Source organism: Odontesthes bonariensis, chromosome 17, assembly GCF_027942865.1.
Source record: "Odontesthes bonariensis isolate fOdoBon6 chromosome 17, fOdoBon6.hap1, whole genome shotgun sequence".
Taxonomy (NCBI): domain Eukaryota; kingdom Metazoa; phylum Chordata; class Actinopteri; order Atheriniformes; family Atherinopsidae; genus Odontesthes; species Odontesthes bonariensis.
The window spans coordinates 20,411,485-20,528,559 of NC_134522.1; the positions used below are offsets into that span (position 1 = coordinate 20,411,485).

The 117,075-nt window shown below is 40.8% G+C and overlaps 11 protein-coding genes across 15 annotated transcripts; 3 read left to right on the forward strand and 8 right to left on the reverse strand.

Moving 5' to 3' along the window:
- Positions 1-3,588: 3,588 nt before the first annotated feature.
- LOC142366032 (interleukin-31 receptor subunit alpha) lies at positions 3,589-21,644 on the reverse strand. Its single transcript, XM_075447802.1, has 15 exons — positions 21,595-21,644; positions 19,924-20,035; positions 19,233-19,392; positions 13,992-14,170; positions 13,755-13,918; positions 13,500-13,671; positions 11,493-11,575; positions 10,992-11,220; positions 10,537-10,725; positions 10,320-10,424; positions 9,296-9,442; positions 7,233-7,364; positions 7,051-7,147; positions 6,838-6,919; positions 3,589-5,577 (listed from the first exon to the last, which is right to left on the reverse strand). The coding sequence occupies exons 2-15, from the start codon at positions 19,979-19,981 to the stop codon at positions 4,912-4,914; spliced, it is 2,463 nt and encodes an 820-aa protein (XP_075303917.1). The 5' UTR covers positions 19,982-20,035; positions 21,595-21,644; the 3' UTR covers positions 3,589-4,911.
- A 265-nt stretch (positions 21,645-21,909) lies between these two features.
- On the reverse strand, positions 21,910-29,328 carry LOC142366708 (sperm microtubule associated protein 2-like). The gene is made up of 6 exons (XM_075448664.1): positions 29,197-29,328; positions 24,763-24,833; positions 24,618-24,679; positions 23,915-24,039; positions 22,841-23,006; positions 21,910-22,745 (listed from the first exon to the last, which is right to left on the reverse strand). The coding sequence occupies exons 2-6, from the start codon at positions 24,822-24,824 to the stop codon at positions 22,504-22,506; spliced, it is 657 nt and encodes a 218-aa protein (XP_075304779.1). The 5' UTR covers positions 24,825-24,833; positions 29,197-29,328; the 3' UTR covers positions 21,910-22,503.
- Positions 29,329-30,048: 720 nt separating this feature from the next.
- LOC142366364 (SH2 domain-containing adapter protein F-like) lies at positions 30,049-36,936 on the reverse strand. 2 transcript variants are annotated; one of them, XM_075448225.1, is made up of 8 exons: positions 36,743-36,936; positions 35,014-35,263; positions 34,691-34,792; positions 34,320-34,482; positions 33,537-33,794; positions 33,269-33,440; positions 31,935-32,054; positions 30,049-31,254 (listed from the first exon to the last, which is right to left on the reverse strand). In XM_075448225.1, the coding sequence occupies exons 2-8, from the start codon at positions 35,257-35,259 to the stop codon at positions 31,068-31,070; spliced, it is 1,248 nt and encodes a 415-aa protein (XP_075304340.1). In that variant the 5' UTR covers positions 35,260-35,263; positions 36,743-36,936; the 3' UTR covers positions 30,049-31,067. The 2 variants fall into 2 exon arrangements, with proteins under 2 accessions (XP_075304340.1, XP_075304341.1); XM_075448226.1 differs by lacking the exon at positions 34,691-34,792.
- A 296-nt stretch (positions 36,937-37,232) lies between these two features.
- yju2 (YJU2 splicing factor homolog) lies at positions 37,233-40,211 on the reverse strand. The gene is made up of 8 exons (XM_075447596.1): positions 40,080-40,211; positions 39,686-39,786; positions 39,022-39,166; positions 38,755-38,889; positions 38,487-38,668; positions 38,153-38,303; positions 37,820-37,991; positions 37,233-37,707 (listed from the first exon to the last, which is right to left on the reverse strand). Exons 1-8 carry the CDS (start codon positions 40,101-40,103, stop codon positions 37,595-37,597), a joined length of 1,023 nt encoding a protein of 340 aa, XP_075303711.1. The 5' UTR covers positions 40,104-40,211; the 3' UTR covers positions 37,233-37,594.
- A 1,690-nt stretch (positions 40,212-41,901) lies between these two features.
- On the forward strand, positions 41,902-43,002 carry LOC142366812 (cocaine- and amphetamine-regulated transcript protein-like). Its single transcript, XM_075448792.1, has 3 exons — positions 41,902-42,064; positions 42,282-42,362; positions 42,566-43,002. The coding sequence occupies exons 1-3, from the start codon at positions 41,930-41,932 to the stop codon at positions 42,671-42,673; spliced, it is 324 nt and encodes a 107-aa protein (XP_075304907.1). The 5' UTR covers positions 41,902-41,929; the 3' UTR covers positions 42,674-43,002.
- Positions 43,003-43,301: 299 nt separating this feature from the next.
- LOC142366813 (microtubule-associated protein 1S-like) lies at positions 43,302-56,447 on the forward strand. The gene is made up of 10 exons (XM_075448793.1): positions 43,302-43,508; positions 44,954-45,049; positions 46,114-46,205; positions 47,145-47,282; positions 48,530-49,037; positions 49,165-49,251; positions 49,496-52,041; positions 52,461-52,599; positions 52,720-52,937; positions 53,775-56,447. Exons 1-10 carry the CDS (start codon positions 43,346-43,348, stop codon positions 53,928-53,930), a joined length of 4,143 nt encoding a protein of 1,380 aa, XP_075304908.1. The 5' UTR covers positions 43,302-43,345; the 3' UTR covers positions 53,931-56,447.
- LOC142366814 (interferon-induced protein 44-like) lies at positions 56,274-61,571 on the reverse strand. The gene is made up of 8 exons (XM_075448794.1): positions 61,462-61,571; positions 59,699-60,199; positions 59,476-59,527; positions 58,678-58,873; positions 58,290-58,442; positions 58,012-58,183; positions 57,682-57,782; positions 56,274-57,583 (listed from the first exon to the last, which is right to left on the reverse strand). The coding sequence occupies exons 2-8, from the start codon at positions 60,177-60,179 to the stop codon at positions 57,329-57,331; spliced, it is 1,410 nt and encodes a 469-aa protein (XP_075304909.1). The 5' UTR covers positions 60,180-60,199; positions 61,462-61,571; the 3' UTR covers positions 56,274-57,328.
- Positions 61,572-64,999: 3,428 nt separating this feature from the next.
- LOC142366816 (growth arrest and DNA damage-inducible protein GADD45 beta-like) lies at positions 65,000-67,290 on the forward strand. Its single transcript, XM_075448795.1, has 4 exons — positions 65,000-65,151; positions 65,748-65,849; positions 66,030-66,246; positions 66,436-67,290. Exons 1-4 carry the CDS (start codon positions 65,114-65,116, stop codon positions 66,538-66,540), a joined length of 462 nt encoding a protein of 153 aa, XP_075304910.1. The 5' UTR covers positions 65,000-65,113; the 3' UTR covers positions 66,541-67,290.
- A 1,031-nt stretch (positions 67,291-68,321) lies between these two features.
- On the reverse strand, positions 68,322-77,428 carry gng7 (guanine nucleotide binding protein (G protein), gamma 7). 4 transcript variants are annotated; one of them, XM_075447547.1, is made up of 5 exons: positions 77,328-77,428; positions 77,138-77,231; positions 75,058-75,208; positions 73,431-73,546; positions 68,322-73,159 (listed from the first exon to the last, which is right to left on the reverse strand). In XM_075447547.1, exons 4-5 carry the CDS (start codon positions 73,509-73,511, stop codon positions 73,034-73,036), a joined length of 207 nt encoding a protein of 68 aa, XP_075303662.1. In that variant the 5' UTR covers positions 73,512-73,546; positions 75,058-75,208; positions 77,138-77,231; positions 77,328-77,428; the 3' UTR covers positions 68,322-73,033. The 4 variants fall into 4 exon arrangements, with proteins under 4 accessions (XP_075303662.1, XP_075303663.1, XP_075303665.1 ...); XM_075447548.1 differs by lacking the exon at positions 77,138-77,231; XM_075447550.1 differs by lacking the exon at positions 77,328-77,428 and having other exon boundaries at positions 77,060-77,147.
- Positions 77,429-86,102: 8,674 nt separating this feature from the next.
- On the reverse strand, positions 86,103-98,738 carry diras1b (DIRAS family, GTP-binding RAS-like 1b). The gene is made up of 3 exons (XM_075448306.1): positions 98,561-98,738; positions 88,321-88,661; positions 86,103-86,429 (listed from the first exon to the last, which is right to left on the reverse strand). The coding sequence occupies exons 2-3, from the start codon at positions 88,627-88,629 to the stop codon at positions 86,142-86,144; spliced, it is 597 nt and encodes a 198-aa protein (XP_075304421.1). The 5' UTR covers positions 88,630-88,661; positions 98,561-98,738; the 3' UTR covers positions 86,103-86,141.
- A 2,658-nt stretch (positions 98,739-101,396) lies between these two features.
- On the reverse strand, positions 101,397-109,597 carry LOC142366372 (receptor expression-enhancing protein 5). The gene is made up of 6 exons (XM_075448239.1): positions 109,496-109,597; positions 109,267-109,399; positions 104,729-104,822; positions 103,276-103,414; positions 102,291-102,459; positions 101,397-102,117 (listed from the first exon to the last, which is right to left on the reverse strand). Exons 2-6 carry the CDS (start codon positions 109,379-109,381, stop codon positions 102,080-102,082), a joined length of 555 nt encoding a protein of 184 aa, XP_075304354.1. The 5' UTR covers positions 109,382-109,399; positions 109,496-109,597; the 3' UTR covers positions 101,397-102,079.
- Between the last annotated feature and the right edge of the window lie 7,478 nt (positions 109,598-117,075).

Sequence of the window (117,075 nt, forward strand, 5' to 3'; positions counted from 1 at the left end):
TTCATCAAGCACACTTGTAGAAATTATACAAGAAACAAGTGACACAGCACCCTTCTGCACATACATGTATGCTCACACACACACACACACACACACACACACAATAATAAACAATACGTCTGGGAGAACAGGTACATTTTCTGTTTGCTTGTACACATGATTTTAAACTCAAATGAAGCGGTACTGATTAAATCAGCCAGCAGCTTGTTCCAGTGAGCCAGACTAACGTAGGTGACCCTCAGCATACTCGGACCTCAATCTGGGTGCAGCTTTAACGTCTCTGCCCCTGACCTAAAAAACCTGATCAGCTTATCATTATAATTAGCATCTTAACTTCTGCCACATAACTTGAATCATGTTGGGCTTACTTACTTGACCAAAGTTTAAGGGTGCACATGCAGTATAATCTGTACCCCGATGATAATCTTTCATAGTATGGGTGATATCATAGTGAGACTTTTGGCCCTCCACGGTACATTGCACTTTAAATACACCCTGTGCAAAGTGCAGATCTCTCTGTGTTGATCAAATAGGGAATTTAGAAAGAACACATTCCAGGACAATCAGTTAAGCTTCATTTATTTACAGTGACAAATCCAAGCTATGCCATTGCAAGGCATATTATATAGAGTATGAACAAGTTAAAAATAAATACAATTAATTATTATCCAGTTTAGTCCATAAATTTTCCATACCTGCTTCTTCCCGTTCAGGGTCATTGGAGTCATTGTTCAAATGAGGCAAACAGCTATGCATGCTCACACTTGGTCCTACGGTCAGTTTAGGATTGCCAATGATGTTTTAGGACTTTGGGAGGAAGTCAGAGTACCTGGAAAGAACCCACACATCATCAAATCAAATCAAATCAAATCAAACTTTATTTATATAGCACTTTTCATACAAAAAAAAGCAGCACAAAGTGCTTTACATAATAAAACCAATAATGAAATCAATTCACGCATTAACTCACACACAACATTACACCGACAACCACACTGCACACATAGCCAACATGGCCCCAACCCAACATGAGCAACATCAATATCAACAACAATAAACATCAACATCTGGCTTGATGCTGAAGTGAGGAAACGATATCTTGGGGATCTGTCCACAACGGGAGCCAAGGAGAACATGTCAACTCCACATAGAAACATAGAAAGGCCCCACGAAATTAGAACAAGGATCCTTCCTGCTGTGACGTTGCCAACCTCTGTTAACCACCGTGCCACTGCAAAGAACTACCAATTCATAGAAAGTGGCCTAGAAGGAAGCCAACAGATCGCAGCAAATCCTCAGTCCAATTCACCAGGCCAGGGGTACCTGCTATGGGAAGGATCTGCGCTCTCTTTAATTCCAATAACATGTTCAAACACCAGTAATAGGATGTTGTGATTAAATGCAGAGTCCAATCCCAGATGCCATGAGAAGATCATTGGTAACTTTCACCGGTGCTGTTTTGGTGTTCTCCAGTTCCAGCTACACACACACACACACACACACACACACACACACACACACACACACACACACACACACACAGACTGTTACAGTTCTGAAATAATACTAATACTATTGCATTTAAAGGTCATTATTTTTAAAAGTGCCGTATAATTTTGTTTGCACCTCTTGTGTCCACAGTACTCCTAACTGCCTTGTCCATAATCTACACCATCGTCCCTGTTCTTCTTATCACAGTCTGGATAGGACCTGTTTACAGGGTCCCACACGGCACCACTGTCCAAACTTAAGATTTAATTGTTTAGAGAGACATTTCTTAATATTTTACCTGGTGTTCCACAAGAACTGCCTTAAGGCTCTAGCATGGTTGCCGCGTCTGCTCGCGCGAGCGGTGTTGATGACGTCACGAGTTCGTGCCCGCCATAGGACCGCGCCAGTAGTTGCAATTTTCTCCGTCACAGAGGTGGCGCTGCTACGTGAAGGTTACCTCTACTCTACAACCACGAAAGTGGAGAAGAAAACAATGCCGCTGTCAAGAGCAAGAATACTGTAATTAATGATACTGCTGCAGTTTTCGGATCATTTTAATTTTTTAATTCAGTCAATAGAGGTGAAGGTTTGAAGCCCCCAGCATCAACAGAGTGTCTGCCCTCTTCTTTGCCTTCACGTATCTGCCCCGTAGCTTCTTCCACACATTCTTACAGAACTCTCCCTCTTTCCCCAAAGTTCTGCCCATCTCTGTGCACCAGTTTTGGGAGTTTACGCGCTCCCTGTGCTGTTTCACTGCAGTTTCGTACAGCTGCCTGTACAAATGCACCTCCTCACTGAGCCTGGTCTCACATCGGTCCATCCGGTTCGTTGTGCTTGGCGCCGCCAAGTTACAAAAATCGACTGGTGCACGACAACGCGCTGCGCCGTCTTTTCAAGGGAAGCGCCATGCCTGAAACGTCATTTTGACGTCACGGTCCACCACCGCCGTGACAGACGCGGCAACCATGCTACCACCTTTAATCACTGAAAGTTTCTGTCAGAGAGATATCATTGATTTACTGAGTTGGACTCATTGAAGGATTTGTTACCAGTAGTTTTTGGACAGTCTCTCATAGTGAGAATGGCAGGAAAGGCTGACTGAATTCAACCTGGGTCTATAAAACTGAATAGACTGTCTAAAATGTCTTATCCTCTTTGTGGTCCTGTCACTGTTCACCTGCTGTATGGCACAAATAGATTTTCTTTTTCTGAGATTAAGTGCACATCCTCAGAGTCCACAGGTTGGTTGAATTCAGTCATTGTTGATTGTTGGAGTAAATAACAAACACAGCTATTTGCTAATTCAATAAATACCACCAACCACGGCAAAGCCATTTGACCCAGACATGAGTGCAGCGGTGCACATTTCCACCAAAGACAAAAGCCAGATTTTGATGGGTGTTCTCTTTGTTGTGAAAGGGGCTTGAGAGCCAGTATGATAAGCTTTTAACATACTGGCAAATGAAAATTACGCTAAAACAAATGTGTGTTTATAAGGAAGTAAAAGATTATTCTAAGAAAATCAATTTAAAAAAAAAGAAAAAAACACACTGATTACAAACACTTTAGCCACCCTGAGCCATCAGTTATATCTTGATTAGCGAGACTACGCTTTTCCTAGTTTAAGAAGCTGAAATGTCTGATTTTACGAGCATTTTATACTCTACAAGTCTGGAGGAAAGTCAGTAACCTACCCGGCATACAAAAATTTTAGGCACATCGCATCCAGAAAAATCTGAGTCTCATAGCAAATACACTTTTTTTATGTCTACATGATGATTTATATGCTGTTCATATATTAATGCTTAAGTACACAAATGATGTAAACCAGAAAAAAATAAAATGCTGCAAAAGTAGTTTATTGCCCTTTGATGTTGAATTGCACTTAGCAGCGTTTTAGTTCCAAAACAGGTTAGACTCTCAGGTGTGAGTCTACAAACAAGACAACTAACTGAGACAACTAAGATTCACTGTTAAAACTTTAAGTTTGTAACAGAGACCTGTGCTAAATGTTGAGAAGGAGAGTCCAGCAATAACTGAATGAGGTCAAAAATGACACACAACCCATCTGATCTATGTTTGTATCACTGATACGCCAAAGAAATATCTTATTTATTCTTTTTTTTTTTTACAAACATCAAACGCCAACAACTCGATAGTAAAGCTCAGGTGGTTTAAGTGGACTGACTTTAGAAAGATAAAACAGCCATTTGTAAACATGAGAATAAAAGGTAATGCTACAAGGAAGGAGTTTGTGTTGTTTACATTCACCACGATCAAATATACAACTAAAAAAAAAAATGTTTACACAACTTTACAGTGGCTCAAACAGATAGGGAAACAGAAAACTCAAGAGTCCTTGTGTTTTGTCACGGCAGCATCATGGCGATGCGATTCATAAGAATCCTGGTTTGAATCCCAGCCCCTTCTGTGAAGGTGTGTGCATCTGCTCCGGCTTCATCACGCAGTCCAAAAACATGCACGTTATAATCGGTTATTCGAAAGTGTCCACGTGCGTCATTTGTGTTGGCCTTGTAAAATACTCTCCTGCATGCTGGATCCAATTCACATTTCCAAAGAATGAAGATGTTTTTCCGGGCCCTTACTGCTGCGGCCTGTAGTTTGTACAGTTATTCATAGGTTTATGGGTAACTTTTACCTCGTTTTGTCTCAAAGCACTTTCAACGGGTTGATCAGCATGTGACTGACTTGGCCAATCGAGAATATTCCAATTGTTCTCCTTTTAAAAACTTCTGTGTTGCCTTCTCTGTAGGTTTTGGGTCCTTGTTTATCTAAAGTGCCACAGTCCAGTCAACTTTGCTGTATATAAATAAACACTTCAGGATTCATACAGCAGTCACATCATCATAAAACACTAATAACTCGCAGCAGGAAGTCATAGAAACTATCCCATCACAGTAACATCAGCCTAAGGAATGCTGATTCAGAACAATCCTCTCTATTCTTTAGGGTTAGGAATGACTAACACCTTAAGTTGAACCCTCTGTTTTTTTACTATCATGAAGTTTTTTGCTTCATGGTATACACTTGAACATGAACTCTATTTCGCTGGCGGTTGTGAAGGGGGCTTTCTTTACCATGGTAAGGATCCCGATGATTCCTAAAGAAAGAGTCGGGTTCAAGTCCAGACATTGTACCTCTTTAAAAAAGAGAATAAAGCAACGACCCACATCTGTCCATTAAACTCATCTTGAGTCAACTGTTCAAGTGTGTTTCACCCCTTGATAAAGAGCAGTTCCTTCAATTGCTAACTCCTACTTGTTTCAACCGATTTCAATATTCTGCACCTCAAGCACATATTCATCACATAACTGTAAGATGAGTGGGTTTTGATGACAGTACGTTTATAAAAGAAAAACTCATGCTTATTCCTGACATCAATTAAACACCAGTGGAGGTCTAAGTATCACACTGTACAGAGCAATAGGTAAAATCCACAAAAATAGGGTGAGGAATATCTGAAAATGACGTCATAAAACTGTTAGAGGGAGTGTGTGGGTGGTTGGGGGTGTCGGGTTGGAGCGACTGCTCCGAGTTAAATCTGCCAACCTCAGTCAGGTGAGAAGGTAAAACAGAGGAAGGAAAGGCACTACTGAATTCAGAGAAAGACACAGGGCTGTGGTGCCCTTTCAGAAAATGAGGATGAATTTTCTTTTCGTCTGACAGATGTAAGTTATATGATTCTCTGGCGCCATCTAGCGGCGGCATAATGTCATTGAAGCAGAACGTTCCGGGCTGGCAATCATTGGATGGGTGATTGGAGGAAGGCGGGATGAATGTGGGAAGATTTTTGAGAAGTGGAGAAGAGTGGAGGATGCTGGAGTAGGTGCAGGAGGAGGGGGAGAGATCAGTGGCCGAGGTTGTCCTGGCTTCGGTCACGCTTCTGGTGGACGCCTTTGCGGATATTCTGTCTGGAAGTGGAGACAACTGATGGAGGGAGTATGTCTGGAAATTGCGGACACTCTGATATCCGTCATCCTTCTCCAGGTCCTGCAGCTTATCAAGCAAAATGACTTCGGAGTATTTGATGTCAGGCTTCTTTTGTACCACAAACGGCTCCTTTCTCTGAAGTGGTATAATCAACAAGGACAAAGAACAGCAATCAAGTCATTCAGTTTTGCTTGTAGAAAAAATGCTCCAGGGTTCAGTATATTTGCTTCATAGGGGCTGAGATGAGAGAAAAAAAGACTGAACAAGATTCAGCCAATATGCTTCCTCACTGCTTGTGTCTGTTTCTTCTTAATATACAATTAGAGAAAATTCAGGCCAAAATTACTTGAATCAACTCTCACGTTTGCATCACTGGATATTTCATATACAGTCGAACCAGGGTTAGAACCTCTTCTTTTAATTTTAATTAGAACCAAAGGGGATTTATTTATCCAGTTTTAGCCACTTTTGAGTAAGGTGGATAAAAATGACAATTTTCACCGAAACTAAACCTCCTTAAAGGAAAACTTTAAAAAGATTTTGTTTTAGAGGGGCTGATTGTTGTCAGAAAACAGGCATGAAAAAAACAAGACATCGCAAAGGTGTTTCTTTCTGAAAATCAATAACTCAGAATGTATAAAAGATATTAGATATCTTACAAATCTTTGTGGGGTTCCTAATTGATTCAAAAGCTATGAGAGATCAAATCTGACAGAAACTGGCCTTTAAATTTGGCTCCATGGTCATAAAAATAATGGAAAAATGAGGGCAAATACAATTCACATCAATTCCCATATGGTATAGAATGTGATGTTTAATTACTATGAAAAAGAAATAGGAGATGACTTATGAAATGTTCAGTTTCATAGGACAAATGAGCAATTATTTTGTACAAATAGCTGCTTATTAAAGGCTGGATTCCACATAAAACAAACAAATAACAAAAAAAGTAAAGAAATAATCTGTTAGTGAGCATTTTCAAATTTCCAGAAACGGGTTTTTCAGCATTCGCCAACAAGACCTTTATTGGTCCCCACAAAAGATTATTTAACTTTTATAAAACGGCAAAAAAATATTCAAAAGCAACTCTGCACTTCAGTTACATTCAGTCTTACAAAGAGAAGCACATCTATTCAGTGCTATTTTTTTGTTGTCAGCCTTGGACTGGTTCTTGCAATACCAGTAAGGTTTGTTAAAAAAAAACCCATCCTGGTGCTCTTTGGTAAACTGTGGAATGTGTTTGGCTTTCTTGGGGTTTGTTGAAAATAGAAAAACACTGACGACAGACTCAAAGAGTCTCCTAAAGATTTAAATCTTGAATTCAAGGACAGAAATGTTAACATGATGGTCAAAAAATGAATAGATCAATGAAAAGGAAAACAGGTTATTCTTTACCTTTAAATTAGTTTCAGGGATCCATCGAGACAAGCTACTGTTGGATGGATCGGGGATGCCTTGGAATGGCTTCTGTCTCATCCTAAACCACACAGGATGCGGAGAATAAAGATGAAACGGAATGGAAACTATATTCCAAACAAATGTTTTCCCAGTGTCATTTTGTACAGAGTACTAAAAGTAGGACACATTTTAGACAGAAAGTTATCTTACATCTTCATATGCGCTACGCAGGCCATCAGGATCAATGCCAGTGAAGTCAGCATGAGCGGAAAAATGACGCTAATTACGATCGAGAGCTCCTCAGATCCTTCGCACACACAAAATGGAGTTAAAAATACAGCAACTTCCGATTTATGAAATTTGACTTTACATCGTGTGTGTTCCATCTTCACCTATGTGCACATTAGCCAGGTTCCCAGCTGGTCCGGTGCCGGCGACAGTGTGGGCCTGCATGTAGATGTCATAATTACCTGGCAAGAGATTCTCCAGAGTGTAGCGGTGAACATGACCAGGCACAGACACGCCTGATTAAACATGAAAAGGTTTAAGGGGCCTTAATGGGATACATGAAAACATGACAAATGCAAAAAGAGAGAAAACCACTAAAGCAAGACAGTACATTAAGTATCCAAACAGTTTATATTTTTTCCTCTCTGCTAGTCTCTGCATCATTGAGATACATTTGTTTATATATATATTTTTTTATTTTTTATTTTTATTTAAATATGCACAATGATAAAACAATAAAATACATTTATTAATACAAAGGCCAAAATAATGTGCAGGAGAGGAAAGGAAGCCCAAGGGCTTATATAAATCCCCCCCCCAAATACAAAACACTAAATTAAATCAACCAATAAAAGAAAAGAAAAGGCAGAAAAGAAAAGAGGAGGAGACAAGGAAAAATACAGAGAGAGAACAAAATCACAATTTCATTTCAATTGAAATTTTGCCTGGACAGAAGATACCTCACCAAACTAGACTTAAAGCTGCAGTCGGCAGGTTTTCAAAATTGCGAGTCTAAAGTCGGAAAATTCGAACTGATACAACTTTCAGGTCCCTCCCCCAACCTCTAACAAGCTCCGAATCGCCCCCCAAACCCCTCCCCCTCTGTGGACGAGGTTGTGCACGTGAGTTCACACCAGTGTGAGCGCACACAAGCTGGGGCAGACTCACGCTCAGCAGCGTGTGCACAAGCTGTGATTGACAGGTAGGATTCCTCCGTCCTAACTTGATTGGTTAAAAACAGCCGGGAGCGCTCGATTTTTGTAAGCATGATTACAGGCTTCAGAGGGAGCTACAGATTTCGTTATTTTTCATAAACAGCCTATTAAATATTCTACTTCCACAATCCCATGACAGTTCAAGCTAATATGACTAAAAAAAAGTTGCCGACCGCAGCTTTAAACATTTTGTAGGAGGATAAAAGCTTGAGACTTCTGTCTAGGGAGTTCCAGAGCTGGGGACCATGGAATTTGATAAAACATTTATGTCTGGAAGTTCTACAAAGAGGTAAAAGAAAATTGTTCTGACCTCTTACTGAATATGAGTGAATATCTGATGATAACAAAAAGAACGTATGAAAAGTGCCTGGAATGTCTTGTTTACAAAGAATGAAATTAAACATAAACAGAGATGTTTGAAGCATATTAATAGAAAAAATTGACAAGAGTCTGAATTTACTGAATAAAGGTGCAGATGGCGCCTGATTTGTAGAGTTTGAAATCATTCTTAAGAATCTTTTCTGAATTAGGAGTATCTGGTTAAGGTAAGAAGAATATGAGGCACCCCAAGCAATATTACAATATGTTAAATATGGATAAATTAAACTGTAATATAATGTCATGAGACAAGATTGATTAACTAAGGGAGCGACTCTTCTGATAATACCATAAGACTTCATAATTTTTTTGCATACATACTCAATATGGTTTCTCCAGGACAATCTTTCATCGACTAATATCCCAAGAAATTTCATACATGAGACTTGTTTAATTTCCTGGTTATTAATTTGCAGCTTTAAGTCCTGCTTAGGAAAAGTTTTATTTTTGTTTCTGAAAAGTATATAATTGGATTTGTTCACATTCAAAGAAAGCTTGTTCATCTGAAACCATTTTGAGGCGTATTCCAGTGTGGTATTAGCATTTCTGATTAGACATCCAAAGTCAGAGTGAGATATGACAATGTTGGTATCATCCGCAAATAAATATATAGCTCTTCTTTTACAAATAAACCCAAATATATCAGCTTAGGATGAGAGAAAAAGTCAGTGGTTGTCAAGATATCTCAAAAAGGGGATGTTCAGTGTTGAATGCAGCATTTAAAAGCAATTGCAACTCCATTCTACAATATCAAACTCAACCCCGATCTTTTACTTTCCACTGACATGTCCCAACGAAATCTTTGCTATAAACGGATGTGTGACTCAATGTGCCTGTTTGTTAGCATTACTCACTCCTTGGCAACTGGTTTGCGGTTCTGTACCAGAGGGTATAGTTGCAGAGGGAACCATGAAGCAGCTCCACAGGTACAGAACTCCAGCTGACCTCCACAGTGCTGCCAGAGATGTTCTGCACTCTAACATTAGGACCAGCTGAGGGTCCTGTGAGGACAGCGAGATAATGTAGTGTGAGAATGATGAACCACAGGACACGTTCACAGAACATGGCACCGTCTCTTTTTGACATCTACGCTGATCTGACTTGTTCGCTTCTGCCTACTGAAGACAAACACAATTTTGGCTCGTGTGTTTATCTGTCACAAACATGCTGTGCTGGTCTGGAACTCTGTCATGTCTTCATTAGCACATCAGGATACACTCCTGAGCAAAAAACAGCAGCCAGAAATGATGTCAAATTACTCATTGTTTTTGATCCAGTGTGCAAAAATCTGTTAATAAAATGACCAGTTTTAGGATTTGGCTTAATCTTGATCACCAAAGAGAGGTGACGATCATTTGTGGATGATGTTCAATATGGGTATAAACCTATACAGCAGGATCATTTTCTGCAGTTGACCTTGCTCTATTTAGAATTGATGGATTTATCGAGCGCATATAAAAAGAGCCTCTAAGGGAACACAGATGAAAGTGTATGTTTTTTCTGTTCATGGTTGACTTCATCATTGCAAGGTGTTCAGGGTCTGTGGTTGCAAAACAAGCCCATATCATCACCCCTCCACCACCGTGCTTGACAATTGGTATGAGGTGTTTATGCTGATATGCTGTGCTTGGCTTCGTTCAAACATGGTGCTGTACATCATGACCAAGCATTGTTTTTTGTTGTTCATCGGAGTTTGCATTTACCTCATTATAAAACCTTACTGTGCTAATTCGTTAGAGTGAATGAGTGCACTATTGTTTATTTTGACACATCATGAAACAGTATGCATAAATAAGCCAAAAATGACTGTCGGTGTGTAATCTAGTTGTTCAAGCTCAGCATGTGCCAGCTTCAATATTTATTGTGCAGATAACTTACTTCCTTGTTGCGTATAAATGTAGAGCGTTCTGTTTTTCCCTGCTCCTCGTTCACCATATAGCGTTTTGACAGAAACCGCGTAACGCTCCATCGGCTTCACTCCCTCTAAAAGCAAAGCAGAGAAAAAATGCTCTTGTTTTTTCCTAAAAAAAGAAAAAAGAAAAGAGGATCATTCCCTTCTCTGCATTCTGAGCTACAGCAGATACTGTAGGATTACCTGTGATCACCAGCTTTGTGGAGGAACTATTCAGCTTTTCCCAGTGCAGGATGCTGCTGGTTTTCTCCCTGGCAGCAATCCACTCCACAACAAATCCACTCACTGATCTATTCCATGGAGACGTCCAGCAGACCTCAAAGCTGCTGTCATCCAGAGGAATGGCAGTGATTTGTTTCGGGGGTGGCGGCTCTGAGGATGCAGAGAGAAAAAGATGACAGCAAGCTTATTCACAATGTCTCTGCTTGATGCCATTCATGTTGTTGAAGGCTAACAAATATCAGAAGAAACCTTGGAGGCATGATTGTTGCATTGTCTGCTTCAGAATGGTACATAAACCAGTCATGTGCACATGCACAAAGAATCAATAGTTGTGAGAAAACACGACAGCTGCTTTGTGCCGTGTCCCACTCTGCCTTGATGTCCCGGCCAATGTAAAGACTTGGATGTGGCCCCACCTGTGTCAGAGGCGCTCAGCAGCGAGATTCGGGCCTTTGGCGACGTCCCCGCAGAAGTGGAGGCTGTCAGAGCACAGGAGCAGCGCCCAGAAGGGAGAAGCAAGCTGCAGGAAGCACTGGGATGGTGCAAATCCCTGCAGCTTCCATCACTCAGAACCCGAGCATTTTCTGTCTCACAAGTCACATTGTAGAAGAGAACTCTACCGTTCGCCAGAGAGCGAGGCAAGGGCTGTGTGCCAAGACCCAAACGAGAGAAAAAAAGACAAATATCACGTATGCGTCTTTATTTCTCAGTTCTGCACTAGAACCAAATCAAACCGTAGAGCAATAAAGGAGTCATTTCATGGGGACATAAAAACTAACTGGGGATGGTTTGTGAGGAGGAGGTGATTAAAAACTAATCGCATCCACAAATGATTAAACTTTTTACTGTGGGGCTCAAAGTGAGACTTCCAAAGGATTGCACCAGAAACTGTGACTCAAATTCAGTTACATACACACCTTCCAAAGCAGGGAAACAAGTCTCCCTCCATTCCTGTCAGTATGTTTCACTTGCCTCCAGAAGACTGGTGCAGCAGATGGGGCTGATGGAGGGAAACAAGGGACATCATTAGAACAATTAGAGGGGAAAACATTGGAATATGTTGAGAATACAATCAAGAAAAATAACAACGACATCACCAAAATATTTGTGAGGATCGTTTCTGAAGCAGAGAAAAGTACTGCAGAGTAACTTAAATTCCATTACGATTTTGGATATTGTTGAGCAGTCACTCCGGTGGCATTTTTCTACAATGTCTCATAGAGCTTGAGGGGGAGGCTTGGTCCTGTCAATAGCTGACGAAAATGTCAGTGTTGACTAGTTTAGCAGTTGGTCCACCAGTTTGGTCGACTTAAACATTTAAAAAACGATCTAGTAGTTTTTTCCTAAAACATTTGCTCACAGTTTTTGTTGTGCGTTTGTCTTCCGTCCCTCCCTGTTTCCGTCAGCTCATCACTGCTTGCTAGAAAAGGCTTTAGTTTTTTTTTTTAATAGTTTCTGAATGGGGAGGTCTGGGAACAGGGAATGTTTTAATAGTTTTGCCCTGAGCCACCCTTAATTGTTATAACTATTTACATAAAAGAAAATCCTGCCAGAACTTGTTGACAGTAGAGAGATCCGTTTCTACTCTCAACAGAACGCTCTTTTTGTTTTTGGCATGGGCTCTTTGTCTGAAGGCAAAAGAAATGGCGTGGAGTCACATCAGGACTTGGGATATCAAGCAGTTTAGGAGAAATGCAGAAACAGAAGACAAAGCGACTGTTGATTCCATTTGATGCAAAAGAAAGCTGAGGGCCATACATTGCAGGGCTGAGTTTACTACTCTCCTGGACCCAGATAACTGGCATAAAACAGTTGGATGGAGAAGAACTACTTAAAACAGTACCGGTAAATGCAGTCTTATTTATTTCTGCCATCTCTCCTCAACAAATGGAGGGAAGGATGAAAAACATAGTTAAATTTCTTTAAAGTGAGTTTAGGTTATCTATCCATAGTGACGACCATATCTTGAATTGAACTGGAACTGGAATTACATCTTTGTGTGTATATCTGTTAGCTTCTAATGAGCTTTAGCTGTCTGGCAAAGTTAGTATATAAGGGCCATGTTTACCACTGTGTAGCAACCTCTCTTATTTTAACAGTCTTTAAACATCTGGGAGCTGAGGATGCCGCTTGTTGGACCTTTGTGAGAGGAATGTTGTCCCATTCCTGTCTGATATAGGATTCTAGCAACTCATTGCTGTATTTAATCTCTCATAATGCACCAAATGTCTTCAGTTGGTGAAAGGTTTAGATTGCATGCTGATCAGTCCATCACCTGGTCTCTTCCATAACAAAGTCATGCTGTTGTAATAGATACAGTATATGGTTTAGCATTGTCTTGCTGTAATATGCAAGGACTTCCTGAAAAAGATGTAGTCTGGATGGGAGCATATGTTGCTCCAAAAGCAGTGCATTCCTTTCAGCATTGAAGGTAAATTTCCAGATGTGCAAGCAGCCAGTTTCAATGGCACTAATGCCTGCCCATACCATCAGAGATGCAGGTTTTTGAAAAGCCAGACATACCCTCTTCTCTTTAGTCTGGAAAAATGATCATTAGATCATTAGGTGTCTTTGGGAAGGTTTTAGGTGTGATGACAATCATCGGTGGCATCTTTATTCCCTGACAGGTACTGGTTCTGCTTGGTATATTTGAATGGTTCAGATTAGTCTGTCAACTTGATAGACAGATGCTTCATCTAATCACCTGGTAAAGTTTCTTTTTTTTTTTTGACCACACTTGCCCCTTTCATGGAGAAAATATCTGTCGGTTACCAGTTTACGACAGTATGTTTTTTGGCTCCTGTTCCTGCTTTTTCAGAACAAAGGAGTCATTATATTTTGATATACACCGACTAAAAACTTGTGGTTGTCATTGTCATTATTACATCACACTAGTAATGAATGTCAGCTCTGTTTCTTCTCACCATCCTCTGCTGTCCTTCCCTGAAGAGAGTTGCTCCATGGGCTCCACGGGCTTGCCGGGCCCTGGTAGCGATTGCGAAGTCTGATGATGTATGAGGTGTCGGGTTTGAAGAGGCAAACCTGGATCATTTTATCTGCCACTGTTACATTACTGACCTGAACATCTGGCTGTGCCTGCAACAGGAAAATAATGAAGTGAAACAAACGTGTTCCTCCATTGACATGCATGCGTTTGTGCGCATCCGGGAGCAGCTCACCTGCTCCTGTGCAGTGAATTCTATTTGGGAATTCAGTTGTCCGTCCTTTATTTCTGAGTCAGACACAAGAAAATCTGGCAAGACGCGGTGCCAGACTACACCCAGACACTTGGGTAAACCAGGAACCAGGTTCACACTGTCCAAAATCACTGGAGGCAAAATCACTGAGAAAAACACGGAGAGCAAAAGTGAGCGAGAAGAGTGATGGTGTCAGAGGGAAAAGAATAACAACCTCACCTTCTTTCCTACCAGGCTGACATCGCAGTTCTGATGTAATGTTGAGGCTTCCACCATGTGCTGTGACACGGATGCAATAGTCGATCCTCACTGTTGAGTCACCGATTCCTGCGGTGCAGCTTGTGCCAGACGTGGTGCAGGTGAAAGTCTTTAGAGAACTTGCTGCTGAGGGCTTGAAACTAAACATCCGCAGAAACACACATCATTGTAAAAGACTAATGGAAGGACAAGGTTCTAAACCAACAGATAACGGTATGCATGTTCTATCATCAGCAGGAAAATATGTTTCACGTGCTTCAGATGCTTTTGCAACACTGATATGTGTCATGCATACAACCTTGTTCAAAAACATACATCACAAGATTGCTGATACATGCAATCCAGTAGATTCTGCTAAATTCTTCTGAATTTGAAATGATACAATACATTGCAACTTATTTTCAGTAATAAGAATAATAATTAAAAAAAAAAAAAACTGATAACATTTCTTTGAGAAAAAACAGGAAATAGAAACTGTGGGGACTCACATTGCCAAACCTGCCATCAAAACCTCAAACGAAAGTGACATCAGTCAGTACACCAATGCACTCCTTCACTAAAACGGATCATACTAGATTACTACTAAGCTTTTAATCTTACCATACAACTGATAAAACTTGCAAAGACTTGACAAACTGACTAATAAAACAAATGTTGCTCATCATTGTCACAGCCCCTGGGGCTTGGGCCGGGCATGTCTCTTTCCTCCCTCTTTCTTTTTGTCTCCTCCCTCAGACCAGGAAGCTGATTGGAGTGTGCAGCATTGATTGCGGCAGCTCGTACACCTGGCCGTCTGTGGGAGTGGATTTAAGCCGCCTTATTTTGTTAATTCTCCCCTTCTGGTTCCTGGCTGGGTTTGGGAGAACAGTAGTGTGTTTTGGGTTTGTTTGGTTTATCCTTTTGTTATGTTTCACACCATACAACACTTTCGCAGCACATTCATGCTCCATAACACCACTACACTACCGATGACTGATTGCCACATCCCATTGTTTTACTTTTGTTGAATTCTTAGCTTAAGTTCAAATTGCTTAAATAAATGGGATTTCTTTATAGAATAGAATAGAATAGAAATAGAATAGAAAAATACTTTATTTATCCCCCAATGGGGGAAATTCAAATTTGTAAAGTAGCTCAACATTTTTTTAAATATTTACAATGATTGAATTAATAACAATAATAATACTACTACAAACTAAATAATAATACTAAATGGCTAAATGGCAAAATAAACAAATAAATAAAAATCAATCAATCAATTTGAGAAGAACTCAGCAGTCACTGTTATAAAGCCTTATGGCTGTGGGAACAAAGGACCTTCTGAACCTCTCAGTCCTGCAGCGCAGAGAGATGAGCCTCTCACTGCAGCTGCTCCTCTGTCCTGTCAGGATGCTGTGGAGAGGATGTTTATTATTCTCCAAAGCAGAATATAATTTCCTCCTCATCCGTTTCTCCACCACAGCACTGAGAGGGTCCAGCCTTCTGCCTACAACTGAAGCGTCTCTTTTTCACCAGTTTGTCCAGGCGCCTACAGTTTCTGTCTGTAGTGCAACTCCCCCAGCAGACAGCAGCATAGAACAGTGCACTCTCAATGATAGTGTGATAAAACATGCACATCATATCACTGCAGACATTGAAGGACCTGAGCCGTCTCAGGAAGAAGAGACGGCTCTGGCCCCTCCTGTACACTGCGTCTATGTTGGCAGACCACTCCAGTTTATTATCCAGCACCACCCCCAGGTATTACAGTCTCTATAACTCTCAAACCGCGTGCTTCCTCCTTTTTGATACGTCTTTTGAGCCAGGTCGTGTCAATCATAAATGTGGCAAAGGCAAAAAAAAAAAAAAAAAAAAAAAAGGTTAAACGTGACAAACTTTAGTCACTCTACATTTGAAATAGGGAATTCTGAGTTGATGGTAGGAAGTTAAGGTTTTAGTGAAGAGTAGACACAAAAGCAACCCATATCAAAACAGGAGGAAATGCATGACAAAGCTTTGCTTATCAATAATAGACTCAGGATGTCATTTCAGACATCAAAGTTGCATCTAAGACTGTGTCAGTCAGTCTGTTGCCCCATTTTCTTCTCTACAGAAGAGTGCTTTTTAACAGGATTTTCACTGTCATAAAAAAGGGCCAAATTTAATGTCTGTTATCTTTTCTCATATGAATATTGACATTTATAATAAAAATGATACGACGCTTTCGCAGAATGATTGTGAACACAAATTTTAAACAAATCAAACTTGCAACAAATGACCTCCATTTTGTGAGTCACTTGGGAACGACAGACCAAGCTGTGAACACAACATAAGCAGTAATCAGCAGTTATGGAGTAACACTGAGAAGTCTTTACAGCCCCATTTTACTCTCCACCTACCCTGGAGAGAAGGATCTGACTTGGGGGGGGGTTTGCTGTTTTTTCACTGCAAACAGCTGCGTGTTAAAGTGACAGAGTGGTGGACCGAATGACAACAGTTTAGCTTAATAATGATCTGAAACTTTCAATAAGCACCGTAAAAACTGGCAAGAAATGTAAGTGGTCGTATTAACCAAGACAAACCAAACAGAGTTCCGCAGATGTCATATCTTACATTGATGCACGCAAAAAAGGAGGAAAATGTTTTTCTAAAGAAAACATTACAGCAAATATGACTGCTTCATAAAGCGTTTTGGCACGAGTGCTGAGGCAGATTATTTTCTTGGCTTCTTTTGTAATTTTTCTGTGTTCAGCAATGTGACTGGCATCAAGGTAAGACAATCTGAATCAATGTCTCACTATGACTCATGGCCTGATGAAGACAAGCAAAAGAAAGTTCTTCTGAAGAAACCAGATAGGTAGTTTGCTATAGAACGAAGGCAAGCTTTCACTGCAAACAAAGTCCTCTTTTAAATTGCTGCTGGCAACAAAAAGGTAAATTTCTTTTTACCCGTTTATTTTCCCCTGTGGAATAAACACCCTGAGGATTGAAACAATACAGAGGCTCTAGTAAGTGTAGGTGCAGTTCAAAATATTTCTCCATAAAACACACAAAAAAATGACACAATAGATCCCCTGACGTGGACCAACAAGGGTTCCAAACAAAACTTCTCCTTCAAATCACTGACTGGGATTTGCAAGTATTCATAATATGCGTCCTTTGCACTATTTTTCATTTAACCTTTGGTACAACCTTGTTTTCAAAAAGTTTGAATTTACACGTTCATAACATCAGCATGAAACTTCACTTCTCATTTCTGGAAAGAGTGGGAAGTTTGTGAATGCATAAGTGCACAAAACACAAATCTGTAATTTGTTCGTTTCTTTGAACCTCTATTTAACAACCACAAGTACCGAGAAATTAATTTTCCCTGTTGCCACGAAGCAACTACTTTGTAAAAAAATATATTACATCACTCTTCCTTTTACTTACATTTTCAATTGTTTGGGAACTAAGAAAAGTAATTGTTGGATTAGCTAAATAAATCTGTTTCTGTTCTTGCTGAATACAAGATTTAAAGAGCTCAACAGTCCGTGGTCATCCACTGTCTCTCAGTACTTCAGTCATAAGCTCATGTCCGGAGAAATCTGCGCCATTTGTGTGAAAAGTTTCTATATTGCTTCCTCCTTGAGTAATACGGTTACATATCCGGATGCAGCAGTGTTCTGTGTTGACTGAAAATGTTTGTTTTTTTAACCCTGAGCCCATGTGTCCATATTGGACGTGGTGCCATGACGGGTTCTCATGAAGTGCCGTCTGAGGGCTCAAAGACGACATTCATGCAAGAATGGTTTCCATAGCCTTGGCCTTTACGCAGTGTGACTTCCCCAAACGTCCTGAATTTTTTCACAATATTAAGCTCTGTAGAATTTGAAAGACCAAAGTTCTTTGGAATCTGGCATTGAGAAATATTCTTTTAACTGACTGACGTATATCTGATGGAGTTAGTGACATACTGTTGAGCTACAAACCATCCTTGCTTGGAGAGACGCTACCAAAGGCCCGCCACCAATTAATCTGCTGGTTGTAAAATCGACCAGAATGGTGTCACATCGACATTCTAACCTTTTCCGTCATTCTTCGACTCTCTCCCACCTTTTTTGAGTGTATCGCTAATGTCAACTTTTAAGTTTGTTATTACTATCCAATTAAAGTTGGTAAGTGAGGACACAAACATAAATTTGTTTATACTTCTATTTGTTAAACAAAAGGGTTAAATTAAATTGAATTAAAAATTGATAGAATTACACTTTCAGTGCATTTTTGTAACACTCTTCCGGTACTTGGATTTGGATTTGTGAATCATCTAAACCCTGTACTTTACTAAAGAAAAACAATAAATAAATAAATAAAAAGGAAGCTAATATAAAACACATATTTATATATCTATATATATATATACGTATATGTTGAACAAATTATACCAAACTAGTTCATATTTTGCGAAAAACCAATAAAATTGAATTTGACACTAGTTACACACAACATACCAAATCTTTTGGAAACATCTTTTTGATATAACATAATTTTTCCTAAGTAACATTCTCAATGGAGGACTTTTACTTGTAGCACAGTACTTTTAGAGTGTCATATCAGAATTGGAAAAAGGATGCGACTACTTTCTGCATCACATACGATGTTTGTTTTTTTTAAATCAAAATAAAGGGATTTTTTTTGTAAGATGTTTTTAAAGTGTCAGCTCTTCAGAATAAACACATAAGTTTGGAGCTTAATAGCACCGATTGGGAACAAACGCAGCGATTTGTCACACGATTTGTTGGGAATATAAGAATATGAATTCCCATTAGCATTATCCTGTAAAGGAAAGAAAAGCATTCCAAATAAGTGGAGAAATAAAATGCAAAAGCTTTCATACGGGGAAAAGGGCCAAATCAAGGCATGAGGAGTATGAAAAATGAAATAAATCATGGCCCCCACAGTCACCAGTTCCCACTGAACACTTACAGGAGGTTGGCAGGTGTTTGATAGCGTCTCCGAAATCACTTTAATGGAACATGTTCATAAGAATGGTGTGGATCTCACTTAACGACTTTTAGATGCGTAGCGAAAGTAAGATAAACATTTTATATTGTTTCTCCCTTTAACTTGTCAACCATCAGTAATTGTATTCAGAAAATGAATGACACTGAGGCTGAACTCAGCACTGTAACTGAATTAAATTACTACTCAAATACGCATTTCAACAGGAATACTTTGTCATACCCAGGTGTCCTCTGAACCTGCAGAGTGTAGTGTGTCGCAGGGATGTCTCCAGGCTCCCAATGGCAAGTGACGTTACTTCGAATAATGAACACACAGCCAATTAGCCGCGGGGGTCTGGCAGAGGTCTTCAAAGCTGTAACAGGGAGGGCCGAAGGCTGGACTGAAGATGGAGAGAAGCTGGAGTTAACTGCATGATGAAGTAGATGCTGTAAGTCCTCAAGGGCAAAGTGCTGTTTAAGAGGTGCAGCGTGTGCGCCATTCTCTGTCAAGTTGTCAGCTTCCTCTGCTTAGTAACTTTCAGAACCTTACTGTTAATGAACTTTGTTTTATTCCAGAAGTGAATCTTGTTTAACTGTTAAACGATTAGCATGTTCAGTAAAATTTGGTTTTGTGTTATTTAACTTTTTTTTTTTCCTCTGGGAAAAAAAATTGCAACAGGTGGTGATTACGGAGTATCCTAAAAAGCAAAAATTGTGGGCTATAAAGCAATAAGCTGAAAGACTGTGTTGTGCACGTTAGATCTTGTAACTTTGTTCTACTCTTAGATCTTACTTCAGTAGCAGGTCATCCTTCCTTTGTACTTATTTATGTCCTCAAACACCAAAAAAAAAGGCACCCGTATAAATGTCACCAAGAGACTGCATGTTCCCAGTCTCATTTCAATAAAAAGGAAGAGAAGCGCTGAAGTTACCCAGGGCGAGTCCGGCCCCCAGCAGGCAAGTCCACACCACAGCTGGACTGCGCTCCATGAACCACCAACAGTCTCTCACCAGGTTTCTCCCATTGTGCTGGCAGCGGCTTGACTAAAGGACCCAGAAAGTGTAGAAAGGTTTTGTTTAGTGTCCGTACAGGATGCACAAGTATTTTTGTGGCTTCTCTTCTGTGGTTTGTGTAGGATGTAAATGAGGTTTTATCAGGTTGAATTGCTTGCTGATTTTGGAGGAAGTTCTCACAGTCTTTATGAAGTCATTGAAACATTGGAAGCATATCAACCAATACAAAAGACGTTGCATTTTGCTGAACAGAGACAATCTGATTTACCAATCGGACTGCTTGACTGATTAAAGTGCGGAAAGGGGCTGGTTGGGAACCAGCTTTGACTGGACGTCATGCAAAGCACACAGCTTAAGCAGCAGTCAGTGTCTCTCTGTTAAAAAAAAAAAAAAAAAAACTGATACTACCTTAAAGGTGAGTTTTAGTGTAAAATTTGGGGATTATAAATTAATCTTCTTTAAAAAAACAAAAAAACAACTTAATGTACACACACACACACACACACACACACACACACACACACACACACACATCTAATTTAAGATCAGAGCCCAAACCTGTGAAATGATTCATGGACTGAATGATAGTGAGCAACTTATCTGTTTTAAGGTGGCCTTCGAGCAAAAGAATAATTACAAAACTAATGTCAAATCATCCCTCAACAAATTTGACTTGCCCATATATGAAACTGCTTCTGCTGTTGTGGGGAGGCACAACAGAAAACATTTGATTGTTGTTCTTTTTGCTTTGTGTACTGCATTTCCTTTTACGTTTGCTTATCTATAGTCAATCGCTGCACCTATTTCCTATCTGTGTGTATATATATATATAACACCTTTGCACAGTACTTTATCTGAAAGAAAGTTTCAAGAAAAAAACTAAAAAACTATGTAGCCTACCAATTATTCATGATTCAGTGCAGAAGGTGAAACAGAGAGGGGGGGTAACACAGTTGAAAGAGCTATAAACAGATCAGGCAACCGGTTCATCACGGATTTGTTTAGGTTCTTCATGTTGTAACTGCCAGAGGCAAAATTTTTAGGCAATCCCTACTTTCACAGTGTGCTGTTGTCAATGGAATTCTTCATTGGACAACATTCAGTTGTGCAATTGTAGCAAGAGAGCATGAAAAAAAAAGGTCCAATACAGACCTGATTTTAATCCGACAAAATTAGGACTAAGAGGAAAATGCCTTATTCAAATGGAACAGGCAACCATATCTAGTCTGCTCCTTATTCTTGGTAATTTAATACTTTGCTTTTAATGTGCCCCCTCTCCCCCCTTTTCTTTCTTTCTTTTCTTTTTTGAAAGAAACACAAACATAGTTTTGGTTAATTGTGTTTGAGAGCAAAAAACTCCTCGGGCATTTTTTAGTAGGAGCGAATGCTGAGATGAATGAATGGAGTTCTATTGCAGCCTATCGTCTTCATCAGTGTTGAATCACTTTGTTGACGAAGTGACTTTCTATGTAATCTGTTGGGGTGTCAGTCCACACATGTGATGGTAGACTGCCGCACCACCCTGACTGTCACTGGATCAACACAAAGCTAAATACAACCAGTTTAAGTGTAAATAGATGTTCACTTACCTGCACAAGCTCGACTCGTTGACTGAACTCAACCCGGCAATGTGTGCGCCTCACTGAGCCTTTCTACAGCGATTACGCAACATGCGCTGCCTGCCAGCACACCTGCCCCGCCCCCCGCCTCCAGCCAACATCAGCTTGCGTCCTCTGGGAAGTCGTGCAAAGTTTCTGTCGAGGTTTTTTGAACGTGGATTTAATTCCCCTTTTATTAAGCCACGGTGATAAAGTAGGTTTCACGGCCAAAGCAAAACAAATGGCCCAAAGCTTAATCTGGATTTAGAGATACAATAATATGTTCACACGATTTAACTTCCGTTTCTCTTGGTGGTTCATTTTAATAATCTGTTGATGAGCTACAATTTCGCCGTGAGCTGACTCACTGGTGTCCCATGTTAACCATAACGAGGGGGAAAAAAACGAGACGGGAAGGATGCAATGTAACACAGGATGGAGAATGGCTCCAAACAATTAAGAATGTTTCCTTTATTTCACGGTCTAATAAGTTTTCAGTGACGAAGCAGTTTGTAAGCTGTCCATAATGGCACGCTTGATCCCACCTATTGCTTTTAAAATGAATATGCTGGAATGCCAATTATTTATGAAAACAATCATCAGGACACTAGCCACAGTGTAACAGACATCCCACTCCTCTTTATCCTGTCAAGATGTTTCTTTTACATCCATCTCCTGAATTCAAAAGTAGAAGTAAGCCAGTGGAGAAGATAAAGAAGGACACAAAATTAGGATCATGCTGGAATGTTTTGCTCAAGTGTCAAATCATGTAGCAGAGCAAATAATAAGCCTTTAACAAAACATTTCAATGGAAATGAACTTGATCTTATTGACACTGTGGGTAAGGAAACTGAAACAGTCCACATCTCTCCAGGCACAACATGGCTGGCATCATTCCTCCTACTTTGAGCTACATTTGCGAGGAAGAGGCAAACAGAGTTCTTTTATTCGAGGAGTTGGGGTGGCGGAGCGGGCTGCCCGGCTCACCATGTATGGGTCGTATCCTTCAAACAGAGCTTTCCTCTCTTTGGGACCGGAAAGGTCAAGAAGATTTTGGGTGGCTACATATTTTCTGGCAGCTCTGGAAACGGGCCAGCACACTGAACGCCCTCCTTCAAACTTGGGGTGGTCATGCTTTGGGGCTGGGAAGATAAAAGGAAACATGTTGGCTGTGAGTAAAACAATGAAACCTAAAAACAGGAAGTAATTATGTGAATGGGATAACCATATGACTTACTGGCAAGTAGCTCTGTGTGTGCGGAAGCTTTGGAGGTCCAGTGAGTTGTTGGTAGAAGTTTGTCTGCAGGTCTGCAGCTGGATCCCTCCTGAACCTGGCCTCTCTTCGGTTGGGCAAGCTGGCAAATCCGGGAAGAGGCGACTGCTGTCTGACTTCCTCTGCTCAACTACACTCATATGTCAGGTCACAAGATTGCATCAAACACAGAAAAGCACAATCTGAGTTACAGAGGCATACAAACATTTGTACACCTGCAATTAAAAGTTTTGTTCCCCTGATTGATTCAGGGGTTTGAAGATGATCTGCTTTACAACAGGCATAAAGTTGGAGGTCACACATGACTTTGTTCTCTTTAGTCCAGCCTTCTCAAAAGGTCTTTAGCAGTCATATGGGGTTTTTAAAATTTGCCTTCTGATCAATTTTTCTAAAACTTCTGAGGGATGTTTTTTTTGGTCATTCAGACCTCAACTTAACCTCCACTGCTCTTGGTAATTAAACCTAAATGTCTGGATGGATTGATCTGATGTTTGTGTTAGTTGCCATTTCTTAATTACATTACAAAGTGAAGAAATTACGATCGCACAACACTTTACACTCGATTGAAGGATCCCCCTGAGTGCCAGGCAGCTGCTCAGAGTCCATGGCTTCTGACCGAGGGGACTCTGTATCTTTTATTTTATTTTTCTATTTTGGTTTAGAATTTATATCACTTAGTCTTTCCTAATGATGAATGTAAAAAAAAGCCATAGCAAGTTATCTGAGGTCAGAGACCTTGGCATAAATGATCCGAGAACTCACACTTTGCATGGTGCTACTTCCCTTTCTTTCCACTCTAAAACACTACAGAGGAAAAACAACACACGGATCCTACTTAGAATATTAAAAATACACACGGCAGTTGTGTGCTTGTTGCACGCGTCACTAAACATTATGTCTTATGAGTATCAGCTCGCTCACTCTTCAGACTTTCTAAGTGTATGACCGCTGCACTTTTCTTACACAGTTAGCCACGGACTGCGGAAGCAATCTTTTACATTCACAGCAGTTTTTCAGGAAATTGTGTGCATTACTCACAGGGGCCAACAACAGATGGTCTGGCCGCCAGCCAGCTACAGGGGCCCGTGGTTGAGCCAGACTACACAGGCGTTTGGATGGCACAGCCCTGAGAGCCCGCTCACTCACCTCCCATGTGGGAGAAACTCTGAGGAAGATGAATAAAGTGAAACGGGGTAGATAGAGGTGTGGACAGAGATTACATAGGTGCTAGATAGAAATTAACGGGTAACTACAGAAGAAGATGAAAATCATAGGAGAGAAAAGAAGAGAGCAAGGCCTCACTACGAAGTAGTCAAAAGTCCAAAGGGTATCCAAAGAGATATTTTTTTTTCTTTAGCTTTTGCTTTATAATGATAATACTGTATAATACAGCATTAGAAACTTTGTTAGGCACAAAGGGATACAAGCGTAGAAATGTCTGACATGAAGAATTAAGAAACAGCTTGGTAACTGAATCATTTCGAACTAATCGATGTTGTGCAGAAGTGCAGAAAGGGCAAAACAATATCAGAAAACTCAGGAATGGTCACACAAGCGTTTCAAGGTGATATATTTACGTGGCTTGAGTGCAGAACTTTTTAGTTTTGCACAAGTCTAACCAACGAGGAGTTAACTCTGTGGGCAGCAGTAAAAACAAGGAAAATCAACGAGGCTGTTAAAAAACAGAGAAGAAGAAGAGAGCAGGTCTGCACTAAGAAGAAAAGTAAGAAATGTGCAGTACCTATTTTGGTGATGGATGCGGTCCTCTCTGGTGGCAGCTTATCCAGCCAGTAAACAGACCGCCTGGAAAACAGAAGAGGGGCTCGTTCAGAGACGGGAGGCAAAAAGACGAAAATGAGCAGACGGTGGTCTCAGTCAGGCCTTACCGGTCTGGATATCGGAGTTTGTCGGGTTTGGGCTGAGCGAGCTGTTGCATCCGAGTTGCCATGGAAACGATCTGAACCGACAGAAGAACACATTTTCACATTTCACAACCAAAGTTACAACAGCATGAAGTTTCACAAACACGGCAGCCTACCTAAACTACTGCAGTTGTTGATTGTGTGGTTTCTGATGTGAAAAAATGATACACGATAGTTGTCTGACGATAAAACATTGTTTACATGTTAAAGCTGGCTATCGGCTCTACACCTGAGATTGACAGAGATAAAATAGCAGTTTTGTATGAAGAAGAAGAAGAAGAAGAAGAAGAAGAAGAACTTTTATTTATATAGCACCCTTCACAGATAAAAATCACAAAGTGCTTTACACAGTAAAACAAAATCACCAAGATATGGATACAAAATAAAAGTGACATCGAGTCAATCAACTAAAAGCCTGTCTAAAAAAGAATGTCTTCAGCTGCTTTTTAAAAGAATCCACAGACTCCGCCTCACGAAGGGACACAGGCAGCTTGTTCCATACTTTTGGAGCAAAAGCCTGGAAAGACACAAGGAAGTCCTTGGGACCATGAGGAGGTTCTGGCCTGAGGACCGATGGGAGCAGCTGGAGCTGTAGGGACACAGCAGATCAGAGACATAGCTGGGGGTCTGCCCGTGCAGGGCTCTAAAAGTCAACACCAAAATTTTAAAATCTATACGAAATTTGATCGGCAGCCAATGCAAGGAAGATAAAATTGGCGTAATATGAGTCTGTCTGCTTGATCCTGTTAAAAGTCGAGCTGCTGCATTTTGGACTATTTGAAGACGATTTAAAACAGATTTGTTAAGACAAATAAAAAGAGAGTTGCAATAATCTAAACGTGAAGAGATAAAAGTGTAGCAGTCACAGTGCCGTGTGGATTAAGAGTTTTCAAACTTTGACAAAACCAACATTCCTGTGGGGGATGTTTACGTATGTGGATATAAACCAGATCTTCATTTTCTTTCCACAAAGGAAAAAGAGACAGAAACTGCCTAATTTACGTTAACCTTCTACCCTCTTAAGAGCTTTTGGGAGTGAAAAATAAGCAACAGACACTTGCCATAAAAACTGGAAAACTCGAATGAACAAAGGACCTTTCTGTTGGAGATGTTGGAGACCTCACTATCTTATCTTCACCATGAATCGAATTGACATATTAACACCCTCTTCCCCCAGAGAAAGAGACCAGATGGCTACATACGAACTGAGAAGACTTCACTTAGACTCACTTTTAGTCGAATCTTAAAACTATATCAAATGTGTTTGATAACCGTATACAATTTCTTTCAGGTTTCCAGCTTGATCACAAGACGCATATAGAGACAATTTGTACGATTCTGGCTTAAATATTGACAAAGAACTGATTTTGGTTGAAAATGCCCAACCTGCCTGATGGAACCACATTGCCCCCTAGTGGTCTGCAGTGTTGATTAGTTGAACATTTAAATCCCAGAGGACTCAGTAAAATGGACAAGATATATGCAACTATTAACTTCTAACGATGTCCCTTCGGTATCTATTTGGTATTTGTTTGGTATCCCCATTGTTAACACAGAAAATTAACATTGTGTGGTTCACTATTCATATGTCACGATTTCATAGATATTCATCTGAATTTTGAAAGTCATAATCATCAATTACGTTGTGTGTTATTTTGATGTCTTTATATTGCAAGTCTATGTTATATCTTTAATCTGCATATCTTAACAAGATGTAGTGTTTTCAGAATCACCGAGACAAATGTTCTATGAGACAGAGTTTCTCATCCAGAAATCCCCACGCAAAACAGATCATCTTACACAGTTCAGGCATATCATTGGCTGAAAGAGTAGTGTAAGCTTACGTCACGCCCCGCCTCCGAGAGTCAAAACCCGGAGCCCGCGAAAAACACTGCTCGCTCTCGCTCTCGTTTTCTGGCTCTCGCTTCAGGCGTCTTGTTTCTGGCTTCATGCCACTTGTTCCAGAAGAGTTCCAACCCAGAGTTTCAGAAGGAGATTTGAGCAGAGAACAGCTGCTCAGAGAGTTTTGGAGATGGTTTGAGCAGAAGAGAAGAGCTCACCAGAGTTTGGGAGTTTTCCCATAATCTCAGGAGAGAGCGGAAGGCCATGAGGATGACCGGAGGAAACCCTCCAGTGAGACGAGAAAGAAAGACCCGAACAAAGATAAGAACAGAATGAAGTTTTCCTACCCAGAAAGCCAACTCCAAGCAACCTTTTATTAATCTTCTGTGAACTTAAGTTCACTTCATCAGAGAAGCAACGGACCCACTGACACTCAGAAGATTCGATCATCTAACCACAGCCCTCGGCACCATCGTTCCCGTTTCCCGGTGAAAAGAAGCAACTGAGAAGTCCGCTAAAGTCAGCCACCGCAACCAGGAAGGCCCAGAGAGCGGAAGAGAAATCCCCTCGGACCCCGCGTGGCCGCTGCCGTGTTCCGAGCTGACTAAGCAGAACTTCAGCACAGTAAGACCGACCCGTTTTCACCTTAAAGTGGGTTTGATGGATGTCTCGAGGCTTTCACAGAATGATACATTAATCCGAAATGTCAGTATTTAGCGTCAAATAGTCAGCCAACCTCAACTATTTGAATACATCCAGTATCTCCCCATTCCCCATATTTTATTTTCCATTCACTAAGTGTTTTATATAATCACCCATATTCAATGCATCTCCTGTTTGTTTTAAAGGTTCATGTTTTGGTCATATCATTTTAATAAATAGTTCATATATCTATATATATGTTATAATCACAGATTGTGTCGTATGCTTTCTTTACGTAATGTCTGTCCAACCAAACGAGAACTTCACGAAAGTAGCGAGATATGAGACTGATTATTAATTGATTATTAATTGATTATTAACTGATTATTAATTTAACATACCAGGATCGTAAGATTTTAACAGTTTCCTACCTGACTGTAACGTAAAGTTAAAATATAGGTAGGTGGTGCCCTAAATTCGAGGTTTAAGATAAATCCTAATATTTGATAACCAATAACGCTACAAAAGCGTGAACAACAAGATTGGCCTTAACTTTGCAATATTTCTTAAATGATAAAAGCAGTTTTTTACTAAGTGTCTAGAATGGCAGTCAAGAGACAAAGACTGACCAAACCAGACACCAAGATTCCTGATGCTCGACTGAACGGACGAGCCCAGAGAACCGAGGTGATTCAGGACCAGGGGATTTTTTTGCTCTGGAGCAATGATCAGAGTCTCAGTCTTTTTACTATTTAACTGGAGGCAGTTTTCAGTGAGCCAGTTATTTATGCTTGAGAGACAATCCAATAGTTCAGACAGTTTGTGCAACTTTGACTCCTTAAAAGAAAAATACAATTGAATGTCATCTGCATAAAAATGATAGGAGACATTTTTTAAATGAATAATGACTTTGCCAGGAGGGCTGATGTACAGCAAAAACAAAATGGGACCAAGAATTGATCCTTGAGGGACACCATACTTTAAAGTAGAAACATCAGACATTATATTGTTTACACAAACTGTAAGAGCCATTCTTTTGCTTTATTGTTTTCATATTAGAGCTCCCTAAAATGTTTGTTAAGATTTAGATTAAGATTTTATATTTGAATTTGGACCAAACTTCGTTTCAAGCTGGACACTAATTGCACCTTGTTGTTAGTGTGGTGTCATAATTATTCCCTGTAGGTGGCAGCAAGAGTGGTACTTAAGATGGTGTGGTGACGCGGCCCAGGGGCTGCAGGGGTGCAAGGCGAAACAGTCATTGACCGTGAAGGTGGACGAGCCTGTGCGCGCGACTGTGCCAGCCTGAACGTGGCCTGTTGCATCAAGCCAAGCCAACCCTCATTGCATGGAACTGAACTCTACTTTTGTTTGTTATTTACAAGTTTACATTTACAAGTTTATGTTACCCTTTTTTGTTTATTAAACCAACCACTCATCATTAAGGAAAAACAATACTGTATCCTCGTCCTTTTACGCGTCAAGTCCATTGCATTCTCTGCAGTCAAGGAAGTGAACAAAATGGGAAAAGTTTAAAGAATAATGGAACAAAAGGAAACAAGGAAACTCAACCTGTTTTAATCACTAAAAAGTCCTTTTTGACAAATATGAGGACAACCACTTCAGGAGGGTATGCTCCGTTGCTCAAATCGAGTCAGACTTAATTAGTTCTGAGCAGAAAAAAACAAACAACTGATTCCAACACATTAACCTCAATTTGCAATACATGTATTTTTTTTTATTATTATTATTGTTATAATTTAACTTTCAGTTCAGTTGCACGTGGACTGTCTGAGACTGAGCTTCATACCTATTCCCCACAAGCAGATTTAAGGGCTGTTATACCTTTCAGCTCTTGTGTCAGCTCTGGAAGAAAAACCACACACATACAACTATATCCAAAAACAGTCCTACCACAGGTTCTTCTCCGTGTCAAAGTACCGCAATCATTCAATAAAGAGAAGAGAGAAAGTCCTGCCTTCTGCGGCCTGACCAACACCCAACAGAGACAGTGTTATTGTGCATCCCCATCCAGTTTAAGACCCAACATCGGCACCTGTAGTTGTTCTTCCCTTGTGGTGACACCGACACCTGTTGGTTGCTATGGTATCAAGTAACAGTACACCAAAGATTGTCTAAATCAATGGAGAGGGAGGATCCCACTCTCCAATCCCGCTGTTGGGGCACATTTACTACGAGGAGCAAATGACATAAAATGATAAAACAAACATCCACACTTTCTAAATCTCCTTTCCTGAACTGGGATGACGATCCTACAAAAATTTAGAATCCTGAAAACCACAAGATTTGTAGAAAAGGGGGCAGAATAAACTCTCCATCTTTACTGATTTATTCTTCTATTTTTGAGATAAAGGCATCATCATCGGCAATAATAAATACTCAACACAAGATAAAACTCATCACTGCAGGTATAATGATCGACAAACATTGATAAATAAACTCCTGCTGCTGCGTTTTAATGCTGAAATCCATCTGAAATTAATTCAAATGTCATAAGAGCCACATATTTGCAAAAGGAAAAATATTTTTGTTTCTGTGGAACATGGTAGGTAGTCATTAAATAGCTGTTTTTCAGTATTTAGCCTGGATGAGCCTGACTTGGTCTACCGATGATACCATAACTACCTCAGGTCTTGTGACTGAAGTAACCATTACTGCCTTCGTGTTGTTACAAAACTGAACGCAGAGCGTGTTAAAGAACAAGAAAAAATACAAACACACAAAGAATTTGAAAACAGACAACACCTTTATTTTGAGCCGACATTTGAAATCTTATAAAACAGCACAGTAAATAAACTACCAAAGCTTCTTTAATAATCAGGATCACAAAGCCACAAGCTTTAAGTATAATACTGTGATTATTATTATTCTATAAACAAGCACTGCAGGAGTCCGTTATAAAGTTAACAAGTCATGTTTGTCTGACAGTTTGTTCACGCCTTAACATGACAAACCGAGAACACTGAAGGGCACACATTCACAGGCCTCTGAGACACACACACACACAGATACCCCTTAGCCAAGATGGCCAGGGTTAATTATGTAGTGTTTGGTTCGTGTAGTAACAAATACTTAAAGGGAAATAACAGCGTTTGTAGCTACAGCTTTCAACTGCATATACAAACACCTACAGTACATCTAGTATAAATCCTCATACCCAACCTCCACCACTTTGTTTGACATTTAAGAAACTTTACATGAAAAACATGACCAGGGGGGCAATCGACATGAATTATTGGCACGAGCCAAAACTTCCTCAAAGATCCCCTAATGGTCTTTTCAGTGTCTTGGCCTTACAGTTCATCTCGTGTTCAACTCTGCATGACCGTGGAAGAAAAAAAGAAGAAAGAAAAGGAAAGGAAACAAATCTCCATACAGTAAAATATAAATCTGAAACTGTCTCAAAACGCATCAAGACTGTATTTGGTTGTTCTTTTACCTACATGTACTTAGCTAACAATATCATTAACAAGGGTCGCTGATTCTCGGGAGTCCGTGTCATAAAGCAACGCGGGGCTTTCAGTGACGATACCGTTTCACAGGTTCATGAGGCACCGAGCTCTCTTGTTAAGCTGCCAGTGTAGCTCCTGGGATTGTGGTAAAGAGGAAAAGTGGCACCAAACAGCCCAATCTCATTAAAGCAGTGCATGTAGCACAGCGGAATGGCAGTGAAAAAAGCATGTGGGATAAGGGCAGAAATACGTAAATGTTGAGTATATATTGTTGTCAGTAGCACCAGGAGAAACAGTAAGTGTGCATCAGTGTCAGAGGGTCTGCACTATGACAGGATACAGCAGGGACATGTGCTCTGCTCCTCTGATCGGCAGCTTGTGGGTGGTATAGTTATGGATGACCTCGGGGATGGTGGCGAAGGGAGGACTGTTCTCCCCAAGCACGAAACGCCCGTCTGCCAACTGGGTGAACTTCATGTGCATGAAGCCATTGCAGCTCCTGACAGAGAGAGATGGGACAGGTGAGTCAGTGGGACATTTACAAACAACACAGTGCGACATGAGAAACTCAACGACGTTTCAAGTAAATTCATCTATCCCCGTCCCGGAAGAAGCGTGTGAAATTTATGTTTCTGGAAAACACAAGGCAGCGCGAATACTTCTGGGAACAAAGAAGACCAAATTCTATGTTCCTCTGCCCCCGGTGGCTTTGGTTTACACATGAATTCATTTGCAAGGTTAATTTTGCCCAGAGTGGAATCACAACAGTACGTCCATTGAATGTAGCCAAAATATGAAAATTATTTTTTTGTACAGCTGTGAGATTCAGAGCAGTTACCAGCAGGAGCGCAACCCATTTAGAAACAGCTGCTTTCATGAAGGTTGTCATAAAGACTTGAAGAACACTCAGAGGAAAAAAAAAAAGGGGGTTAGGTGGGAAACGGCACCATGAACTTAAGTGAGTGGAGGGAACAGACAGGAAAGTGTGAAAGATTAAAAGCTGCTTCAACGCTCAAACCTGACTACATCGTCTCAACGCCCACAGACTGGAACAGCACTCAAATGAAGGAAAAAATGTATCATGTCATCTTTTAAACAATTCCCCTGAGGCAAATTCCAATGCTACTTCAAATTAGACAACGGCGGGGGTGTATCAAAGTTTAAGCAGGAGGTGTGTACCTGAGGGACAGCGAGTAGTCGTTCCGGCAGGTCTGGCTGTTCCTCACCAGGTAGGAATTCTCCTTGCACAGAGTCAGCAGAGACTCAGCCTCTGAGCGGCTCAGGGCTCCATGGTACCACCTGCAGGCACCCAGGAGGAAACACGACAACAAAAAGACAGATTTATTTTGATTTAACTAGGTTTCCTCTGCTGTTTGAGGCTATGGCTGCATCTTTCTGCACTCCCGCTGAGGTCTAAGGCACAGAGCAGATAGATACATTAAGCCTGCATCACTCTTCCCTGAGCTCGCTCCACCAACACCCGCCTCCTCACAGGAAACTGAAGCTGCATGAATGGTTAAGTTGGAATGTTGCTTATGAACAGTAACAATTACTCCTGTGGCATGACATAAAGTCAAATGTGAGATGACTGAGACAAAAAGGCAGAAATCGAGCACTGGGAATACTTGACCGATCAGAAATGTTTCGCACTGAAAGCCCCTCCCCAAAGATTCGAGGTAACCTCTAAAAAACAACCTCCCCAAACATTTTCTGTGGTAGAAACTTGAACGCAGTTTTTCTAGAGAAGATAATTGTTTTGTATATGTGATTATCGTCCATCGACTCTTCTGGGCTTTCACATGCACGAGCCTACAACTAACCGGTGGAGTGACATGCTGTTTATAAAGTTATTTTGTAACGTCCCCATGCCAGTAATGTGAGAACCATGCATATGGTTTTGATGGTAAGGCTTGTGACTTTATTGTCGGATGGTTTATAAAGTGGTGTGACGTTTCTGCAGTGTGCAAGTTGTTGTTTTACGTGGAAGGGTTAGCAGTTGCCCCTTAGCCACCACGTATTAGCCTCGCATGACAGGCTGCGCAAACTCCACACAGGGAGCGCAGATTTGCACCTCTCTGTGTCCTACTGTCAGTATTTGACAACCTCTAGCAATGGAAACGCGCTTCAAATGCCCCGGAGTTCCCCTTTAATATCAACTATACAAACAAGAGAGTTTTTATAATGAGACAAATACTCAAAACAATCTAAATAAAACAAGCACTGTACTAAGATAGAAATATAGAAGAAGATTACTTCTATGGTTACTCAAATCTGTCCTTGCTGAAACTTAAAAGGTAGCAAAAATGATCGGAACCTTAAAAAAAATAATAATAAAAATCAAAACTTCAGAACACTACAAACGTATTTGACTTTGGACTAAAAGAAAAAAGCTTAATTTTTTGCGAGATATATTACTTTCAGATGAGCCAGCAACACGAAAACAAAGATGGAAAAATGGAAAAACCATTTGAAACACTCTCGCTATCTCTTAACATTGCAGATGTCAGACTTACACTTGCTTCTCCAGAGGCAGAAACGGATCCACTCTCTCCCCCAGGAGAGGAGGAGTGTCGCCAACAAGACGGAGTGTAGTTCTGTCCGATGTGGATGTAGTGCCCGTCTTGGCAAGTCTGGTCTGTTCCGTTTGAGCTCGTGAGCGCTCCCTTTCTGCCCCTTCAAACTGAACTATAACCAGACAGAGAGAAAAGAACAGGTTTGCTTCAAATACCTGAGTTTAAGGAGGATTTATCATGGAACTGTCATAGCATCGAACCAGTTTACCTGCTAGAGCTTTAGAGATGTTGTCCTTCTTCCACTCCCAGGGTTGGTCGTATTCATCAGCCGGCCGCTCATCGTCCTGAGGCAGCTTGCTTTCCCTGCTGTCTATCTGGCCCAGTCCACCCTCAGCCTTTAGAGTTTGCTGCTGTGCTGGTGGAGCAGCTCGATGGTGGTGACGGCTCCTCTCCTCATAAGGGTTATCATATAACTGGCTGCCATCTCCACTCCCAGATCTGCTGGTCATTACGCTGTGTTGCAATTCTGCACAGTGAATGATGAATAAATAGCTGCCGAGTCGAAGTGACAGGCACTACAATAGTATGGTTCGGTTAAATTTGAATCAAAACATGCAACCGTAAATTCAGGCCAAATTAAATCTGTGCACTATTGGTAGCAGGAGGTATTCAAGATCTTTTGATCAAGTTTGTGTTAAAAAAGAAAAAAAGAAAAAAAAAAGCCCTCTTTACATCAGATCAGCATGTTCTCAGACAAATGTTTGTTTTTACAACATCTGACACAATCACCTCAACGTCAAATTTGAGCCTCATTTCAACAACTCACACTGTTCTTCTGCAACTTGTCATAAAATTTGAAAATATGTAATGAATGAAATGCCAAACTGATTTTTAGCCTGGTTACCATACTCAATATACAGCATGTGAAAATATGGTTGAGGTAACTTTTCACTTCAGTAGATATTATGCCGCTGTCTAGGCTTTTATAGAAAGCAATATGCTTTATTTTGATCCAGGCCGACTTCTAAAAGACAAATCTCTCTTAGTAAACCTGAAATAATCCGCTGTGCCTCGAATGGCTCCATGTAGCTGCAGCAGTCTGTTGGTGCGGATTTGGGCTCCCGGTTTGGTCTGGTTCTTGGGTCTGGACGTGCATCAAATGGATCAGAGTAGTCTGTGTCCGCATCTGTTGCTGCCGGGGCAGAGGGAATCACCTTGGTTGGGAAGCAAACAAAAGGCATCGTACAAAATAAATGCGATAACACATGGGACATATTTGAGTTGAGAAAATGAGCTCGAGCCACAACAGTGGTCATGAGGGCGAGCGAAAAACTGAAATACAGGTGAATGCATGAGAAGGGGAAAGAGTCAACAGAGAAAGTGAAGGAGAAAATGAAGCCGGAAAAGAGTAACAATGCTTACAGGCTCTTCTTGAACAGTCACAGGACTCAAGGGAATTTTACAGCGCCCAAACTCCTGAGAGTCCACTTTAATTAGTCTGTGTTTTGGAGACACGGCTTTCACCTGAACATAGCACATGCGAATAAAACAATTTCAATGCCAAAAAGAAATTGCATATTTCCTCTGGAACATAAACACATGAAAATGGCTCAGTGAAAACTCAAGTTTCCACTCTCCAAAAAAAAAATAAATAAATACATTATGTGGTGAGATATGGTATTTGGGATATATGGAACAAAAACAGACAAAGCACATGCATGAATGTAAACACCCGCATGTCATACCTCCACGCCATTAGGCAGCGCTGAACCAAATGCAGGGAAAGAGGGAAGGCTCACTGTCGCGCTACAGGAGCTGAAACCACCATTCTGGTGCTCCTTATCAGAGTGTTGGTAGGGATCCTCGAAGTCCAGCTCCTTCTGAGCTCTGTAGGCCCTCAAAATCGCACTTTCGGTGTAATCTGGCCTCGGGGGCTGTGGAGGATCGCGCCTGCTGCCAAAATTTAGGTAGTCCTTCAGCCACTTTGCCATGGATCTGGATGAAGTGTACACAGATTGTATGGAGGTTTAGGAGGGCATAATACTGAAATGTTCAGTGAAAAAAAAAAAAAGAGAGTTATCACAATTTTGGCAGTAAAATAAACTATTTATGAATGCCCTACCGCAGGCCTGGCTTCAGGGTTGGCCCTGCTATTCTACCTAGAGCTATGGCAAGATAGCCTTGTTTTTCAGTCTCTACCTCATAACAGAGGTTTTTCCAGAGTGCACTTAAGTCTTGTAAGCGGGGATTAATTTGCCTCAGGAGACAGGGACAAAGTAACTAGTTCCTGAGATCACACAGGCACTTAAGCCCCTCCACTACAGTTACCGCCGCAAATGGTAGAGTCTTGTTCAGTGGGGGTGGGGCGTAGGAGGAGATTGATGAGCAGCACACCATACCATATCTTTGGTAATGTTTACACAAGTGTTTTGTGTTACAGAGAGGAAGAGAGATTATCACTCAGCCTTCCAAACCTAGCTGAAGGACACATTAAACATAAATACATTTGTGACAGAAGTGACGTTCTTCCAAAGTGTGCCTGAAATGAGTCTTGGAGATAGACGGGGCGCTCAGTCATTTATGAGAGAGCACAGAGTGAGATGTTGCTGCCCTGCAGGGAAAGGAGCCAGCTGAGGTGGTCCAGGTATATGTTCGGGGTGGCTTCTGTGCACCTTCCAGGTGAGCCGCTTGTTCTTGTAGGAGATGCTGGGGTAAACCCAAGACTTGCTGAGAAGTTTATGACTTCTGGCTGGCTTAAGTGCTCCAAGTGTCCCTCAGCAGTGCTTTGGAAGGTGGCCAAAGTGAGACGGATGGAGAGAGGCCTGGGCATCTCTGTCTAAAAACCACTGCCCCTTTAACCACGACCAGGACAACCGACAGAAAATGGATGGAAAGAAAGTCAATAGTGTTTACTTAGCTCAATTTAGGCTGTTTGTGGTGGTTTAAAGACACAAATTCATAATTATAGGATTAAGAACATCTAATCTTGTGCTGCCGCTAGATACCAAACATTTATGGTACAAATATTAACACTTTTCACATAAAAAAAAAGAAAGAAAAAGGAACAGGTCAAGGTGTATCATCCAATCTTTGTCAACTGTGCTCAACAATCCAGTAAAATCAACAAGAAAATCCATCCTCATCACCACCATAATCTTTTCTCCACGATAAAGCAGAGAGGCGGTTGTTGTAACTTAAAATCAGTTAACGTTAGCCGGCTAACTGAGCAGTAGCTACTTAGCATCGGTGGTAATTTGAGAGGTTTGAATATGTTACTTCTTCGTAACGGTGGGATAAAGGCAACGATTCCTCCCCAGCTATCAGCTTCAAACTAAATAATTGACCCTGAACCTCTTATCCTGTTTAATTTTTTTTAATGCTATCAGTTTAGAAAGTTATTCGTGCAACTGACGACCCCCATTCAATAAATACGTTTAAGCTAAGCTACGGCTAACGTAAGTCTCTTTAGCTCACCCTCTTTCTTTGCATTTACGGTTCCCCGTTGCATTTATGTTTGTCTAGTTAGTTATCATCCGGTGTTTATCTTTAACGCTATCCGGAAAAAAAATAAAGAAAAACGTCTAGAAAAGTAGCCTTTGGGCCAAGCTAGTCGTAAGCTGAAGTGACCCGTGAAGCAGCTGTCTGCTCCCGACACAACACTCACCATCACAGGCGACTGGCTTAAAGGGGAGTGCTGAGGTATTTTTTTAGTGGGTCGACATTAAAGCTCAGTTTCTTCTCGTCTGACTACAGATGATTCTTCTCCGTCCACATGTTTCCTCACTATCATAATCATACCCACTTCTGAACTTGCTTATGGCTTCTACACATATTAAACTGTTAAATTGGCTTTTTTAGATAGTTAACTAAATTTAAAAAAAAAAAAAATGAAAATATCAATATAAATCAAATATCCAAACAAAAAATTGATTTCATAAAATGAAATATCACACTTTCAACGTCGTTATTTTCACATATTCCACCTTTTTAATTTCCGAGATATGTATAATCCTTTGGAGGGGCAGATAAATCACTGAATTTACATTTAAGGTGTGAATGTTGACATATATGTCGGGAAAAAAAAATTCAAACGAGCTGCACAACTGGATGGATAAAGAGTTCAACACACTTTAATAAACACTAAAATATGCAGCTGAATTTACAAGGTAAATTTGCTTTTTAAATGTGAAAATCAAACTTTACAATTATTTCACCATTAAATTCTCATGACCAGTTTTCAATTTCTGCGCAGCCATGCAAAAAGGTCCAGGCAACCGTGTTCCCATCTGTAACATTTCTACAGTTGTGTTTCACTTTGGGCCGCCATCATTCGCTGTCATCGCTGTCACTGTCTGAATATGCCCCCAGCAGGCTCAGAGATGATGACCCATTTTGTGTGGCGCTGGGTTTAGAGGCATCACTCGTTGAGGTCTTTAAATCTGAAAAAAATTCATGTTGACTGGGCCTTCCAAATCAAAGAAAACTTTTGATTGAGGAAATTGGCAATCAATTGCCATTGATTGACTTCCTGATTAAATGCTGATGTGTTACCAGTCTGTGAGGTGGGACCAGCAGTCGCCTCTTCTGGAGCGCTTTTGTTGACAGCCACTGCTGATCTCTTACGCACCACCAGGGAGCCAAGCGTCCCTCTGACCCCCAGTGTCCCGACACTCCTCTCCCAGCTCTCCACCTTGGTCCTCTTCACTCCTCCAGATGAGGCTCCCTGCGGAAAGACAGAATGAAACAACCGCGGTGTATAATAATAGTAAATGGTCTACACTTGCAGATGTGCATTTTAACTTTAAGGGTTTTTCTCATTTGCACAAGCATTTCTACAGAGCTTCTTATAATATATATGCACTTGTTTCAAAAATCTAAGCAAACCTGTGCCTCAGCTGGTTTGTCAGTGGTGAGGATATCTGTTGGTTTGTCTGTCTTGGACATCTTCGACTGGCTGCTGCTGCACTCTTCCTCCTTTTCTGAATCTGAGTCAGAGTCTCTGAGTCTTTTCACCAGAGCACGCTCCAACATCTCTCTGAAAAATAACATTTTAACTTGGTGTTAACATCTATATAGATATAACACTAAAGGCTAGATGCTGTTTTAAAATAAGTGCTGAACTGATCAAATGACAGATTTTTACTTATACATGCAGCAGACTTGAGTCAGTACAGTTTTACACTTTGCCATTATTTTTCCGGGACTCTTGCTCACTCACTTTGTCTCACGCTCATCCTCTTCTTTTATCCTTTCCTTCTCTCTCTTCTCCAGCTCTCGGTATTGTTCAATCATTCCCTCAAAGTCCACTTTAGCCTGCCTTTGGTTCAGCTCCTTCAGTTCCTGGAGATTCTCCAGAACCTCCATCTCCATCTTGGAATCCTTTGTGCGATTCTCCAACACCTGGTGGAGGATAATGGGGAACCATTATTTATATTCTTCTACTGCCAATCTAAGTAAGAAGAGTAATTAGCTTTTAAAACACAGACCTTCATCGGGTTGTTTAGTTCCTCTTCTTCTCTCTCCAACTGCACTCTCTTCTCCTCTTCCTCAAGGAGTTTCTCTGCCTGGAAGTTTCTTGTTGCACCGTGCTCCATGGCATAGTCCGTGTTCTCTGGGTCAGTCTATAATCTCAACAAGAAATACTAGAGCGTGAGGAATTGATCTTTTTCACATTGCAACATAGTTGGAGCTTATGACAAAAATTTGATAAGATAATAATAAAGAGAGCAAATAATCAGAGCATTAACTCTCACCTTAAATGTGATCTCAGCAAGACATCGAGTACATTTGATGTAGAAACGGAAGATTGGCAGTCCCATGTAGAGCTCGTTCTGAACAGTCTCTTTACGTGCATTGAACTTTTTGCCCTTGTAGATGTACTCACCACATGTTTTACACCTGTACATAAAGAAAGAGGTTATGTATTCTCACAACTCACCAAGAAGTTAAAAATCATTAATAAAACCATGAACCAATGAACACTTTAACAGATTATACATATGCAGGAAATAAATCTTCCCATTTTGAAAAGGTTTTGTGTAAGATTCAGTGATGTTTAACTGTAAGGTTTCTAACTGTAACCAACTGGATTTAACCAGACCTGCAGAATACATCAGCGTGGCAGTTGTACGTGTAAACAGCCTTCAAGTGTTTTGTGTCTCTGTGTATGTTTGTGTCATTAGTTTACCCTTCAAACAGACATCTGGTGCTATACTGCAGTCGGCTTTTAATATAATACTTGAATCATGATCTCAGTTAAATTACTTTCAGCTGTTTCCACATATGAATATCTAAGAATTTCATGAAAATGTGCTGAGAATTAGGTTGGGGACTGACAGCCCTGTTAAACCGGAGAAGCATAATTTACCCACATAATCAAACAACATTCACTTGCACAGATAGATGAGACAGACATACCTCATGTTGAATGGAGCCATCAATCTAACCACATACTGACGATCTTTGGGGAGTTTAAGCTTGGGGATTTTGGATGGATCGAAATCTGGAGGGTAGTATTTCTGTGGGAAGCAAAGTTAGCTGTTGAGTGCCCCAAGTAAACACACCAAGGAATAATGCATTGACTTGTGAATAAAGACATTTCCCTTGAAATACAGCTGGTAAATAAGTTAGGATGCAAATTAACTACTTAGTTAGTTTTTAGCTCATCTACTTAAAAGCTGCTAAACGTTACAACACACCAGTTAGCATCACAGCTAACAGCAACTTGCGTTTAGCTTCGTATCTTAACAATCTGTCAACCTCTTTTAAATTAGATTAAATTGGAGGCCATTGTTGGCGTTCATTTACTTACATTCAATACTTTTCTTTCAGACATTGTTCCTTTAGCTGGTAAGACAAATTAAAGAAAGCAACGCTAAAATATATAGCTCAAAAGCTACTTCACAACACTGCTGGTACGTTGCACTTTAAACTTCCGGTCGCGTAGTGTGTTCACTTCCGACCTTAGAAATGTGCTGCTGCCCCCGCGCGGAATTAGGGAGTAACTACACAGCAGTGACACCCTTGGATTTCATCTGCACCATTCAGAGCATCCTCATGAATAAATAAAAAGCAGTTTTATAACCCTAAAATCAAAATCTTTTAGTAATAGATACAAAATTATTTTCACAAGAACAGTAAAATTATAAATACAGACTTTTTTTGTTTGTTTGTGGAGGTGCTTTGTTGTCTCTGGTGCCTGAGGATAAAATATAGGATACCCTGTCTCCAAACTTTCATTTTAAGTTATTACGTGCCCAAATCAATAGAAGAGAACATCATCTTCAAATAGGTAAAATGAAGAGCAGCATGAGTGAAGAGCTTGATTGTAATAACTGCAGTTCACATTTTGTATGCAGGGGAAATATGATAAACTGCAGAATGTGATGCTGTAACAACCCAAATCAGAAAGAGAATCGCAGAATGATTCACACCTAATCAGTTATCATTCATAAAAACGAATTGGATCCCCTAGAAGCCACAAGGTTCCTAAGAAATTCATTTGGAAATGGAATTTTAAATGGAAAAGATATGAAGTTATACAGTACAGTGCCATAAAATGTGTTTGAGAGGAAAAACATTGCCTATCGATATATCTGCAAATGAATGAATAATGTAGCTTTTTTTGTGACAAAAAACAACAACAACACAGTTTCAAAAACATATAATTCAATTGCTTTGATTCAGCCTTATTGAGTCAAAGCTTGACCTCTGCCGTCAGTTGCTGTCTGCTGTAATTTTCTCTTCTCTTATATAGAGACAATAAAAGAGCTCATGACCTGTGCGTTGGCCTCTGATGTGCAGTGTGAAGTGTCTCTGACATGGTTTGGTGTGCACACACAAATCTGTCTGCTAAACGTACCTTTATTGCCTTTGGGTGGGGTTGCGGATTGGAGTGGTGTTAAGGTTATCTCAGTGGAAGGAAATTGGATCTTGATTACAGATTGGTGTCAGTGTGCATTGACCTGAGGTCTGATTTCAGGTTTATTTAAAGCAGGACCATTAGTCATTGGGCAGAGAATAGAGGAAAAGAAAGACGAAAGCTCTGTGTTCATAAAAAAGAGCTTACAAATCTTTGAGATAAGATTTGATAAATATACCCAAACCATGCAATGCCTTTATTATTTAGATTTGATGGTTCCAGATTCAGATACAATTTGTGCTTTGTGAAGCTCGTATGCATGTGTTGAGCTCTCACTCTGTTTCTGACACATCAAAATGACTCATCAATGAGTCAAAAATACAGTGTGTTTAACTGAGAGGACTAAATGTTCACACAACTTAGTCGGAAATGTTAAAAAGGGACAATTTGGAGGGAAGCCTAGAGGGTTTACCTTAAATAGATTGGAAAATTGTAAAGGGTCAAAACTTCTATCCTGAGTTTATATTGTTCTTACAAATAAGCCAAATGTTAATCCATTTTTAACCAGTGTGGTTTTCATCCAATCTGAGGCCATCCTGTCAAAGATGCAAAGGTGTCCAGCAGTGTCATGCATGTCAGAGTTTCTATGAATATTTCAGAGGTTGGCTGATGTCAACAGCCTCTGTAAAGCACCTATAAAGGGAGCGTCTATGGGCTGGAGACTGTCCACAGAAAGCTTACCTCCCACTATTTTCCGCTTCGCTGTAGAAAAGGACTCCGCCTGTTCGTGATTCAGCACCATGGTCAGCGCGCGGACTCTTCTCCTCACGGTCATCTGCTGCTGCGCCCACCTGTGGCTCGTTCCAGCTGAGGACTCCTCGCTGGAGACGCGCTCAATGGATTTCTCCTTGAAAGCCCAACAGGAGAAAGACCTGGTGAGAGATATGTGGGGTGGATGGTGTACTGTAGAACGTTGGTAGAAAACAAGATATTTTGAGAGAGCAAACAAGATTTAACACACATGTACTAAACTGCCTGAGATGTTGACCTAAACTTGAAGTTGACATATTTACCCTAAACAAATGTTAGTTTCTTTAGAGACAGACAAAAGGGGGGATGTCGAACGTTTATCGTGGAATGCTTTTCTTTAAGATCGACGCTTTACAAGAAGTTTTGCAAAAGCTGAGGAGCAAAGAAATGCCTCTAGAGAAGAAGCTTGGCTGGTTGCCTTCAGTAAGTAAAACATGCACCACATAAAGTGCTCCATTACTTCCAAGGACAACGCATGAATGCAAGAAATGTAGAGGATTTGGGGGTTGTCAAGCACACTCTGAACGCGTATAAGCTGCGTACTTCATTTTAGACCGATGACGATACAAAGTAGTTAAATTTCCGCTAAATTTGCTGTTTATTGTATATCACATCTATCATTTCAGTGTGACGCAGGGGAGCCGTGCGCCGTGCGTAAAGGTGCGCGTATCGGCACGCTGTGCAGCTGTCCCAGGGGGACATCCTGCAACTTCTACGTCCTCAAATGTTTGTAAACGAGCTTCAAGAAATAGAGTTTCACGTGTTAAAGAAGTGAAGAAACTGAAATTCTGAATGTGGACAGGAAAACTTAAAATGTGATTTTTCTTCTTTTTTTTTTTTCAACCATAAACTGTTCCATTAGACGTAATGTGCACCCACTTGTCTTTGTTTATCCGCTCACGAAGAAAGTAATGCGTGTGTGGGTTGGTGGCTGTTGAATATAAATGCTGTTTTTAATTGTTCATATCTTTATCTTTGTTTATTACGTGTATCTATTCTGGAAACTATTGTCTGGGACAGGTTTCTAAATATGTTTATATGAGGTGAAAAAAAAATCAATAAATTAACTTTTAAAAATCAAGAGTCTGGTGCTGGCTTCTTGTTTAATTATTCTAAAAGGGGATATTTTCCAGGGAAAACAATAGTATGAAATGTACATAATATACATCACGATGACCATATTTGTTGTTGATTTTTGTTCACATTTCTACACAAGAGCACGTCAGTGAGCTCCACTGATAAAAATGCGCGGATACTTTTGCCAATGGTTGGCTATGATTCAGCTTCTTCCTACACATTCACTGATCGGCTGCATTCCTGCACAGCAGCTGTCATCTCTCTGTAATAAAAGGCGCAGTCAGGCTTTTTGTATCCGATGACATCACCCCAGAGTGCGCCTTTCCAACATGGCGTCCAGCCGGGTCTTGGAGAGGGAGGTCCAGGAGGAGCAGAGGCGCGCTGCGACCGCAAACCTACACTTCTACCCCCACAAGTACTCCCTGCTCATAATCGTCGGACGGACTGCTCGCCTCAGACAGACGGAACACATCAGCAGGGACATCGAACGAGGTAGGTGCAGCTCAAACAGCTCCTTAGAGCCGTAGCTGGATGCATTTAGCTTTCTTCTGTTGTATGCTCAGTCACAATAAAAACAAAACAAAAAAATGACTGCGTCTTCAAAATTATCAGCGGGATGATACACTGGCCACATTGCAGTGTTAGTGATTTTATCCACCCTGTAGACCGAGAATGCGTCATCTGGCGATCCTCCACCATCAGCATCCCCTCATCACGCCTCCGGGTGCATTATAATTAAACCCAGTCTGTAACGAGTGGTTTTGTCTTTCGCCTCAGCTTGTCGTTATGTAAGAAAAAGCTTTTGGGAAAATGTAGGGAGGACATTTAGCCAATACGCCGTCACTTGTAAACGATTCCATTAACCTTTGCGAATTTATGCATCTCATACCTGCGCTTTTAGAGATACAGAAGGCATACATGTGCTGTAATGATCCATTACAGCCTGCTTTGCTTGTTTACAGCTATAAGGTCTGACTAAAGTGTATAGTTTATGTAAATCAGGAGAGATAATGGAATTAAAGCAGAAACACACGGAAAGACAGATACTAGAGGAAGAAATAAAGACTTTTAGAAAGACATTTAGCTCTACAAAGCCTATTAACATTTAATCTCTGTCTGATGAAACCCACTGTCCTCCAAAATGCCATCAACATTGCATAAGCTAAGGAAAAAGCAGCCTTTTCAGCTTTTTGACAGTGGATTATGTTTTTATGTAATCCATACAGGGCTGCAACCAAAGACTTCTTTGATTACATATTCCTTTTTTTTAAACTTATTGTTTTAAATTTAATCTTTTTAAATTTTTAAAGTACTTGAACAGTCTAAAATCCAGAGATATCCCATTTAATCCAATTTGCTTTTGTGTGTTAAAGAAAAAAAGATCAGTTTCTCACATTTGAGCTGTTAGAAAGAAGAAATTCCTGGACATGTTAGCTTTAAAAATGACAAAAACACCACTTGATAATCAAACTACTTGCTACTTTTATTTTTTTATGTTGTATTAGTTGTATCATATACTTGTTTGCAAACATGACAAAAGTGTACAGACCTCAAACATTTACTGAATCAGATTTTTTACAGAAAAGATGTTTGATTGCAATACAGGAACCTGTTAAGATATAGGTTGTTATAAAATGATCTTAGTTTAGGTGTTAAGCAGCAAATCATAGATAATCAGAGGTGTTTGCATTGTGTCATGCAGGCGTGCAGGCTAAGATTAGTCATGGTGTGTTTACAACATGTGAAATGTTGTAAAGATGTTTCATTAAAAGAAGCGTAAAAGGGAAAGTTGTTTGATGTATTTACTATTTAAGTGAAATCTAGTTTTTGTGATAGGAGTATTACCTATAATAATTATATATTATACCTTCCACACAATCTGTTTTGGGAAAATTTAAAACATTTATTAGTTGTTACAGTCTTTTTTTCTCCATCAGGTATTCGGTCATGGAGCGTTGACTTAAACTCCTGCAACTTGAACCTCTATCTCAGAGAATTCCTCTCCCATCACACAGCATCTTTTAAGGGTGCAGGTAAGCCACTTCTCTTCAACTGAAGTGTTCCTTCATGCCCAAACTCTCTGACCTCACACAAAGCCCTGGTCGCCATGGTGAGGCGCCAGCTCTGCCGGTTCAGGGTCACAGAGGAAGGAAGGAAGGAAAGTGGAGAAGCAGTTTAGCCATTGTTGAACATGGGTGGGCCCTTAGGACAGAAAACAATAAAAACCTGCAACCTGGGCTGCCCTCTGTATCTCTGTGCTTCAACGTTAAAGCCTCTTAGACATGCGCAGACAGCTGAGCATAGAGAAAATGACTGATGATCAACACAGTTACGAACATACATTTCTTATTCTAAAGAGCACAGAATGGCACCCAGAAAAGGTTGAGGTTGTCTGTTCTCTGTACAGTAACTCCTACAGTGAATGGAGAGTGTATCTGAACCTATGGATTTGTTAGCTCTCTCCTAAAAGTTAGATGAGCAGACCAATACGTAAATATGTGTTTTCAATCAAATATTTGAACGTTTCAACAAAAAATGTTTTATAGGTACTTCTGGAACACTTTGTCTCATGCTAGAATTAAACAAAGGAGATTCTAATTTGTGAGTGAATAGTTTGTAGTTAGTTGTTTTCTCACTTCGACTATGTTTACTGAGCCTACCTAACCCGGTTCAGTGCCTAGATTCTAGACATGTACCAAGAAGCTGTCAAGAAAACTCACAATCATGTTTAAACTTTTATCAAACTCTGTAAATTTTGATCCAAATCCGTCACATTGCATGCCATTGCTTCACAAGATCCAATTGGAACAAAAACATCTGCTCATATTTGGGTGATTATTTTCTAGTCTGTGTCTGTGGCTTTAGACATTTATCCACTTCCCCAACAGATTAAGTAAACCTGGCATGTCATCCTCAGACAGTGCATTTGACTCAGCTTTTTCACCCTTCTTCCTTCCTCTTCTTTAGAGTCTTTCTCGTTTACATTTTATGGCTCCCTGCCTGGATCTGTTGGCTTGTTTCCTTCAACTCTGACTGTCCTCTTTTTGCTCCTCTTCGGCCTTCTGTCTGTACGTCCTTCTCTTTATATTTCTCTCAGCCTCTTCAGGGCAGAGGTGTCTGCGCCACTGTACCAGAGTGTTGGACACTCAGGTGCTGATCAGTCCGTCTCAGGAACAGGCTCATTCAGAGGTGAGGGGAGTATGAGGTGTGAAACAGAGCAGAGGGAACATTATTTTACTTTTTGATCTGTAATATTATTGCAAATAGTGTCATACAAAAAAAAGAAGAAAAAAACTAATCATTTCTGTTTTTAACGCAATATACCTGGGAGCCTTAATTTCACAAGCATCAAAAATAGATTTTCAGCTATTTCCAATGTCCACAGAAATGTGTCCAGATTCTCAGAATCGTTCAATGATATTAGATACTATAGATTCAGTGATATTCAAAATATTCACAGTTTTAGATTAAGAAACAATATTCTCAAACTGTTCCACAATTTGTACAGTAGACGTAGTTTTTTCTTTTTGCAGATTACTGAACCCCGGCCTTATCTTTATTAACGAGAGACTCTGCCTCTTTATGGTGCTCTTTTAATACCCAGTTATGTTAATGATCTGCTAATTGCAACATATCCCTCCGGCTGTGCCACCTTGTTTTTCATTCTTTATTTTCCCCCTTTTTTTTTTTTTTGATTTTTTGCTGCGATCAAAATCAAAGCTAATACCTCTCAGGAAATAGTAAAATGTCTTCCTTTCAACATTTATATGTTGTCTACTTTTATTGTTGGTGAAATTGTAGTTTATGAGATTTGCAAATCATTGTATTCCGTTTTTAATTGACATTTTCCCCAGTTTGTGTTGTACTATTCTATCTAGTCATGTCATCTTTTCCTTATGAAATAGTGAAACATTTCCACAGTTGTTATATATCTTTTTTGTCATACTGACAGTCCAAAACACGAATAATCAGCCTGCAGTCACATAGATTCCGTTTTTCCGTAAAAAAAACCCATTCATGTTCACAAAGTACTCATATGCATTGATCTTGGCTGCTCCTCTGCAGACTTTTGGTAAGTGACCTTACAAAACAACAGTTTTTTTTCGTCCATCTCTGTTCTGCGGTCAGGTGTTTGCTCTGCTGTCCGGGGAATCGGCTCATAAGCTGTTGATCCTGGCTGGCCTGAGTGCCGAGGCGAGCGGAGACCTGCTGTTTCACAGAGGACTGTTTTCACCGCACCAACTCAAACAAATACTAACAGAGCAGGTATGTTTTTATAACCTTGCGTGTTCATGTTGCATCAGCGTGGAAATTCAAAGCATTTATAAAGGCATGCTGATGAAGTTAGGCTTGAACACACAGGTTTAAGCGCAATATTTGCTGACAGAAACTGAAATACACAGACACAGAAAACATAGCTGCAGATCTGGTTCTGTTCTGATATGCTGTACAGACATGAGCAAGAGCACTTGGTGTAGATCAAATGGTACGCACTGTAGTGGAGAAAAAGCACTTTGTAACTTTTTCATTCTTTGAATTCTTATGTGTGTTATATTCTGTGAGGTAAAGGGAGGAATGAAAGGTCACAGATTGCTTATCTCCCTGTAGTTTCCCTCTATATCTCTGCTGGTCCCGCTGTATCTTCTTGTTTTGGCTCCTGTGCTGCCTGTAACTGTGGTAATCGGCCATGAGCAGGGACTGTGTTCAAGACAGTATAAATAACTGTTTCTCTAGCTGTCTTGAGCTCCCCTCCATCCAATGTTGAGCCTTGATAGTGTCAGCTTGCCTCTGTACAAGGCCTTTGAATGAATAAACACACAAAATTCAAGTGTAAGAGTTCCCAGTTTGACTTTGTTCATCATATTCATACATTTATTGGTGATACAGAAATAGTCCTCTGTTTTCAAGCTTGCAGCACTGACATTTCAAATACAAAACTTTATTGTAACAAGACTTCCTGCAAAGTTTGGTGTTCATTTCATTTGGATTTTTTGGAGAATTTCTTCTTCAAATTGCCAGAGCTGCTTGAGTAAGAGTCCAAAACACAAAGACGACCAGTTTAGGATAATATCAAAGAGAGCAAGGCACTGGATGATCTCAACTGTGATGAGATGATAAAAGTTTCTCAGTTTGCATTGACAATTTACATTTTACAATTAAAACAACTTCACAAATTATTTAGGTTCAGCCCATTTTACTACTAAACTCATATATCTTTATGAGTGTGTGCTTAATATGAACATAAATGAGTCTCTAAAATGGTAAAAAAAAAAGAGCCCAGTTGTTTTGCAGTATTTACACTGATCCCATTGATATATGAGTTTACAAAAATTTGACACATGATATAATCCTTAATAGAATATGTATCCCTAAATTTGCTTATCAAGTAATTGTGAGCAATACGCAGCTAATAAATAAAGAAAAAAGAAAACTTGCAAGTATTTTCACTCTATTGTAAAATAGAAGTTTAAAAAAGACTTTGTATGTATGCTGAGGATTGTCTCTTTCTTCAGTTCCTAGATCAGGAGAGCTCTGCATCCTCACATCCCCCCAACAAAGCGAATCTAACCCTCAGCTGCCCCATTATCAGCCAGTGGGAGACTCTCTTGGCAAACCCACCCCTGCAGAGTCCCTTCACTCTCCACATCAATCCCCCAGAGGTGCTGCCTGCCATGGAGTCTCTGGGGGAATTCACATCCCTTATCTCCGGCACCATTTGCCCTGCATCCCCCTTTGACCTCCTACCACCTCCCACTACTGTGGGTTTCCTCAAGCTGTCCCGTCCCTGCTGCTACGTGTTCCCTGCCGGCCGCGGTGACTGTGCCTTCTTTGCTGTTAATGGGTTTACGGTGCTGGTGGACGGTGGCTCAGACTCTCAGGCTTGTTTCTGGAGGCTGGTTCGACACCTCGACCGAATTGATGCAGTTTTGTTGACGCACATCGGGTCAGAGAGCCTCCCTGGTGTCATCTCCTTCCTAGAGAGGAAAGTGGCAGAGAAGGAATTAAGCGCTGATGTCAAAGGTAATAATCAACCTATGTCAAGATAGGATTATGGAAAGTTGTTTCTTTCATATGTTATCTGAATATCCTCATTGTGGGTTTCTTTCTTGATATACATGTGTGAATATGATTTATTTTTTCTGCACAGATGACTCCTCTAAGAGGCTCATTTCTCCAGAACTTGGAGTTGTGTTCTTTAATGCCCCCAGCAGATTACAGGTGGAACAACAGCCTTGTGAGTATTACATTAAAACATGCTGATATACAGTGGAAAAGTAGAAAAGCCATTACTGAACAAATACATCTATGATGACGTGAATTTGGATTGATATTTTTTTTCTTCTCATCATATTTATTCATACTTTTGTAAGGAACAAGTTCAACCACTTTCAAAATTCATCTTTGTTTGTTAACACACAAAGTAAAGTAAGTAAAGTATATTGCCGATTTGTAGTAAGTTATTATTCTTCTCCTGTCAGGTGTGGATGGTGTACTTAAGAGCACACAGCAAGCAGCCATAACCCTGCAACTGTTGAACAAGTTGGACATTAGGCCACAGCCATTGTTTCGTCCGCAAGGAGTCCCGATCAAGCCTCTAACGCTGTTTCAAAAGATGGGAGTGGGGAAGCTTGATTTATACATCCTGAGCCCAGGCAAAAACAGCCAGGAGTACGAGACATTCATGCAAAACTGGCCTGATGGAGTATCATCAGCATCGAAATCCCAAACTCCCCCTCTCACCGCCCTGGCCTCAGTTACTGCCCTGCTTGTGTGGCATCCAGCGTGCCCTCAAGAGAAGGTGGTTAGGGTGCTGTTCCCGGGCTCAACTCCACAGGTGAAGCTGCTGCAGGGACTGGAGAAGCTCAGAGGTTTGGATTTCCTCCAGAAACCCACTGTGACCACTGGAGACCTTGAAAGGCTTGGGGAGGACAGAAAGACAAAGAGGACAGAGAGCTTGGACAGTTGCAGGTCACAGGGGAAAGAGGGAACGGCCAAACATGGGAAAGATCGAGGAGTTAAAGAAGAGGCAAAGGATGCATTGTTAAAGGAAAAAGGAAAGACATTAAATGGAGTGGGTACAAGAGATACTGACAAAACCAAAATCAAAGAGATGGGAATAAAACACAAAGCAGCATTATCAGAGAAGAATACTTCAAAGAAAGGAGTAGGGAAGGATGGCAGAAAAGAGAAGACGGGAAATAAAGAGGAGAATAGTGTTACAAAGAACGATCCGATGAAAAAGGATAGTATTCCCTCTAAACTGAAGAATGGAAGTAAAACAAAGCTCAAAAAGGATGCAAAAAATGACTCAAAAACAGGAGAGAAGAAAACTCGAAAGCCACAAGGGAAGGAAGTAAATGATGGCAAACAGTTACACAGAAACATTGAACTGCCAAATAACAATTCAGCTAAATCCAGCACTGCGGCTGTGTCAAAAATTCCAGATGCAGAGTGCCTCGTTGTTGAGCAGCAGAATCAAAAAGTGGAGACAGTGCCTGAGGAGAACCCATGTGGCACCAGGATGTCTACCCCTGAGGATATGACCGCTGACTTTCTCCGACTCCAGGAGGAGAGAGAAGTGGAGAAGGCACAGGTGGAAACTGCTGATAAAGAAAAACAGAGAAGCAGTGTGTCAGGAAATAAAAGGAGCCCAAAAGACTTGATTGAAGAAACATTCAATGAAACCACTGAAGGATCCGTGGGGGGAGCAGCAGATGGTTCAGGGGCAATAGAAGTAGAAAGTGGTGATGATAGAGTGCAGCATATGCCTGGAACTAGTGAGAAAGGAGGAGCAGACCCCCAGAAAAACCTTCATGAAGACACAGTAAATTCAATAAAACCTGCAAAAGTTTCGGGATTTCCATTTCCCTTGACCAAGGCACCAAAGAACGAGCATGAAGACCTGCAGGACATAACCCCAACTGAGTACACTCTTCTGGATGGGGCTTTGAGAAACACCCCTCCCTCGCAATCCTCTCCAGAGAACCAGGCTCCCAACAGCCCTGACGCAGAGACTGTAGAGCCAGCTGACTCCCCTGACTCACGGCCCAACAGCGCAGGCCACACTCCTTACTGCCTGTCTCCCGATGATGTGTGGTGCAACAGGGCCACTCTCAGCAGGCTGCAGGCCCAGATGAGTAACGTGGATTCAGCTGATGCCGACGAGCCAAATGGGTCATCCAGGCAAAGTGAAGAGCAGTTATGTCAGCCCAAAAGTGCTCCAGAAAACCCCAGAAACCCCAGAGAGAAGCATCTAACTTTCCTCCCACTGGGTACGTTTAAAGATGCACCCTCAGACCCCTCTCCCTCTGTGGCCACCACCACCACCACCACCACTACACACTCAATGCCAGCAGAAGTGAGCTCGCCTCAGTCCACAGAAGTAGATGAATCCCTGTCCATGTCCTTTGAGCAGGGACCAACATCTGTGAGCCAGAGAGATGGAGATGACAGTGTTTATCACTCCCACTCCAACGGAGGCCATTTTGTGGGGATGCCTTTACCAATTAAAAAGCCTCCTAGATCCTCAGGTCAGGGTTCAGAGATGGGGCGGCCCCATGCGCCTAACACGCTTCCTTTTGAGACATCAGCTCATGATGTGGACCTGTGCTTGGTTTCTCCTTGCGAGTTCAAGCATTTCAAACCGCCTGACTCTAGCTCAGGTGCCAGCGAGGATTCCAGAGAAGCTTTCGCTCCACATCATCATGGCAACAACAATAACAACCCCAAAGACATGTCGCCCACTGAATCAAATCCCCCCGCCTGCACAGAGGACTGTCCATCCACCACAGCAGATGGAGTTCTGGACTCAGATGAGGATGAGTCATACAGTGAGCCATCCAACTCCCCGCATGACCTCAACACCAGTTGTGTTCTGCCCCCGGACCCTCTCCCAGCCCCTCTCAGAGACAGTCCGCCCCTGCCTCCACATCCTGATGCCTCTATGCCAGTTCCTCAGTCTGACTCTGATGCTCAAGGGAAGAGAGCAAAACCTACAGGCAAGCGAGGCAAACAGATGCCAGGGGTGAGTTTGTAGTATTAGCATAAAAGAACATTTCTGCAATGACGCTGCGTAGGAGCTCATGCAACCAGTATTTGTTGCTTCATAAATGGTTTTCTATCATGGCTGAAGGTAGATGCACAGGGGAGTCTTTAAGCCAAGGATTGGTTTTGTGAAGATGCTTGTGTTTTTTAATGATAAACCATTAAAAGATAGGTTAAGCATTCTTTCATGATATTGACAAGAAAATACATGTCAGTATGAAATTTACTTTAGCATTATCTTTCATTTGTAAAAGTAATCTTTGTGATTAAACCGGATCCTTTTACTTATTTTATTTTTCCTTATTTTGAGGATGAAAGGTCCCCAATAAATGTCACAAACTCATTTGAATGCACACTAATGGTGGACAATGTTAACAGTGTGACTTTGTCTGCAAACAGGGTCTTGAAGGCCCCCAAAAACCCAGCTCAGGGAAAAGCAGGACGGGGAGCCAAATAGGAGCCACGAAGGGGAACATCTCTACTCGAACACCCTCCTCCAGCACTCGCTCAGCACCAGCAAAATCTTCACCTTCTCCAGGTATGAGATGTGGAATTGGATTTTTCTCAGTCTTTCCACAATTCAAGTGCTGACAAAATGTGTGTCTTGGTATCTGCGGCGTTGGGAAGTAGTTTCTCCTCTCTCCTTTGTCTGCCACAGGCTGTAAGTCTACCTCCGCTGAAGAAGTCAGTGTGTATGTGGACCTGGCCTATATTCCCTCTGGAGCCTCCTCTTCCACTGTCAGTGTGGACTTCTTCAGGTGTGTTCGCTCTTCCTGCTACATCATCAGCGGCAACAGTCCAGAGCGGGAGGAGCTGATGAGGCAAACTCTGGATGCTCTACTGGATGGCAAGATATCCTGGCCCGACACTATGCAGGTAGAAAGACAAAGGTTCATTCAGCGTTTGTGTGTCACAGATCAGCTCTAAAGCGATCTCTGTAGCCTCCTTTTTTCTTTTTTAGAACGCAGCTATGGCCATTAGTCATGAGAGTTTAATATTCACTGATTACTCTTTGACTCATCGTGATCCTCAAATGACAAGATGCTCACAATTTGCTGTCCAGAACAAAACCAATTAACAATTTGACAAAACATTATTTAAAAAAAAAAAAAGGGCTGAAAATTGCAGTGTAATTTTTCAGCTTTACAGGTGGAGAAAAACACATAGTGAAAATGTCAGTTATAAAAAAGTTTTGTCTGCTTTCTTTCACCTGCCATTTCTTCCCCTGGTCGCATGCACCCTGGTTACATGCACAGTTGAGTTGAGCTACGGTTAGTGTTTAATGTGGCCATTTAATTGGACCACCTTCCTTGTCCCAGTAACGTACATGAGTGAAATAAAAAGAGTTATTGACTGAGGTACGTCAGATGGTCGGATGCTGTTGACGGTGTGAGAAAAAGTTCAAGACATTCTGCTGCTTCTCACTGTGGAAGCTCATTGCAGATGTAAGTGTCGCAGAATTCACTGTAAAGGCGTTCTTTAAAGTTACTTGAATGGGGATTTTGTCAAATGACTCTATGGTTATTATATCAGGTTTTTATTACAGTCTTGAAATGCTTTGAGCAACCCAAGTTGACTGATTTAACAATCTATTTTCCATCAATTTCTCATGCTTTGGCTGTCTGACGAAAGAAACAGAGAAATATGTGAATGGGAGCAGCTTTATTATTTTATCAACTATTGACCGAAAAGGGTATTTTCCTGTGTGTCCAGGTGACAGTGATCCCCACCTTTGAGTCGGCGTTGATGCAGGAGTGGTACCAGCAGACTCTGGACAGACAGCGGGAGCTGAGCATCACCGTGCTGGGATCCAACAGCACTGTCGCCATGCAGGATGAGACCTTTCCCGCCTGTAAGATAGAGTTTTGAGGCAGACTGAGAGATGTGCCATGGAGAATGGAGGGTGAAGGAAGAAAATGTATTTGCAAGTGAGAAAGACTGAGAAAAGTGATGGGATGGGGAATTGTCCAGCCCCTTTCTGCATTTACATGACTGAGTGGATGATGATATGGGGTGTTAACCAAACCCCACTCCTGGTAAACCACCTTGTTTGGCTTTCTTTTTTTTTTTATTTTAAAGCTAAAGGCCCTACTTTTTCCTTTCCTAACAAGGAGTTTACAAATCTATTTGGGTGGTATTGCATGTTTTTCTTTTGTTTTTTTTTACCCATGACCCTTTGCAAAACAGGAGCGGGCAACATACTAGCAAGTCAAGCATGTCAGCCAGCAAATATGTAGAGTCACATGAAAGCTGTTGGTCAGATTACTCGAAATAACATAAATGGGGTTTAAAGACTACTACATGTAGACTTGCACTTACAAGTGGTTGTAGTCCGTGCTGTGTAGTGTGGCCAATTTTGCTACATCTAATGCAATTATCCAACCATTCCAGAAGGATTCAGAAAATCAAAATGCTCACGTTTGCATTGTTTTCTTTTTTTTTTTCTAAATTAGTATCATCTGATGAAGACTGAACCTACATTGTATCTTTAATAGAATTCCCTTTCACATTTTGGTGGTCAGGTGTTTGTTGTGAGCACTGTAAGCAGACGTCAGTCGGGCTGTGCTTTGTGCTGTTGCTTTTTTAACAGGTTTTCTGTCACAGTGGCTTCTATGTCAAGGTCTATGCGGCGCAAACAGACTCTGAGAAACACTTTGTGACTGCCCGTCGGCCACCAGCGAATGATGTTTGTTTAATCTGACGGATTGGATTATCGGATTAGATCTAACAGCATTACAGCAATCGTGTTATTAAGACCGGTCCTACAATTGTAATCCTTTAAAAGTGCTCATAGTCATGCAAACTAAGAACCAGCCTGTGAATGCTTTTGTAGAAATAGATAATCACTTGATGTGTTTCTAAAAACAAGCAAATAAACAAAGAAAAAAAAAAGATAAGCTGCGTTTTCAATGGTGGATATGCAGTGATCGTACAGTAAGTTTTAAAATGATTTTTTTGCAGTGTGAAATCAGTTTAGTCGCAGTGGGTGGAAATAGGAGCTTTACAAGCTGTACATAAAGTTACATGAAAAATAAGATTGTATTAATGTGTTGAAGTAATCCTGTCCCTGGAACTGAAAGAACAAAATGGACAACCGTTTGCATAAGACTACATTGCGCAAGGTCATGATTAACCAATCAATTCAGTCATTTATATTTATATCACAGATGTTTATTATTATTCTCCTTGAACAAACTAAGTGATATGGAATCTCTGATCGGGAAAAAAGACAGTGCTCAATTGACACATTTCCAGATAATTTTTGACGTAACTTGGATAGGCAATTTTATTCTCTGGAATAACAGACATTTCCTTGACTTTCTGAATTTAGGTATCTTACAGAACTTACCCAAAATACTTTAATGCAATTTTGAGTTTGTGATTGGGAATATCTAATGCTTTGGATTACATTGTACCCCTTCATTTCAACCCAGTCTGGATATCCATGGGTGGATGTCATATGTTGAGATGTGTAAGAATCTTATCTGTGTTGCTGTTTTTGCCTTCAGGTCACATGAACATGCATGTGGACTTTCCTTAATACCAAAGCACGGAAAATCAACAAAACATCAGCAGTCACATATATCAAGTATCACAAAAAAAATCTGAAAGGTGTTTTGTAACAATATAGATGCATTAAAGGTCCCCCTACTTTTGTAATATTCTTTAGTGGGAAAAGAAAAGAAATTGGATTCATGCAATCATGTTTCTTTTTCTCAAATGATGTTTCAGAAGATATTGAATGCAAATTCATTACAAACCTAATATCTAATTTCTTCCCTTTGCCAGCAAAAGGGGCCAATTTGACTGATTTATTGCGAGTGGAGGGTAATCGTGGGTAACAACTACTTGAAGCCCACAGAAGCCAGTGAATTGTAACTACAGTATATGTGTATGTGTTCTGCATGTATAAAATATGTCCTGTATATTGTTTCATTCATGATATTCATGAAGAGAAAGAGCAAAGCAGGGTGGGAGAATGGAGACAGAAGGAGTGGTCAGTTGACGATTAAGAAGCTTTCACTTTGTAACTGTCTGTAACTACATAGAGAAACAATGTCAAAATGTGTGGGTTGTTGGGCTGGGAGTAATGTATGAATAAAGAATGTTTATCACCATGTAAATTTGTCCACTGAGAGTCGTACAAATGCAAACTTTTCAGGAACAGAGCCCTGTGGATGTTGAACAAAATGATTCATGTTGAGTCCTAAACAAGTTGGCCTGGAGTCATTTATTAGCACTGCATTTTAAATGTTTTCGTTAGAGTTAGAAAGGGTTTGCCTATGCCACTGTCAATTCAGACTTTCAGTGAAAAAGAAAAACTCCAATTTAAAAAGGAACAGATCTGCTGGGGTTTGATGATGGGACACGAGGAAAAGAATAGATAAAATAAAATGAATTATCAATTTAAAAGCAGCAACCTTTGGATTTGTCTTGTTTCAAAAACATATAGAAAAATTGTCCACTGCTGGATCCTGAGTAACCACAATGGCCACTGAGGTTTGGGGTAATACCACATTTTATACACACAGTTTTGAGGTAATATATTATAATATAATAATATAATATATATACTTTCTGGTTTTTGTTTTCTTTTTTCACTAATAATTCCCAGAATGTGCAGGTGGAGTTCATAAAGTTGCTGAACAGGTCGACAACAAAGCTGGAAACTTCACAGGTATCCCAACATGACTCCAGGTACACCATGTGGAAATGAACGGAAGTTTATTAGTAAATTTATTAATAGTTTTGGAAGCATCAGGAAACACAATCACAATATAAACTTGAGTGGGGTTTTAACTACTGTATCATTATCCAATCTACCACATGTTGTCAACTATTTGATTATTGCATTCATTTTTGTTTCCATTTATACTGGGAAAAAAAAAAAAAAAATGATATACCTGAACAGATACCTGTACAGAGCTCGTACAGTTCTAATGAACCTGAAAGTCAATATTTGTTTTGCTCAGCTTCATTCTTCAACACAGCCTGAGCCGTCTCCCTGAAGACTCCTCAGCAAAATGACAAGAAAGTTTTCCCCAGAGAGTTCAAGCTGTAATGAAGAACGAGGATGGTAATACAAAAAAAAAAGACTTTCAAGCTCATTAGACATGCCTTATATACTGTATTTCTACTTCTATTTACACATGCTCCTTGTTAATATAGGCCTATAAAGAAATAAGGGATGGCTCACAACTTTTTAATGGTACTGTGTATCTGATCATTAGACTTGTACACTCTGGAAAGTCCAAATGTACACAATTTCAAACAACCTCAGTTTGACAACGTTCTGATAAAACTGGGCGGATATGATCACTGGATCTGTAGAGCTCCATCTGATCGCTCCCGCCGTCAGTAACTTGGTTCTCAAAAAAGCTGTCTGCATAGTTGAGCATTTGCGTCACGGCTGTAAGGAGCAGTATGTCAACATCCTGTTCCAGGTCCAGCTCCTCACTGTAGTTTTTCACTGGTACCACAAAGGATAAAGGAATGCCCAGAGTTTCACTCAGCTGACGGGCCTGAGAGGTAACAACGAGACAAATGTGCACTAGTTTATTTCCCACTGCCACAAAAGCAAGTTTACTCATAATGTGCTAAAAAGCTATGAAATCTTTACCTTCCCCTGGATGTAAACGCTGTGGTACACATTCTTCAAATCTCCTCCAACCAGTGGACAGGCTTCGTCCACTTTAGTCATCAACACAATCTGAGGGATTCCTATTTGGGACCAAAACAAAAGACTACATGAAGACAAGGATTTCTGATGAAAGTTTTGACACTATACAAACGCAGAACGAGAGATCTATGCTTTAGCCGAAAAAGGGCAAACAGAATTTGTATAGACTGAAGACATCCAATGTTTGCCAAAAAATGTAACACATCGCACATACATGAAATTAAGATTATCAAGAAAAATGTTCTAAAAAAATAACGTTGTACTGCTAACCCATCTGGTTGGCTTTTTTCCTGATGACAGCAAACTTGTCCAGCATCTTTTTGCTGAGAAGAGACACCTTGCAGGTGTCAACCACATAAGCCATGCAGTGAATCTTGTCATTCAGAGTCACATTCTTCTTAAAGCCAGGAGCATCGTCCAGGAGGGGCGCAGCTGTACTAAACTAAAAACACAAACAAAACATGTTATGTGAATCAATCAGTACCCTGCATTTTTAAATAAAACACTTGCATGAAGTTGTACAGAGGAAGGTGTTTTAAAGAGTAGACCTGGTAGCGATCCTTGATGTTACCCTTGAAGATGTTGACTAAGTCATCAGTGTCCAAACCAGCATCAGCGTTTTCCTCCAGCCCCATTGTGTCACAGAAGATCAGAGGCATAGCTTCACCACCTCTTCCTGCCTTGATGGTGTAGGTGCGAAACTACAGGACAGAGTGTTCGGTTAGAACAGAGCTTGGCATTCACATAACCAGCTGTCGAGGAATGTACAAACTGACTGTCTCAGCGAAACATCTTGTTAACTATTCTGGAGGAAGTACAGCTCTCATGTTTTTACAGCTAATCCTCCACCTGAGTCTCCGTATAACAAAAAAACAAAAAAACTTTCCCTTCACTTTCTGAGCGTATGATCACAGAGAATAAAATCTGTGTGGGCACCTGAGTGGTCACGCTTGTTCCTGCTGTGCCAGTGATGGCCTGGGATGTCATGTTGCCGCGAAATGCTGAGTTGACCGAGTTAAAGAAGCTGGACTTGCCCGCCCCAATGGGACCCACCAACAACACTCGGGCTTGATGCACTGTTTTGATTTCAGGTTGATAGTTCTGGATGACTTTCATCAGTTGCTGCTTTTTCCTATAAGGCACAGGAATCATAGAGGTCACATTTACAGGCCTTTCATGTTTTATCCACTCAGGGTAGGATTAATTTGCTCTATAACTACACTCAGTGATGTCACAGTCTGCTAATACAACTATTCTAAATACATACACTTCTAAATGACTAAAACTGGCCATTGGAAATAAACTATTCTGATCTAGTTTTCCTTCAAAATAAGCATAAATGTCAATCTAACATTGATAATACAAGCTTTATGCAAGGTGAAAGTTTTATTCTGCATTAAAGTAAAATTTGGAAACATAATGGTGAAAGCACAATGTATATTTTGTTAATATGATGTGTCGCTAAAGCAAGAACTCAAATACAGAACGCTTCAGGCAGATTTAAAACCAAATATCCAAAATCTATTATTTAGCAAGAAAAATCAGGAAGGTAGCAGGTAAAGGGTAAAAATCAAGTTCAAAACATAAAAGTAAAACCAGGGAACACACATTTGAAACAAAGAATAGGGAAATATTGTTTTCAGGAGACATTTACATACAAAATCTGCAAGATTAATGAAGCTATGAAGCTATAAATGTTTTTCTTTCTTTCTTTCTACATGGATTTCTACATACTCATCTGTCCACTGGATCTTCCTCCAGGGCTTTTCCAGGAAATCGCCCAAGCCTGGATGTGAAAAACAGATGAATCAAATTCCAATTCTGAGTCACTATTTTTAAACTTCAAACCACGACTCCCTCATTCTTAACACTTTAAAAATACAAATTATGAATTGGTTGGGTGTAACAGGTCTTCTGCGAAAGTGTAACAATGAGTTACTCACTTTCTGTCACATACCTTCAATTCGATACACCTCAAACTCAGTCAGCACCAAGTCATTTCCGTGCATGTTGGCATCCTGGAAGTGGAAACCTGTGCCTGGGTTGGACTGCAGCGCAGGCTGGTCATCTTGCAAAAACACCAAGGCACCAAAATTTGGACCGGTGCCTACATCAGTGAAAGCACTCTGTCCAGTAATACCTGCGACCCGGAGTGGTTTATTTCCTCCAGCACTGATGCTATAAAGGAAAGCCTCCTCATCACTTACAGCCTGTCCGCTCTGGGTGTAGTCCTTGGAGGTGTAAGCCCCAAAGACAAACCCAGCAGCGTTGTAGGCAGCAATGATGGTGGGGCCCTGTTTGTCACAGTAGCCATGGAAGGCAGCAGCAGTGAACCCGTGGACGCTGGCTTTGTAGAGCAGGTGGAGCCTAACATGACCAAAGAGAGACATCAGCTTGGTTCGCTGATCTTTAGATAGGCCGGATGTGACCACTGGCATGATGGAAGGTCAAAAGTCACCTAAAGATACAGATGTTATTAGACTTTTATGACACAAAAAAATGTATGCTGTCATATGACATGTGCTATATAAGACGAATAATCCTAATTCCAAAGAACTGGGTAGTCTATAATGGGAATGAAAATGGAATGCAATGACTAGCAGACTGTAAATTCAATTGAAAACAATTCAAAGATAACGCATCAAACTCTAAAACTGTAAGGCTTATCGCTTCTTATAAATACACACAGAATATGAGTGTGGGTTCCATGAGTTGTCCACATTTTCTCCAGCATTTATCTTAACTTGTTTGATTCCTTTTGGCTGATACTTGTGGGGTTCTAAAGTATCTCGTTTTCACTTTCCACTTAAACTCTCCAGATATTGGAGCTGGTTACTGAATGTAGTCCTGAATGAGGAATTTCTGGGCTCTATGTGTAAAGCATCTCAGTGGGCCCCCATGCTGACTTGATCAACAGCTGTAACACATATTTTTCCCATGGTAGAAGAGGAAGATAATAAATATGATCTTAGTTCAATCTCTATATTGACAAAAGCACAATAAATAAGCATAATAAAAGTCAAATGGCCAGACTTCACTCGTATAATAATCAGACTCTGCCTTATTCATCAATAATTATGACCTTAAAGTTGGAATATTCTCCTCCTCTGTTTCCTTTGATTCATTTCAAAAAGAGGGTAGATCATTTGTTATTAACATTACACTTTTGGGGTTCTGGTGCATTCAGTTTTTAGATAGCGTGACGACAGTGGCATCTTCACAATCCCGAATAGAATGACATAGAATCCGTTGATTCTAAACCAGTCATGATTTATCACTGGGAAAGGACTAAAATATCGATATAAAGATGAACAGTTTTTACCGCGAGGTCACATTTTTTATAATTGTGGGCAATAATATTTGTTTAGGTTTTGGATATTTAGACGAAGGTCATGAAAGTCTTTACTTTCATTTTTACCTTAAAGAAAAAAAGAAAAGTGTCCAAGAGCATTTCTTTGTCTTTTTTTAAATCTTTCTCAAACGTTTTGTATTGAACTGCTCAAGAGGATATATACATTACGGCAAAAACTAGGCTACAAATATACTTGGCCGTTTCAAGATCTTCTTCAAAGATTTCTTTGAAGAAGAGATTTTACGCCTGCAGAAAGTGAAAGTAATGCTTCATTGTACGTCTGAATGCGCCATCAACAAAGTCTTGATTGATCAATAGATTCAAGTTGAACACAAACAGTGGGTGCAGGTGACTGTCTCCCAACTTACCTGCAGGAAAGAAAGTTTTGCTCTGAAATTCAGCGGGCCGCTGTGGATCACTTGGTTTCGTGATCACGAGTTCCAACGATGTGAACTTGCTTTCACTTTTTGCAAGACTCGCCTACAAGAGACGCGTCACGCATGAGTGTTGCTCTGTGGCACTTCTCGCTTCTTTGGGATTATTAAATAGCACTAAATTTCTTCTTATAAAGTGACACACTTTTGCATCATGAACGCTATCACACACTATTTGTTTTATTCTAGCACCCATTTCTATAAATCTTTGGTGCTTCGATGTGTTGCTGTGGAAGTAATAGGTCAAGGTCATAATGTGTGTTCCTTTGAAAAAAAAGATTTGAAACTGAGTCCGTTTTTGGTCTTGAACTTATGTTTACCTTAAACATATTTCATATTTGAAATGTTCTTCTTTCGGTTCACATTTGACATTTTCAGATTCTGATCTTTCTTTTCAAGTTCAAAACTTTTTTTTTTCAGTTTCAGATTTATTCATTCTTTTACTTTCTTATCTTTTTTGGGGCCGGGCATCAGATGACAGGGGTGTGGAATCATGAGTGACCATAACAGTGGCAGCTGAGGGGACTCTCTCCATCAGGTTGGAACTGCACAGTTATTAGACATGTCCTAAACAATACAATTATGTGAAAATAACATACAACACTGAAAAAGTTACGTCATTTAAACAATTTCGACCCGTACTACACAACTCACAGTGTAGAGAGATAAAATATCTATAAAATATCTATTATATTTTATATAATATAATATTTGAGCAGTAGGCTCAGCCACGCTTCAGGTGTGTAGCCTACATTTCCCACACCCACGAAGCAACGCCTGCAGCATTTCAAGATAACATCTTCCCTGGGCGCGTCTGCTGGCGCCAGCTCTGTTTTCAATTATAATACAGTCATGAAAACTGCACCTTCCTTCCAGAACACCATCATTTTATAGATGTAAGGAAGACCTAATAGCTCTCTGGAATTTCAATCTACCATCACCAAACCACTTGTAATCTCTTCCTAGGCTCAGTGTAGACATTTGACAGTCTTCAGCTTTCCAGAATTTCTTTCTGTAATGTCCAAAGCAAGTAGGAGCATCATTTATGATTGTCATTTGCATGTATTTTTAAGTAACTCTCATATTTCATCCTATCAACACAAAACCACTTCTAATCTCTTTCAGGGATCAGCGCAGAACTTTCATTGTCTTCATTTTTCCTGAAATTCAATTATTCAATTGTTATTACACAACATACGCAAATAATAATCAGAAATGATGCTTCTGTTTGCTTGGGACCCTTCGAAAAGAAAGACCTGGATACATTTTCGGAATTTTCTGCTCCTAAATGCAGACAAAACTGAATCTTCTTGGGGTGCCCACACCCCCCTAGGATGCCCACTGCAGTGATCGCTGGTTTGAATCCCTAACATGGGGATCTTTCTTGCATGTCATTCCCTAGTCTTTCTGCCCCCTTTTCCTGCCCCCCCCAAAAAACAGCTTTCTAGGACTGCCTTTTTTCACCTTCGTAATTTTGCCAAAATTAGAAACATCCTGAATCAGAGTGATGCAGAAAAACTGGTCCATGCATTCGTTACTTCAAGATTGCAATACTGTAATTGTTTATTATTGGGATACCTCTGAAAAGCCTCCAGGTGATCCACAATGCTGCAGCCAGAGTTCTAATGAGAACATATTCCTCCAGTTTTAGCTTCTCTTTGTTGGCTCCCTGTCGAATTCAGAATAGAATCTAAAATTCTTCTCAACACATATGAAGCTCTCAATGACCAAGCTCCATCATACCTTAAAGATCTCATAGTCCAATCATTTTCCAGAGCACTTTGCTCCTGCAGGTTTACTTGAGGTTGCGAGAGTTTCTAAAAAGTAAAATGGGGGGGGGGGGGCAGAGCCATCAGTCATAGGGCCCCTCTCTTGTAGAACCAGACAAGTTATATGTCTGGGAAGCAGACACCCTCTCTACCATAAAGATTAGGTTTAAAACTTTCCTTTTCGACAAAGCTTTAGGCCTTTAGGATATTGCTGTTGGCCCTGCTACACCTCACCTGTTCTCAGGCTCCACCCTAGCCTTCCGCAGTGGACAAGGTTTCCCTGGACTGAGCAGTTTCTCCCTAAGTTTGTTCTTTAAAATAAAGACTGTTATACCTTCTCCTTGGGTTGTGTCATTCTGGGTCCATTCTGTGTTGGTACGGGTCATTACAAATTGGATTTGATTGTATTACAATGAATTGGATTCTAGATTGTATCTTTGAAGTGCCTTGAGATGACATTTGCTGTGATTTGGCGCTATATGAATAAAATTGAATTAAATTGAATATTCTTTGAGTCAATAAAGATAAAAATGACCAATAAAACTCTGTAAAGAAGCAGGTTACTTGTATCATTCGGAGTGTTAAAGTTCAACATCAACATCAGCCACGAGCCTTGTGTGATGTGAGATTGTGAACAATATAGGCTTACATTCTGTCAATAAGATAGGTCAACAGGACAATACAGTGCAGAACTTATTCGATTGTTGGGTCCTTTCCATCAGGTACCCCAGTATGACTTCAAACACACAGCCATATTTATACAGTACTGTCTCTCATAAGAGGAGTAACTACAAGTTCTGGAGAAAGCATGTTGACCAAACACTTACAGTAGCGTATTTCATGAAATGATAAAATAAGTTACACATTGTGCTGGTTTCACTTGATGCACACCCAGGCCAACCACACACACACACACACACACACACACACCAGTTTTAAAATTCTACTCACTAATCCTTAACATCTGTGGGACACGTTTTACTTCAGCAGAATCTTATATTCAGATTCTTTGGGGCAAATGTCCATCTACATGTGAGATGTCTAAAAGTTCAAGAAGTGCTGGTGAGTGGACTTTATGACATCACCCATATGTCAACTTTAAATTGTAGATTGCATGAGAAGATTAAATATATTTACACTCTTTGCTGTATTTCATGTGGGCATTGTTTTTTTATTCTTAATCACCCTGACTCTCTGAGAAACACATGTAGCCACACCTAAAGCAGAATTATGATTTTTGTTTCCATAAATGCATGGACACATGACTGCTGACTCTCGTGACTCGGTTTCGCAATAGTTCGGTTATATACACTTTTATTTCCGTCATTTAGCCACCAGATGTCAGTCATAATTACATAAGCACTTGTGCTCTGGAAACTTGTTATGAAAAGACGAGGAGCTGAGTTGCACAGCTTTATCTGAAGCTTTACTTTGATCATTTATTGTTGGATGTTTTCTTTTTTTTCTAATCCTGTCTTTCTTTTTATGCAAAATGTCAAATCCTTTTTTTTTTTGTCATAATGACACAGCAAATGTACCTCCTTATTGTGTCAAGTCATCGCTCAGTTTAACAACAAAACTAAACCTACGAGTCCGCATGACAAAGGGAGAGGTTAAGATCTGTTGAGCCAATTACAAAACCCGGGTGGTTTCGGTGCCGCCCTCCGCTCAGTCCCCGTATAATAAGTGTTTTGCAACCTTGCCAACAACAAACGCTGCGATCACGCCTGGAGAGCCTGTGCACTCTGTGGGAATATACAAACCACCGGACTATTGTCACGCTTTTACACACTGGGAATAACCTCCGATTTGAAAACATGATTCCAGAGGAAAGCTTTGGCTCCGTCAAGAACAGGTGAGATTTCTTGCTTTGGTGTCTGAGGTCTGTGCGATCCATGTGCGCAGTCATGTGCAGGACAGGAATGCCCCCAGTCCTTTGACCCCGCATTGCCTGATCTGCTGAGGCTGATGTAATTAAACCACTCGTTGTGAGCAACGTTGTGGAATTGCAGGCTTTATCCGGAGGGAGAGCACAGAATGAATGCACATTGTGGGACAACGTGGGCAACTTGCAGCATGAAAAGTTCAAGTCCTATACTGATTGTCTTCACCATTCCACATTTAGAGCCCACTTACATAATAGCGTGCATGGATGTTGCATAGCTGGTACTCTGCAAGGCATGGATCGTACAGTCTGTACGGATTCCATTTTGATTACTTATTAATAGTAACTCAGCCATCCACATGCAACAAATAACCTCTGGAACAGGGTTATAACAAAAACTCAGCATTCATGTGATCTCTCTTTTGCGATTTTGCATAAGAATATTTGATTTAATTAACAAAGTTATGGGTCCAATTTTGAGAAAGATCTGCTGTATGAATTTGAGATGGGCAGAAATTTGTCTTATTTTCAGTACAGAGGGGTAATTGTTCTGTTTTAATCCTCAGGATGCAGTCTGCAAGCCTGGCTCTGGAGGAATTGCTGGTAACAGCTCAGAAACAAGACTGCCTGACTGTTGGTATCTATGAATCAGCCAAACTTCTCAATACGTGAGTTTAAATCATTAACATTATGTATATATGCACCATATGGTTTAAAAACATTTATAAGCATATATATATGTATGTATATAAACTCCTACCACATTTTAGTGAATTACAGTGCCCAATTTTACTGCTCTGGACATGTGAGTGCAGTTTTTTTCTGATTTTCTTTTTTTTCCATCCTAGAGATCCCGACTGTGTGGTCCTGTGCGTCCTAGCAGCCGACGATGAGGATGATGTGGCGCTGCAGATCCACTTCACGCTGCTTCAGTCCTTCTGCTGCGACAGCGGCATCACCATCCTGCGTGTCTTGGGGGTTCAGCGGCTTCGCCAGCTTCTGGGGGCTTTTGATACCAACAGAAACCAAGAAGAATGCAGGGATCTTCACTGCATGCTGGTTACGGTATGTTGACTAAGCACCATAGCCTGTTTTTCATATGTAACTGTGAGGCTGCAGAGGAAGTGTTTTATTATTATTCCTTCTAAAAGGTTGGGCTTCTTGGAACCTGTCAGCTTATCGTTTCCTTGTAATTTTACTTTCACGTTCACCTGAAACAGGGAGTTTGATTTTGTTGATTCTTTTTCCATGCAGAACCCTCAAGTGGACCACTACAGGCTACAAGAAGTGGGGATATACTGCCAGGAGAGTCGACGTATTGACCAGTGGGTTCCTGAACTGGCCCTGCAGGAACGCTGAGGACTCTGCTTCCTGGGTCCAGAAACTAATTAAATGAAGGATCTTGATGCTCATGCAGCAATGGCCTAGAGTGGACTCGGCCTTGTATGCTGTGCAGACTGAAGGGCCAAAGATTCCCCCCTCAGTGACTGTATGACACTTGGACTGGAGACTGGTTTCTAATATCAGTGTTTGTGTACAACATAAAGGCAGAAAACCAGTCTGACATGCAGGACACATCATTTCCGCAAACACAATCTTAGCTTCTGTTTTGGGCCTCTGTTTGGGCACTCTCAATGTCTAAGGGCTGTGGCATTAATGATTAAAAGGAGCAGTTGCATTGATAGTGACTCATCCACGCCCCAGCTTTTACCTGAAATATTTGAGTGCTTACTGTCAGGACAGAAATGTTGTAAAGGTGAAACTCCTGCATACCCAACATTCCTGTGTGTGTGTGACTTGGGAGAGTCTCTGGACAGAAAAGGCGTGTGTCTGTGTGTGTGACTGCGTGTTATGCACATACATGTGTTTTCAGCAAAAACTGGGTGTGTAGTGTGTGCCTTGTTGAAATGAGTAGCTGAACCTGTGCAGGAGTGGTCACCATAGAAACAGAGACAGCATTTCATTGCAGGACTGAAAAACCACAAAAGAGGCTCGGAAAATAATGTATTTTGGTTTGGATTTGAAACTCATGGGGATACAGATTGGACTGTGTTGTATGATTGCAAAAGGCTGGCTTTAAATAACTATGATTAAAAGAAAGTTAACATCTTTGTGCCTTTTTTAATACAAATATGAGATGGCTACACTATTAATTTATTAATTGTATCAGTGGTTTTTGCAGCTATTTGTGGTTCATTCCTTGTTCTCTGTCAAGTCAATAAATTTTTGTATTCACAAAGAAGGTTTCTGCTCTGATTTTAAAATCTAAGCCACTCGTGCATCATGGAACCATCTGTTATGTAACTGCACTTCGTATTTGCGTTGAAGTAGTGAAAGATGCATGCGCACTTGGGTCAAAGTCTTTGTCAGTGACAACCTTTTTAGTTGTAGAAAACATATGTCAGTCAGAGTGACACCAGGGTGGAGACGGAAACTTATTGCATTGCAACAAACAGGCAAAGCAAGCTAATGCAGACGTTCAGGAAGCAAGTTCCAAACTAGTTCCAGGAAAGACTCAAACTAATTGTAAAACTTTTGAATATCTCCTAAGATTTCAAGTGCATAGATGTTACACGCTACATAGTGCAGACTCTACTAATGCAAGCAAACGTGTGTGTGGCTAACCCCACCCATGCCCCTTTATCTCCATTTAATCTGAGTATCCACCCTCTGTTTTGCTCTCACATGTCTGTACAGAGCCATGACTGCAGAACAGCAGAGAGAGGAACACTCAGGCACACGGACCACCCATTAGTTTACTATCTGCTGCTTGGAGGTGTAACTGGCGTGAGGACTGCCTTCTTATTGGCTGTGGCTCATACACCCTAAATCTGATTGCCTGTGACTTACTGAGGGGTCAGTGGTAGTTGGTTTGAAAGTTGTCTTGCTGCTTTGACAGTCTTGTGACTGTCAAAGCAGAGCTGAGTTCCCAGGCGCATGAGCTCTTTGTATCTTTAAAGTCTAAGTAAGATAAAAAAACAATGTTCTACTGAGAGAGCACAAAAAGAAAATAAAACCTGATGGGGCGCCCAATGTTAGCACTGGCTTAGCAATTCAGCGAACACTCAAAAAGGAAAATGTTCCCGTGTAAAACTTGACATAAACTTGGTGTTATGATGTTTCACAAAAACATGCAAGACTTTGTGTTATCATATCATCTTTTTATTAATGTTATCTACTTCTCAATATCATCTTCTTTTTTTTTAACAGCAATATCCACAAAATATTAACAGTGTGCAAGAAAACATGAGTTATGGCACATCAGAGAACAGTTACAAAAAATAGATAAATTTTCTTCATAATCAATCAAGGCAAAAAGATACATATACTGTATGCATACACAGGAGATCAGAACACAAAAATGAGTCTCAGAAAGGGCTCAGAGCCAAGTGAGTGATGTTTGATATGAAAGTCCACTAGTGGGGAGCCTCAATCCTCCTCACCAGGTGAGTTATGAGTTTTGTCAGGCTCACTTTTTGTCATAACACCAGTGGATTTCCATCTTGAGCCGCATGTTCCAAAGTTAAGACCGTTCAATCTGTTGATCTGATGACTCCAAGACCAGCATTAACACAATATACGCCACTATAAGGCAAACTAACAACCAATCAATCAGACAAACTGTTGGCCAATGAGCAATTCAGGCTGTCTGTCTTTGATTGTAGCCCAAGCAGGGATGGAATGATTGAAAGAATAAAAACAAGTATGATAAAAAGAAAAAAGAAAAAGTATGTCAGATAGGACAAAATCAGCGCTCGTAGGTGTGTGTGCTGATATGCATGCTTGTCTAATTTTTTTGTCAAACCAGCGCAGCTGTAATCCTCTTTAACTTGCTAAGAAATTTGAAGCAACAACACATCATTTTCCAAAAAACAGCATCAAATCACTAATTTCCTCAATGTTGAAAATAGTTTTGATTGGGTTTTTAAAAAATATCACCATTCATCAAACAAAATCAGATGTAATCATCACTAGAGCTACTTAAACAGATGAAGAAAAAATAATTTAGAGGAATAGTTTGACACTGTTTGACAACAGTAAGGACACTGACATTACTTGTCTAAATTAGCCTGAAGATGACAAGATTCATAAGTCATCACATCCTCTCATCACATTTGCTAAATCCAAAGCCACTGAAAGTAGCTAGTTAGATTAAGACCAGAAACAAAGATAAAACTGCTCACCCTGCAACAACAAAATCTATAAAGCTTCTCTAAAGTTCATTACTTCACAGAGTTGCAAAGACAACACAGAGATAAAACCGTTAAATAATGAGCTATTGAAATGCTGAAATGTGGATTTTGTTACTGCTGAACAGAGCTAGGCTAGCGGTGTCCCTTATTCCAGTCGTTAAGCTAAGCACCTGGATTTAGCTTCATATTATACAGACAGATAGGCTCCTTTAACATTTTTTTCTGAGCATCTCATTTCACTCTTGCAACGAGCAAATATGCAGATTTCTCCGGGTTTCAAACTATTAATTTAGGTCTCTTACAGCTCAATGACAGACAAAAATAACCAGCTGATAATAAAACGTGGCTAGTTAAAAAGAAGCCTAGGGCAGGTTCTTTAAATTAGTGAATTAGTCAACTTTGGGGCTATTTTTTAGGGTTATTATTCACATCAAAAATAGCTTCTCACATTTGGACGGAACAGTTTCAGCTTGTGACGCGATCCTTTTTTCCTCTTCCACAAAGTTTGAACAGAAGCCTCTGACTGACAAAACAAATGAGCAGAGGGCATACATGCTGTCCTGACTGATAGTATCGCATGACCTCTTCTGTGGTCAGGCCAACCCTGACCTAGAATTGCAGAACTGCAGTACTGTAACAGTATTATGTGCCACCCTGCAGCACTGGAGGCACTGTGTGCACTTATACAATGTGTCTCTCCAACAAACACACATATCCGTCCACCTCTGTTTACTCTTCATCTTCTGCTAAACCATCCTTTTCAGCTACCAAACACCAGCAGACACAAACTCACAACAAACCCCCCCCCCCAGATCTCTCTGTGGCTTTTTCCAGCTCATTGCTCTTGGATACTTTGGAAACAGCTTGCTCGCTGTGTTTGAAACAAAAGCAAGATTTTCTGTCAGGGGAGAAAAAGACTGATTACTGAATTTAAAAAGGATTTTATCTGACTAAACTAAACTGGAAAGATGTATTTTTTAAGCATTACACCCCATTTTCAAGATCTTTTACTTTGAGAGCTTAACACAAGACTGGAAACGAGAAAGAGGCAGTCTGCCCCTTTCCCCACTTCCTGCTTCTTTACATCTATCTCAGGAACGCCTCATAGTGTGGACCCGAAGAATCTCTCACAGCTTCAACAATCTCCAAACTCCCAAAGGTCAGCATAGCAGTTGGGTCATATCAGCATCAGAATAGAAAGGCAGAAAGATCAAGCCCCGTGACAGTCTACCATCAGATTTCTGAGTTTCCAAATGACCCCATACTGATCTGTCACTGTATGCTGCTATTGACAAAAACTCAGCAAGATAATAAAGTGAAATATGATTTCACAAAGCTCCCCTCTCTCAGCCATTATCCTTTAAAACCATGTCTCAGTGACAGGCCTAACAGTTGCTTTAACCTTAAACTGTCCTCTTGATATCACCCCTCAAGCCTGAAAAGCACCTGCAAGAAAGATTTTATGTAATGTGTTTGTTGTCCTAGTTGTCTGTTGCCAACAAAAATAAAAAATAGAAAGAAAAAAAAAGAAAGGTAGCGCTGGTGTTAAATGATGGATCTGGAGGTTAGATTTATGCCACTGGAATGTAGTCCAATTTTGATTAATTCCCTAACAAGACATGAACCAAAACCTAACAGGGTTTTTGATGCTGTTACATGATTCGATCCTCCCTGTGTTTGTATCTATGATAAAAAAAAAAAAAACAACCTCCACTATCACAAGTCTCTAAAACTTCAATGACAACCAAAATGAGTGGAAGACAGACAAGATGATGACTGACGGAACTGAATAAGTAATACTAAAAAGTCCAACATCCACAGAGGGGAATTCTCTGTTTAGATTTTGTATTTTACAAACACTGTACAGGGTAATAATACTCAACTGACCAGGTTCCATGGACTCCATAGAAAGAAGGAAACTCATCAAAAATAAACCCAAAACAGCTACTCTTCAACTTATCACTTCTGCACATGTCTGAAAGAAAGTTTATACACTTAGTTTGTTTCTCTTAATGCCATTATTTTCTTCTTCATTTTCAGTTTTTACAATCAAGTTTGGTTTTTCAGAGAGGGGGAGTGTGGAGGAGGAGAGAAGGACACAGAACGGGGACTGGCAGCTCCCAGCGAATAAGTCCCTGACTTGGTTGAAATCACATTAGAGCAAGCTCTTACACTGGGGAGACCTTTTAAGGCTGGTAAAGCCAGGTAATCTGATTTATAGCAAGAATTATTATGCATTAAAATGTCATGTGAAGCCTTCTCTAAACAATCCCATCTTTGTGGACTGACCTTCTAATTTTACCTTTTTTTTTCCTCCATACTTTTTAATTCACAGAAACTGACAGTTAAAAGAATAAAATATGAGCCGAGAGGATGGGAAAAGGGGTGCCTTCACTTCTACTTTTTAGGTTTGGGTCTTTGCAGACTGATTCTCTGATGTTGTTAGTCTGTGACCTCGCCCTCTACCAGGGTAAAGCACAGGGAGGTTTGATGTACAGTAGAAACCCTCTGTGTAAGATCTGATTAAGTGTCACCTCTGACTGACACCCAGATCTCTTGTTATTTCATTAACACACGCAGGAAAAGAAACCTGATCAGCCAGGGGTAACACCTATGTCAAAGGAAAATAATTAAAAAGAAGTACAGTATCGTTTCATCTGTTAAGTAATGCTTGAACAAAATATCTAAACATACATTGAGTTCACAAACAAGTATTTCTTAAGAAAAATGCAGTAAACGTCCACGGTTAATAGCTTTAGTTCTGTGTATGAGTGTTCCACTCATAGGTGTAGATCTGAGGTTGGCTAAAACACCGATTTGAGCCAAGGGCAGCCATCATTAACTGCAATGGAATCAGTGACTGCAGATCAGCAACTAGAAATAACTTTTTGTACAGGTTGGCACAGCTGGAGGCTTGGCCAAAGGCTGCAGACAGCCATAGTGAGGCCAGAGGCAGAGAAGGTCTGTTGATACAGGTTTGGGTGTGAGAACAATGTTTTACTCTGAGACAGGCAAAGGCTGTCGCCACTTGCTCCGAAAAAAACCCAAAACTCTCATAATGTTTTTTTTTTTTTTTCTTTTAAATTCCCACAGAAAAAAAGAAGCATCTATTGAGCTTTTATGCGACATCAGGTCATGTTTGGCACATTTGGCCTTGGCCTACCACTCATGCCTGTTGCCCACATGCACCCTCCCACTGCCCAATCTTTATCCAACACCTTGTTTCATAATGAAAGAAGAAAAAAAAAAGAGAAAATACAGGCTTCCTATTGATAATCAATGTCCCAATCCCTTTACAAATTAAGCTGTAGCTAATTCATCAGCATAAGTGAAAATGACCAAAGCACCTTGGACCATTCTCTGCGATTAACTGATCTCAGCCACTGTGAACACAAGATAACTGCCCCCTAGCTGAGGCTCTGGGGGTACAGCGCTGTTCCAGAGTGGCTGTTTTGGTGTTTGGTGAGTGTGTGTGTTTCTGTGTGAGCGTAAAGCCCAATAAGATCAGATAAGTCTGCTTGAAATTGTGAATGTATGGAAATCTGTGGATTGATTTGGATAGCAAATGTGAATGCTTATGTGTGAGTCTGCATCTATATGTGCATGAGTATGTGTGAATATGTGTCTGTGTGTGTGAGGGTAGGAATTGTGGAGCGCAGCTATAGGATGATGCAAGGTTTCTTGTCCTTGAAAGGGTTTTCTGAAGTGGGAACCCCAACCAGCAGAGGGTCGCTACGAGCGTGCTGCTCACAATAACTCATCAGGTCCGCTGCTGCTTTAGACACCTACCAGGAAGAAGAGGAGGGGAAGAGAAAGAGAGGGGAATGAGGGAAGGCAAGGAGGGGTCAGAAAAGACGAGTAGAAAATGATATGGGAGGACATGAGGAGAAATCAGTCAAATAGGAGGAAAAGAAAAATATGATGGTGGAGGAAAGAAAAACAAAGTTGCGAGGGAGGTGAATGAAAGAGCAAGGACAAAATGGAGAGAAAAACAAAGTCACATGAGGATAAATGCTTAGACTAAGTATCCAAACATAGCAGAAATGATTGCTTTACCTTAATACGTTCAATTCCTGCCTCGATCCTCAGCTGTTCCACCAGTTTCCTGGCCTGGGCGATATTATTAGAGGTAGACATACTGATCCATCAGAATACACCAACACTGGAGAAGACTGAGGGAGAAAGGAAGAGAAAACAGAAACGGCTTAAAATTGATGTATTATTGTAGCTTATGTGTTCCCAGATCCAAGTGAATCATTTTACTGACAGAAACAAATATCAATCAATCAATCAATCTTTATTTATATAGTGCATTTCATACCAGAGGCAACTCAAATATGCTCTTCAGTTGCTCAATTCAGGTCATTCATATAGCGCTAAGTCATAACAAAAGTTATCTTGGGACACTTGACAGAGAAAGAAAACAAGTATAATGCAAGCCCAATTCAAAAAGAGTCAAATTCAGTTCAATTCATTAGTAGAAGATGCCAATTTGTGAAAAGTTGTCAAGCTGGGTCAGAACTGCAGGCAGAACAGTTTATTACCTGGACTCTTTTACTACAGAGCCAAAATCTGTATATATTGTACAATGTTCATGGTGCCTTCGCATATGCGAAAGTGATCCATGCCAAGTGCAATAATGCACCCTTATCCCTTAACTTATGCTGGCTTTTAAAATGTGTCTGATAACAATCTGGATGGTCTCTCTCGTCTTTAAACTGAGGGCCCCAGAGTCTCAAAAAGAAAATTCAAATATGGATACATCAGGCCGAAGGACAGTTTTCTCTCTCACCTCAGTCCATCTATTATAAGATCAGGATCTTGTTTATAAGTGTCTTTTTTTGTTGGTGTTAATTGCATGGTTGAGTCCACGAAGTGATTTCATGTCATGTTATTTCCTGCTGAGCCGCCTCAGCCGCCTGAATATCACAAACACTCTGTTCTGGTTTTCAGTCTTGTCCCTTGCATACAGGAAATTCTACAGGTGCACTGTGGTGTGGTAGTTAATACCGTCGCGTCAGAGACAGATGGTTCCAGGCTTGAATCCCGACTGAGGCCTTTCTGTGTGGAATTTGCATGTTCTCCCTGTGTATATGTGGGTTCTCTGCGGGTACTCGGCTTCCTCCCACCGTCCAAAAACATGAATGTCAGGTTAATTGGTGACTCTAAATTGTCCCCAGGAGTGGGTGTGAGGGTGCATGGTTTGTTAGTTTCGTTTATCCCTGTGTAGCCCTGTGATGGACTGGCAACCAGTCTGGGATGTAGCCCGCCTCTCGCCCAATGACAGCTGGGATGCGCTCCAGCCCCCCCACCCCTGTGACCTTTAACTGGATTAAGAGGGTATAGAAAATGGATGAATGGATGGATGGATGGATCTCTTTCAAGGGACTGTATTCCCTCTGTAGTGGAGCCACAGCACCACTATGAGGTGACTTCATGATGGTGCAATACAAATAATGACGGTTCATGTTCGAAATGCAATTCATAGGTACAGATTCTTTGGATGCCATAAACAAATAAACTTTGTAAGACCCCAAAAGTTAATAAGAATATACAAATAAGTTAGTAGTGGTCAGAAGTTTCCAGGACATCTGAGTACACTGAAAGTTGGATGGAAGACAGTTTGCAGTCTTAATGTCCAATATGGAACATCAGTTACTGGCCAGTACAAAAAGAGGATTACCTGACTGGTGGTGTGCAGACAAGACTCTCACTCTGAACACTAATGTGAGCAGATGTAGGGGGCGATCTGAGGGAAGCAGGAATGGCAGGAAAACAGTTTCCAGGTCAAAATGACAGAGCTGGATGGCGGTTGAGCTTACATTGGCTTGTCTCTGAATGAAAGAAGAACAGGTGTTACAAAACAAGACCACTGTTGTGAAAACTGCACTAAAACAGCCATTATAACGCATGTAAAACTGGATTGATAAGTTTTAAAAGATCTCACTTTTTTTTTGAGAAATTAAAATGAATATCTTTAAGATCATGCTGATAAACTGCCATCATCACCCCTTTTACCATTCATAGTACAGCTCTGAAATTACTTTTTTTTTTTTCACAAAGTACCTCGAAGTGCACTTTTAGATTTTCATCTGCTCTTTCCATACCATTGCCACCAAAAGTCATTAAAAACCATTTGAATGCTTTTTTTTCTATTTACACACATTACTTTAAGCGGAGCACGGAGGCTCCCCTGTCATTACATGTGATCAAAGCACATCTCACACCTCACGTGCATCACAATCAGAATATTTCCACTGTGTGTCTCACTCTGCCTCTGTCTGTCACCTGCTCTCTCAGGAGGAGAGTCCTGCTTTAATTACTCCGACTGTGGAGTAGATCAGATTCATGTCTGTAATTAGGGCTTTTGTGTGTGTGTGTGTGTGTGTGTGTGTGTGTGAAAGAGAGAGAGGTTTCCCTTCTGTTTTTTTTTCTATTTATTATGTCCCACACTTACACAAACTTATATTTGACATACAAGGAAAGTGAACTGACTTTAGTCAACTGAGATCAAGGCAGGGATTATTTTTTCTTGCCTGTCTATCAACGAGATTACGCAAAAAAACATCAGATCATGACACTTTGTTGCAGAGGTGGGATTAACTCCCTTCAGTCCTGCTCCAGCACACTCTTTAAAAATTAAGTGTAAAACATAAAGTAACACACCTGGTCCACAACATACTCCACTTATCTGCCAAGGTTGGATGAATCGACACACATGCACCATCCCTCATAGCTAACAGAAAACAAACATATGCAGCAACAAAAACTGAACGCTTTTGGAGCTTTCTCTGTAGCATATTGTTGATTTGTAGCACAGCTTGACACCACTTCATTGTTTACAAGCTTCTGGAATATTTTTCCTCGAGCAGTGGAATCGTATTTAAGAATTCTAAAGCTAAAACAACTCATTTCACACTCAGCAGACACCATAAACCCGATTCTCCGATTTCGTCAGCCTGTTGATTTTTCAAACTTTCTGCTATGGCGCACACCGTGCCGAGGAGAGCTGGACAGACATTATCAGGCATAATCATATCTCTCCTCTCCTGCGCCCCTATCTCAGATGATCTATTGGGGTGGGGGGAAAAAGCACAGTAACCCAACAAACAGTGAGCTGGTTATTTGCCCTGGCCTGGAACTAAAACATAAGCAGAACTGGATAGGCCCTGGCTGGCCAGCCAGCCAGCCAGCCAGCCAACCCACTGAGGCTCTCAAGACGCGCAAAAATGCACCAATCCTTATTGATCCCAGCAGCTCCCGAGCGCTGATCGGGCCTACAGTACGAAGTCATGTCCTCTGCTACAGGCCCTGCTTGCTGCTCTGCCGTGTGAAAACACAATGCGGGCATTTTGATGGATAGAACAGCATGTCCTCTCTCCCATGGCTATCCACGCACCACACACACACGCCAGCATACACACGTATACGCACAGGCGCCCAGGCACAGGCAGACCTCGTGCACATATCAAAGCCAGATATATTTTTCTGTGAAGACCGGACAATACCGCTTTGGTTCTGCAAAGAGGCCCTGATCGTAAGCCGTGGGAGCAGGGTGGTGACATGTTTTGAGGGAGGCAAGCTCCAGCAGCCAATATAAACCCACCCAGCGACAACGGGCACAAGACCGGCGCGCATGCCATTATTTTTCCGCTTTTATGAAAACTGATGGGCACACGGCCTACTTCGGCATGTAAGATCCAGTTACTGTTGCTTATGAGCCCTCAAAGTCCAAGCCGAGCCGCAAGAAATCTTCCACTGACCCTGTCCCCGGTCCTCCCCACCCTCTCTGCCGGCAAAGGGCTGGGGAAATCCGGATTCGTGACACTGGTGGAACCTCTCTCCGCTGCAGCCGCCCTCGGTGACGATAATCCGGGGTTGCAAAGGCGCACAAAAACGTTACAATGATTATACACAGGGAGGGGGGAAAAAGCCAAATATCTCCAAACTCACCTCCGAATGCGCTGTATTGGTGATTTAAAGGGCCAGATCCGCTGGTTTCTCAGCCTCTCCGCTCTTTCGCTCCCCGTCTTCGCCGAGCCAAACGCCTCCCCCTCCGTTTACAGTGTCTGTCCACTCCTCTGCCCCCCTCCCCTCCCCTCCCCCCTTTCTCTCTCTACCACCGACAAACAGATTTAATCCAGGTGTTCCTAAAGCCTTATCAAACATACACACAGATCCAGTGACAGCTATAATCCCCCCATGACACAAGGATGTTATTTTGTATCCTCCCAGTTAGACTGTTGAAGAATAAAAAAAAACAGGCGTCTCATTTGATGGGGAGCCCTGGCGTCTTGAAGTCTCCTTAAACCCTTGAGTCAACGAATGCTCCATTCAAACAATGGAAATCACGTCGCCACCTTCCTAGTCAGTAGGTAAACCGTGGTTTAAAGCTGCAGTCTGCAGGATTTGTTGTTGTCATACGTAAAGTCCTACTTTTTGGCATTTTAAGAGTTTACATGATCTATCAGAACGCTTGAAGTTGAAAACGGTGACCTCCGTAGTCGCAAAATGCAAGAAATGCTTATTTTTTAACCGAAAAATAAAAAGTTATTCAACTTCCTGTCCCGCCCCATCAAAACACATGAGAACTCGTGTACGTAGATACGCGTACACCCTCATTCATCAACTCACCTGTCATTTGCGATCATGGAAGACACAGTAAGTAGACTAGCCCGTAATGAAGTTCAATAGTCTAGATAAATAAGCGTGGGGACGAGCCTACCTTGTATCGCGCGTGCACAAACGGTGATTGACAGGCAGCAGAGCCCAGCTCGTAACCTGATTGGTTACCTTTTACCGGTCCGGTCTGCAATTTTGTAAACAAACCTGCTGGACCTATAGGGACATATAGGGGACCTAGAGAACTCATTTTTTTTTGTATTGGGGTATTTAATGTACTACTTTCAGAATCCCCGGACAGTTCCAGGCATTATGCTTGAAAAAGAGTTGCAGACTGCAGCTTTAACGAAGAGTTGTTTTCCCTCTTGTTTTGTTTTCGTTTATTTTATTTTTATTTTTTGGGAACTTGGATATGAAGTTCAGATGCATTAGATCTAATATCTATTCTCATATCTACATATTGCTTGACATAATACGTATTTACTACCCTAAAAGTAGGCTACAATTGAACTTGCTTCTGGGTTAAAGTTTAAACATTTATTTCTCTTTACTTTGTCTATAGAACATCAATTTCACTCTTCTTTTTTTTTGTTCAAGTTTTTTACAGAAGCCTGCAATGCACGATCCACCGACATGAGAGCCTAAAACACCTTCACAGACATGCACATGTGGATTTTTAGTAGGCTGGTACAGTGAAAGCAAAGAATTCGTCATGAGTCAAGTATAATAATCTGCCACGAGATGGCACCATTAATCCGTGAGTGATCCCGATGTCACAAAGGAGATGTGGGCCTCTGAGCCTCCGTTCCCAATGAGCTGAAGTCCACTCCTCCACACAGAGCAAAAAGCGCTGCATCTGCTGCATGATTATTGGCGAGCGGCATTCTGCCAAAGGGGAGCATAAAGGTCTGATATGTATAGGATCTTATTTTGAAAAAAGATGCTTGTTTTCTGCCAGTAACCGAGATGTAGTTGCATTCAGCACCAAAATAAAGCTGTTGCCATGCACACACATATGATGTGCATGTCTTCTTCGCGGCCGTATGGAGGCCTTTTATGACTCCTTACCATAACCGCAAGAGAGCTATTTATAACTCACACCCTCTTCCGCATTGCACTCATTTCCACTGATGTATGAAATTATGCCTATACGTTTCCTCGTTCTTTTCATCACCTGGTAGCTCCCCTTTCTCCTTCCTGCTCTATCCTCCATTTGTTTTTCAGTAAATTTGTTTTCAGTCACTCCCTCTTTTGTGGGATGTGGAGAATGGATGTTAACCGGAGGAGAATCCTTCATTTAAAAAGGCGGTGCAAGCCCATGAGTCATCCCTCAAAGATACTCTGAGGCGGACAGAGGTGGCCCCCATCAACCCATCCCTATTTGTTTGGTCTCGAACCATATGTGTGCTTGCAGGCTTATTATTGACCTAATAGGCTAAAAGTTTGAGTCACACATGCGTAGCTTATTTTACTGCAGCATGTGCGTGGTCAAGATGGTTATCTAGTTAAGGTCCGGGGTTGCCACTCTGGCCTGAGGAGCGAGAGTTTTCGTCCTCCTCCGTTGTTGTACATCACAGCAGCAGGCTGGGAGACCTCCGCCTGTCGTAACTCATCTCCGTCTCCAGCAGTCACACCACGCTGATGCGACATCCGTCGTCAACGTCACACAGTCCCCATAGCAACCGTGCTGCTGGGCACAGCATCCCCGAGCAGCTGTTAGAAGGTTTAAGAAAGAAGTGAGGGTGAAAGGAGGCGTGAGAGACTGAAGCTACCATCTCTGTGTGATTTCCTTACAATTAGACCAGTCAGGCTGTATAAAACTGCATGTTGTGGTGCTATGGTTTATTAGAAATGTGTGGTAAATAGCTTTCCCATTTCATGTTACTCCAATACTCCAAAAGAGCTGCATAATTTTAGCCTCTTTCTATACTCAGCAGTTTCTAATGATGATCTTATAAGATTTGGGTGCATTGTTATAGAGGAAATTACCCATTAATATATAAACAGACTGGTCTAAATGAGCTTTACTTGATCAAGAACAACAGTAAAATGCTGCTTATACATTAAAGCATGCCCTTAAGACATACACTTTAGGGTTTCAGCACATGTTATGTAATTAGAAATTAGAAATTAGAATTAGAAACCCCTCTTGAAATGTCAAGTCATGGTGATTGAAAGCCTGTATCAAATTTCACAGTAATATTGCTGATAGCTGTTCAGACATTTTGCCAAACCCCACAAATATCAATCTCACAGTGAGGCTGGAGGAGAAGCCAATGGAACACCAAGCCCTCCTGGAGCCAAGAAAAAAATTCAAGCTGTGAATTAGCACAAATGATAGTGAGTCAGGACAATGTGATAATGAAAAAATACAATAAACACTCCTCAGTTCACATTTTTATTAGGAAAATCATTTTGCAGATTTGATTATTATTATCATCATATATATATACATATATTTACGTATATATATATACACATGTATATACGTATATATATATATATATATATATATATATATATATATATACTAGTTTCCATTATTCAGAGGATGCATTAGCACAGTATATCTTAATAGGAAGACTATTGCTAGAATAAATATCTATACATTTTAATCAGTTAAATAAAAAAGTCCCAACAGAGAAGAAAATAACAAACCAACAGAATCTTTTACAAAAACAATAAGTGCTAAAAAGAAATGAACCATTTGCAAAACCAAAGCAGTAAATGCGGCCAAATAATTTCTTTAAAAAATACAAAGATGTTTCACAGTTTGTGTCCTTGTTCTCATGCTGGCTGGAACACCAATAGGGACCATGCAGGAATGAAGGGCCAGAGCAGCAGGATAGTACCAAACTACATTACCCACAAAGTCTATATGCCACCACTTTGCTCCTCTGGTGTGCCAAAAAATAAATAAATAAAAAACAGCCTGTGAGGATCTAAGGAGATCAGACAAGATCACTGTGAGGGGATAGCCAGAGGTCAGCAGGGTCAGGGGGAGTGTTTCTCCTCGAGCAATGATTTTCTTCAGATACTCTCAAGATGCTTGAAAAGACAAGACCGGAAAACCTGCCCTAGCTGGTAGAAATGAGCCCAATGAACTGTAAGAAGAGTTTTTTTTTATGTTTCACTGTACTGCTGACTGCTCTTTGTTTCACTTGAACATGTTTTGAAGTTTTCCATCCGGCTTGAAGAACACGTGTAACCCGCTTCCCCTTCAGTAGTGTGAGAGCCTTCAGCGACATAACCAGTGCGTTAAGCAACTGATGTAAATCTTCAACTGGCCCTAAATGGAAAATCTGTGTGCTGCCAATGAGAATGTCTATGGAGGCCCAAACGGTTAGTAGATTCAACATCATGGAATCATCATACAAATCATAATAAATAAACATGCAGGTATAATATGATAAAAGAAGTGTGTAAAACTCAACTCAATTTATTTAAAATGCTTCTTTATTCATGAAAAAAGATTTTCGTGGGGAAACCTGGTGTTCTAATAAATATCACAAATGGTTAAATATGTTGGTACAAAGAAGCAGAATGTAGTTTCAAAATGATTTTCTCAATGTTAAACAGTCATTTATTTTTTTTCTGAATCTGATGGGCATTTTACAGATTTTGTCTGCCTGTAGTCAAATCACTATTAATGTTACAACATGTTCTATAGTCGTCAAATATCGAACATTTTAGGTCTCCATAGGTGTCCTCTTTTTTAAAAGTACGATTTTTCGCTTAGTTGTCTCTACTTTTACCATCTTCTGATTGGCTGTTTTTACCATAAGAGGAAACTGCAGGTGACCGTATTCCCATCACAGACTCCTTCATTCTACTCACTCTCCTGTCACATCTCTGAAATATTAAATCCTTTGAACAATATTTACAGCTATCTACAATCAGATGTGAGCAGGGCAACTTTTCAGTCTGTGTTGCCAACACAAACGCTCGAATCTCAGTGGGATGACAACAAAAGGAGTTAAAGATTTCAGGGGTTATATAGACAGCAGAGATTTTATGGAGAGGTAATGGTGACAAATTTAGTTTCATAAGGAGGCCATTGTATTAAAAAAAATGTTGCTTATCTTGAAAAATTTTGCCGACAGAATGACGTTTTTGTGCCTTTTCTTCAATAGCAGGAAACAATTGAAAATCCTCCCGCCAGCACAAATAACTGTGCCATCAAGTACATTTTAAATGTGTGTTTTATACTTTGCAACACATACTTCGCCTTCTTTCTGTTGTGGTTTGAAAACTTTTTTATTATGTTTACACAAAGTTGGTTTATTTGACTTTATTTTGAATATATTCTAAAACACGTGCTTACTATTTCAAAGCACCTACAATTTTAGACCAGGACTACGCAAACTGTACGTGTGTGCGTGTGTGCGTGTGTGCGTGTGTGCGTGTGTTTGAAAGGGGGTGTGTTGTGTCGGATGACTCATGCAGAACATGTAGGCGGTCTCCATGACACTGTGTGTCTGACACACACTTCATTAGATGCTGCAGCAACAGCACACAAGCATGTTAACACACATAACTCATGCAGGTCAGGGTGAAAGAATGCAAAAAGGTGGCTGAATGGGCACACACACGGATGCTCCAACACGCACACTTATACGGGAGCGTATATGCTTCATTGATAAATGAGATGAGACTAGCCATGGGAGGACGGGGGCAGAGGTGTCCACAAACTCAACGGATTCTCAGACTCGCCCCATGTGCGGCGTCTTCTTACAAAGGCTCCCTCATGCAAGCTCAACTGAATCTCATAGGCCACGGCTAGTGCAGGTACGCTTCATATTTTCACACTATGTCTATTGATAGCTCAGCTCCCTCCCTCGCTCCAGCTCATCGTCAATACCTCTCGCATGCGCTGCCTCATTGTTTTTCCTCTCTTCTGTATCATATTCCATCCAGGGACATGAACAATGAAACTCCCCTGTCAACGTCAGCAGAGCAACAGATAGCACAAACATGCGCACGCAATCAGGGATTTGCGTGAAGCAACCAGACGTGTCAAGCTGATATTTATGCAGTGGCACCATCGCCAGCAGAACATCAAATTAGGTTATTAAACTATTTTTTGTTGTTGTTGTTTTCTTTTTTTTTTTAAGATTTAATGCTTCACATGGCCACATCACATGCTGTAAGTTGCACCCTTGTATCTGGTAGCATAATAGGTCAAAGAAAACAAAAACAAAACAAGCTGTAGGAAATATAACTTAAATCATGTCTTTTTCACAAAGAAAGGAGCATAAAAGAGTTTGAGAGAGCGTCCCTGGCATCTAACAGGTAAAGGGTGTGTTTATGATGTAAATTGTGGAGCTTAACAGGACCTCACATCAGTGCAAAATACAACACAGCAATAACAACAGATTCATTCAGAAGCATAAAAAGTAACAGCCATGGAGTGGAACCTTTAGTTACATATTCACATTTTGCTAGTATCATCTTGTTGATAGATGTGGAAAGTGGATGAGTCAGATACAAGATATCAAGAGCATCATGAATTAGCTGTATATTACAGTACATAGCGGCACTGGACCTTAAGCTGTAACAACATCTCCTTGTTACAAAGGACTTCTTCCCAGTAAGACAGTGGGTGCAGTATTTGTTTACATTGGTAACATCTTACTTGAAGCTCTCAAAAGACATTTCATCAAACTACCATGTGCTTATTTACAATAACTACACATCTGGAATAGTTTAATGAGGGTCTGTGGGCATGAATGATGCAGGAGGGACAATTTACATAGTGCTAATAAATGAGGCATTGCTGATTAATAAGCAAGTCTTCAAGTAAAATGTCACCCTAAAGAGCCCAGTTGTTGATACTGCTGCACACATAAAGACAGAGAGAGGGACAGACGACAACAGTTGCTGTGCTTTTCCCTTTTTTTCTTCAGAGAGATGGACACAGTTAAAAGGGGCTGCCATTTGTGTCTTTGGGTTTAACAGTACAGAAGCAGATTATCTCCCACACAAATTGTTGTTTAAACTGCCTGAGAAATGGAGCAAAGTGGACAAATAATCCAACCTCCCCCACCCCCCAGCATCCTATGACCTACGATCCCGGCAGGATTACGTCACATTTCACAAACACAGCCAACCGGTCACGTCACAATACCCTGTTGTTCAGCAGAACCACAACCTCATTGTGCCACGTACCGGACAAATAAAACATCAAGACAGAACAGCGAGCTATGATTATGACACTATTATTCTTCCATGCGCAGGACTGCTGAATAGATGGAGACTGCTCAAACAGACAAAACATGTACAAAAACAGAGGAAAAAAAACACCAACACATAAAAATGCTGACAGATATGTTGGTAAAAAGTATTGTGCTTTTGGCTGTCCTGTGTATAATATTCAAAGCCCCTGTGTGAAAATAAAAGGTGTATATATGCACTTTGGATATGCAGCTGAGCTTTTCAGTGGCTCCAGAAGGATATCTAATACATAATGTAAGCAGGAACATGGCAAATTAAAGTTGTTTGTGTGTGTGATTATGATATAAAGTGCAATGTGAGGGCATTTAGGCTCAGTGAGCCCTGTTTGTCTTCATGTAGTCAGTCACCAATGACTGGCAGAGCATTCTGTAACTGTGTTTCCTCTTTTTCTGACACTCACATGGATCCATTTGTGTGCATGCTTTGTGTGTATACATGTGTGTGTATCATTCTGTGTCCTGTTCACTGATGCTTGGATGAGTGCACAAGAGGTAAAGCAACCAAACCAACGGAGGAAGAAACAATTAGCAATTTACTGGATAATCCACATAAAGCAAGTTTACTTTAAGCAGCTCCTTTTTTTCCTTCCTTCTGTGTGCTTTTTGTTTAAGGAGCTTTTTTTTGTTGTTTCTTTACATGAACTTAAAGAGCAATAAAAAAAGCAAACAAACAAGGGAAAACAAAGGCATAAAGAGAAACCTTCACATGAAAAGTGCCAAAGCAAGCGTACCTTCTTAACCTCAGAACCAAAAATGCTCCCAGTTCCCTTTCGTCTTACCAGCTTGGCAATGATTATCCAAGTGTAACATCCTCGTTGACAAAGCAGGCTTGTATTTCTGTTTTGATGAGAGTCTAGCTTCCTTTCGTTCAGAATTATTTTACACTTGATGAGAGTCTTAAAAGGATTGTTGCGTCTTATCAGTGTGCATACCCTGCAGCTGGGTGCCTCCACACGCCAGACGAGGACATTTAGAGGGTTTGAAAATGAGTTCTTCACATAACAGTGAGATAAATGTGAAGGAGGGTCTTTTTCTTCAGGAGGGATGATGGGGTCGAGGAGATGAGTGAGTTTGTCCTCCAGCCACAAATCTAAGCTTTCATCCTTCAGATGTCAGTCTACTTTCTGTAACTTATATACTAGTTGGGGTAGAGCATGTAGGCTAGATGGCATATATGTAGATACCCTATGTTTATATACATCAGAGTCCTCTGTTGTGGCTCTGGGACATGGCTGGGTCATATGTTTTGCTGAGTGGTGGTCATGGTAGCAGTCTCAAACCTTTGAGTCCCGCATTTATCACGAGCACGAAGGACACATCAGTCTGTAAAAATGACATTTTTACCAGATGAGTGGGCTTAACTAAGTGTGTTGACTTTGTTACATCTACATTACATTTCTCTATAGATATAATAGTGGGTATGCAGAGAGTGCTGGGATGTTAAAGGGGAGTTTTAAAGAGTGAGCACAGCAGGGAGGGAGGACAGGCGTGGAATTGAGAGGAGATGTTAAATGTTTTGGGCTGATCCGAGACCTTCAGTCTCAGTCTGTGGCCTGTACTGTTGCCAAAGCACAGGTTTTGTAGAACTTGGACGATGCACACATCCACACCCTCACTGTTTCTATATTCATTTGTCTTCTTGGTATTCGGCCACCCTCTCACCTCTATCCCACTCATCTTTCCTTTTAGCCAAACGCGTATGGACGTATGCGCCAACCTGTGAGTGCCCTGTGTTTGTGAATGTGACACCCAAACGGAGGAGGATGTGGATGATGAGATTTCCAAACATTTTTGCTCTAGGTGATTCGTTTAGTGAGTCTCTCTTCTGTCTTGCCTTTTTCTCTTACTTCTCCTGGTCTGTGTTTCCTCCCCCCTTTTCTTCTCTTCCCTCCCCTCTACTCCTCTTCTTGATTTACATCACGCTGCATTTGCCCTTCAGTCTCTCTGCACGGGACTGCTTCCCAGAGCGCTTGCCATCGATGTTGAGGCTCATGTTCCTCTTCTTGTCCAGGTTGAGGAGCTCCTGGAAGAGCTCAGTGACGTTGTGGTTGGTCTTGGCCGACGTCTCCATGAAAGCGCACTTCCACTGGTTGGCCTGTGCCTCCCCATCCTTGGTCTCCACCTCTCGCAGGGTCTCATCGCTTTTGTTTCCGACAAGCATGATGGGAATTGCCTCAACGTTACCCTTTATGGCCAGGACCTGCAGAGGGAAAGGAAAACAAGGGGAGATGTTGCTATGTTTGGCTAAAATGGTTAAAAGTGATCATTGTACATTTTTACCAAAAATGTTGAAATGGTGTTAATCTTTAATGCAATTTTAGCATCATGAGAAAATTCCTGCCTACAGTGCATGGCAAGATAAAAGACGAAAAGACATTTATTGACGTGAGATTTCAAGACGGATCGTTTATAGACTGCTTTTTTATCAAAACAATTTTAACAATATTTATTCTTTAAAGTGTATTTTTTCCTGTATTTATCATTGTATTGGAATATGATATATTTTTTTGCTGGACATTTCCTTCATGACAATCATTTTTTTCTATCATTTATCAAATCAATCAAATTTAAATCTAAATTTTACCTTTTAGCATCATATCATAATACTTTCAGCATGTGTTGCCAGTCTGTACTAAGTTATGATACAATATGAAAGTAAACACATTTCCCTATTCATAACTCTTGTTATTGTGACATAACTCTGATGTTATGTCACAATTTAATATTGTTGACTTAAAAGTCCTAGAGGAAACAGTTCGGCATCTGAAATAAACAACTTGCACTCTGGACATAATACCATCCGACTTTTTAAAAACTGTTTTTACCTCAGTAGAAAGCGATCTCCTACGAATAGTTAACAACTCACTGGCATCAGGCATTTTTCCCAAGTCACTAAAGTCTTGATAACTTTCAATCAGGCTTCAGACGTCATCACAGCACTGAAACAGCTCTGGTCAAAGTGTTAAACGACATCAGGTTGAATACTGATTCTGGTAATGTTTCAGTCCTGGTCCTGTTGGACCTCAGCGCTGCGTTTGATACTGTAGATCACAGAATCTTGTTGCACAGGCTGGAAAACTGGGTTGGATTTTCTGGAGCGCTCCTTAACTGGTTCAGGTCCTACTTAGAAGGCCGGAGTTATTTTGTTACAATTGGCAGCTATGAATCTGAGCGATTGGCCATGACTTATGGAGTCCCCCAGGGGTCAATTCTTGGACCTCTTCTGTTTAACTTGTATATGCTCCCTTTGGGTCAGATATTGCAGAATTTTAACATCAATTATCACAGTTATGCAGACGATACACAACTTTATGTGTCTCTGTCACTGGACGACTGCAGCCCAGCAGACGTACTGTGTCAGTGTCTGGAGGAAATAAACACCTGGATGAGAGAGAATTTTCTACAATTAAATGAAGACAAAACTGAGATCATTCTGTTTGGGAGCAAAGAGAAGAGGGTCAGCATTGGTAAATATCTTGAGACTCGGGACCTTACAATCACTGACCAGGTTCGTAACCTCGGAGTGTTGATAGACTCAGTTCTGACTTTCAGCAACCACATCAAAGCTGTCACCAAGGCAGCTTTTTACCACCTCAGAAACATCAACAGAATTAAAGGTTTCCTCTCCCAAAAAGACCAGGAGAAACTCATCCATGCATTCATCTCCAGTAGACTCGATTACTGTAGTGCTCTTTTAACTGGACTTCCCAAAAAGAGCATTAAACATCTGCAGCTCATCCAGAACGCTGCTGCTAGAGTTTTAACCCGGACTAAGAGATCTGAACACATCACACCAGTTGTATATGAAATATACAAATAAGGAATTAATTATGAAGAATAGGTACTTTGTTTGATGGAATTTTTTAGATTTGTTGTGGCAGTTAGGGTTATTGCTTTGTGCTCACAAATTCTAAATCATAAAAGTTTAAACTTTTAATAGTTTGATGCTAATGCTAATTCGTTCTAAAATGTTAACTGCAGGTACAAAATACTCTCCTTTGTTCGACCTAAATATAGATATAAAAATACACTCATTCACTCAGCTGTTTCTTCCAACAGCCATTCACAAACACATATTTAACACTCCGCACCTGTTGGTAAATGGGTTTGAGCTCCTCTAGGGACTGTTTGCTTGTGATGGAGTAGACCAGGATGAAGGCGTGGCCCTTAGAAATGGACAGACGCTGCATGGCTGGGAACTGGTGACTGCCCGTTGTGTCTGTGATCTGGAGGGTGCACACGCTCTTGTCGCAGCTGATCACCTGGCGGTAGGTGTCCTCCACTGTGGGGATGTAGGTGTCCCTGAAAGTGCCCTTCACGAAACGCAGAACCAGGGAGCTCTTCCCTACGCCTCCTGCCCCGAACACCACCACACGATAGTCGTTGCTCTGCTCCGGCATTCTGCCCTATCAGGCTTAAGACAGTGTTACACCTGGGATATTGGAGGTGAGAAGATAGGGAAGAATTAAGATGAAGAAAAGTGATGTAAAAGGATCTCTGGAATATACAAAAGTAAACAAAACAGAGGGAGGAAGAAGAACTCAGGCTTGGGCTGAGCTCGCCCTCAGGCCACTGGGCTTCAAAATCTTTTAGGTGTTTGCACACTTAGACTTTGAGCCAGCGTACACATTAAAGAGGATGAGTTTGGTGATCTTCCAAGTATTTCAGCTGACGCAGACATTTCACTAATCAATACCCTTTGCAGATTTACAGTTTCTCAGTGTCAACCCCAAAACATCCCTGCATTTCATCATTTATCAGCGATAGAGACTGCAGCAAACCCTGGAGGAGACCAACATGGAGTCTTTACTGCTCACAAGAATAATCTCCAGGCCTGCATACATGGCAGGATAGTAAAAACACATTGCAAAACATCCACATTGTGTGGACACATCCATGACAACACTGGAAATAACTGCAAAGTTGAAGTTAAAACACAAAAAAATTAAATATTAATAGCTTCTCAGATAAGCACATTGTAGTGTGTACTATTGGACAGTTTGCTTGATTTCATTAGGGTGTACATATGTTACTAAACTGATATACGCATATATATCAATGCCTCTCTGTTTTGCTTCTATTTGGACCTTTTATATTACTTGGTTGTAGAGGGCTTGTAGTCAGTCCTCTGCCGTGACAATCGGTAGTTTAATGCCACAGTCCAGCCACTCCTTCCACCTTCTAGGTGTTTTTGACTATGTTATGGTTGTAGAGTATCATAAACGAGACGGTTCCACTTTATATGAAAACACAAGCATGTTGCTATTTTTAAAGTAAATGTTGTACTATTTTGAAGCCATGAAAATATGTTCATTTTACAAATTTTCTGCATGCGTGACAGTTTCACATAATGTACGTCAGCATAGTGGGATGATAAGGCAGATGCAGGCATGTAACGATTTTGGACCCCTGAAATTGTGGTAATTTTACACATTTTATTGACTTTTTTGTTAAACTGCTTTCACTGTGGACCAACATGGCCATTGCACATTCTGATATGAGGCTTTGTTGTGGGTTGCCAGCTTGTTGCCCCAAGTGCTCAAATTTTTATGAAAAAATATCTAAATTATCTTACAAATTCCTGCCCTGAACTTTAAAGTTTGTCCTTTAAGAATACAGAAAAGCATATTTTGCGCTCATGCAGCTTATATTACCAAAAATGAAAAATGAAGCAAACTGTCCAGTCCACACTTGTGTTATAACATAACAACAACAATAGCATACAGATGAAAAAATTATTCTATTATAAATCCAATAAGGGATCAGCTGCAGCAACACACACTGATGGACTACACAGTGAATATTACCTGCTGCATCTCATGCATATGCATCAGAACAACTTCCTCACAGGAAGTCTGTAGCTATCTTTGTGTTCTTGTGTCCCTGCTTCGCGTCTTTGTCTGAATGTGTATAGCTTCGGTTAGACCCATCTGTGGTGGCTCTGCACTTTCTTTAAGGTCCTACAATGAGACACTCCTTCAGAACTGATCATGCTGCTCTCAAAGCTTCAGCTGTAATGAAACAGTAAATTGCCATCGACACTGTATGGCGTGAGTGGATTTCTGTCATCCTTACACTGCAGGAATCCACAATACTATTGATAGCGGGGCACCTGTAATTTCATTGCCAGACACTAGATAATAAGATAATATCAGTCAAGTAGTTCAAAATAAATGGGGAGCTGGGGAGAGCCGCATGAGTTTTATGGTGAGTCGGTGCAATATGGGTGACATTTCAGACTGTTTTATGAACGTGGTGAACTCACAACCACAGTTTAATTTTCAGCAGACGCTGCAGGCATCTGCTCATATCTCTGCAGAATACGAACTGTTTCACTCTGGTCTGGAAAATTACAGGAAATCTACTTTAATGGCTTTTTCATGCCTGAAGTTGACTCAAAGTCATCTCAAAACTTTTGAAAAAAACAGTGAGATCTGCTGGCAGAAATCTGTCTTCCCCATCGTGACTAACCTTTTCTGATCAAAGTCACTCTCTTTTGGAGTACGGCAGGCTGTTTTTAAAGGCAATAGAAAAGCTGTGCAGATGGATACATGTTAATGGGCTGCAACATTACAGTGGGGCAAAAGTGCATAGAATTGCCAGAAACAATGGTCATCTGCATTGCCTGTTGGTTTTAATGAGGCCTTCAGTCATGCTGTAAAACTGTGGTCTGAGCTGCCAGAGCTGCTCACTGAATCCCGTGTTAGTCTGCTTTGTGTCAGGCAGGAACACATAGATAGATGAAGATGGACTTGAGCACAAATGGTGCACTAAGTTGGTTTTAAAATCCAAATTTGATGTGAATGTTTGAAAGTTGACCATGTAAACTACAAATATTACTATAGTATAGTAATCGTATTAACGTGACTGCGTCCTTCACAGTTTGCACACTCGGTGTGCTTTTATACCGGTAATTTCAAATGAGTGTATGGTAATTCAGAGCAAGTTTAGCATCTTTCAACTTATTGATTTGTGTTTTAGGCACACTTTAGGGTTTTGGTTCAGTCTCCTTTTTCTCCAGTTACCTTTTAGATTAGTGTTGTTTATGATGGCAAAGTGCACAGCTCTATGCAACCCATAACACAGCAATCACACACACCGCCTTAATATAATACTTGTTTACAATACGCTGCTGCTTCATGTCCACATCCATGTTGGTTGTTATTTTCTTCTTTTTTTCATTTTTCTAAGACATTTTACTACAATGCAACAAGACCTCAACACAAAAAGTTCTTGGCTCTGTCAGGAAATAGGCTTAAGTGCTACTTCAGAACCAGTTCTCCTATGTGACCTGACGCAAAACAAAGAGTTGATCCATGTTGAGCAATTTGGGCGTTTGAGTATGTTTTCTCCTGTAGGTTGTTAGTATGTCAGTGTTTTGTTTACAGCTCATTGTGGTGCCTCCAAGTGGCCAAAAACAGATCATACTGTGTTTCCAGTTTAACTAGGTCGTTTACACACGGTTTTAGGAGGCTACACTGAAAATGAGAGCATAAAAATTATTGTTAAAGACACACTGCATCAGACAACTTGGGCTGTAATCCAACAGGTAAGTCTTATTTTTGTTGCTGAATCAAAACTGCTTAGTTTGAGCATTTATTGTCCTCTCTTGTCTGTCTTAAAAAGTATAGCTGTTCCAAGACTTTGCAACCTTCATGAGCATAGTGCTATCAATACAGATGAAAATTCTGGCCAGAATTCTGGCGATAAACTGGAGTTCTTATTTGAAAAAGACTACTTTTTGTTGATAGTCCCACAGCTGTAATGAAATGCTGCACACAAAAGAAAAGAAAAATTCCACAATCATCTGGATTTTAAAAGGCAAGGCCACACAGATGAAAAAAATGGAGCTTCACACCCGAGCGTGCTGTTGATGCTGATATGTGTTCACGCATTCTTTTTGACGTATCCATGTTACATCTGTTATTCTGTTTGTCTTTGACCTGCTCCCTGCGCTCCCTCTTGTTGCTTCCCCCTCTGCCTCCTGTCCTTTCACTCCCCAGGTCTCCATGCCGTTTGATCAATAAACTAAAGCCGCTGCGGTTTTAATCGATGGAGCTCGTTTCTCTGGGCCCTGACAGCCTGTCGTCCTGCCACCCTTGGTGCCTGTTTGTTTTTTTAGTTTTTTTTTTAGTTTTTCTGGACTTAGATTCCAGCTCCTGCTCATCAAAACCTTCTTCCACTCTCCTTCCCCTCCTTCTTTCACCTGAGCTAAAATTAGGCATCTTCCTGTGTGTGTCAGTAGCTATAACTGCGCACACAGGTGCAGCCTCACAGTGACACACACGCTGTACTTCCACCACTTTACCATTTGTCCTTGACACCGGGCCTTTGAGATTAATGACACTCCTCCCCAGTGCAAGCTGTCTCTACCCTTTCTCCCCTTCTCGTCTCTTGTTTCATTTGAAATGAGAGGACTGCAGTTCTTTAATGAATTAATGGTACACTATAAATGCATCTGTGGCTGTGGAGCCAAACTCCATTAGCAGATAACATTGGCACAGACCAAACAAGCCTCTTCTCCTCTCAGTCAGAAAATAGATGCAATGCAGCCTTCTCCGTCCGCTTACTTTAAACAGCGAGGAAAGAAATGTCACCTTTAGCAAAAATATGCACATAATTTTCCTCAAGAGAGCCACTTACGCAGCGGCATAAAGGAAGCGCATTAACTAACATCAAACACAATACCATTCAACAGATCAAGAGCCTGATTAAATAGACACCCACAAAGCGGTCCCATGGTATCTTGTAGAGAGAGGGTTTTAATCAGGCTGCTCATACCGGAATGCTGTGGATACGCGGCAGTGAGTGTTTGACAGGATCAACAGATTATCAGCTTGATTTTTTTTCTGAAATTGTCTGTCCTCTCCTGGCTGCGTGTGTGCAGGGGGGCACACATGTCGCAGTGTTTGAAATCTGCATAAAGTTTCTTCAGCTGTCAGACTGTCAGTAGGTGTAAGATCGTGTGTCTGTGTTCGCCCAGTCAAGCAGAAGATTCACTGTTCTCTGCACACAGACCAGCTCAGGTCTTTCAAAGTGTGTGTGTGTGTGTGTGTTTATATGTGTGCGTGTACTCAGGAATTAATCAGCGTTTTTAGCAAGGCAATTTTAAGACTCAAGCGTTTTCATTAGAATTTGAGCAGACTGTGAAGTTTCAGTTCATGAATTTTGATTCACTGTCACCGCTGCTTCACTGCACTCACACCTGCTACGACAGAGAGAAAGCTCGGAAAGCGCATATCGAAAGATCTTGGTTGGTTTTAATTTGCGGCTCATGATTGCAAAAAATGTTTCTCCATAGTTTTCCTGGAAAAAAGACAATGAAGCTGCAGATTTTTGTTCTTTCATTTCCAGTATTTTTTTTTGGGGGGGGGAGTGTGTTGGAACATGATGATGCAAAGAAAGGAAATGTTTCTTTTATGTTCAAAGAACTAAAAATGCCAAATACTTCACAACACATTATAAGAATCAGTCCTCTACAGAGTGTGGTGCTCACAGTTTTACGTTATCATTATTTTACGATTGATGAATTAAACAGATTCATGCCCGACACATCTAAACTCTCCCTTCAGCACTGAATGAAAACCTGCAAAAAGATTTTTAGTTGAATGATGATGCAGTTCTGAAGTTAAATGAATAGTCTTACATAATGAGTGCTTCTCTTAATATTTGTAATTGATACATTGATACCTTGTGTTTATGTTAGCCTGGCTCCATTCCAAAGGAAATAAAATTTGCAGACAAGCAGGACATTGCTGTGCTCAGCCAAGAGAGACTTCTGCATATGAGCCCTGCACAAGCACAAATGACTGCTTTTTAATGGGTTTATTCTGCAGTGGTCTATTTTAATACCTTTATACACAGTCAAGCCAGCTGTTTTCCACCTGCCTCTGACTTCCTATCTTTGAACAGGCTGTTTAATAGTCAAATATGAGTCAATCTGCTTACAACCAAATTGCCATATTTTCAAATGTATCAAACAATGATCCTAACAAACAGGATTAGATTTTTTTTCAACAGTTTTTTTCTACACTCCACTTTTTACAAACTAGAAAATAGCGATAAGTCATTACAGTGACCAATGCGTCTTAAGTAGGCCTGCTAAATGAAACATTTAATCAAATTTGTTAAAACTGTGAATATTCCATAATCTACAGCCCATCGTTTCTTGCAAAGATTTAGAAAATCTGGAAACATCTCTGTATGTAAGGGGCTCAGCTGCAAAATCAACATGGGATGCTTGTGATCTTCAAACAAATAGACATATGTTAACAAGATTTAGAAACTCTGCCATCTTCTCTGGGCCAAAATAAATCATTAAAATGGACTGAAGCAAAGTTTTTTTTGTCAGATTAAATTAAATTATAGATACCACATCATAAGGACTATAATGGAGAGGGATCATCTTGGCTTGTTGTCAGCACTCAGTCAAAAAATCTGCATCTCTAATGGTATGGGGAACTGGCAAAATGAACATCTGGAAAGGCATCATCAATGCTGAAATATATATACAGTTTTTAAAGCAACATATTCTTCCACCTAGACAACAACTTTTTCAGGGATGGCCTTGCATATTTCAGCAAGACAAAACCACATTAACCATGTACAGCCTGCAGTGCAGACCTTTCACCAACTAAAAAAACATTTGGAGCATCATGAAAATGAAAATATGACAAAGAAGATCCAGGTATGTCGAGCAGCTTGAATCCTTTACCAGACACGAATGAGGCAACATTCCTCTCAAAACGTTCCAGCTACTGGTCTCCTCAGTTCCCAGATGTTTACACTACAAATAGAAGCAGGGATGCTTTTTTAGATTTGTTGCTGCAATCAGATTCAAGATGAGCTACTACTTTTCATAAAATAGTAAAATGTCTCATTATTAACATTTGAAATGATTTATATCTGCTATTTTGGATAAAGCATTGTGTTTATAAGATTTGAAAATCCTTGCTTTCTGTTTTCATTTACATTTTACACAGCATCCAGATGCTTTGGGAATTGGGAGAGCAAGAAGGATGGCCGGTGAAATACAGAACTTAAACAACTAATCATACTGTCTGAATTGAATTACAGCACTTCTATGCATTGCTCAGATTACCAAGTTGAATTGTGGCCAGATGGGAGTTATGCATGAGACTTTGACTCTCATCAGCATCAGTCTATACTTTGATTGAGCGCACACAACCCCATGTGCATGGGATGCGTGTGCTACGCTGTCCAAGAGATTGAAGCACTGTGGTCTTGGCTTAGTAGCTAATCATTGAGCTTAACCTCCTCTGTGCTTGTGGCCTCCTCTGCATTGACCCAATTCCCAGGACTTAAGTTACCAACAGTCCAGCACGACAACAGCGTGAGACCACATGCTCCTCAAAGCTCTCTGATACACTTTCCACACCTTTTTGACTCAGCATGAGCTAATGCAGAGCCACACACAGTAAAGGTTATAGCTATCTGTCAGATTTATATATATATATATATATATATATATATACAAAACAATAATTCCTCCCTTTGGGAACATTGATTTCTGAGATGTGATCAAACACTGTAACCCTAATCATGCTAATTCTGTGCAGCAGTAGCTTGTCTCTGAGTGTATTAGTACTGAGTATTAGTGTGACTTTGGGATTCCTGGGTTGCTCCTTCTGCTCTCTCAATATGACTCTGCTAATCCCTCAGCCTGCCAGTCTGGGAGACACACAGGGACCTGGCTGATAGCAATGGTAAAGAGTAGCAATAATTCTAAGAGAATTGTTTTAATAAGACTCATTCATTATTATTTTTCATAGAAGCCTATTGTTAGATTCCCATGAGGCCCTGACTTGACCGAAGCACTGATTGAAGACTGGTGGCTTCAGAATCTCTTCTGCGGTGACAGATGGTGACAGGTTGATAGTTTTGGACTGACTCCATTAATCTGTTAAGGCAAGATCAACCAATGAATAATACCAGTTGACGGATTCAGGTCTGATAACCATATGGCTAAAAACAGAAACAGCAAAGGAACCCCACTCTAGAATCCTTCCAAAGCTACCGTGAAGCAATTGGGGTTATAAGACATCTAAAAAACATACAAACGATAAAAAAGCAGACAGGAAAAAGACATTCTAAGTTCTGATATATTTTATAAAGAGAATCAAAGATGCATGACATTTATTTTTAAGAGATGGCTGATGTCTGAGCAGAATGTCAAATGAAACATGATTACTCTGAGGTCACAGTGTCCAGAGCAGCCACTCTGGCCAGAGATTAGTAATGCATAACTCCAGGAAAATTCCTCATAATGCCACGAATAATGGAGATTATATGAACTTTTCAAATGGGCTGATGCCTGCAGAAGATTTATAGCACTTTAGCACTGATCTCCTTTGGTATCACAGCATAGTAAATACTATACTTCAGATCCCAAACGAGCGATGGAACACTTGGCTGCATTTGTTAAAGCAATTTGAGCTAGTATTACGAAGAAGAACAACATGATGTATAAGCCCGCTGATGCTAGTTGAATTGCACAGGCTAAATCAAGCATTAACTTACATGTAGTGACAACCATCTGAAATTAAAACATCACAGAGGGGCCTCTCATAAAGGGTTGAAAGTGATGCTGTCAGTCTTAACAAAACTTTAAATTTAACAGTTAAACCGAAAAAGATTCACTTATTCTAAAAGAAAAAAAAAATCACACTATTGTTCAGGAATACTTCCTTGAATCTTCTTAAAGAGAAATAGACTGATGAAAAATCCCACAATTTCATTCACTGATACATGGAAATCCTCCAAGAAAAAAATAAAACAAACAAAATTTAAAAAAAAACTACACAGGCAACAATCCATTGGTAAAATAATTGTTTTGGGGATCAACTTTTCTTGTTTGGATTTTCATCTTTCATAAACCTATCAGGAGCATGTTTCTGCATTTTCTGGCCCACTGTATGACATACATGCACATATTCATACATGATGCGTGAATATATTTTCTATTTTATTATGTTCTCTGATTAAATTCTGCAAGAACAATTTACACATTTCTTCCTCACTGGGATTGATATCTCACATCAATCTGATGCTAAAGGTTTTGAAGTAAAACAAAACAAAACAACAACAAAAAAAATCCCTCATCAAATTCATCATCCTCTAATATCAGCCTCCAACCTCATCTGCTGCATCACAAGAAGCATTGCCATCCTGGCCGGCGTCATTGCCTCACTGTGCTCACGCTTGTTACCATGTATTGAGTCATTTCTTCATCCTGCCTCAGTGGAGACAAGTGTTCTTATGCAACTGCGCTGTGAGCATCCCAGACAGACAGACAGACAGACAGACAGACAGACAGAGCAGCAGACAGGACCCTGACACTCCCCCCATCCACCCACTTATCCTCCAACACATGCACGTTTTAGTACAGTCTGCATCTCTGCGCTATTCTCAACCGCACTTTTTTAAAGCTTTACTCACGGGATTTACTGCCATAACTCTCCTCTCCTATCTCAAACCCCGCAATCCACACATACACACACACGCACACACTTGACGGGCTGTGCTGACAGGAAGTTGAGTCACATGCATATAACACACACGCTTTGAGGATCTAAATGATTCACAATTCCCTTTTTGCGTGTCTCATCTCCAGTTATGGCACCACAAACAAGCAGCACATCAGACGTGGAGGAGGCGACATCGAGAAGCACAGAACCGGATGGAGGATTAACCGCGGCATTTGCCACAGAAATCGGGCTGTATGCGTCACGCCGGCGTCATTATTAATGTAAAGACTAAGGTTGACGTGCATGTCCTCCTCGACTCTCGCCAGGAAGGGGGTGGCAGAGGAGGGCTTGCCGTCGGCCCGCAACGCCATTACAGACCACCCCACTCTGCTTGGTTCATTCATAAATACCAGAGGATCGCCATCTCGCAGCGGTGCATCATTTCGCAGTCGCAGCGAACCCCCCGCCCCCAACTACCCCCTCCTCCTCCACCTTGCTTTACTCCTCAAAGCAATATGATAATCCCGACACCTTCTCATCTCTGCCCTCTCCCACCCACCCCTCCCCACCACACTCTCCTGCTGACTGCCAATATGGCTGTGCGGGCATATAGGAAACAGTCCACAATTCATTCGCACGACCGAGATTGTTGAACAAAAATGTGAGTCGGCGCGTACGAATTTTAAACAGCAACACGGATCGAGGAAGTGAGATTTTGGCCGTCCCGTGTCGGCCGTGGAGAGCAGGAATCTTGTGCGCACAACAGCCAGCATTGGTAGAAGGACCGCGGCTACGCCGCTGAATACCAACATCTAACATCCGTAGAAAGCAGCAGTGTCCATACCTGTTCGTCAAGTACAGCTCCGCTTCAGGCTGCTCCTCGGTTCCGAGGGATGAAAGAGAAACGCCGAAAGCGTCTTAAAGTATTTTACGCGGTTCATGTAGAGCTCATGTCGTCCGATTTCCAACACCACCACAGCAGACACACGCACACACACACACGCGCGCACAGCCTCCGTCTCTCCGCCTCTCTCTCTATCTCTCTCTCTTTCCTTCTCGCAGATACGTGGGAGGTGCTATGCCCTCTCCCTTCTCTGTCCACACTTGGTTTTCTTTTAGTTCAAACACTTCCTGGTGGTTGGACTCCCAACATATAAAACTATTTTTTGACGAAGGATGCAACGTGAGACATTTGGCCGAATCCGATCACATAAAGACCAAAATGATACTGGTAGCAAAAAATGAAAACAAGTCTAAAAGACCATCTAATACATTTAGTTTAACTGGAGGGGAAATATCAATGCTCTTTGAGAATCAAATCGCAATCAAATTAAAGCCAGTTGACTGAATAAATTATTGTCAACAATGTAACTGAAGCCCCTTTAATCTCCAAACAATTGACTCAATGCCACAACTATTCATTCAAGCAGTGCCATACCAGACTTATATCCGTGTTCTTGTGACCTTTAGCAGCAGGATTTAAGACGAGCAAATCCCGAGAGAAACGCGTTAAGAGAGACAGAAAACACCGCTGTATTTACGGGATTTCTTTGCTGACGTGGATGCGTGGTAAGAAGGTGGATGAAGAATACAGTGGGATGAAAAATATCTCAATGTATGCCAAACTGGTGTGTGAAGATAGTGGAGGTAGAGTTGCATTTCTTTGAATTTGTTTTTACCTCCAAAATACTTGTGAATGGAATGCAAAAAAAAGAAAGGAAATAAAAAAGAAATCTCTAATTAAGTGATCCCCGATCAGCACCACGGACAGCGACTCTGTTATGTTCCAGCACCACGGAGAGCGCTGGAAATGCACAGATTCAGTAGCTTACAGTAGTGAGTATATCATGCATTTTAATATGACGAAACAACAAATAGTGGATAGAAAAATCAACGACGTGATGCCAGGTGAAAGGGCGATAAAGCAGGAACTAAGATATACCAATCCTGTATAAGGCCCCTAAATGCATCCTAAGCTCAAGTCATGTGCGTCAACATTACCGTCATTTCCTGTAATATCATAAATAAACCTGAATTTGCCTTTCTCCGGTGCTACTATAGGCTCGTAGCCAAGTCAGGCCTCGTTCTGAGTTCTGTTGCCTGTACGTGACGGTTTCACTGTATGACTCACCAACTCTCCATTCAGACCGCTTTGTCTTTGTCTCCCTCTGTTGGTCAGCGGTGTGAACTGCAGCCGGGGAAAAGCGGATACATGAGTAAAAGGCTCATTGTTTTGTTTTTTGTTTGTTCCTAAGCAAGTATTGGTAGCTTATGAGAAGAAAACCTGAAGAAATGCGGATGAAAAACAAGACTTGAGGCCTATTAGTGGTTTGTTTTTACTAACAATCTTGTTAGTACTTTTAAGGTCTGAAATTCTAATTCCAAAGATTTTCTTGTCTGTAGTGCAGAGAAATATTTTGATTAGGAAAAGATATTCAGATTGAGATAAGGTTTTTTTTTAAAGGGAGAAAGCTTTTTAAATGCCATAGACCTACATATACTGAACAGAATGCACGAGCAGGACTTTTATTAACTTTGCAAGTACTGGATCAGATAATGGTATAAGAAGAAAAGTCAGAGGATTACCGTTGTTTCACCAAAGGAACCAAATTGGTTGACCGGATTTTCTTGCGATTCTTTTCCGGCAACTGATTCATTCAAACCTACAAATACCAACCTTGTTGTTGTTGGGACATCTAAAAAACATTCTAGGATTTATACACTGGGAATCTAAAGCATGCTGAAAATGTTCCACAGAACTTAAAAAGGTGTTGAGATATTAAATAAGATGAGAAAAAGCAGCTTTGATATGACATGATGCACAAAGAAAATCACAGCAGTCATTAGGATTTATCATTAATGCACATTTTTCAAGGTCCGTCTTCACAAAACGACTGAAAAATGGCATGCTGTGTTCCCTTCTCGTCAGCCCTGCTTCCTCTGTCCAAAGCCATTTCAGGGCCAACACTCGATATGAGGCCTCGGATCAAACCGCACAGCAACACAATGAAATAATTGGTTTCTGGGTACCATTTCAAATAAATCAATAACCCATTGGCTGTTAGTGACTGAGAGCCTCTGTACAGCAAATGCACAGCAGACATCTATGCAGGAGCCATTTTCAGATGGGTACCCTCCTCTCCCTCTGGAGCAGTGCGTCCAGCACACTGGCCTCATCCACCATTTCCAGTGCATTACGTCCAGCGAACAAACACAAAGTGGCCTCCCATTCAAAGTCCCCCGAGCGTGAACACAGAGGCAAACACGAATCAACGCGTGGGTGGTTAGGCTGACTGAATATACTTGAAGCTGAGAAATCAAAAGATCAAGTGGATATGAAGAAATGGAGAGACATAGTATACAATATTGCCATTTTCTCTTCCACGGCCAATCTGAACAACTACATTAGGAAAAAAAAATAAAAAAATCGAATTAGCCCTTAATTTCATTCAAAAGTTCAAATTTGTTTGACTAAATGGGAAAAAAGGGAAAGAAAGAAAAAAAGTTCCAGAACTTTCATCTTCCAAAACAAAATGGAGACCACTTGCAGAGTGCAAGTGTCGCAGAAACCACTGGTGCACAAAGTGTCATTTGGACCAAAGAAAATCCCATTTCTGAGGTGCAGAGGTGGAAGAAGCAAAGGCAAGTCTGAGATTTCAAAGCCAGACACAGACGCACTGTTCTTCAGTTCATCAGGTTTCCAGTTTTATTGTTTTATCATAACGAGACAATAAATTAAGACGAAAGACAAGAAGATGCCCGGTTGCTGTTAAAGATTGACAACACTCCCTGACAGACACATGCAAGATTAAGGCTTTTAAGAGTAAGAAGACACTGTTGACATAGGAAGAGCTCCAGTTCTGATTGTCAATGTAAGAAAATGCTGTTTATCAGGATATTTTAGGGCAGCTTGCTTTTATAATGATGAAAGGCCCTGATCTTTGAGGTTTCTGGTATGACATATTTATTCAAAACTTAAGTGAATAACTGTAGTGAAACCAGCCTGTTCTCTCTGTCCCATGTGGCTCAAAGACATACAAAAAAAGCAAAAGCTGCAAGTAAACAATCAAGTTTTTTTTATATAAACACTTTTTTCCCCCAATTACCTAGAAAAAAAAAAAATCAGATCACAAAACACAGAAAGGTCACAGTGTCATTGATCATCTTCGCAGTACCGATAGCAGTGAGCCGATGTGGATGCACAAACCATCTTTTATTCATTTTCAGGAGAGCAACGCTTCAGTTCATCACATGACGTGGACATCGGTCAACATTATCCATCGTGAGGGGAGGATAGACACCAACCAACACACAGATACACTCAGTCACTCACTCGCAAACACACCAAGCTTTTCCAAGCTCCTCACTGGTCCTTGTCATGGTTGAGGGCCCGGTTAACAGCTGGTGGAATAAACCGAGAGAAAACACTGTTTTAATGAGAGGTAGAGAACTTTACATATACATATATATATATATATATATATATCTGTGTGTGCGTGCGTGTGTGTACATATATATATATATATTTGTATAAAAATGTGGATATACTTGCATTTGTACAATTGTTGACTCACCCTCCTTTGTGACGGCCTCAGTCATGTTCTTAGCCTTGGCTGTCAGATCGCTGACCACAGTGTCCATGGCAGCCTGATGTTTCAAGAAAAATGGACGGATCACACGCTTGTACAAAATGTCCGAACCGTTCCACGTCACGGGAGCCATACACCAAATCAGGAACAGACACTGAGGAGAGAGCAGAGGACAGATCTCAGAAAAAAACCTTGCACCATACATATTCCCGTCCAAACCATCATAACATGGAGGAGCTTTAAATCTTGGACTGTTTGTTGGAACAATTAGTCAATGAAAAAAAAGTTTGTGTTATTGCGTTATATGTGAATCTGGAGAACTATCTGTGAGTAAACACATGCATGAAAAGGACAAGGCTAATAACCAGATGATCCTCGAGCCCACAGGCATCACTGCATTAAAAACAAACAGACTTGATTCGGTATCTGAAGTGACTCGGAAACACTTCTACGCAACTGGAAAGCCACATTTAAGCCAGAGTGATCAAGGGCCTGAGCTCATCGACGCTGTCCTCTGGTCCGATTAATAAAATCAGGATGGTTCAGAAGGGAAAGAGTCCAGGTGCTAAACTGTCACCTGCACATTTGGTGCATCATGGAACGAAACGTCCTACATTAAGCATGAAGGGAAAAACATCTTTGGCTTTACGATTATTGGCCTGTGTCTCAACATTAACAAGTTCTCTTAGCTCCTACTTTGGATTGGTTTAAAGCATCTGTAGACAGCACTCACTTATTCTTTGAATGAACATGCAATATATTCCCTTTTCTGCCTTTACACAATGTGTCCACAAGAGAGCAGCGTAGGAAAGCATCAAAGTAATGACACCAAGAAATTACAAGCGTGGTACTAAATAACTCAACAGACTCTGGATGAAAACAGTAACACTAAAAGCATTAAGACAAATACCAAATACTGACCGGGAAAAGAAAACAGAAAGAAACACTACAATGAGAAATATGAGCCTACCTTGCTAGCATAGTAAAAGGGGAACCAGAAGAGGAAGATGTCAGAGAAGGACTCAACAATGCTGAAGAGCCCATAAACCACCCAGTAGGTCAACCACTGTGTGTCGTCCTCCTTAACGCTGCTCTCAATGGCCTTGATCCTGAATGAACAGAAAGAGAGGTTTCAATCAGGGGAGGACTTAGCAGGAACATCAGCATGGCAACATTATCTTTTTCCATCGAGACATGGCCGCAGGAACAACTCCAACACACTGGGCTCGGCTTTAAGACCACATGGACAGACAGAGACTGCAGACAGTGAGGTAACAGAGAGGGGTTACGCTGCTCGGTATCAACAGATGGTGTCAGCGTGAACGTGTCCCAGCTGCAGGGGTTCAACTATTGGCTGCGAGTTCCAGAGAGAGCTCACCTGTGCTACCTGCTGACCTCGTGTTTGCACTCATCAGCTAAGGTGTTGCCATTCAACTAAAACAACAGCCTTAAGTCACTCGTGGTGATCTCTGAGGATTTCTACCACACCTCCCACTGATCCTTCGATTTCAATAGCATATCTTTAACAAGAATTTAAATGGCAGCAAACCGTTTGAAGACTAATAAAGTAAAGCCGCAACATTTTTTCAAAGTGTAAGCCTGTATAAACGGTGGAGGAGAAATCGAGCCGTTTAATCATCCCTAATAAATCTAAGCGAGGGGTTACATAATTCACTCGTGTTGTGTGAAACAAGTTGACTTACTCAACCCAAGTGTGTTCACCGAGCTGCAATTGAGGTTGCTCCAACTATTTATTATGCTTATATCATACTTAAAGGAATACTACAGTTTACAGTCTTTGATGATTGTAGTGAGCGGTAAATCTTTCAGTGTACAAACAGGTGGGCACGTCATATTTACACAAGCTACTAGTAGAAGCTGAAAGCAGGGATTTGCAACACTATTTTCATCTCAGTTATTCTCAGCGCGTGCCTTCCTTCTTGCCGCCGGTGACCGCGCCACCGACTGTTAATGTCCAATATCTGACCGACTGTAGTTAGTAAATCTTTTTACATTAAATTCACGACTTTAGCTTAAAATCTGTTAATAATGAAGGAAAATCGACCTTCTCCACAGAAAATGTTTAGTCACACTGTATCAGGGAAGAATCAGATCAAATCAATGACATTTAATGGTTAATAATGGCTGCATCCCATTTAGAAGTGTCCTTGACCAAAGCTGAGATTATCCTACCAGAACAGAAAGACACATAATAATGACATTCACAAGTTTAGACACATCTACTTTTAACATTCAGAATACTGGATACAATTTAAATCACAAGTTGTTTGCTGGATGAATCTGAATATTACATGAAATTTGTCTGCAAAGAAGAGACGGAAAAAAAAAGAAAAGAAGAAAATGTTTAAGGTTACGTTAGTGCGTTTTGACACGTGTTGAAATAAACCTGCCGTCATACGTACGAGAAATAGGCTGGATAGAGGAAGCCGATCAGGTTGCAGAGTAGCGAGGCTCCGTATCCAAACAGAAGGTACAGCCCGACGAAACTCAGAACACCTGCAGAGGAAGAAAGATGAGAGGCGGCAGTGAGGCGAGAGTAAAGGGGGGGGGGGGGGCTTTCCAGTTACTGTACAAACACTTCTGTCAGCTAACCTGATAAAGGGAAGCCAGAAGCGCTCAGTATCGCGACTAAGAGGAGCGCTAAACTGAAGTTAAACACTGATATTCAAATACAGTCAGAGCTGTCCTTTGATACATCTCAAAGCTCACATTATATTATACATGAAACTACACGCCTAAAGCCTCAAACCTACACATATCCGAGTTGACGACGATCCAAAAAATTGTGGTATTGGATTTTCTTTTAATGCCCAATGAAATCCTTACACACCGTTAAAAGAAAACAGTCACAATGTCACTCTCTACAGGCACTCTGATCAAGCTACTGGGCTTCAAATCAATCAACCATTTTCTGTGCAAAGTGTTTTTCCATGTCATATATGATCGGGAACTGCATTGGGATTAGCAATTGAACTGGTTTGATAATGGGAAGATTTCACTCAGGGGCTTTTCCCAGGTATTTAGCGATAGGAGTACAATCAAAACAAGACGATGCCACAAACAACGGCACCGAGAAATGTAACCAAATACCAAAATATTGCAAAAGTGAACAAGTTAAGCCCAATCTAAACTGACGATCTCAGACGAATAAACAGCTTTTTGAAGAGTTCATTTGAGGAGTGATCTAATTTACAGCTTTTGTGTGTGAACTGAACTGCTTTCTGCTTTGTTTCATGCTGCAATGCTTCCCTAAAGGCTCTAGCATGGTTGCCGCGTCTGCCAGCGCGAGCGGTGTTGATGACGTCACGATTTCGTGCCCGCCATGTATAGTGGCGCAAGTCGTTGCGCCAGTAGTTGCAATTTTCTCCGTCACAGAGGTGGCGCTGCTACGTTAAGGTTGCCGCTACTCTTCAACCACTAAAGTGGAGAAGAAAACAATGCCGCTGTCAAGAGCAAGAATACTGTAATTAATGATACTGCTGCAGTTTTCAGATCATTTTAATTTTTTAATTCAGTTAAAAGAGGTGAAGGTTTGAAGCCCCCGGCATCAACAGAGTCTCTGCCCTCTTCTTTGCCTTCACGTATCTGTCCCGTAGCTTCTTCCACACATTCTTACAGAACTCTCCAACTTTCCCCAAAGTTCTGCCCATCTCTGTGCACCAGTTTTGGGAGTTTACATGCTCCCTGTGCTGTTTCACTGCAGTTTCGTACAGCTGCCTGTACAAACGCACCTCCTCACTGAGCCTGGTCTCACATCGGTCCATCCGGTTCGTCGTTCTCGGCGCCGCCAAGTTACAAAAATCGACTGGTGCACGACAACGCGCTGCGCCGTCTTTTCAAGACTAGCGCCATGCCTGAAACGTCATTTTGACGTCACGGTGCGACACCGCCGTGACAGATGCGGCAACCATGCCAGCGCCTTTAAACTCTTGAAGGCTGTAAAAGCAAGATGCTGTTTTATCTGGCCAGCTTTTATGACTTTTCCCTTTTTGTTTTTTTCTTTGAAATCCTAACCACGGTTCTTCATCGACCAGCTTTCAAAGATTCACCTGTGGGAAACACCGCTTCGGTGCAAGCCTTTCGAATCCTCCAGCAGCTGTACATGTGGGTAATGCCACAAACGTATATAAAACTCACCAGCCGATATCAAACTAAAATATCTCAACGGCAATAAACGCATTGAAGTAACACAGCATCCCAACTAATAACATCCTTGGATACCATCGTAACCTTTGCCGGCTCTTTACATCTCATTTGTTTCCTGCAGTTGATATACAAACAACCGTGCAAACGGTCGGTGCGCCCGGCTCTTGCTAACACAGATAAAACCGGAGGAACTGGCTGAATGCGAGGACCCCAGCCAGCTCTTTTACGCCGTGGTTAAAGGAAACAAACACTCCAGTCTGCAGAGCAGCCCTTTGCATGAGGCAATCACAAACAGATGTGTTAAGTTGTTTGTGGAAAATGCAAAGCTGACTGCAGGACCTTTTTCCAATTGTAAGAAAAACGCCTCGATGCCACTTGGCTCCTATACATGCTATGAGGAAAAAAAAATTAACCATTACACAGCTATGTAATGTTGTATTATAGGACTCAAACACACTCATTACAGAGCTGTGGAGGTCAGCTGAAAGTCAAGTTAGGAGGAGCATCACGTTACAACAAAAAATAACTATTGTTCCGAGTACAGTGAGTGGGGGGGAGAAGTCGGCTTTAAAACACGAACCTAACAAGCGACTGCTACCAACACTCAGCTTGAAGAGGCCTGTCTGCCTCAGTCAGCATCTTTGTCTTCACACCTGAGTGTCACAAGAGTCAGCATGAACTCCAGACGTTTCTCGACTTTGTAACCCCGTTCTTCTGACAAGCCCCGATCAAGGCAAAGTACGAGATAACATTATGGTGAGCCAACAAGGAAGAATTTGTTCCCCGCGACTCATTATCAGTGCCTGTAACAAGCCTGAAATGTGGGAAAAGTATCAAGCGAAAGGCTAGATACTTACTTACAAGTTCACAGGGCACTAACAAGACATGTCCACAGGTAGAACAGGACACGATGTGGCTTTGGTTCCATCTTCTACTAAACACAGCTTAGAGATCAGTCAAGCAGTGTTTGCTAACAGTCGCAAGTGTTTGCTCTGAAGGCCAGTTTGGCGAACTGGATCCGTTTCACCACCGCTTTCTGGCCATGTTGTCCTTTTAATTATCACGAGCGGTGGGCTGCAACAGCTCCCCAGGAATGACACAACAACGCCATGAAAGTATGGAAAGTAAAAGCCAATTTGTAGTTTAGACTGACAATTGCTGTGTTTTGTTTGTTTTGATTTGGCAGATAATCCTTGACTACCAAAATAGTGAAAAAGAACTTAGATGGACATGAGAATCCTCATTTCTGACATGTTGGACTGACTCGATTGACCACTTCAGCTGTCGATTGGCATGAGCTTCTTTTGCAAAGTTTACGTTCCAGCCGTTCAGCGTCACAGTTTTTGTTATACTATACATTAAAATGTATATCTGACTACATACTGAATTTCTGAAAGTTTCAAATGTAACTGTCAGGGTTGCAAGATGTACAACAATCATCAGACTTGTTTGAGTCTGATCTATACTGTCATCAACCACTTAACACATGATAGTTTGCCTGAAGATATAAATCATTCAGAGCCCAGTAATGAGTGCAGAAAATGTCTGTATTATTTCAACAACCCGATCACTTTTTAGAGATATATCAAAGGGAGTACAGCGCAAACTTTGGCATACTTTGAACGAGCACTTCTCCTGTTTTGGCTAAAAGTGTTGCACTGTTACACTTTTACAATTATCCCATTGTCTGCAAGGCAAGGCATTCAGGGACCGGGAGTATATTATAGCTCTGTGGATAACACTAGATACAGTCCCATGACTTGGTTGCTGGTCATTATGTGACAACAAGCAACTGATTATTAAGCAGCTGCCACAGTTAGCATTAGCTTCGCTCCTTTTTTTCTTGCAAAAACAGGCCTGCAGACGAAAACACGCATGTGTCCACTAAGATTTCCACAACCAGTGACTTTGTGCATGTGAGGCGTTTAGACCAAATGAGCAAAGCCCTCATGTGAAGGAATTAGGGTACATGTGCAAAGTCAAACAAGCTGGGCACACTCCCCAAATGCACTCTGCTCTGGTTTCATCATTTAAACATACTTGTGGTTCACGTCCGATACAGCCCAGCAAACTGTGGACATCCCCACTTTTTAGACCTTCTAAACCGGTTATATGAAAGCATAGCAGTGCCCTGCGGAAAACACCCATCTGACTTGAGAGAATTTGAATAAAGATGGTGGGTTTGGATGTAGGTCACCCTGGTTAACGTGTTTCCTGTAGCTGAGTGGCACTGTAGACCAAACCTCGCCTGAGGTGTTTGACAGTTATTGACTTGTACTGTGTAAACTCACTGACTCAATTGAGCTGTGTCAAAGCACAACACCCAGAAAGCTAACGGGTGGAGCAGCTTCTAGTTCGGCGATCAGTAGTCCTAGTATCCTCTTCCATTTCTACCATGCCATGGATATTTCAGGAAGGATAAAAATACCCCTGTGGCCAGCAGCTGGGGGGATCTGGGGTGTTAGAAGCAGCACATTCATTAGCAAATTTCGAAATAGCCGTGTTGAAGATTATATACACCAAGTCTAATCTTGTAATGTAGTATAAAAGTCCGAGATGGTTGAACTTTGGCAGTCTAGCATGACAAGGGCAATAAAGTGAGCCCGTCAGCAGCGAAGCAGGATATGAAACCAAGCTTAAAGTCATGCAACTGTTACCACAACTGTGTGTCCCATGGACTAGATAACGTCGGACCTGCATTTAGAGTGTGGTTTTAAAAGCAAGTTCATGTATTTCTCTCGTCTGTTAAAGTACAATTAGGACAGTCCTTTCTTTATATGAGCCATTGACATACCCAAAACGATAAACTCTCGCTTCACTCCCGTTTTTTGTTCCAGCGTTGCCAACTGATCTGTCACAAAGTTCTTTTCATGGAGCACAGTCACGAAGCGCTCTTTGAGCTGACTCATTTTCGGGCCTTCTCTGACCTGCGAATAAAGCAGAACCGCACAGAAAGCGCCACTGGCGTTACACGAAAGCGACACACGGCGGAATTCAAGGAAAGCTACGGCTACTTTACAAACCTTGGCGAAATAGTTTGCCCGAAAACTTGCCGCTGAATGACTAAAAGCCCGATGGCTCCGACGACGAGTTGCGGTGACAGTGGGGGAGGAGTTTGAAAGCCGCCTGCTGACCAATCACAGAGCTCCGCGGAGTAACGTTCACCGTGGCAGTTGGTGGAATGAATTAAACCATTTTTTTCCTGCAGCGCACTGAAGGCAACAATGGCAAAACATGTTGAGCTACTGTTAGCAAACACCAGACAAACGTTTTGGGGATTCTTTCCTCTCAAGCTCTCAAACTGTTGGGGCAATAAATCCAATCACTGACTGATGATTGAAGTGCAGCCGTACAAATACAAGTAATATGAATGCAAAAAAAAATAAGATAGATGGCATGGAATGTACAAGTTAGAATGTCAGAACAACAAGAAAACACTGAAAACCACAAAGTATAACTTCAAGAAGACTTCAGACACATTTTACAAAATCTTGATATTTCACTATGGAAAAAGTGGGAAAGTTTCTTGTTTTTCATGGGACAGAAGAAAGTCGCAGCTGATGTCATTTCTTGTAACTACTTCTATCAGTGTCCACAAATTTCCCGTTAGAGGAATTAGAACTGCCTCTTGATATATTTCCTTGTGCTTCCAGTCCCTTCCAAAATTTTAAAATGAAATTCACCATAGGAAACTTCTGAGAGCAGTATTTACAGCAGAATCAGGAGCTCAGTAACTGGTCAGCAGTGACCATAAACAAGAAATGTTAAAATTAAGTTAAAAGGAAGTTAAAATGCAGCTTTCTCTTCTGAAAAGTCGATTATAGTTTTCTGTTTTGTTGAGTTTCGGAAATTGCTGTGCTTTTCAGGGCCATCGATGATACTGCTGTAACTAAGTCATTTTCTTTTTTAAACCAAAGTTTTTGTTGGCCATCCATGTACATAAATATCCTGGACATTGACGTTTGTTCGGGTTTTGATCACATTCAGGATATGATGTTTATATGTACTGTAGGAGTACAATGTTGAATGTCCAGATTGATCACTTGCCTCTATATATTAATTGTCGTGTCTTGTTTTTTTCTGTTCTTCTATCATGTTACATCATAAAAATCACAACCTTTCACCTGTGTTTTCTGGCCTTGGTCTTACATAATGAGATTTCCCAAAGCTCCCTTGAATCTTTTCACAATGTGATGCACTGCAGCTGACCCAAAGTTCTTTCTGATCTTGCATATTTGTTTGGAAGTTGTTGATGATTTTCTGACAGAGTTTATCACAAAGTGCTGAGCTAGAACCATCTTTGCTTGGAAAAGGCATCCTTTGGTTGGTTTGTTTTTTAACAGCTCAGAAAAGTAACTTAAAGAAACTTAATGTTTCATGCCTTTTCCAAAGAACTGCATGCATATGGGTGCGTTGTGAAATATGATGTTATCTACATTGTACTGCAGATGACTCATTACTGCTGGTTGGATGACAGTTAAAACTGCTGTCATGCTGGGGAAGGCTAGCTAAATACAATGGAACATGGTTGCCATATAATCTGCAAAAATGTTGAGGTATGTGGTAAGTTTCAAAATAATATCCATTTGAGTGCCAAGATGCAGGTTTCGCCACAAAATGTTTGATTGTAATAAGATGAACAGAGTTACTCACTTCTCCCCTGTTAGCCTGTAGCCTGAGCTTCTCACCAGATGAAAACCATAGAGAGGATCCTACTCAACCACCACCTCCGAGGTCGACCACAGGCAAGTTAAGAGCTGGACCCCCTTCTAGTTTGCACATTGTCCAGGCATGAATGTGGAAGATAGAGTCATTTAACTGCAGCACAAAGCACTCTTACATCTCTCGGACACTGAGAGCACACTCTTCAGACACAACAAGGACAGCTGTCACCTCTAGTAGTTCTTTGACGATGCAGCCAGTGTAGGGGGTGTGTCAGAAGGGAACAAACTGCAGTGCAGGGAAGTTATCGACAGCTTTTTTAACTCGTGTGAACTGAACCACCTGAACATGAATGCCACAAAGACAGTGGAGACGGTGATAAACTTCAGCAGGAAGGCCTCCCAGATTACACAAAGGTGAATGCCCTTGGTTTTGAGATTGTGGAGAAGGACAGAGACCTGGGTGTTCGCCTCACTGAAAAAATCTGGACTGATCCAACAACACAGACGTCCTGAACAGAAAGCTGAGAGAACAGAGTTTTTTGTTTTTTTTCTGTTTTCTGTTCTGCCAAGCATGTTTCCTGTATTACCATCTTATGCAAGACTACAGAAACACATTAGTAATGTATAACATATAATCATGTGAAATAATCATTTTACATTTTCTGAAGTTGTTTACTTACACACACAATACAGATGTGTGTGTATATACAATATATATATATATATATATATATATATATATTATTGTAATTATTACTAAAATGAAGAATGCCTTAGTACAGAAACATCTATATATAGCTTGTACATTGCCTTTGTGCACAACAGACAACATGCAAACTATCTTATCTTCTCCGTTGGTGTTTTAAACCTGGGCTGTCAGCAGAGGGCAGTCTGCGCCTATGTATGAGAGCAAAGACATTGAGGGAACTGCATTTATTCAAAGACAGGAAAAGCAGAGAGATATGAACAGACGGACATTTCTAAAAGAGCTTAGTTTTTTCCACAGGGACATGAAACCTTGTTTTACATCCTCTCACTCTCAGTTTCACATGGTAAGGTGTGTCATGGAAATGTCTTTTGCATGGTTGTCATGCATAACTGTTTTTTGAGTTTAGGTTCTTCTGTCTCAGAGAGTCTGAACTGTTTTCATGCTCTCACACTGAAAAGTGCAAATAGATGTTTTTCCAATAGCACTGGCATGTTGTTTTTCCTGAGTCAGGGTGAGACATGGGTGAGACAAGGTTAAGAAACCTTGAGTGTTTAAGGAATCAGGTTTGACATATATTTATTGTATATCAATAAATCATGGGTTTGTTGTTAGAATGAGAAAGTAATGAATGTTCCAAAGTGTTTTCTTTGTAATTCTACAAAATTATGAAACGCTACATACACACAGGGCATTTCTTTGGATTTTTACTCATACACTGAGACCGGAAATGAGAAGATAAAGTTGCTCACACATTAAGAATATCTTTACAGAAATATTCAAACATCATCAGAATATAATTGCTTCCTCCACTAGTCTGCAGAGAGGATCAGGGTGCTGCTCTAGATGCTGTCCCCTCCAAGGACTTCCAAATTATCTGATTCCTCTTAGGACATGCTGTGACTTTATTGCATAACCAAGATAATTATTTCTTTAAATTTGATTCACTTGTCTATACCTGGATTGGAAAAAACTAGCCTGGGTGTAATATAGTCATACGTGTTCTGGCAGGTGATCCATGAGAGTGTAATCATGGCACTTAAAGAATGATGAATAGAGAAAAAAAAAGAAATCAAACTAATCACATTGGACACAATAATATTCCTCAGTTTACAACCTCAAATATGTGAATTACTTCTGTTCCATTAAGATCATAGATGTTTTGAATCTGAACAGTGTTCCTCTGAATTTTGTGTCCCACGTTGTCGTCAGTGTGTTGAGAGCAGAGAAATGATTTCCATAGAGAGGAGGCTTTGCATCATCAGCTGATCCTCCAGTGAACTGAGAAGGTTTATAGTCCTGTGAGTTCAACACTGCAGGACTCAGATCTGTCAGTCAGCACAGCAGAAACCACAACCACCATGACTCTCATCACCATCCTTATCTGGACGCTGGCCTGCTGCTGTTTTACAGGTTCATTCACTCAGCAACATTTCCATCATGATGTGCTGCCTTTTCTCTCATTTCTTTCTGCTGATAAATGAATGATGGGATTTTGTCTGCAGGATGCAGCGGTCAGGTGACTGTGACTCAGCCTCCAATAGTGACATTTACTCCAGGATCCACTGCCACTCTGAAGTGTACGACCAGCCAGGCTGTTGCAAGCTGCAGTGATGGTCATTGTATGTTCTGGTATCAGCAGAAACCTGGTCAGACTCCAAAGCTGCTGATAAGAGCAGTCAGCATCAGACACTCAGGAACACCAGCTCGGTTTAGTGGCAGTGGAAGCAGCTCTGACTTCACTTTGACCATCAGTGGAGCTCAGGCTGAAGATGCAGCAGTTTACTACTGTAAGAGTGTCCATGTAATAAACAGTGCTGATGTGTTCACACAGTGATTTGTAGTCGTACAAAAACCTCCTTCAGTCAGACTGCAGACACACTGAGCTGTTACAGCAGGAACTGACTGCAGCTGCTGGAGAAGAAGAGACTCTGACACAGACCACTGAACACAGAGCTCACAGTGACATCATCAATCAGAAACAACCATGTTTAAATGCAAAAGCACAGGAATCAATACGTGTGCACCAACACAAAAAAATACATAATTTCATCATTTACAGGAACAGACATAAGATATGTTGCCTGCTCATAATTTTGATGCATTCTTTCATAGTTTATTTAGAAGTTGAAACGATCAAATCTCATATCTTCAAAGATCATTTTAAACATATAAAATAATTATTAGATTCTATCAAAGATTTTTATGTGTAAACTTACCAACTCTACCATTTTAATATACATTCCTAAAAGAATCAAAACTCAGCAGAATTAATCTAATAAGGCAGCCTCTGAAAATTGTTCTTTGACAGTCCAACTAATTTCAACATAGTTTTTCATCCTTGCTGCAGTTATGTTCAGAATAGATTTAGTCTATCACTCAGCCTCATCAGACAGTGTTTCAAAAGGCTTCGGTTCTTATTCAAAAACCTGATCACAACACAACAGAAAAAATAAAAGACAACAACAGTTTGCATTCAAAGCCTACAATACACTGTAGACTTTGGTGCTGATGGTAATCTGGAAGACTGAAAAGTCATCTGTTAGGAAGAAGTAAATAGATTCTGATGTCAAAACTGGAGCGTCTCAGTTACACCAGTGATCGAAACGATCATTTGTGAATGTGGAGTTGTTGTGAACCTGCACTGTCAGCAGAGGGCAACCTGCATCTAGTTGCAAGCTGAAAGATTTTTGATACATGCACGAAAAGACAAGAACAGCACAGCAATGAGAACAGGAAGGTGAAAATGAGCCAATTCAATCCACAGGGACATGAAGCCCTGCTTTACTGTATTTTCCCTTCTCAGTTTCACAGGTGCTTGCAAACGTGTTCTGACTGCTCTTCAGAGTTCAACTTTATCCATCAGGAGACTCTGAAATGTTCCATGTTCTCACCGTAAAACTGCACCAAGATGATTTTTCCAATCCCTCTAACTGTCATGTTGAGTGTCTGAGTCAGGGTAAAACATAATTAAGATTTATATAAAAATGTGATGTTATTACATTATGATGTAACAGGGAACTGGGAAGCAGAGAACTGACAAAGACCAGGTATTTTATTGTATATATATATGAATTACTTCTGTTCCATTAAGATCATAGATGTTTTAAATCTGAACAGTGTTCCTCTGAATTTTGTGTCCCACGTTGTCGTCAGTGTGTTGAGAGCAGAGAAATGATTTCCATAGAGAGGAGGCTTTGCATCATCAGCTGATCCTCCAGTGAACTGAGAAGGTTTATAGTCCTGTGAGTTCAACACTGCAGGACTCAGATCTGTCAGTCAGCACAGCAGAAACCACAACCACCATGACTCTCATCACCATCCTCATCTGGACGCTGGCCTGCTGCTGTTTTACAGGTTCATTCACTCAGCAACATTTCCATCATGATGTGCTGCCTTTTCTCTCATTTCTTTCTGCTGATAAATGAATGATGTGATTTTGTCTGCAGGATGCAGCGGTCAGGTGACTGTGACTCAGCCTCCAGTAGTGACATTTACTCCAGGATCCACTGCCACTCTGAAGTGTACGACCAGCCAGGCTGTTGCAAGCTGCAGTGATGGTCAGTGTATGTTCTGGTATCAGCAGAAACCTGGTCAGAGTCCAAAGCTGCTGATAAGAGCAGTCAGCATCAGACACTCAGGAACACCAGCTCGGTTTAGTGGCAGTGGAAGCAGCTCTGACTTCACTTTGACCATCAGTGGAGCTCAGGCTGAAGATTCAGCAGTTTACTACTGTAAGAGTATCCATGTAATAAACAGTGCTGATGTGTTCACACAGTGATTTGTAGTCGTACAAAAACCTCCTTCAGTCAGACTGCAGACACACTGAGCTGTTACAGCAGGAACTGACTGCAGCTGCTGGAGAAGAAGAGACTCTGACACAGACCACTGAACACAGAGCTCACAGTAACCTCACCAAGCATAAATAACATATTTAGATTAGACCAGATTTCACTTATATACATTTGAACCATTTTAAATTGGATCTAAAACTTTCCATGATGACAAAATATTTTACATGTATTTTAATTTTTTCATATTCATGTATGCCCCCCCTATACATATATATATACTGTATATATATATATCTATATATAGATATATATATGTGTGTGTGTGTATGTTGCATGTTTATGATGCATATTTTATTGACTCACTGATATTAAAGGCAAAAACAGACCTGCTGACACTAAGCACCTGCAGGTGTTCCGTCGGTTTAGTTAAAATTGGCAAACTATTGACATCGTCATCGTAAATCAACGTGCAGCATATTGTAGATGTTATACAGTGACATTTAAAGTTGCTTTGTCTCGTATACAAGCATCACTACGGTTGTCGACTCTTGAAGATAACTTTGCTGCACTATGTTCACCCACTAGTTATAGACTGTGTTTGTCCTCCTTTGGTGCAGATAGCTGGTTTTAGAATTTTTTTTTTGTTAAAACACAGCCTGAAATAAACACTGTGGGAGACGCAAGAGTTAACTTATTAAAACTTAGAAAATAGCTCATGAATGTATGGTTGATTTGAAACTCATACAAAAGCTATGTAATCTTGAGCAAGTCTTCAAATTGGAATGATGAAAAAGCCAATATCAACCTCTGAAAAGTTGTCATTGGGACATTTATCGATTTTGTTGCGTGCAGTGACCCAGACCAGGATTAACTGGATTGTTCACAAGTGACGTGGGCAGCCATTGTTAGACAGGAAAGACTCAGGTTTGGAATCTCCTGTTGGGACAGCATGGAATCAGTGACGTTAGCACATGTCAAATGACTACAGATTTAACAAGACATGGGAACAACTCACAGGAAGTAACCGACAGCTGGGACAGCTGAAAACAATGGCATGCAACCATTTCTACAAACAGCTTTTTTTAAGTTGTTGACATCTCTGCTTTTTTAAAACATGTTCTTCTTTTGATGGATAATATTAGGAACAGGATTATATGACTAAATTGCGAGATTTTTCTTGATTTCTTTTTGTATATATAGTGTAGCCGTGATCATCTATCAACTAAAGCAAAGTGCAAACAGATTGTACTTAAAGACCTCCAAAGTTTACCTGCAGGTTCATTTGAGGCCACTTCTCTGATCTATCAGTGGATCATTTACAAGCAAAAGTATAAGTAATTATGTTAGTGTGTACTAGTGTAAATCCCGACCCCTGAGCACACGACAAAGCTCATAATGTCATTGGAATTTCATACTTTTGTTGTCTTGTCTTTGACCTC

What these genes read in the sequence shown, in the direction of transcription:
- gng7 (XM_075447548.1), bottom strand. Translation starts at nt 73,511, where the DNA reads ATGTCTACCTCTAATAATATCGCCCAGGCCAGGAAACTGGTGGAACAG. An exon ending in CAGGAATTGAACGTATTAAG is followed by an intron (nt 73,160 to 73,430) that starts GTAAAGCAATCA and finishes TCTTCCTGGTAG; the next exon opens with GTGTCTAAAGCAGCAGCGGA.
- LOC142366813 (XM_075448793.1), top strand. Translation starts at nt 43,346, where the DNA reads ATGGCGTCCAGCCGGGTCTTGGAGAGGGAGGTCCAGGAGGAGCAGAGG. An exon ending in AGCATCTTTTAAGGGTGCAG is followed by an intron (nt 45,050 to 46,113) that starts GTAAGCCACTTC and finishes TATTTCTCTCAG; the next exon opens with CCTCTTCAGGGCAGAGGTGT. An exon ending in GAGGCAAACAGATGCCAGGG is followed by an intron (nt 52,042 to 52,460) that starts GTGAGTTTGTAG and finishes GTCTGCAAACAG; the next exon opens with GGTCTTGAAGGCCCCCAAAA.
- LOC142366814 (XM_075448794.1), bottom strand. Translation starts at nt 60,179, where the DNA reads ATGCCAGTGGTCACATCCGGCCTATCTAAAGATCAGCGAACCAAGCTG. An exon ending in GAACAAGCGTGACCACTCAG is followed by an intron (nt 58,443 to 58,677) that starts GTGCCCACACAG and finishes TCTGTCCTGTAG; the next exon opens with TTTCGCACCTACACCATCAA. An exon ending in ACATCAAGGATCGCTACCAG is followed by an intron (nt 58,184 to 58,289) that starts GTCTACTCTTTA and finishes TTGTGTTTTTAG; the next exon opens with TTTAGTACAGCTGCGCCCCT.
- LOC142366816 (XM_075448795.1), top strand. Translation starts at nt 65,114, where the DNA reads ATGATTCCAGAGGAAAGCTTTGGCTCCGTCAAGAACAG. An exon ending in TTTGGCTCCGTCAAGAACAG is followed by an intron (nt 65,152 to 65,747) that starts GTGAGATTTCTT and finishes TTTAATCCTCAG; the next exon opens with GATGCAGTCTGCAAGCCTGG. An exon ending in TCAGCCAAACTTCTCAATAC is followed by an intron (nt 65,850 to 66,029) that starts GTGAGTTTAAAT and finishes TTTCCATCCTAG; the next exon opens with AGATCCCGACTGTGTGGTCC.
- yju2 (XM_075447596.1), bottom strand. Translation starts at nt 40,103, where the DNA reads ATGTCTGAAAGAAAAGTATTGAAT. An exon ending in GAGGATGAGCGTGAGACAAA is followed by an intron (nt 38,304 to 38,486) that starts GTGAGTGAGCAA and finishes GTTATTTTTCAG; the next exon opens with AGAGATGTTGGAGCGTGCTC. An exon ending in TGGTCCCACCTCACAGACTG is followed by an intron (nt 37,708 to 37,819) that starts GTAACACATCAG and finishes AATTTTTTTCAG; the next exon opens with ATTTAAAGACCTCAACGAGT.
- LOC142366812 (XM_075448792.1), top strand. Translation starts at nt 41,930, where the DNA reads ATGGTCAGCGCGCGGACTCTTCTCCTCACGGTCATCTGCTGCTGCGCC. An exon ending in CCCAACAGGAGAAAGACCTG is followed by an intron (nt 42,065 to 42,281) that starts GTGAGAGATATG and finishes CTTTTCTTTAAG; the next exon opens with ATCGACGCTTTACAAGAAGT. An exon ending in AGCTTGGCTGGTTGCCTTCA is followed by an intron (nt 42,363 to 42,565) that starts GTAAGTAAAACA and finishes CTATCATTTCAG; the next exon opens with TGTGACGCAGGGGAGCCGTG.
- LOC142366372 (XM_075448239.1), bottom strand. Translation starts at nt 109,381, where the DNA reads ATGAGTCAGCTCAAAGAGCGCTTCGTGACTGTGCTCCATGAAAAGAAC. An exon ending in GCGAGAGTTTATCGTTTTGG is followed by an intron (nt 104,823 to 109,266) that starts GTATGTCAATGG and finishes CTTCCTCTGCAG; the next exon opens with GTGTTCTGAGTTTCGTCGGG. An exon ending in TGAGGCCGTCACAAAGGAGG is followed by an intron (nt 102,118 to 102,290) that starts GTGAGTCAACAA and finishes TTATTCCACCAG; the next exon opens with CTGTTAACCGGGCCCTCAAC.
- LOC142366032 (XM_075447802.1), bottom strand. Translation starts at nt 19,981, where the DNA reads ATGGAGCGCAGTCCAGCTGTGGTGTGGACTTGCCTGCTGGGGGCCGGA. An exon ending in CAGGTTCAGAGGACACCTGG is followed by an intron (nt 14,171 to 19,232) that starts GTATGACAAAGT and finishes GCGGATGTTTAG; the next exon opens with TTTCAAGCCCTCAGCAGCAA. An exon ending in CGCAAACCAGTTGCCAAGGA is followed by an intron (nt 7,365 to 9,295) that starts GTGAGTAATGCT and finishes ATGTTTAATCAG; the next exon opens with GCGTGTCTGTGCCTGGTCAT.
- LOC142366708 (XM_075448664.1), bottom strand. Translation starts at nt 24,824, where the DNA reads ATGGCAACTCGGATGCAACAGCTCGCTCAGCCCAAACCCGACAAACTC. An exon ending in AAACTCCGATATCCAGACCG is followed by an intron (nt 24,680 to 24,762) that starts GTAAGGCCTGAC and finishes TCTGTTTTCCAG; the next exon opens with GCGGTCTGTTTACTGGCTGG. An exon ending in ACACACAGAGCTACTTGCCA is followed by an intron (nt 22,746 to 22,840) that starts GTAAGTCATATG and finishes TTATCTTCCCAG; the next exon opens with CCCCAAAGCATGACCACCCC.
- LOC142366364 (XM_075448225.1), bottom strand. Translation starts at nt 35,259, where the DNA reads ATGGCAAAGTGGCTGAAGGACTACCTAAATTTTGGCAGCAGGCGCGAT. An exon ending in TGACTGTTCAAGAAGAGCCT is followed by an intron (nt 34,483 to 34,690) that starts GTAAGCATTGTT and finishes TTCCCAACCAAG; the next exon opens with GTGATTCCCTCTGCCCCGGC. An exon ending in CATCTCTAAAGCTCTAGCAG is followed by an intron (nt 33,441 to 33,536) that starts GTAAACTGGTTC and finishes GTCTGGTTATAG; the next exon opens with TTCAGTTTGAAGGGGCAGAA.
- diras1b (XM_075448306.1), bottom strand. Translation starts at nt 88,629, where the DNA reads ATGCCGGAGCAGAGCAACGACTATCGTGTGGTGGTGTTCGGGGCAGGA. An exon ending in TCAAACCCATTTACCAACAG is followed by an intron (nt 86,430 to 88,320) that starts GTGCGGAGTGTT and finishes TTCCCTCTGCAG; the next exon opens with GTCCTGGCCATAAAGGGTAA.